General features: G+C 33.2%; 1 long non-coding RNA gene across 1 annotated transcript; it reads right to left on the reverse strand.

The window, feature by feature from the left end:
• Positions 1-141,948: 141,948 nt before the first annotated feature.
• Positions 141,949-143,800, reverse strand: LOC126665298 (uncharacterized). The gene is made up of 2 exons (XR_007637580.2): positions 143,696-143,800; positions 141,949-143,038 (listed from the first exon to the last, which is right to left on the reverse strand). It is a non-coding gene; the product is annotated as an uncharacterized LOC126665298 (long non-coding RNA).
• Positions 143,801-144,179: the final 379 nt, after the last annotated feature.

The following is a 144,179-nucleotide window of genomic DNA, read 5'->3' on the forward strand; positions in this document are numbered from 1 at the left end:
AAATGTTTCACCTTTTTTGTGATTTAAGCCAAACATTTACAAATGATACAAAATAAATCCAAGCGTTTCACCTTTTTAGCGATTTAAGCCAAACATTTACAAACGTTACGAAACAAATCCAAACGTTTCCCCATTTTAGCGATTTCAGCTGAACGTTTACAAACGCTACGAAACAAAGCGAAACGTTTCACCTTTTTAGCAATATAAGCCAAATGTTTACAAACGTTAAGAAATAAAATCCAAACGTTTCACCTTTTTAGCGATTGAAGCCAAATGTTTACAAACGTTACGAAACAAATCAAAATGTTTCAAATTTTTAGCTATTTATGCCAAACGTTTACAAATGTTACGAAATAAATCCAAATATTTCACCTTTTTAGCGATTGAAGCCAAACGTTTACTAACGTAATGAAACAAATGCAAGTGTTTCACCTTTTTAGCAATTTAAGACAAACGTTTACAAAAGTATCGAAACAAATCCAAGCGTTTCACCTTTTTAGCAATTTAAGCTAAACGTTTACAAATGTCACGAAACAAATCCAAGCGTTTCACCTTTTTAGCAATTTAAGCCAAACGTTTACAAACGTTATGGAACAAATCTAAACGTTTCACCTTTTTAGCTATTTAAACCGATCGTTTACAAACACTACGAAAAAAATCCAAACGTTTCACCTTTTTAGCGAATTAAGCCAAATGTTTACAAACGCTACGAAAAAAATCCAAACATTTCACCTTTTTAGCGAATTAAGACAAATGTTTACAAACGGTATGAAACAAGTCCAAGCGTTTCATCTGTTTAGCAATTTAAGCCAAACGTTTACAAACGTTATGAAACAAATCCAAGCATTTTAACTTTTTAGCAATATAAGCCAAACAATTTCAAAATTTACGAAACAAATCAAAACTATTCACCTTTTTAGCAATTTAAGCCAATCGTTTACAAACGTTACGAAACAAATCCAAGCATTTCACATTTTTAGCAATTTAAGCCAAACGTTTACAAACGTTACGAAACAAATGCAAACGTGTCACCTTTTTAGCGATTTAGGCCAAATGTTTATAAACGTTTCGAAACAAATCCAAATGTTTCACCTTTTTAGCGATTTAGGCCAAACGTTTATAAACGTTTCGAAACAAATCCAAATGTTTCACCTTTTTTGCAATTTAAGCCGAACGTTTACAAATGTGACGAAAAAAAACAAAACGTTTCACCTTTTTAGCGGTTTAAGCCAAACGTTTACAAACGTTCCGAAACAAATCCAAACGTTTCAGCATTTTAGCGATTTAAACCAAACGTTTACAAACGGTACGAAACAAATCCAAACGTTTCACCTTTGTAGCGATTTAAGCCAAACGTTTACAAACGTTTCGAAACAAATCCAATTGTTTCACCTTTTTTGCAAATTAAGCCGAACGTTTACAAACATGAAGGAAAAAAACCAAACGTTTCACCTTTTTAGCAGTTTAAACGAAACGTTTACAAACGTTCCGAAACAAATCCAAACGTTTAAGCATTTTAGCGATTTAAGCCAAACGTTTACAAATGGTACGAAACAAATCCAAACGTTTCCTCTTCTTAGCAATTTAAGCCAAATGTTTACAAACGTTACAAAACAAATCCAATCGTTTGTCCTTTTTAGCAATTTAAGCCAAACGTTTACAAATGTTATGAAACAAATCAAAGTTTTTCACCTTTTAGCAATTTAAGCCAAACGTTTACAAAGGTTACGACGCAAATCCAAGTGTTTCACCTTTTTAGCAATTTAAGCCAAACGTTTACAAACGTTACGAAACAAATCCGAGTGATTCACATTTTTAGCAATTTAAGCCAAAGGTTTACAAACGTCAGGAAACCAATCCAAGCATTTCACCTTTTTAGCAATTTAAGTCAAACGTTTACAAACGTTATGAAACAAATTCAAACGTTTCCCTTTTTTAGCGATTTAAGCCGAATGTTTACAGATGTTATGAAACAAAACCAAACGTTCCCCCCTTTTAGCAATTTACGCCAAACGTTTACAAATGTTACGAAACAAATGAAAGTGTTTCACATTTTTAGCAATTTAAGTCAAACGCTTACGAACGTATGGAAACAAATCCAAGCGTTACACCTTTTTAGCTATTTAAGTCAAACGTTTACAAACGTTATGTAACAAATCCAAACGTTTCCCCTTTTTAGCGATTTAAGCCAAACATTTACAAACGATACGAAACAAATCTAAATGTTTCACCTTTTTAGTGATTTAAGCAAAACGTTTACAAATGTTACAAAACAAATTCAAAAGCTTCACCTTTTTAGCGATTTAAGCCAAACAATTAAGATGTTACGAAACCAATCCAAACATTTAAAACGTTACGAAACAAATCCAAACGTATCATCATTTTGGCGATTTTAGCCAAACGTTTAAAACATTACCATGCAAATCCAACCGTTTCAACTTTTTAGAAATTTAAGCCAAATGTTTACAAACGTTACGAAACAAATCCAAGTGTTTCACATTTTTAGCAATTTAAGTCAAACGTTTACAAACGTAAGGAAACAAATCCAAGCGTTACACCTTTTTAGCAATTTAAGTCAAACGTTTACAAACTATATGAAACAAATCCAAACGTTTCCCCTTTTTAGCGATTTAAGCCGAACGTTTACAGATGTTACGAAACAAAACCAAACGTTTCCCCCTTTTAGCGTTTTACGCCAAACGTTTACAAATGTTACGAAACAAATCAAAGTGTTTCACCTTTTTGCAATTTAAGCCAAATGTTTACAAAGGTTACGAAACAAATCCAAACGTTTCCCCTTTTTAGCGATTTAAGCCAAATTTTTACAAACGATACGAAACAAATCTAAACGTTTCACCTTTTTAGTGATTTAAGCAAAACGTTTACAAACGTTACAAAACAAATTCAAAAGTTTCACCTTTTTAGCGATTTAAGCCAAACAATTAAGACGTTACGAAACCAATCCAAACATTTAAAACGTTACGAAACAAATCCAAACGTTTCATCATTTTGGCGATTTTAGCCAAACGTTTAAAACATTACCACGCAAATCCAAGCGTTTCACCTTTTTAGAAATTTAAACCAAACGTTTACAAACGTTACGAAACAAATCCAAGTGTTTCACATTTTTAGCAATTTAAGTCAAACGTTTACGAACGTAAGGAAACAAATCCAAGCGTTACACCTTTTTAGCAATTTAAGTCAAACGTTTACAAACGTAAGGAAACAAATCCAAGCGTTACACCTTTTTAGCAATTTAAGTCAAACGTTTACAAACGTTATGAAACAAATCCAAACGTTTCCCCTTTTTAGCGATTTAAGCCGAAAGTTTACAGATGTTATGAAACAAAACCAAACGTTTCCCCCTTTTAGCGTTTTACGCCAAACGTTTACAAATGTTACGAAACAAATCAAAGTGTTTCACCTTTTTGCAATTTAAGCCAAATGTTTACAAAGGTTACGAAACAAATCCAAACGTTTCCCCTTTTTAGTGATTTAAGCCAAAGATTTACAAACGATACGAAAAAAATCTAAACGTGTCACCTTTTTAGCGATTTAAGGAAAACGTTTACAAACGTTACAAAACAAATTCAAAAGTTTCACCTTTTTAGCGATTTAAGCCAAACAATTAAGACGTTACGAAACCAATCCAAATATTTAAAACGTTACGAAACAAATCCAAACGTTTCATTATTTTGGCGATTTTAGCTAAACGTTTAAAACATTACGACGCAAATCCAAGCGTTTCACCTTTTTAGAATTTTAAGCCAAACGTTATGAAACAAATCCAAGTGTTTCACATTTTTAGCAATTTAAGTCAAACGTTTACGAACGTAAGGAAACAAATCCAAGCGTTACACCTTTTTAGAAATTTAAGCCAAACGTTTACAAACGTTACGAAATAAATCCAAGTGTTTCACATTTTTAGCAATTTAAGTCAAACGTTTACGAACGTAAGGAAACAAATCCAATTAGCAATTTAAGTCAAACCTTTACAAACATTATGTAACAAATCCAAACGTTTCCCCTTTTTAGCGATTTAAGCCAAACGTTTACAAACGATATGAAACAAATCTAAACGTTTCCCCTTTTTAGTGATTTAAGCAAAACATTTACAAACGTTACCAAACAAATTCAAAAGCTTCACCTTTTTAGCGATTTAAGCCAAACAATTAAGACGTTACGAAACCAATCCAAACATTTAAAACGTTACGAAACAAATCCAAACGTTTCATCATTTTGGCGATTTTAGCCAAACGTTTAAAACATTACGACGCAAATCCAAACGTTTCACCTTTTTAGAAATTTAAGCCACACGTTTACAAACGTTACGAAACAAATCCAAGTGTTTCACATTTTTAGCAATTTAAGTCAAACGTTTACGAACGTAAGGAAACAAATCCAAGCGTTACACCTTTTTAGCAATTTAAGTCAAACGTTTACAAACGTTATGAAACAAATCCAAACGTTTCCCCTTTTTAGCGTTTTAAGCCGAACTTTTACAGATGTTATGAAACAAAACCAAACGTTTCCCCCTTTTAGCGTTTTACGCCAAACGTTTACAAATGTTACGAAACAAATCAAAGTGTTTCACCTTTTTTCAATTTAAGCTAAATGTTTACAAAGGTTACGAAACAAATCCAAACGTTTCACCTTTTTAGCGAATTAAGCCAAATGTTTACAAACGCTACGAAAAAAATCCAAACGTTTCACCTTTTTAGCGAATTAAGCCAAATGTTTACAAACGGTATGAAACAAGTCCAAGCGTTTAATCTCTTTAGAAATTTAAGCCAAACGTTTACAAACGTTATGAAACAAATCCAAGCATTTCAACTTTTTAGCAATATAAGCCAAACAATTTCAAAAGTTACGAAACAAATCCAAACTATTCACCTTTTTAGCAATTTAAGCCAAACGTTTACAAACGTTACGAAAAAAATCCAAGCATTTCACATTTTTAGCAATTTAAGCCAAACGTTTACAAACGTTACGAAACAAATGCAAACATTTCACCTTTTTAGCGATTTAAGCAGAACGTTTAAATTGTTACGAAACAAATCCAAACGTTTCACTTTTTAGCGATTTAAGCCTAACGTTTAAAACGTTACGAAATAAATCCAAACGTTTCACCTTTTTAGCGATTTAAGCCAAACGTTTATAAAGGTTTCGAAACAAATCCAAATGTTTCACCTTTTTTACAATTTAAGCCGAACGTTTACAAATGTGACAGAAAAAAAAAACGTTTCACCTTTTTAGCAGTTTTAGCCAAACGTTTACAAACGTTCCGAAACAAATCCAAACGTTTCAGCATTTTAGCGATTTAAACCAAACGTTTTACAAACGGTACGAAACAAATCCAAACGTTTCACCTTTTTAGCGATTTAAGCCAAACGTTTACAAACGTTTCGAAACAAATCCAATTGTTTCACCTTTTTTGCAATTTAAGCCGAATGTTTACAAACATGAAAAAAAACCAAACGTTTCACCTTTTTAGCGGTTTAAACCAAACTTTGACAAACGTTCTGAAACAAATCCAAATGTTTAAGAATTTTAGCGATTTAAGCCAAACGTTTACAAATGGTACGAAACAAATCCAAACGTTTCCTCTTCTTAGCAATTTAAGCCAAATGTTTACAAACGTTACAAAACAAATCCAATCGTTTGTCCTTTTTAGCAATTTAAGCCAAACGTTTACAAATGTTATGAAACAAATCAAAGTTTTTCCCCTTTTAGCAATTTAAGCCAAACGTTTACAAAGGTTACGACGCAAATCCAAGCGTTTCCCCTTTTTAGCAATTTAAGCTAAACGTTTACAAACGTTACGAAACAAATCCAAGTGATTCACATTTTTAGCAATTTAAGCCAAACGTTTACAAATGTCGGGAAACAAATCCAATCATTTCACCTTTTTAGCAATTTAAGTCAAACGTTTACAAACGTTATGAAACAAATTCAAACGTTTCCCGTTTTTAGCGATTTAAGCCGAATGTTTACAGATGTTATGAAACAAAACCAAACGTTTCCCCCTTTTAGCGATTTACGCCAAACGTTTACAAATGTTACGAAACAAATGAAAGTGTTTCACCTTTTTGCAATTTAAGCCAAATGTTTACAAAGGTTACGAAACAAATCCAAATGTTTCATCATTTTGGCGATTTTAGCCAAACGTTTAAAACATTACCACACAAATCCAAGCGTTTCACCTTTTTAGAAATTTAAGCCAAACGTTTACAAACGTTACGAAACAAATCCAAGTGATTCACATTTTTAGCAATTTAAGCCAAACCTTTACAAACGATACGAAACAAATCCAAACGTTTCACCTTTTTAGCGAAATAAGCCAAGAGTTTACAAACGTTACGGAACAAATCCAAACGTTTCACCTTTTTAGCTATTTAAGCCAAACGATTACAAATGTTACGAAACAAATCCAAATGATTAACCTTTTTAGCGATTTAAGCCAAACGTTTACAAACGTTACGAAACAAATCCAAACGTTTCACCTATTTAGAGAATTAAGCCAAACATTTAACAAAACAAAATGTTTAAAACGTTACGAAACAAATCGAAACGTTTCACATTTTTAGCGATTTAAACCAAACGTTTACAAACATTACGAAACAAAACCAAACGTTTCACCTTTTTAGCAATTTAAGCCAAACGTTTACAAACGTTACGAAACAAATCCAAGCGTTTCACCTTTTTAGCAATTTAAGTCAAACGTTTGCAAAAGTTACGAAACAAATCTAAACATTTCACATATTTAGCGATTTATGCCAAACATTTACAAACGTTACGAAACAAATCCAAATGTTTCCCCTTTTTAGCGATTGAAGCCAAACGTTTAGAAACGTTTGGAAACAAATCCAAACGTTTCACCTTTTTAGCGATTGAAGCCAAACGTTTACAAACGTTACATAACAAAACATTTAAAACGTTACGAAAAAATCCAAACGTTTCACAGTTTTAGCGATTTAAGAAAATTCTTTAGAAACGTTACGAAACAAAACCAAGCATTTTACCGTTTTAGTAATTTAAGCCAAACGTTTACAAATGTTACGAAACAAATCCAAATGTTTCTCCTTTTTATCGATTTAAGCCAAACGTTTACAAACGTTACGAAACAAATCCATGCGTTTCATCTTTTTAGCAATTTAAACCAAACTTTCTGAAACAAATCCAAGCGTTACACCTTTTTAGCAATTTAAGCCAAACGTTTACAAATGTTACGAAACAAATCCAAGCGTTTCACCTTTTTAGCAATTTAAGCCAATCGTTTACAAACGTTACGAAACAAATCCAAACGTTTCACCTTTTTAGCGATTTAAGCCAAACGTTTACAAACTTTACAAAACAAAAACCAAGTGTTTCACCTTTTAAGCAATTTAAGCCAAACGTTAAGAAATGCAACGAAACAAAATCGAAGCGTTTCACCTTTTTAGCAAATTTAGCTAAACTTTTACAAATAGTACGAACCAAATCCAAACGTTTCATCTATTTAGCAATTTAAGCCAAATGTTTACGAAACAAATCCAAGCGTTTCACATTTTTAACAATTTAAGCCAAACGATTACAAACGTTACGAAACAAATCCAAACGTTTCACCTTTTTAGCAATTTAAGCCAAACGTTTACAAACGCTACGAAACAAATCCAAGCGTATCACCTTTTTAGCAAATTAAGCAAAACGTTTACAAACGTTACAAAACTAATCCAAATGTTTCCCCTTTTTAGAGATTCAAGCCGAACGTTTACGAACATTACGAAACAAAACCAAATGTTTCAACTTTTTAGCGATTTTAGCCAAACGTTTACAAACGTTACGAAACAAATTCAAACGTTTCCCAATTTTGCGATTTAAGCCAAACGTTTGAAACGTTACGAAACAAATCCATACGTTTCACCTTTTTTGTGATTTAAGCAAAACATTTACATACGTTACGAAATAAATCCAAACGTTTCACGTTTTTAGCAATTTAAGCCAACAGTTTACAAACGTTACGAAACAAATCCAAACGTTTAAGACGTTACGAAACAAATCAAAACGTTTAAAACGTTACGAAACAAATCCAAATGTTTCACATTTTTAGAGATTTAAGCTAAACCCTTACAAACGTTACAAAACAAATCAAAGAGTTTCACCTTTTTATCAATTTAAGCCAAACCTTTACAAAGGTTACGAAACAAATCCAAAAATTTCCCCTTTTTTGCGATTTAAGCCAAACGTTTACAAACGATACGAAACAAATCCAAACGTTTCACCTTTTTAGCGATTTAAGCCAAGCGTTTACAAACGTTATGGAACAAATCCAAATGTTTCCCCTTTTTAGCAATTTAAGCCAAACGTTTACAAACGATACGGAACAAATCCAAACGTTTCACTTTTTTAGCTATTTAAGCCAAGCGTTTACAAACGTTATGGAACAAATCCAAACGTTTCCCCTTTTTAGCCAAACGATTACAAATGTTACGAAACAAATCCAAACGATTAACCTTTTTAGCGATTTAATCCAAAAATTTACAAATGTTACGAAACAAATCCAAACGTTTCACCTATTTAGCGAATTAAGCCAAACATTTAACAAAACAAAATGTTTAAAACGTTACGAAACAAATCAAAACGTTTCACATTTTTAGCGATTTAAACCAAACGTTTACAAACATTACGAAACAAAACCAAACGTTTCACCTTTTTAGCAATTTAAGCCAAACGTTTACAAACATTACGAAACAAATCCAAGCGTTTAACCTTTTTAGCAATTTAAGTCAAACGTTTGCAAAAGTTACGAAACAAATCTAAACATTTCACATTTTTAGCGATTTATGCCAAACATTTACAAACGTTACGAAACAAATCCAAATGTTTCCCTTTTTAGCGATTGAAGCCAAACGTTTAGAAACGTTTGGAAACAAATCCAAACGTTTCCCCTTTTTAGCGATTTAAGCCAAACGTTTACAAACGTTACAAAACAAAACATTTAAAACGTTACGAAAAAATCCAAACGTTTCACAGTTTTAGCGATTTAAGAAAATTCTTTAGAAACGTTACGAAACAAAACCAAGAATTTTACCGTTTTAGTAATTTAAGCCAAACGTTTACAAATGTTACGAAACAAATCCAAACGTTTTTCCTTTTAGCGATTTAAGCCAAACGGTTACAAACGTTACGAAACAAATCCATGCGTTTCATCTTTTTAGCAATTTAAACCAAACTTTCTGAAACAAATCCAAGCGTTACACCTTTTTAGCAATTTAAGCCAAACGTTTACAAACGTTACGGAACAAATCCAAACGTTTCACCTTTTTAGCAATTTAAGCCAAACGTTTACAAACGTTACGAAACAAATCCAAACGTTTCACCTTTTTAGCGATTTAAGCCAAACGTTTACAAACTTTACAAAACAAAAACCAAGTGTTTCACCTTTTTAGCAATTTAAGCCAAACGTTAAGAAATGTAACGAAACAAAATCGAAGCGTTTCTCCTTTTTAGCAAATTTAGCTAAACTTTTACAAATAGTACGAACCAAATCCAAACGTTTCATCTATTTAGCAATTTAAGCCGAATATTTACGAAACAAATCCAAGCGTTTCACATTTTTAACAATTTAAGCCAAACGATTACAAACGCTACGAAACAAATCCAAACGTTTTACCTTTTTAGCAATTTAAGCCAAACGTTTACAAACGCTACGAAACAAATCCAAGCGTATCACCTTTTTAGCAATTTAAGCAAAACGTTTACAAACGTTACAAAACTAATCCAAATGTTTCCCCTTTTTAGAGATTCAAGCCGAACGTTTACGAACATTACGAAACAAAACCAAATGTTTCAACTTTTTAGCGATTTTAGCCAAACGTTTACAAACGTTACGAAACAAATTCAAACGTTTCCCAATTTTGCGATTTAAGCCAAACGTTTGAAACGTTACGAAACAAATCCATACGTTTCACCTTTTTTGTGATTTAAGCAAAACATTTACATACGTTACGAAATAAATCCAAACGTTTCACGTTTTTAGCAATTTAAGCCAACAGTTTACAAACGTTACAAAACAAATCCAAACGTTTAAGACGTTACGAAACAAATCAAAACGTTTAAAACATTACGAAACAAATCCAAATGTTTCACATTTTTAGCGATTTAAGCTAAACCCTTACAAACGTTACAAAACAAATCAAAGAGTTTCACCTTTTTATCAATTTAAGCCAAACCTTTACAAAGGTTACGAAACAAATCCAAAAATTTCCCCTTTTTTGCGATTTAAGCCAAACGTTTACAAACGATACGAAACAAATCCAAACGTTTCACCTTTTTAGCGATTTAAGCCAAGCGTTTACAAACGTTATGGAACAAATCCAAACGTTTCCCCTTTTTAGCAATTTAAGCCAAACGTTTACAAACGATACGAAACAAATCCAAACGTTTCACTTTTTTAGCGATTTAAGCCAAGCGTTTACAAACGTTATGGAACAAATCCAAACGTTTCACCTTTTTAGCCAAACGATTACAAATGTTACGAAACAAATCCAAACGATTAACCTTTTTAGCGATTTAATCCAAAAATTTACAAATGTTACGAAACAAATCCAAACGTTTCACCTATTTAGCGAATTAAGCCAAACATTTAACAAAACAAAATGTTTAAAACGTTACGAAACAAATCGAAACGTTTCACATTTTTAGCGATTTAAACCAAACGTTTACAAACATTACGAAACAAAACCAAACGTTTCACCTTTTTAGCAATTTAAGCCAAACGTTTACAAACGTTACGAAACAAATCCAAGCGTTTCACCTTTTTAGCAATTTAAGTCAAACGTTTGCAAAAGTTACGAAACAAATCTAAACATTTCACATTTTTAGCGATTTATGCCAAACATTTACAAACGTTACGAAACAAATCCAAATGTTTCCCCTTTTTAGCGACTGAAGCCAAACGTTTAGAAACGTTTGGAAACAAATCCAAACGTTTCACCTTTTTAGCGATTTAAGCCAAACGTTTACAAACGTTACAAAACAAAACATTTAAAACGTTACGAAAAAATCCAAACGTTTCACAGTTTTAGCGATTTAAGAAAATTCTTTAGAAACGTTACGAAACAAAATCAAGCATTTTACCGTTTTAGTAATTTAAGCCAAACGTTTACAAATGTTACGAAACAAATCCAAACGTTTCTCCTTTTTAGCGATTTAAGCCAAACGTTTACAAACGTTACGAAACAAATCCATGCGTTTCATCTTTTTAGCAATTTAAACCAAACTTTCTGAAACAAATCCAAGCGTTACACCTTTTTAGTAATTTAAGCCAAACGTTTACAAACGTTACCGAACAAATCCAAGCGTTTCACCTTTTTAGCAATTTAAGCCAAACGTTTACAAACGTACGAAACAAATCCAAACGTTTCACCTTTTTAGCGATTTAAGCCAAACGTTTACAAACTTTACAAAACAAAAACCAAGTGTTTCACCTTTTTAGCAATTTAAGCCAAACGTTAAGAAATGTAACGAAACAAAATCGAAGCGTTTCTCCTTTTTAGCAAATTTAGCTAAACTTTTACAAATAGTACGAACCAAATCCAAACGTTTCATCTATTTAGCAATTTAAGCCAAATGTTTACGAAACAAATCCAAGCGTTTCACATTTTTTAACAATTTAAGCCAAACGATTACAAACGCTACGAAACAAATCCAAACGTTTCACCTTTTTAGCAATTTAAGCCAAACGTTTACAGACGCTACGAAACAAATCCAAGCGTATCACCTTTTTAGCAATTTAAGCAAAACGATTACAAACGTTACAAAACTAATCCAAATGTTTCCCCTTTTTAGAGATTCAAGCCGAACGTTTACGAACATTACAAAACAAAACCAAATGTTTCAACTTTTTAGCGATTTTAGCCAAACGTTTACAAACGTTACGAAACAAATTCAAACGTTTTCCCAATTTTGCGATTTAAGCCAAACGTTTGAAACGTTACGAAACAAATCCATACGTTTCACGTTTTTTGTGATTTAAGCAAAACATTTACATACGTTACGAAATAAATCCAAACGTTTCATGTTTTTAGCAATTTAAGCCAACAGTTTACAAACGTTACAAAACAAATCCAAACGTTTAAGACGTTACGAAACAAATCAAAACGTTTAAAACATTACGAAACAAATCCAAATGTTTCACATTTTTAGCGATTTAAGCTAAACCCTTACAAACGTTACAAAACAAATCAAAGAGTTTCACCTTTTTATCAATTTAAGCCAAACCTTTACAAAGGTTACGAAACAAATCCAAAAATTTCCCCTTTTTTGCGATTTAAGCCAAACGTTTACAAACGATACGAAACAAATCCAAACGTTTCACCTTTTTAGCGATTTAAGCCAAGCGTTTACAAATGTTATGGAACAAATCCAAACGTTTCCCCTTTTTAGCAATTTAAACCAAACGTTTACAAACGATACGAAACAAATCCAAACGTTTCACTTTTTTAGCGATTTAAGCCAAGCGTTTACAAACGTTATGGAACAAATCCAAACGTTTCGCCTTTTTAGCCAAACGATTACAAATGTTACGAAACAAATCCAAACGATTAACCTTTTTAGCGATTTAATCCAAAAATTTACAAATGTTACGAAACAAATCCAAACGTTTCACCTATTTAGCGAATTAAGCCAAACATTTAACAAAATAAAATATTTAAAACGTTACGAAACAAATCCAAACGTTTCACATTTTTAGCGATATAAGCCAAACGTTTACAAACATTACGAAACAAAACCAAACGTTTCACCTTTTTAGCAATTTAAGCCAAACGTTTACAAACGTTACGAAACAAATACAAGCGTTTCACCTTTTTAGCAATTTAAGTCAAACGTTTGCAAAGTTACGAAACAAATCTAAACATTTCACATTTTTAGCGATTTATGCCAAACATTTACAAACGTTACGAAACAAATCCAAACATTTCCCCTTTTTAGCGATTAAAGCCAAATGTTTAGAAATATTTGGAAACAAATCCCAACGTTTCATCTTTTTAGCGATTTAAACCAAACGTTTACAAATGTTACAAAACAAAACAAAACATTTAAAACGTTAAGAAAAAATCCAAACATTTCACAGTTTTAGCGATTTATGCAAATTCTTTACAAACGTTACGAAACAAAACCAAGCATTTTACCGTTTTAGCAATTTAAGCCAAACGTTTACGAATGTTTCGAAACAAATCAAAAAGTTTCTCCTTTTTAGCGATTTAAGCCAAACGTTTACAAACGTTACGAAACAAATCCATGCGTTTCACATTTTTAGCAATTTAAACCAAACGTTCCGAAACAAATCCAAGCGTTACACCTTTTTAGAAATTTAAGCCAAACGTTTACAAACGTTACGGAAAAAATCCAAGCGTTTCACCTTTTTAGCAATTTAAGCCAAATGTTTACAAACATTACGAAACAAATCCAAACGTTTCACCTTTTTAGCAATTTAAGTCAAACGTTAAGAAATGTAACGAAACAAAATCCAAGCGTTTCACCTTTTTAGCAATTTTAGCTAAACTTTTACAAATAGTACGAACCAAATCCAAACGTTTCATCTATTTAGCAATTTAAGCCAAATGTTTACGAAACAAATCCAAGCGTTTCACATTTTTAACAATTTAAGCCAAACGATTACAAACGTTACGAAACAAATCCAAACGGTTCACCTTTTTAGCAATTTAAGCCAAACGTTTACAAACGCTACGAAACAAATCCAAGCGTATCACCTTTTTAGCAATTTAAGCAAAACGTTTACAAACGTTACAAAACTAATCCAAATGTTTCCCCTTTTTAGAGATTCAAGCCGAACGTTTACGAACATTACGAAACAAAACCAAATGTTTCAACTTTTTAGCGATTTTAGCCAAACGTTTACAAACGTTACGAAACAAAGTCAAACGTTTCCCAATTTTGCGATTTAAGCCAAACGTTTGAAACGTTACGAAACAAATCCATACGTTTCACCTTTTTTGTGATTTAAGCAAAACATTTACATACGTTACGAAATAAATCCAAACGTTTCACGTTTTTAGCAATTTAAGCCAACAGTTTACAAACGTTACGAAACAAATCCAAACGTTTAAGACGTTACGAAACAAATCAAAACGTTTAAAACGTTACGAAACAAATCCAAATGTTTCACATTTTTAGCGATTTAAGCTAAACCCTTACAAACGTTACAAAACAAATCAAAGAGTTTCACCTTTTTATCAATTTAAGCCAAACCTTTACAAAGGTTACGAAACAAATCCAAAAATTTCCCCTTTTTTGCGATTTAAGCCAAACGTTTACAAACGATACGAAACAAATCCAAACGTTTCACCTTTTTAGCGATTTAAGCCAAGCGTTTACAAACGTTATGGAACAAATCCAAACGTTTCCCCTTTTTAGCAATTTAAGCCAAACGTTTACAAACGATACGAAACAAATCCAAACGTTTCACTTTTTTAGCGATTTAAGCCAAGCGTTTACAAACGTTATGGAACAAATCTAAACGTTTCACCTTTTTAGCCAAACGATTACAAATGTTACGAAACAAATCCAAACGATTAACCTTTTTAGCGATTTAATCCAAAAATTTACAAATGTTACGAAACAAATCCAAACGTTTCACCTATTTAGCGAATTAAGCCAAACATTTAACAAAACAAAATGTTTAAAACGTTACGAAACAAATCGAAACGTTTCACATTTTTAGCGATTTAAACCAAACGTTTACAAACATTACGAAACAAAACCAAACGTTTCACCTTTTTAGCAATTTAAGCCAAACGTTTACAAACGTTACGAAACAAATCCAAGCGTTTCACCTTTTTAGCAATTTAAGTCAAACGTTTGCAAAAGTTACGAAACAAATCTAAACATTTCACATTTTTAGCGATTTATGCCAAACATTTACAAACGTTACGAAACAAATCCAAATGTTTCCCCTTTTTAGCGATTGAAGCCAAACGTTTAGAAACGTTTGGAAACAAATCCAAACGTTTCACCTTTTTAGCGATTTAAGCCAAACGTTTACAAACGTTACAAAACAAAACATTTAAAACGTTACGAAAAAATCCAAACGTTTCACAACTTTAGCGATTTAAGAAAATTCTTTAGAAACGTTACGAAACAAAACCAAGCATTTTACCGTTTTAGTAATTTAAGCCAAACGTTTACAAATGTTACGAAACAAATCCAAACGTTTCTCCTTTTTAGCGATTTAAGCCAAACGTTTACAAACGTTACGAAACAAATCCATGCGTTTCATCTTTTTAGCAATTTAAACCAAACTTTCTGAAACAAATCCAAGCGTTACACCTTTTTAGCAATTTGAGCCAAACGTTTACAAACGTTACGGAACAAATCCAAGCGTTTCACCTTTTTAGCAATTTAAGCCAAACGTTTACAAATGTTACGAAACAAATCCAAACGTTTCACCTTTTTAGCGATTTAAGCCAAACGTTTACAAACTTTACAAAACAAAAACCAAGTGTTTCACCTTTTTAGCAATTTAAGCCAAACGTTAAGAAATGCAACGAAACAAAATCGAAGCGTTTCTCCTTTTTAGCAAATTTAGCTAAACTTTTACAAATAGTACGAACCAAATCCAAACGTTTCATCTATTTAGCAATTTAAGCCAAATGTTTACGAAACAAATCCAAGCGTTTCACATTTTTAACAATTTAAGCCAAACGATTACAAACGCTACGAAACAAATCCAAACGTTTCACCTTTTTAGCAATTTAAGCCAAACGTTTACAAACGCTACGAAACAAATCCAAGCGTATCACCTTTTTAGCAATTTAAGCAAAACGTTTACAAACGTTACAAAACTAATCCAAATGTTTCCCCTTTTTAGAGATTCAAGCCGAACGTTTACGAACATTACGAAACAAAACCAAATGTTTCAACTTTTTAGCGATTTTAGCCAAACGTTTACAAACGTTACGAAACAAATTCAAACGTTTCCCAATTTTGCGATTTAAGCCAAACGTTTGAAACGTTACGAAACAAATCCATACGTTTCACCTTTTTTGTGATTTAAGCAAAACATTTACATACGTTACGAAATAAATCCAAACGTTTCACGTTTTTAGCAATTTAAGCCAACAGTTTACAAACGTTACAAAACAAATCCAAACGTTTAAGACGTTACGAAACAAATCAAAACGTTTAAAACATTACGAAACAAATCCAAATGTTTCACATTTTTAGCGATTTAAGCTAAACCCTTACAAACGTTACAAAACAAATCAAAGAGTTTCACCTTTTTATCAATTTAAGCCAAACCTTTACAAAGGTTACGAAACAAATCCAAAAATTTCCCCTTTTTTGCGATTTAAGCCAAACGTTTACAAACGATACGAAACAAATCCAAACGTTTCACCTTTTTAGCGATTTAAGCCAAGCGTTTACAAACGTTATGGAACAAATCCAAACGTTTCCCCTTTTTAGCAATTTAAGCTAAACGTTTACAAACGATACGAAACAAATCCAAACGTTTCACTTTTTTAGCGATTTAAGCCAAGCGTTTACAAACGTTATGGAACAAATCCAAACGTTTCGCCTTTTTAGCCAAACGATTACAAATGTTACGAAACAAATCCAAACGATTAACCTTTTTAGCGATTTAATCCAAAAATTTACAAATGTTACGAAACAAATCCAAACGTTTCACCTATTTAGCGAATTAAGCCAAACATTTAACAAAATAAAATATTTAAAACGTTACGAAACAAATCCAAACGTTTCACATTTTTAGCGATTTAAGCCAAACGTTTACAAACATTACGAAACAAAACCAAACGTTTCACCTTTTTAGAAATTTAAGCCAAACGTTTACAAACGTTACGAAACAAATACAAGCGTTTCACCTTTTTAGCAATTTAAGTCAAACGTTTGCAAAGTTACGAAACAAATCTAAACATTTCACATTTTTAGCGATTTATGCCAAACATTTACAAACGTTACGAAACAAATCCAAACATTTCCCCTTTTTAGCGATTAAAGCCAAATGTTTAGAAATGTTTGGAAACAAATCCCAACGTTTCATCTTTTTAGCGATTTAAACCAAACGTTTACAAACGTTACAAAACAAAACAAAACATTTAAAACGTTACGAAAAATCCAAACATTTCACAGTTTTAGCGATTTATGCAAATTCTTTACAAACGTTACGAAACAAAACCAAGCATTTTACCGTTTTAGCAATTTAAGCCAAACGTTTACAAATGTTTCGAAACAAATCAAAAAGTTTCTCCTTTTTAGCGATTTAAGCCAAACGTTTACAAACGTTACGAAACAAATCCATGCGTTTCACATTTTTAGCAATTTAAACCAAACGTTCCGAAACAAATCCAAGCGTTACACCTTTTTAGAAATTTAAGCCAAACGTTTACAAACGTTACGGAAAAAATCCAAGCGTTTCACCTTTTTAGCAATTTAAGCCAAACGTTTACAAACGTTACGAAACAAATCCAAACGTTTCACCTTTTTAGCAATTTAAGCCAAACGTTAAGAAATGTAACGAAACAAAATCCAAGCGTTTCACCTTTTTAGCAATTTTAGCTAAACTTTTACAAATAGTAAGAACCAAATCCAAACGTTTCATCTATTTAGCAATTTAAGCCAAATGTTTACGAAACAAATCCAAGCGTTTCACATTTTTAACAATTTAAGCCAAACGATTACAAACGTTACGAAACAAATCCAAACGGTTCACCTTTTTAGCAATTTAAGCCAAACGTTTACAAATGCTACGAAACAAATCCAAGCGTATCACCTTTTTAGCAATTTAAGCAAAACGTTTACAAACGTTACAAAACTAATCCAAATGTTTCCCCTTTTTAGAGATTCAAGCCGAACGTTTACGAACATTACGAAACAAAACCAAATGTTTCAACTTTTTAGCGATTTTAGCCAAACGTTTACAAACGTTACGAAACAAATTCAAACGTTTCCCAATTTTGCGATTTAAGCCAAACATTTGAAACGTTACGAAACAAATCCATACGTTTCACCTTTTTTGTGATTTAAGCAAAACATTTACATACGTTACGAAATAAATCCAAACGTTTCACGTTTTTAGCAATTTAAGCCAACAGTTTACAAACGTTACGAAACAAATCCAAACGTTTAAGACGTTACGAAACAAATCAAAACGTTTAAAACGTTACGAAACAAATCCAAATGTTTCACATTTTTAGCGATTTAAGCTAAACCCTTACAAACGTTACAAAACAAATCAAAGAGTTTCACCTTTTTATCAATTTAAGCCAAACCTTTACAAAGGTTACGAAACAAATCCAAAAATTTCCCCTTTTTTGCGATTTAAGCCAAACGTTTACAAACGATACGAAACAAATCCAAACGTTTCACCTTTTTAGCGATTTAAGCCAAGCGTTTACAAACGTTATGGAACAAATCCAAACGTTTCCCCTTTTTAGCAATTTAAGCCAAACGTTTACAAACGATACGAAACAAATCCAAACGTTTCACTTTTTTAGCGATTTAAGCCAAGCGTTTACAAACGTTATGGAACAAATCCAAACGTTTCACCTTTTTAGCCAAACGATTACAAATGTTACGAAACAAATCCAAACGATTAACCTTTTTAGCGATTTAATCCAAAAATTTACAAATGTTACGAAACAAATCCAAACGTTTCACCTATTTAGCGAATTAAGCCAAACATTTAACAAAACAAAATGTTTAAAACGTTACGAAACAAATCGAAACGTTTCACATTTTTAGCTATTTAAACCAAACGTTTACAAACATTATGAAACAAAACCAAACGTTTCACCTTTTTAGCAATTTAAGCCAAACGTTTACAAACGTTACGAAACAAATCCAAGCGTTTCACCTTTTTAGCAATTTAAGTCAAACGTTTGCAAAAGTTACGAATCAAATCTAAACATTTCACATTTTTAGCGATTTATGCCAAACATTTACAAACGTTACGAAACAAATCCAAATGTTTCCCCTTTTTAGCGATTGAAGCCAAACGTTTGGAAACGTTTGGAAACAAATCCAAACGTTTCACCTTTTTAGCGATTTAAGCCAAACGTTTACAAACGTTACAAAACAAAACAAACCATTTAAAACGTTACGAAAAAATCCAAACGTTTCACAGTTTTAGCGATTTATGCAAATTCTTTACAAACGTTACGAAACAAAACCAAGCATTTTACCGTTTTAGCAATTTAAGCCAAACGTTTACAAATGTTACGAAACAAATCAAAAAATTTCTCCTTTTTAGCGATTTAAGCCAAACGTTTACAAACGTTACGAAACAAATATATGTGTTTCACCTTTTTAGCAATTTAAACCAAACGTTCCGAAACAAATCCAAGCGTTTCACCTTTTTAGCAATTTAAGCCAAACGTTTACAAACGTTACGAAACAAATCCAAGCGTTTCACCTTTTTAGCAATTTAAGCCAAACGTTTACAAACGTTACGAAACAAATCCAAACGTTTCACCTTTTTAGCGATTTAAGCCGAACGTTTACAAACGTTATGAAACAAAACCAAACATTTCACCTTTTTGCAATTTAAACCAAACGTTTACAAACGCTATGAAACAAATCCAAACATTTCCTCATTTCAGCGATTTAAGCCAAACGATAAAACGTTACTAAACAAATCCAAACATTTAACATTTTTAGCGATTTATGCCAAACGTTTACAAACGTTGCTAAACAAATCCAAATGTTTCCCCTTTTTAGCGATTGAAGCCAAACGTTTAGAAACGTTTGGAAACAAATCCAAACATTTCACCTTTTTAGCGATTTAAGCCAAACTTTTACAAACGTTATGAAATAAAACCAAACATTTAAAACATTACAAAAAAATCCAAACGTTTCACATTTTTAGCGAATGAAGCAAAACCTTTACAAACTTTACGAAACAAAACCAAGCGTTTCACTGTTTTAGCAATTTAAGAGAAACGTTTAGAAAAGTTAAGAAACAAATCCAAACGTTTCACCTTTTTAGCGATTTAAGCCAAATGTTTACAAACGTTACAAAACAAAACCAAACGTTTAAAACGTTAAGAAACAGATTCAAACGTTTCACATTTTTAGCGATCTAAGCCAAACTCTCACAAACGTTACGAAACAAAACAAAGTGTTTAACCTTTTTAGCAATTTAAGCCAAACGTTTACAAATGTTACGCAACAAAACAAACCGTTTCATGTTTTTAGCAATTTAAGCCAAACGTTTACAAACGTTACGGAAAAAATCCATGCGTTTAACCTTTTAAGAAATTTAATCCAAACGTTTACAAATGTTACGAAACAAATCCAACCGTTCCACCTTTTTCGCGATTTAAGACGAACGTTTACAAACATTACGAAACAAAATCAAACATTTTACCTTTTTAGCAATTTAATCGAAACGTTTACAAATGATAGAAAACAAAAACCAAGCGTTTCACCGTTTTAGCTATTTAAGCCAAACGATAACAAACGTAACAAAACAAATCCAAGCGTTTCACCTTTTTAGAAATTTAAGACAAACGTTTACAAATGCTACGAAACAAATCCAAACGTTTCACATTTTTAGCAATTTAAGCCAAACGTTTACAAACGTTATAAAACAAAAACCAAACGTTTCACCTTTTTAGCAATTTAAGCCAAACGTTTACAAACGTTACAAAACAAAAACCAAGCGTTTCACTGTTTTAGCAATTTACGCCAAACGTTAACAAACGTAACGAAACAAATCCAAGCGTTTCACCTTTTTAGCAATTTAAGCCAAATGTTTACAAACGTTACGAAAAAAATCCATGCGTTTAACCTTTTAAGCAGTTTAATCCAAACGTTTACAAATGTTAAGAAACAAAATCCAAACGTTCCACCTTTTTAGCGATTTAAGACGAACGTTTACAAACATTACGAAACAAAACCAAACATTTTACCTTTTTAGCAATTTAACCGAAACGTTTACAAATGTTACGAAAAATACAAACATTTCCCCATTTTAGCGATTTAAGCCAAATGTTTAAAACGTTACTAAACAAATTAAAACATTTCACCTTTTTAGCGATTTACGCAAAACGTTTACAAACGGTACGAAACAAATCCAAACGTTTCCCCTTTTTAGCAATTTAAGCCAAACGTTTATAAACGTTACGAAACAAATAGAAGCGTTTCCCCTTTTTATCGATTGAAGCCAAACGTTCCAAAACAAATCCAAGCATTTCACATTTTTACCAATTTAAGCCAAACGTTTACAAACGTTACGAAACAAAAACCAAACGTTTGACCTTTTTAGCAATAAAAGACAAACGTTTACAAATGTTACAAAACAAAAACCAAGTGTTTCACCGTTTTAGCAATTTAAGCCAAACGTTAACAAATGTAACGAAACAAATCCAAGCGTTTCACCTTTTTTAGCTATTTAAACTAAACACTTACAAATAGTACGAACCAAATTCAAGCGTTTCACCTTTTCACCGATTTAAGCTAAACGCTTACAAACGGTACGAACCAAATCCAAACGTTTTACCTTTTTAGTGAATTAAGCCAATCGTTTACAAACGTTACGAAACAAATCTAAGCGTTTCACCTTTTTAGCCATTTAAGCCAAACGTTTACAAACGTTACGAAACAAATCCAAGCGTTTCACCTTTTTAGCAATTTAAGTCAAACGATTACAAAAATCACGAAACAAATCCAAGCGTTTCACATTTTTAGCAATTTAAGCCAAACGTTTACAAACGCTACGAAACAAATCCAAGCGTTTCTCCTTTTTAGCAATTTAAGCAAAACGTTTACAAATGTTACGAAACTAATCCAAACGTTTCCCCTTTTTAGCAATTGAAGCCAAACGTTTACAAATGCTACGAAATTTCAAAAGTTTAACCTTTTTAGCGATTTAAGTCAAACATTTACAAACATTACGAAGCAAAACCAAACGTTTCACCTTTTTAGCGATTTAAGCCAAACGTTTACAAACATTACGAAACAAATCCAAACGTTTTGCCTTTTTAGCAATTTAAGCCAAACGTTTACAAACGTTACGAAACAAATCGAAACGTTTAACCTTTTTAGCAATTTAAGCCGAATATTTACAAACGTTACGAAATAAAACCAAACATTTCACCTTTTAAGCAATTTAAGCCGAACGTTTACAAACATTACGAAACAAATCCAAACGTTTCGCCTTTTCAGCGATTTAAGCCAAACGTTTACAAACATTCTGAAACAAATCCCAGTGTTTCACCAATTTAGCAATTTCAACCAAACGTTTACAAACGTTACGAAACAAGTCCAAGCGTGTCACCTTTTTAGCGATTTAAGCCGAACTTTTACAAACGTTACGAAACAAATCGAAATGTTTCACCTTTTAAGCAATATAAGCCTAATGTTTATAAACTTTAAGAAACAAAACCAAACGTTTCCCCTTTTAGCAATTTAAGCCAAACGTTTAAAAATGCTAAGAAACAAATCCAAACGTTTCCCCATTTTAGCGATTTAAGCCAAACGTTTACAAACGTTACGAAACAAATCCAAACGTTTCCTCTTTTTATCGATTGAATCCAAACGTTTACAAATTCTATGGAAAAAATCCAAATTTTTCACATTTTTAGCAATTTAAGCCAAACGTTTACAAACGTTACGAAACAAAAACCAAATGTTTCTCCTTTTTACCAATTTAAGCCAAACGCTTACAAAAGTTACAAAACAAAAACCAAGCGTTTCACCTTTTTAGAAATTTAAACTAAACGTTAACAAATGTAACGAAACAAATCCAAGTGTTTCACCATTTTAGAAATTTAGGCTAAACGTTTACAAATAATACGAACCAAATCCAAACGTTTCACCTTTTATGCGATTTAAACCAAACGTTTACAAACGGTACGAAACAAATCCAAGCGTTTCACATCATTAGCAACTTAAGGCAAAAGTTACAAACGTTACGAAACAAATCCAAACGTTTCACCTTTTTAGCGATTTAAACCAAACGTTTACAAACGTTACGAAACAAATCCAAGCGTTTCACATCATTAGCAACTTATGGCAAAAGTTACAAACGTTACGAAACAAATCCAAACGTTTCACCTTTTTAGCAATTTAAGCCAAACGTTTACAAACGCTACGAAACAAATTCAAGCGTTTCACCTTTTTAGCAATTTAACCAAAATGTTTACAAACGTTACGAAACTAATCCAAACGGTTCACCTTTTTAGAGATTTAAGCCGAACGTTTACAAACGTTACGAAACAAAACCAAACGTTTCACCTTTTTAGCGATTTTAGCTAAACGTTTACAAACGTTACGAAACAAATTCAAACGTTTCCCATTTTTAAGATTTAAGCCAAACGTTTGAAACGTTACGAACCTAATCCAAATGTTCAACCTTTTTAGCGATTTAAGAAAAACGTTTACAAACGTTACGAAACAAATCCAAACGTTTCTCGTTTTTAGAAATTTATGCCAACAGTTTACAAACGTTACGAAATAAATCCAAACGTTTAAAACATTACAAAACAAATCCAAACGTTTCACATTTTTAGAGATTTAAGCTAAACCCTTACAAAAGTTACGAAACAAATCAAAGCGTTTCACCTTTTTAGCAATTTAAGCCAAAAATTAACAAAGGTTACGAAACAAATCCAAATGTTTCACCTTTTTAGCGATTTAAGCCAAATGTTTACAAAAAATACAAAACAAATCCAAACGTTTCACCTTTTTAGCGATTTAAGCCAAGCATTTACAAACGTTACGAAACAAATTTTAACGTTTCGCCTTTTTAGTGATTTAAGCCAAACGTTTAGAAACGTTACGAAATAAATCCAAACGTTTAACCTTTTTAGCGATTAAAGCCAAACGTTTACAAACGTTAAGAAACAAATCCAAACTTTTCACCTATTTAGCGAATTAAGCCAAACATTTACAAACATTACGAAACAAAGCAAAATGTTTAAAACGTTACGAAACAAATTCAAACGTTTCACATTTTTAGCGATTTAAGCCAAACGTTTACAAACATTACGAAATAAAACCAAACGTTTCCCCTTTTTAGCAATTTAAGCCAAACGTTTACAAATGTTGCGAAACAAATCTAAGTGTTTCACCTTTTTAGCAATTTAAGCCAAACGTTTATAAAAGTCACGAAACAAATACAAGCGTTTCACCTTATTAGCAATATAAGCCAATCGTTTACAAACGTTACGAAATATATCCAAACGTTTCGCCTTTTTAGCAATGTAAGCAAAACGTTTAAACACGTTAGAAAACAAATCCAAACGTTTCACCTTTTTAGCGATTTAAGCCAAATGTTTACAAACGTTATGAAACAAAACCAAACATTTAAAACGTTACAAAAAATCCAAACGTTTCACATTTTAAGCGATTTAAGCAAAACCTTTGCAAACGTTACGAAACAAAACCAAGCGTTTCACCGTTTTAGCAATTTAAGCCAAACGTTTACAAAAGTTACGAAACAAATCCAAAAGTTTCCTCTTTTTAGCGATTTAAGCCAAACGTCTACAAATGTTACGAAACAAAACCAAACGTTTAAAACATTAGGAAACAAATCCAAACGTTTCACATTTTTAGCGATTTAAGCCAAACTCTCACAAACATTACGAAACAAAACAAAGTGTTTAACCTTTTTAGCAATTGAAGCCAAACATTTACAAATGTTACGAAAAAAATCCAAGCGTTTTACCTTTTTAGCAATTTAGGCCAAACGTTTACAAACGTTCCGAAACAAATCCAATCGTTTCACCTTTTTAGTAATTTACGCAAAACGTTTACAAACGTTCCGAAACAAATCCAAGTGTTTCACCTTTTTAGCAATTTAAGCCAAACGTTTACAAACATTGCGAAACAAATCCAAACGTTTCATCTTTTATCGATTTAAGCCGAACATTTACAAACGTTATGAAACAAAACCAAACATTTCACCTTTTTAGCAATTTAAACCAAACGTTTACAAACGCTATGGAACAAATCAAAAAGTTTCCCCATTTTAGCTATTTAAGCCAAACGATTAAAACGTTACTAAACCAATCCAAACATTTCACATTTTTAGCGATTTATGCCAAACGTTTACAAACGTTACGAAACAAATCCAAACGTTTCCCCTTTTTAGCGATTGAAGCCAAACGTTTAGAAACATTAGGAAAAAAATCCAAACGTTTTACCTTTTTAGTGATTTAAGCCAAACGTTTACAAACGTTACGAAACAAATCCAAACATTTTACCTTTTTGGCAATTAAAGCGAAATGTTTACAAACGTTACGAAACAAATTCATGCGTTTTAACTTCTAAACAATTTAATCCAAGCGTTTACAAACGTTACAAAACAAATCCAAACGTTCCACCTTTTTAGCGATTTAAGACGAACGTTTACAAACATTACGAAACAAACCCAAACGTTTCCCCATTTTAGCGATTTACGTCAAACGTTTAACATGTTACTAAACAAATCCAAACATTTCACCTTTTTAGCGATTTACGCCAAACGTTTACAAATGTTACCAAATAAATCCAAACGTTTCCCCATTTTAGCGATTTAAGCCAAATGTTTAAAACGTTATTAAACAAATCCAAACATTTCACCTTTTTAGCGATTTACGCCAAACGTTTACAAATGGTACGAAACAAATCCAAACGTTTCCCCTTTTTAGCAATTTAAGCCAAACGTTTACAAACGTTACGAAACAAATCGAAGTGTTTCCCCTTTTTATCGATTGAATCCAAACGTTTACAAATGCTACGAAAAAAATCCAAACGTTTCACATTTTTAGCAATTTAAGCCAAACCTTTACATACGTTACGAAACAAAAACCAAACATTTCCCCTTTTTAGAAATTTAAGCCAAATGTTTACAAACGTTACAAAACAAAAACCAAGCGTTTCACCGTTTTAGCAATTTTAGCCAAACGTTAACAAATGTAACGAAACAAATCCAAGCGTTTCACCTTTTTAGCAATTTAAACTAAACATTTACAAATAGTACGAACCAAATTCAAGCGTTTCACCTTTTCACCGATTTAAGCCAAACGTTTACAAACGGTACGAACTAAATCCAAACGTTTTACCTTTTTAGCGAATTAAGCCTATCGTTTACAAACGTTACGAAACAAATCTAAGCGTTTCACCTTTTTAGCCATTTAAGCCAAACGTTTACAAACGTTACGAAACAAATCAAAGCATTTCACATTTTTAGCAATTTAAGGCAAACGATTACAAACATCACGAAACAAATCCAAGCGTTTCACCTTTTTAGCAATTTAAGCCAAACGTTTACAAACGCTACGAAACAAATCCAAGCGTTTCACCTTTTTAGCAATTTAAGAAAAATGTTTACAAACGTTACGAAACTATTCCAAACGTTTCCCTTTTTTAGCAATTGAAGGCAAACGTTTACAAATGTTACAAAATTTCAAACGTTTCACCTTTTTAGAGATTTAAGTCAAACATTTACAAACGTTACGAAACAAAACCAAACGTTTAACCTTTTTAGCGATTTAAGACAAACGTTTACAAACATTACGAAACAAATCACAACGTTTTGCCTTTTTAGCAATTTAAGCCAAACGTTTACAAACGTTACGAAACAAATCGAAACGTTTAACCTTTTTAGCAATTTAAGCCGAATGTTTACAAACGTTACGAAATAAAACCAAACATTTCACCTTTTAAGCAATTTAAGCCGAACGTTTACAAACATTACGAAACAAATTCAAACGTTTCGCCTTTTCAGCGATTTAAGCCAAACGTTTACAAACGTTACGAAACAAATCCAAACGTTTCCTCTTTTTATCGATTGAATCCAAACGTTTACAAATGCTACGAAAAAAATCCAAACGTTTCACATTTTTAGAAATTTAAGCCAAACATTTACAAACGTTACGAAACAAAAACTAAACGTTTCTCCTTTTTAGCAATTTAAGCCAAACATTTACAAACGTTACGAAACAAAAACCAAGCGTTTCACCTTTTTAGAAATTTAAACCAAATGTTAACAAATGTAACGAAACAAATCCAAGCGTTTCACCTTTTTAGCAATTTAAGCTAAACGTTTACAAATAGTACGAACCAAATCCAAACGTTTCACCTTTTAAGCGATTCAAACCAAACGTTTACAAACGGTACGAACCAAATCCAAACGTTTCACCTTTTTAGCGATTTAAGCCAAACGTTTACAAACGGTACGAACCAAATCCAAACGTTTCACCTTTTTAGAGATTTAAGCCAAACGTTTACAAACGTTACGAAACAAATCCAAGCGTTTCCCATCATTAGCAACTTAAGGCAAAAGTTACAAACGTTACGAAACAAATCCAAACGTTTCACCTTTTTAGCAATTTAAGCCAAACGTTTACAAACGCTACGAAACAAATTCAAGGGTTTCACCTTTTTAGCAATTTAACCAAAATGTTTACAAACATTACGAAACTAATCCAAACGGTTCACCTTTTTAGAGATTTAAGCCGAACGTTTACAAACGTTACAAAACAAAACCAAACGTTTCACCTTTTTAGCGATTTTAGCTAAACGTTTACAAATGTTACGAAACAAATTCAAACGTTTCCCCATTTTTGCGATTTAAGCCAAACGTTTTATACGTTATGAACCTAATCCAAACGTTTAACCTTTTTAGCGATTTAAGCAAAACGTTTACAAACGTTACGAAACTAATCCAAACGGTTCACCTTTTTAGAGATTTAAGCCGAACGTTTACAAACGTTACGAAACAAAACCAAACGTTTCACCTTTTTAGCGATTTAAGCAAAACGTTTACAAACGTTACGAAACAAATTCAAACGTTTCCCCATTTTTGCGATTTAAGCCAAACGTTTTAAACGTTACGAACCTAATCCAAACGTTTAACCTTTTTAGCGATTTAAGCAAAACCTTTACAAACGTTACGAAACTAATCCAAACGGTTCACCTTTTTAGCAATTTAAGCCAACAGTTTACAAACGTAACAAATTAAATCCAAACGTTTAAAACGTTACGAAACAAATCCAAACGTCTCACATTTTTAGAAATTTAAGCTAAACCCTTACAAAAGTTACGAAGCAAATCAAATTGTTTCACGTTTTTAGCAATTTAAGCCAAACGTTAACAAAGGTTACGAAACAAATCCAAACATTTCACCTTTTTAGCGATTTCAGCCAAACGTTTACAAACGATACGAAACAAATCCAAACGTTTCACCTTTTTAGCGATTTAAGCCTAGCATTTACAAACGTTACGTAATAAATCCAAACTTTTCACCTTTTTAACGATTTAAGCCAAACGTTTACAAACGTTACGAAACAAAATCCAAACGTTTCCCCATTTTTGCGATTTAAGCCAAACGTTTTAAACGTTACGAACCTAATCCAAACGTTTAACCTTTTTAGCGATTTAAGCAAAACGTTTACAAACGTTACGAAACAAATCCAAACGTTTCTCGTTTTTAGCAATTTAAGCCAACAGTTTACAAACGTAACGAAATAAATCCAAACGTTTAAAACGTTACGAAACAAATCCAAACGTCTCACATTTTTAGAAATTTAAGCTAAACCCTTACAAAATTTACGAAACAGTCAAAGTGTTTCACGTTTTTAGCAATTTAAGCCAAACGTTAACAAAGGTTACGAAACAAATCCAAACATTTCACCTTTTTAGCGATTTAAGCCAAACTTTTACAAACGATACGAAACAAATCCAAACGTTTCACCTTTTTAGCGATTTAAGCCAAGCATTTACAAACGTTACGTAAGAAATCCGAACGTTTCACCTTTTTAGCGATTTAAGCCAAACGTTTACAAACGTTACGAAACAAAATCCAAACGTTTAACCTTTTTAGCGATTAAAGCCAAACATTTACGAACGTTAAGAAACAAATCCAAACGATTCACCTATTTAGCTAATTAAGCCAAACATTTACAAACATTCCGAAAAAGAACAAAATGTTTAAAACGTTACGAAACAAATCCAAACGTTCCACATTTTTAGCGATTTCGGCCAAACGTTTAAAAAACATTACGAGACAAAACCAAATGTTTCCCCTTTTTAGCTATTTAAGCCAAACGTTTACAAACGTTGCGAAACAAATCAAAGCGTTTCACCTTTTTAGCAATTTAAGCCAAACGTTTATAAAAGTTACGAAACAAATCCAAGCGTTTCACCTTTTTAGCAATTTAAGCTAAACGTTTACAAATAGTACGAATCAAATCTAAACGTTTCACCTTTTAAGCGATTTAAACCAAACGTTTACAAACGGTACGAACCAAATCCAAACGTTTCACCTATTTAGCGAATTAAGCCAAACATTTACTAACATTAGGAAACAAATCCAAACGTTTCACCTTTTAAGCGATTTAAGCCCAACGTTTCCAAACGTTATGAAACAAAACCAAACATTTAAAACGTTACGAAAAAATCCAAACGTTTCACATTTTTAGCGATTTAAGCAAAACCTTTGCAAACGTTAAGAAACAAAACCAAGTGTTTCACTGTTTTAGCAATTTAAGCCAAACGTTTACAAAAGTTACGAAACAAATCCAAATGTTTCCCCTTTTTATTGATTTAAGCCAAACGTTTACAAACGTTACGAAACAAACCGAACGTTTAAAACCTTAAGAAACAAATCAAAACTTTTCACATTTTTAGCGATTTAAGCCAAACTCTCACAAATGTTACGAAACAAAACAAAGTGTTTAACCTTGTTATCAATTTAAGCCAAACGTTTACAAATGTTATGAAGCAAATCCAAGCGTTTTACCATTTTAGCAATTTAAGCCAAACGTTAACAAACGTTCTGAAACAAATCCAAGCGTTTCACCTTTTTAGTAATTTAAGCAAAACGTTTACAAAACGTTCCGAAACAAATCCAAGCGTTTCACCTTCTTAGCAATTTAAGCCAAACGTTTACAAACGTTACGAAACAAATCCTAACGTTTCGCCTTTTTAGCGATTTAAGCCAAACGTTTACAAACCTTACGAAACAAAACCAAATATTTCACCTTTTTAGCAATTTAAGCCACACGTTTACAAACGCTATGAATTAAATCCAAACATTTCCCCATTTTAGCGATTTAAGGTAAACGATTAAAACGTTACTAAACCAATCCAAACATTTCACATTTTAAGCAATTTATGACAAACGTTTACAAAAGTTACGAAACAAATCCAAACGTTTCCCCTTTTTAGCGATTGAAGCCAAACGTTTCGAAACGTTAGGAAACAAATCCAAACGTTTCGCCTTTTTAGCGATTTAAGCAAAACGTTTACAAACGTTACGAAACAAATCCAAACATTTTACCTTTTTGGCAATTTAACCGAAATGTTTACAAAAGTTACGAAACAAATCCAAACGTTTCACCTTTTTAGCGATTTAAGCCAAACTTTTATAAACGTTACGAAACAAAATACAAACGTTTAAAACGTTACGGAACAAATCCAAACGTTTCACATTTTTAGCGATCTAAGCCAAACCCTTACAAACGGTACGAAACAAAACCAAGTGCTTCACCTTTTTAGCAATTTAAGCCAAACGTTTACAAACCAGTACGAAACAAATCCAAGTGTTTCACCTTTTAAGCAATTTGAGCCAAACGTTTACAAACATTACAAAACAAATTCATGCGTTTTAAATTTTAAGCAATTTAATCCAAACATTTACAAATGTTACGAAACAAATCCAAACGTTCTACCTTTTTAGCGATTTAAGATGAACGTTTACAAACTTTACGAAGCAAAACAAAACAGTTCACCTTTTTAGCAATTTAATCGAAACGTTTACAAACGTTACGAAACAAATCCAAACGTTTCTCCATTTTAACGATTTAAGGCAAACGCTTAAAATGTGGCTAAACAAATCCAAACATTTCACCTTTTTAGCGATTTACGCCAAACGTTTACAAACGTTGCGAATCAAATCCAAACGTTTCACCTTTTTAGCGATTCAAGCCAAACATTTACAAACATTACGAAACAAATCCAAACGTTTCACCTTTTTTGCGATTTAAACCAAACGTTTACAAACGGTACGAACCAAATCCAAACGTTTCACCTTTTTAGCGATTTAAGCCAAACGTTTACAAACGGTACGAACCAAATCCAAACGTTTCACCTTTTTAGCGATTTAAGCCAAACATTTACAAACGTTAAGAAACAAATCTAAGCGTTTCACATCATTAGCAACTTGAGGCAAAAGTTACAAACGTTACGAAACAAATCCAAACGTTTCACCTTTTTAGCAATTTAAGCCAAACGTTTACAAACGCTACGAAACAAATTCAAGCGTTTCACCATTTTAGCAATTTAACCAAAATGTTTACAAACGTTACGAAACTAATCCAAACGGTTCACCTTTTTAGAGATTTAAGCCGAACGTTTACAAACGTTACGAAACAAAACCAAACGTTTCACCTTTTTAGCGATTTTAGCTAAACGTTTACAAACGTTACGAAACAAATTCAAACGTTTCCCCATTTTTGCGATTTAAGCCAAACGTTTTAATCTTTACGAACCTAATCCAAACGTTTAACCTTTTTAGCGATTTAAGCAAAACGTTTACAAACGTTACGAAACTAATCCAAACGGTTCACCTTTTTAGAGATTTAAGCCGAACGTTTACAAACGTTACGAAACAAAACCAAACGTTTCACCTTTTTAGCGATTTAAGCAAAACGTTTACAAACGTTACGAAACAAATTCAAACGTTTCCCCATTTTTGCGATTTAAGCCAAACGTTTTAAACGTTACGAACCTAATCCAAACGTTTAACCTTTTTAGCGATTTAAGCAAAACGTTTACAAACGTTACGAAACAAATCCAAACGTTTCTCGTTTTTAGCAATTTAAGCCAACAGTTTACAAACGTAACGAAATAAATCCAAACGTTTAAAACGTTACGAAACAAATCCAAACGTCTCACATTTTTAGAAATTTAAGCTAAACCCTTACAAAATTTACGAAACAGTCAAAGTGTTTCACGTTTTTAGCAATTTAAGCCAAACGTTAACAAAGGTTACGAAACAAATCCAAACATTTCACCTTTTTAGCGATTTAAGCCAAACTTTTACAAACGATACGAAACAAATCCAAACGTTTCACCTTTTTAGCGATTTAAGCCAAGCATTTACAAACGTTACGTAAGAAATCCGAACGTTTCACCTTTTTAGCGATTTAAGCCAAACGTTTACAAACGTTACGAAACAAAATCCAAACGTTTAACCTTTTTAGCGATTAAAGCCAAACATTTACGAAAGTTAAGAAACAAATCCAAACGATTCACCTATTTAGCGAATTAAGCCAAACATTTACAAACATTCCGAAAAAAAACAAAATGTTTAAAACGTTACGAAACAAATCCAAACGTTCCACATTTTTAGCGATTTCGGCCAAACGTTTAAAAAACATTACGAGACAAAACCAAACGTTTCCCCTTTTTAGCTATTTAAGCCAAACGTTTACAAACGTTGCGAAACAAATCAAAGCGTTTCACCTTTTTAGCAATTTAAGCCAAACGTTTATAAAAGTTACGAAACAAATCCAAGCGTTTCACCTTTTTAGCAATTTAAGCTAAACGTTTACAAATAGTACGAATCAAATCCAAACGTTTCACCTTTTAAGCGATTTAAACCAAACGTTTACAAACGGTACGAACCAAATCCAAACGTTTCACCTATTTAGCGAATTAAGCCAAACATTTACTAACATTAGGAAACAAATCCAAACGTTTCACCTTTTTAGCGATTTAAGCCCAACGTTTCCAAACGTTATGAAACAAAACCAAACATTTAAAACGTTACGAAAAAATCCAAACGTTTCACATTTTTAGCGATTTAAGCAAAACCTTTGCAAACGTTAAGAAACAAAACCAAGTGTTTCACTGTTTTAGCAATTTAAGCCAAACGTTTACAAAAGTTACGAAACAAATCCAAATGTTTCCCCTTTTTATTAATTTAAGCCAAACGTTTACAAACGTTACGAAACAAACCGAACGTTTAAAACCTTAAGAAACAAATCAAAACTTTTCACATTTTTAGCGATTTAAGCCAAACTCTCACAAATGTTACGAAACAAAACAAAGTGTTTAACCTTGTTATCAATTTAAGCCAAACGTTTACAAATGTTATGAAGCAAATCCAAGCGTTTTACCATTTTAGCAATTTAAGCCAAACGTTAACAAACGTTCTGAAACAAATCCAAGCGTTTCACCTTTTTAGTAATTTAAGCAAAACGTTTACAAAACGTTCCGAAACAAATCCAAGCGTTTCACCTTCTTAGCAATTTAAGCCAAACGTTTACAAACGTTACGAAACAAATCCTAACGTTTCGCCTTTTTAGCGATTTAAGCCAAACGTTTACAAACCTTACGAAACAAAACCAAATATTTCACCTTTTTAGCAATTTAAACCACACGTTTACAAACGCTATGAATTAAATCCAAACATTTCCCCATTTTAGCGATTTAAGGTAAACGATTAAAACGTTACTAAACCAATCCAAACATTTCACATTTTAAGCAATTTATGCCAAACGTTTACAAACGTTACGAAACAAATCCAAACGTTTCCCCTTTTTAGCGATTGAAGCCAAACGTTTCGAAACGTTAGGAAACAAATCCAAACGTTTCGCCTTTTTAGCGATTTAAGCAAAACGTTTACAAACGTTACGAAACAAATCCAAACATTTTACCTTTTTGGCAATTTAACCGAAATGTTTACAAAAGTTACGAAACAAATCCAAACGTTTCACCTTTTTAGCGATTTAAGCCAAACTTTTATAAACGTTACGAAACAAAATACAAACGTTTAAAACGTTACGGAACAAATCCAAACGTTTCACATTTTTAGCGATCTAAGCCAAACCCTTACAAACGGTACGAAACAAAACCAAGTGCTTCACCTTTTTAGCAATTTAAGCCAAACGTTTACAAACCAGTACGAAACAAATCCAAGTGTTTCACCTTTTAAGCAATTTGAGCCAAACGTTTACAAACATTACAAAACAAATTCATGCGTTTTAAATTTTAAGCAATTTAATCCAAACATTTACAAATGTTACGAAACAAATCCAAACGTTCTACCTTTTTAGCGATTTAAGATGAACGTTTACAAACTTTACGAAGCAAAACAAAACAGTTCACCTTTTTAGCAATTTAATCGAAACGTTTACAAACGTTACGAAACAAATCCAAACGTTTCTCCATTTTAACGATTTAAGGCAAACGCTTAAAATGTGGCTAAACAAATCCAAACATTTCACCTTTTTAGCGATTTACGCCAAACGTTTACAAACGTTGCGAATCAAATCCAAACGTTTCACCTTTTTAGCGATTCAAGCCAAACATTTACAAACATTACGAAACAAATCCAAACGTTTCACCTTTTTTGCGATTTAAACCAAACGTTTACAAACGGTACGAACCAAATCCAAACGTTTCACCTTTTTAGCGATTTAAGCCAAACGCTTACAAACGGTACGAACCAAATCCAAACGTTTCACCTTTTTAGCGATTTAAGCCAAACATTTACAAACGTTAAGAAACAAATCTAAGCGTTTCACATCATTAGCAACTTGAGGCAAAAGTTACAAACGTTACGAAACAAATCCAAACGGTTCACCTTTTTAGCAATTTAAGCCAAACGTTTACAAACGCTACGAAACAAATTCAAGCGTTTCACCATTTTAGCAATTTAACCAAAATGTTTACAAACGTTACGAAACTAATCCAAACGGTTCACCTTTTTAGAGATTTAAGCCGAACGTTTACAAACGTTACGAAACAAAACCAAACGTTTCACCTTTTTAGCGATTTTAGCTAAACGTTTACAAACGTTACGAAACAAATTCAAACGTTTCCCCATTTTTGCGATTTAAGCCAAACGTTTTAATCTTTACGAACCTAATCCAAACGTTTAACCTTTTTAGCGATTTAAGCAAAACGTTTACAAACGTTACGAAACTAATCGAAACGGTTCACCTTTTTAGAGATTTAAGCCGAACGTTTACAAACGTTACGAAACAAAACCAAACGTTTCACCTTTTTAGCGATTTAAGCAAAACGTTTACAAACGTTACGAAACAAATTCAAACGTTTCCCCATTTTTGCGATTTAAGCCAAACGTTTTAAACGTTACGAACCTAATCCAAACGTTTAACCTTTTTAGCGATTTAAGCAAAACGTTTACAAACGTTACGAAACAAATCCAAACGTTTCTCGTTTTTAGCAATTTAAGCCAACAGTTTACAAACGTAACGAAATAAATCCAAACGTTTAAAACGTTACGAAACAAATCCAAACGTCTCACATTTTTAGAAATTTAAGCTAAACCCTTACAAAAGTTACGAAACAGATCAAAGTGTTTCACGTTTTTAGCAATTTAAGCCAAACGTTAACAAAGGTTACGAAACAAATCCAAACATTTCACCTTTTTAGCGATTTAAGCCAAACGTTTACAAACGATACGAAACAAATCCAAACGTTTCACCTTTTTAGCGATTTAAGCCAAGCATTTACAAACGCTACGTAATAAATCCGAACGTTTCACCTTTTTAGCGATTTAAGCCAAACGTTTACAAACGTTACGAAACAAAATCCAAACGTTTAACCTTTTTAGCGATTAAAGCCAAACATTTACGAACGTTAAGAAACAAATCCAAACGTTTCACCTATTTAGCGAATTAAGCGAAACATTTACAAACATTCCGAAGAAAAACAAAATGTTTAAAACGTTACGAAACAAATCCAAACGTTCCACATTTTTAGCGATTTCGGCCAAACGTTTAAAAACATTACGAGACAAAACCAAACGTTTCCCCTTTTTAGCTATTTAAGCCAAACGTTTACAAACGTTGCGAAACAAATCAAAGCGTTTCACCTTTTTAGCAATTTAAGCCAAACGTTTATAAAAGTTACGAAACAAATCCAAGCGTTTTACCATTTTAGCAATTTAAGCCAAACGTTAACAAACGTTCTGAAACAAATCCAAGCGTTTCACCTTTTTAGTAATTTAAGCAAAACGTTTACAAAACGTTCCGAAACAAATCCAAGCGTTTCACCTTCTTAGCAATTTAAGCCAAACGTTTACAAACGTTACGAAACAAATCCTAACGTTTCGCCTTTTTAGCGATTTAAGCCAAACGTTTACAAACCTTACGAAACAAAACCAAATATTTCACCTTTTTAGCAATTTAAACCACACGTTTACAAACGCTATGAATTAAATCCAAACATTTCCCCATTTTAGCGATTTAAGGTAAACGATTAAAACGTTACTAAACCAATCCAAACATTTCACATTTTAAGCAATTTATGCCAAACGTTTACAAACGTTACGAAACAAATCCAAACGTTTCCCCTTTTTAGCGATTGAAGCCAAACGTTTCGAAACGTTAGGAAACAAATCCAAACGTTTCGCCTTTTTAGCGATTTAAGCAAAACGTTTACAAACGTTACGAAACAAATCCAAACATTTTACCTTTTTGGCAATTTAACCGAAATGTTTACAAAAGTTACGAAACAAATCCAAACGTTTCACCTTTTTAGCGATTTAAGCCAAACTTTTATAAACGTTACGAAACAAAATACAAACGTTTAAAACGTTACGGAACAAATCCAAACGTTTCACATTTTTAGCGATCTAAGCCAAACCCTTACAAACGGTACGAAACAAAACCAAGTGCTTCACCTTTTTAGCAATTTAAGCCAAACGTTTACAAACCAGTACGAAACAAATCCAAGTGTTTCACCTTTTAAGCAATTTGAGCCAAACGTTTACAAACATTACAAAACAAATTCATGCGTTTTAAATTTTAAGCAATTTAATCCAAACATTTACAAATGTTACGAAACAAATCCAAACGTTCTACCTTTTTAGCGATTTAAGATGAACGTTTACAAACTTTACGAAGCAAAACAAAACAGTTCACCTTTTTAGCAATTTAATCGAAACGTTTACAAACGTTACGAAACAAATCCAAACGTTTCTCCATTTTAACGATTTAAGGCAAACGCTTAAAATGTGGCTAAACAAATCCAAACATTTCACCTTTTTAGCGATTTACGCCAAACGTTTACAAACGTTACGAAACAAATCCAAACGTTTCACCTTTTTAGCGATTCAAGCCAAACATTTACAAACATTACGAAACAAATCCAAACGTTTCACCTTTTTTGCGATTTATGTCAAACATTTACAAACGTTTACAAACGTTACGAAACAAATCCAAACGTTTCACCTTTTTAGCGATTTAAGCCAGACGTTTACAAACGGTACGAACCAAATCCAAACGTTTCACCTTTTTAGCGATTTAAGCCAAACATTTACAAACGTTAAGAAACAAATCTAAGCGTTTCACATCATTAGCAACTTGAGGCAAAAGTTACAAACGTTACGAAACAAATCCAAACGTTTCACCTTTTTAGCAATTTAAGCCAAACGTTTACAAACGCTACGAAACAAATTCAAGCGTTTCACCATTTTAGCAATTTAACCAAAATGTTTACAAACGTTACGAAACTAATCCAAACGGTTCACCTTTTTAGAGATTTAAGCCGAACGTTTACAAACGTTACGAAACAAAACCAAACGTTTCACCTTTTTAGCGATTTTAGCTAAACGTTTACAAACGTTACGAAACAAATTCAAACGTTTCCCCATTTTTGCGATTTAAGCCAAACGTTTTAATCTTTACGAACCTAATCCAAACGTTTAACCTTTTTAGCGATTTAAGCAAAACGTTTACAAACGTTACGAAACTAATCCAAACGGTTCACCTTTTTAGAGATTTAAGCCGAACGTTTACAAACGTTACGAAACAAAACCAAACGTTTCACCTTTTTAGCGATTTAAGCAAAACGTTTACAAACGTTACGAAACAAATTCAAACGTTTCCCCATTTTTGCGATTTAAGCCAAACGTTTTAAACGTTACGAACCTAATCCAAAAGTTTAACCTTTTTAGCGATTTAAGCAAAACGTTTACAAACGTTACGAAACAAATCCAAACGTTTCTCGTTTTTAGCAATTTAAGCCAACAATTTACAAACGTAACGAAATAAATCCAAACGTTTAAAACGTTACGAAACAAATCCAAACGTCTCACATTTTTAGAAATTTAAGCTAAACCCTTACAAAAGTTACGAAACAGATCAAAGTATTTCACGTTTTTAGCAATTTAAGCCAAACGTTAACAAAGGTTACGAAACAAATCCAAACAATTCACCTTTTTAGCGATTTAAGCCAAACGTTTACAAACGATACGAAACAAATCCAAACGTTTCACCTTTTTAGCGATTTAAGCCAAGCATTTACAAACGCTACGTAATAAATCCGAACGTTTCACCTTTTTAGCGATTTAAGCCAAACGTTTACAAACGTTACGAAACAAAATCCAAACGTTTAACCTTTTTAGCGATTAAAGCCAAACATTTACGAACGTTAAGAAACAAATCCAAACGTTTCACCTATTTAGCGAATTAAGCGAAACATTTACAAACATTCCGAAAAAAAACAAAATGTTTAAAACGTTACGAAACAAATCCAAACGTTCCACATTTTTAGCGATTTCGGCCAAACGTTTAAAAACATTACGAGACAAAACCAAACGTTTCCCCTTTTTAGCTATTTAAGCCAAACGTTTACAAACGTTGTGAAACAAATCCAAGCGTTTCACCTTTTTAGCAATTTAAGCCAAACGTTTACAAAAGTTACGAAACAAATCCAAGCGTTTCACCTTTTTAGCAATTTAAGCTAAACGTTTACAAATAGTACGAACCAAATCCAAACGTTTCACCTTTTAAGCGATTTAAACCAAACGTTTACAAACGGTACGAACCAAATCCAAACGTTTCACCTATTTAGCGAATTAAGCCAAACATTTACAAACATTAAGAAACAAATCCAAACGTTTCACCTTTTTAGCGATTTAAGCCCAACGTTTCCAAACGTTATGAAACAAAACCAAACATTTAAAACGTTACGAAAAAATCCAAACGTTTCACATTTTTAGCGATTTAAGCAAAACCTTTGCAAACGTTAAGAAACAAAACCAAGTGTTTCACTGTTTTAGCAATTTAAGCCAAACGTTTACAAAAGTTACGAAACAAATCCAAATGTTTCCCCTTTTTATTGATTTAAGCCAAACGTTTACAAACGTTACGAAACAAACCGAACGTTTAAAACCTTAAGAAACAAATCAAAACTTTTCACATTTTTAGCGATTTAAGCCAAACTCTCACAAATGTTACGAAACAAAACAAAGTGTTTAACCTTGTTATCAATTTAAGCCAAACGTTTACAAATGTTATGAAGCAAATCCAAGCGTTTTACCATTTTAGCAATTTAAGCCAAACGTTAACAAACGTTCTGAAACAAATCCAAGCGTTTCACCTTTTTAGTAATTTAAGCAAAACGTTTACAAAACGTTCCGAAACAAATCCAAGCGTTTCACCTTCTTAGCAATTTAAGCCAAACGTTTACAAACGTTACGAAACAAATCCTAACGTTTCGCCTTTTTAGCGATTTAAGCCAAACGTTTACAAACCTTACGAAACAAAACCAAATATTTCACCTTTTTAGCAATTTAAACCACACGTTTACAAACGCTATGAATTAAATCCAAACGTTTCCCCATTTTAGCGATTTAAGGTAAACGATTAAAACGTTACTAAACCAATCCAAACATTTCACATTTTAAGCAATTTATGCCAAACGTTTACAAACGTTACGAAACAAATCCAAACGTTTCCCCTTTTTAGCGATTGAAGCCAAACGTTTCGAAACGTTAGGAAACAAATCCAAACGTTTCGCCTTTTTAGCGATTTAAGCAAAACGTTTACAAACGTTACGAAACAAATCCAAACATTTTACCTTTTTGGCAATTTAACCGAAATGTTTACAAAAGTTACGAAACAAATCCAAACGTTTCACCTTTTTAGCGATTTAAGCCAAACTTTTATAAACGTTACGAAACAAAATACAAACGTTTAAAACGTTATGGAACAAATCCAAACGTTTCACATTTTTAGCGATCTAAGCCAAACCCTTACAAACGGTACGAAACAAAACCAAGTGCTTCACCTTTTTAGCAATTTAAGCCAAACGTTTACAAACCAGTACGAAACAAATCCAAGTGTTTCACCTTTTAAGCAATTTGAGCCAAACGTTTACAAACATTACAAAACAAATTCATGCGTTTTAAATTTTAAGCAATTTAATCCAAACATTTACAAATGTTACGAAACAAATCCAAACGTTCTACCTTTTTAGCGATTTAAGATGAACGTTTACAAACTTTACGAAGCAAAACAAAACAGTTCACCTTTTTAGCAATTTAATCGAAACGTTTACAAACGTTACGAAACAAATCCAAACGTTTCTCCATTTTAACGATTTAAGGCAAACGCTTAAAATGTGGCTAAACAAATCCAAACATTTCACCTTTTTAGCGATTTACGCCAAACGTTTACAAACGTTGCGAATCAAATCCAAACGTTTCACCTTTTTAGCAATTCAAGCCAAACATTTACAAACATTACGAAACAAATCCAAACGTTTCACCTTTTTTGCGATTTAAACCAAACGTTTACAAACGGTACGAACCAAATCCAAATGTTTCACCTTTTTAGCGATTTAAGCCAAACGTTTACAAACGGTACGAACCAAATCCAAACGTTTCACCTTTTTAGCGATTTAAGCCAAACATTTACAAACGTTAAGAAACAAATCTAAGCGTTTCACATCATTAGCAACTTGAGGCAAAAGTTACAAACGTTACGAAACAAATCCAAACGTTTCACCTTTTTAGCAATTTAAGCCAAACGTTTACAAACGCTACGAAACAAATTCAAGCGTTTCACCATTTTAGCAATTTAACCAAAATGTTTATAAACGTTACGAAACTAATCCAAACGGTTCACCTTTTTAGAGATTTAAGCCGAACGTTTACAAATGTTACGAAACAAAACCAAACGTTTCACCTTTTTAGCGATTTTAGCTAAACGTTTACAAACGTTACGAAACAAATTCAAACGTTTCCCCATTTTTGCAATTTAAGCCAAACGTTTTAATCGTTACGAACCTAATCCAAACGTTTAACCTTTTTAGCGATTTAAGCAAAACGTTTACAAACGTTACGAAACTAATCCAAACGGTTCACCTTTTTAGAGATTTAAGCCGAACGTTTACAAACGTTACGAAACAAAACCAAACGTTTCACCTTTTTAGCGATTTAAGCAAAACGTTTACAAGCGTTACGAAACAAATTCAAACGTTTCCCCATTTTTGCGATTTAAGCCAAACGTTTTAAACGTTACGAACCTAATCCAAACGTTTAACCTTTTTAGCGATTTAAGCAAAACGTTTACAAACGTTACGAAACAAATCCAAACGTTTCTCGTTTTTAGCAATTTAAGCCAACAGTTTACAAACGTAACGAAATAAATCCAAACGTTTAAAACGTTACGAAACAAATCCAAAAGTCTCACATTTTTAGAAATTTAAGCTAAACCCTTACAAAAGTTACGAAACAGATCAAAGTGTTTCACGTTTTTAGCAATTTAAGCCAAACGTTAACAAAGGTTACGAAACAAATCCAAACATTTCACCTTTTTAGCGATTTAAGCCAAACGTTTACAAACGATACGAAACAAATCCAAACGTTTCACCTTTTTAGCGATTTAAGCCAAGCCTTTACAAACGTTACGTAAGAAATCCGAACGTTTCACCTTTTTAGCGATTTAAGCCAAACGTTTACAAACGTTACGAAACAAAATCCAAACGTTTAACCTTTTTAGCGATTAAAGCCAAACATTTACGAAAGTTAAGAAACAAATCCAAACGATTCACCTATTTAGCGAATTAAGCCAAACATTTACAAACATTCCGAAAAAAAACAAAATGTTTAAAACGTTACGAAACAAATCCAAACGTTCCACATTTTTAGCGATTTCGGCCAAACGTTTAAAAAACATTACGAGACAAAACCAAACGTTTCCCCTTTTTAGCTATTTAAGCCAAACGTTTACAAACGTTGCGAAACAAATCAAAGCGTTTCACCTTTTTAGCAATTTAAGCCAAACGTTTATAAAAGTTACGAAACAAATCCAAGCGTTTCACCTTTTTAGCAATTTAAGCTAAACGTTTACAAATAGTACGAATCAAATCTAAACGTTTCACCTTTTAAGCGATTTAAACCAAACGTTTACAAACGGTACGAACCAAATCCAAACGTTTCACCTATTTAGCGAATTAAGCCAAACATTTACTAACATTAGGAAACAAATCCAAACGTTTCACCTTTTAAGCGATTTAAGCCCAACGTTTCCAAACGTTATGAAACAAAACCAAACATTTAAAACGTTACGAAAAAATCCAAACGTTTCACATTTTTAGCGATTTAAGCAAAACCTTTGCAAACGTTAAGAAACAAAACCAAGTGTTTCACTGTTTTAGCAATTTAAGCCAAACGTTTACAAAAGTTACGAAACAAATCCAAATGTTTCCCCTTTTTATTGATTTAAGCCAAACGTTTACAAACGTTACGAAACAAACCGAACGTTTAAAACCTTAAGAAACAAATCAAAACTTTTCACATTTTTAGCGATTTAAGCCAAACTCTCACAAATGTTACGAAACAAAACAAAGTGTTTAACCTTGTTATCAATTTAAGCCAAACGTTTACAAATGTTATGAAGCAAATCCAAGCGTTTTACCATTTTAGCAATTTAAGCCAAACGTTAACAAACGTTCTGAAACAAATCCAAGCGTTTCACCTTTTTAGTAATTTAAGCAAAACGTTTACAAAACGTTCCGAAACAAATCCAAGCGTTTCACCTTCTTAGCAATTTAAGCCAAACGTTTACAAACGTTACGAAACAAATCCTAACGTTTCGCCTTTTTAGCGATTTAAGCCAAACGTTTACAAACCTTACGAAACAAAACCAAATATTTCACCTTTTTAGCAATTTATTTCACAAACGCTATGAATTAAATCCAAACGTTTCCCCATTTTAGCGATTTAAGGTAAACGATTAAAACGTTACTAAACCAATCCAAACATTTCACATTTTAAGCAATTTATGCCAAACGTTTACAAACGTTACGAAACAAATCCAATCGTTTCCCCTTTTTAGCGATTGAAGCCAAACGTTTCGAAACGTTAGGAAACAAATCCAAACGTTTCGCCTTTTTAGCGATTTAAGCAAAACGTTTACAAACGTTACGAAACAAATCCAAACATTTTACCTTTTTGGCAATTTAACCGAAATGTTTACAAAAGTTACGAAACAAATCCAAACGTTTCACCTTTTTAGCGATTTAAGCCAAACTTTTATAAACGTTACGAAACAAAATACAAACGTTTAAAACGTTACGGAACAAATCCAAACGTTTCACATTTTTAGCGATCTAAGCCAAACCCTTACAAACGGTACGAAACAAAACCAAGTGCTTCACCTTTTTAGCAATTTAAGCCAAACGTTTACAAACAGTACGAAACAAATCCAAGTGTTTCACCTTTTAAGCAATTTGAGCCAAACGTTTACAAATATTACAAAACAAATTCATGAGTTTTAAATTTTAAGAAATTTAATCCAAACATTTACAAATGTTACGAAACAAATCCAAACGTTCTACCTTTTTAGCGATTTAAGATGAACGTTTACAAACTTTACGAAGCAAAACAAAACAGTTCACCTTTTTAGCAATTTAATCGAAACGTTTACAAACGTTACGAAACAAATCCAAACGTTTCTCCATTTTAATGATTTAAGGCAAACGCTTAAAATGTGGCTAAACAAATCCAAACATTTCACCTTTTTAGCGATTTACACCAAACGTTTACAAACGTTGCGAATCAAATCCAAACGTTTCACCTTTTTAGCGATTCAAGCCAAACATTTACAAACATTACGAAACAAATCCAAACGTTTCACCTTTTTTGCGATTTAAACCAAACTTTTACAAACGTCGAAACAAAGCAAAACGTGTATAAACGTTACCAAACAAAACCAACCGTTTAAAATGTTTCAATACAAATCCAAATGTTTCACATTTTTAGCGATTTAAGCCAAACCTTTACAAACGTTACGAAACAAAACAAAGTGTTTCCCCTTTTTAACAATTTAAGCCAAACGTTTAAAAACGTTACGAAACAAATCCAAACGTTTCACCTTTTTAGTAATTTAAGCCAAACGTCTACAAATGATACGAAACAAATCCAAGCGTTTCATCTTTTTAGCAATTTAATACTAACGTTTACAAACGTTACAAAACAAATTCAAATGTTTCACCTTTTTAGCGATTTAAGCCAGACGTTGACAAATGTTATAAAACAAATCCAAGCGTTTCACCTTTTTAGTGATTTAAGACAAACGTTTTCAAACGTTACGAAATAAATCCAAATATTTCCCCATTTTAGCGATTTAAGCTGAACGTTTACAAACGCTACGAAATAAAGCCAAACGTTTCACCTTTTTAGCAATTTAAGCCCAACGTTAAGAAAAAAAATCCAAACGTTTCACCCTTTTAGCGATTGAAACCAAACTTTTAAAAACGTTACGAAACAAATCAAAACGTTTCAAGTTTTTAGTTATTTATGCCAAACCATTACAAATGTTACGAAACAAATCCAAACGTTTCACCTTTTTGTGATTGAAGCCAAACGTTTACAAACGTAATGAAACAAATGCAAGCGTTTCACATTTTTAGCAACTTAAGTCAAACATTTACAAATGGTACGAAACAAATCCCAACGTTTCACCTTTTTAGTGATTTAAGCCAAATGTTTATAAAACGCTACGAAACAAATCCAAACGTTTAACCTTTTTAGCGAATTTAAGCCAAACGTTTACAAACGTTAAGAAATAAATCCAAGCGTTTCACCTTTTTAGCAATTTAAGCCAAACGATTTCAAAAGTTATGAAACAAATCCAAATTATTCACCTTTTTAGCAATATAAGCCAAACGTTTACAAACGTTACGAAAACAAACCAAGCGTTTCACCTTTTTAGCAATTTAGACAAACGTTTACAAACATTACGAAACAAATGCAAACGTTTCACCTTTTTAGCGATTTCAGCCAAACGTTTACAAACATTACGAAACAAATACAAACATTTTACCTTTTTGGCAATATAAGCGAAATGTTTACAAAAGTTATGAAACAAATCCAAACGTTTAACCTTTTTAGCGATTTAAACCAAACTTTTATAAACGTTACGAAACAAAATACAAACGTTTAAAGCGTTATGAAACAAATCCAAACGTTTCACATTTTTAGCGATCTAAGCCAAACTTTTAGAAACGTTACGAAACAAATCCAAACGTTTCACCTTTTTAGCGATTTAAGCCAAACATTTACAAACGTTACGAAACAAAACCAAATATTTCACCTTTTTAGCAATTTAAACCAGACGTTTACAAACGCTATGAAACAAATCCAAACGTTTCCCCATTTTAAGGATTTAAGCCAAACGATTAAAACGTTACTAAACAAATCCAAACATTTCACATTTTTAGCAATTTATGCCAAACGTTTTGAAACGTTACGAAACAAATCCAAACGTTTCCCCTTTTTAGCGATTGAAGCCAAACGTTTAGAAACGTTAGGAAACAAATCCAAACGTTTCGCCTTTTTAGTTATTTAAGCCAAACGTTTACAAACGTTATGAAACCAATCCAAACATTTTACCTTTTTGGCAATTTAACCGAAATGTTTACAAAAGTTACGAAACAAATCCAAACGTTTCACCTTATTAGCGATTTAAGCCAAACTTTTGTAAACGTTACGAAACAAAATACAAACGTTTAAAACGTTATGAAACAAATCCAAATGTTTCACATTTTTAGCGATCTAAGCCAAACCCTTACAAACGGTACGAAACAAAACCAAGTGTTTCACCTTTTTAGCAATTTAAGCCAAACGTTTACAAACAGTACGAAACAAATCAAAGCGTTTCACCTTTTTAGCAATTTAAGCCAAACGTTTACAAACGTTACGAAAAAAATTCATGCGTTTTAAATTTTAAGCAATTTAATCAAAACATTTACAAACGTTACAAAACAAATCCAAACGTTCCACCTTTTTAGCGATTTAAGACGAACGTTTACAAACACTACGAAGCAAAATAAAACATTTCACCTTTTTAGCAATTTAATCGAAACGTTTACAAACGTTACGAAACAAATCGAAACGTTTCTCCATTTTAACGGTTTAAGGCAAACGTTTAAAATGTTACTAAACAAATCCAAACATTTCACCTTTTTAGCGATTTACGCCAAACGTTTACAAATGTTACGAATCAAATCCAAACGTTTCACCTTTTTAGCGATTCAAGCCAAACATTTACAAACGTTACGAAACAAATCCAAATGTTAAACCTTTTTTGCGATTTAAACCAAACTTTTACAAACGTTACGAAACAAAGCAAAACGTTTATAAATGTTTTCAAACAAAACCAAACGTTTAAAACGTTTCAATACAAATCCAAATGTTTCACATTTTTAGCGATTTATGCCAAACCTTTGCAAACGTTACGAAACAAAACCAAGCGTTTCCCCTTTTTAGCAATTTAAGCCAAACGTTTTAAAACGTTATGAAACAAATCCAAGCGTTTCACCTTTTTAGTAATTTATGCCAAAGGTCTACAAATGTTACGAAACTAATCCAAGTGTTTCATCTTTTTAGCAATTTAAGACAAACGTTTACAAACGTTACGAAACAATTCCAAATGTTTCACCTTTTTAGCGATTTAAGCCAGACGTTGACAAATGTTACAAAACAAATCCAAGCGTTTCACCTTTTTAGCAATTTAAGCCAAACGTTTACAAACGTTACGAAATTTTAAACGTTTCACCTTTTTAGCGATTTAGACCATACATTTACAAACATTACGAAACAAAACCAAACGTTAAAAATGTTACGTAACAAATCCAAACGTTTCACCTTTTTAGCGATCTAAGCCAAATGTTGACAAACGTTACGAAACAAATCCAAACCTTTTGCCTTTTTAGCAATTTAAGCCAAACGTTTACAAACGTTACGAAACATATCTAAACGTTTCACCTTTTTAGCGATTTAAGGCAAACGTTTACAAACGTTACGAAACAAATCCAAGCGTTTCACCTTTTTAGCAATTTAAGCTAAACATTTACAAACGTTACGAAACAAATCCAAGTGTTTCACCTTTTTAGCAATTTAAGGCAAACGTTTACAAACGTTACGAAAAACTCCAAGCGTTTCACCTTATTAGCAATTTAAGCCAAACGTTCAGAAAAAAATCCAAACATTTCACCCTTTTAGCAATTGAAGCCAAACTTTTAAAAACGGTACGAAAGAAATCAAAACGTTTCAAGTTTTTAGCTATTTATGCCAAACCATTACAAATGTTACGAAACAAATCCAAACGTTTAACCTTTTTAGCGATTGAAACCGAACGTTTACAAACGTAGTGAAACAAATGCAAGCTTTTGACCTTTTTAGCAATTTAAGTCAAACATTTACAAATGGTACGAAACAAATCCCAAAGTTTCACCTTTTTAGTAATTTAAGCCAAATGTTTATAAAACGCTACGAAACAAATCCAAACGTTTAACCTTTTTAGCGAATTTAAGCCAAACGTTTACAAACGTTAAGAAACAAATCCAAGTGTTTCACCTTTTTAGCAATTTAAGCCAAACGATTTCAAAAGTTACGAAACAAATCCAAACTATTCACCTTTTTAGCAATATAAGCCAAACGTTTACAAACGTAACGAAACAAATCCAAGCGTTTCACCTTTTTAGCATTTTAGACAAACGTTTACAAACAATACGAAACATATGCAAACGTTTCACCTTTTTTGCGATTTAAAGCAAACGTTTACAAACGTTACGAAACAAATCCAAACATTTTACCTTTTTGGCAATATAAGCGAAATGTTTACAAAAGATACGAAACAAATCCAAACGTTTCACCTTTTTAGCGATTTAAGCCAAACTTTAATAAACGTTACGAAACAATATACAAACGTTTAAAGCGTTACGAAACAAATTTAAACGTTTCACATTTTTAGCGATCTTAGCCAAACCCTTACAAACGTTACGAAACAAAACCAAGTGTTTCACCTTTTTAGCAATTTTAGCCAAGCGTTTACAAACAGTATAAAACAAATCCAAGCGTTTCACCTTTTTAGCAATATAAGCCAAACATTTACAAGCGTTACGGAACAAATTCATGCGTTTTAACTTTTAAGCAATTTAATCCAAGCGTTTACAAACGTTACGAAACAAATCCAAACGTTCTACCTTTTTAGCGATTTAAGACGAACGTTTACAAACATTACGAAACAAAACCAAACGTTTCACCTTCTTAGCAATTTAATCGAAACATTTACAAACGTTACGAATCAAATCCAAACGTTTCCCCATTTTAGCGATTTAAGGCAAACGTTTAAAATGTTACTAAACAAATCCAAACCTTTCACTTTTTTAGTGATTTACGCCAAACGTTTTCAAACGTTACGAATCAAATCCAAACGTTTCACCTTTTTAGCGATTGAAGCCAAACGTTACGAAACAAATCCAAATATTTCACCTTTTTAGAGATTTAAGCCAAACATTTACAAATGTAACGAAACAAATCCAAACGTTTCCCCTTTTTAACGATTTAAGCCAAACGTTTACAAGGGTTATGAAATAAATCCAAGGGTTTCATGTTTTTAGCGATTTAAACCAAACGTTTACAAACGTTACAAAAAAATCCAAGCGTTTCACCTTTTTAGCGATTTAAGCCAAACGTTTACAAACGTTACGAAACAAATCCAAGCATTTTACCTTTATAGAAATTCAAGCCAAACGTTTACAAACGTTACGAAACAAATCCAACCGTTTCACCTTTTTAGCGATTTAAACCAAACGTTTACAAACGTTACGAAACAAATCCAAACGTTTAACCTTTCTAACGATTTAAGCCAAATGTCTACAAACGTTACAAAACAAATGCAAACGTTTCACTTTTTTAGGGATCTACGCCAAACGTTTACAAACGTCACGATATAAATCCAAAAGTTTTACCTTTTTAGTGATTTAAGCCAAACTTTTACAAACGTTACGAAACAAATCCAAACGTTTCACCTTTTTAGCAATTAAAGCAAAACGTTTATAAACGTTACCAAACAAAACTAAACATTTAAAACGTTTCAAAACAAATCCAAATGTTTCACATTTTTAGCGATTTAAGCCAAACCTTTACAAATGTTACGAAACAAAACCAAGCGTTTCCCCTTTTTAGCAATTTAAGCCAAACATTTAAAAATGTTACGAAACAAATCCAAGCGTTTCACCTTTTTAGTAATTTAAGCCAAACGTTTATAAATGTTACGAAACAAATCCAAGCGTTTCATTTTTTAGCGATTTAAGCCAAACGTTTACAAATGTTACAAAACAAATCCAAGCGTTTCACCTTTTTAGCAATTTAAGACAAACGTTTTCAAACGTTACGAAACAAATCCAAACGTTTCCCCATTTTAGCGATTTAAGCTGAACGTTTACAAACGCTACGAAACAAAGCTAAACGTTTCACCTTCTTAGCAATTTAAGCCAAACGTTTACAAACGTTAAGAAAAAAATCCAAACATTTCACCCATTTAGCGATTGAAGCCAAACTTTTAAAAACGTTACGAAACAAATCAAAACGTTTAACGTTTTTAGCTATTTATGCCAAACCATTACAAATGTTACAAAATAAATCCAAACGTTTCACCTTTTTAGCAATATAAGCCAAACGTTAAGAAAAAAATTCCAAACGTTTCACCCTTTTAGCGATTGAAGCAAAACTTTTAAAAACGTTACGAAACAAATCAAAACATTTCAAGTTTTTAGCTATTTATGCCAAACCATTACAAATGTTACGAAACAAATCCAAACGTTTCACCTTTTTAGCGATTGAAGCCAAACGTTTACAAACGTAATGAAACAAATGCAAGCGTTTAATCTTTTTAGCAATTTAAGTCAAACATTTACAAATGGTATGAAACAAATCCCAACGTTTCACCTTTTTAGTGATTTAAGCCAAATGTTTATAAAACGCTACGAAACAAATCCAAATGTTTAACCTTTTTAGCGAATTTAAGCCAAACGTTTACAAATGTTAAGAAATAAATCCAAGCGTTTCACCTTTTTAGCAATTTAAGCCAAACGATTTCAAAAGTTACGAAACAAATCCAAATTATTCACCTTTTTAGCAATATAACCCAAACGTTTACAAACGTTACGAAACAAATCCAAGCGTTTCACCTTTTTAGCAATTTAGACAAACGTTTACAAACGTTACGAAACAAATGCAAACGTTTCACCTTTTTAGCGATTTAAGCCAAACGTTTACAAACGTTACGAAACAAATCCAAACATTTTACCTTTTTGGCAATATAAGCGAAATATTTACAAAAGTTACGAAACAAATCCAAACGTTTCACCTTTTTATCGATTTAAGCCAAACTTTTATAAACGTTATGAAACAAAATACAAACGTTTAAAGCGTTACGAAACAAATCCAAACGTTTTACATTTTTAGTGATCTAAGCCAAACCCTTAGAAACGTTACGAAACAAATCCAAACGTTTCATCTTTTTACCGATTTAAGCCAAACGTTTACAAACGTTACGAAACAAAACCAAATATTTCACCTTTTTAGCAATTTAAACCATACGTTTACAAACGCTATGAAACAAATCCAAACGTTTCCACATTTTAAGGATTTAAGCCAAACGATTAAAACGTTACTAAACCAATCCAAACATTTCAGATTTTTAGCAATTTTTGCCAAACGTTTAGAAACGTTACGAAACAAATCCAAACGTTTCCCCTTTTTAGCGATTGAAGCCAAACGTTTAGAAACGTTAGGAAACAAATCCAAACGTTTTGCCTTTTTAGCGATTTAAGCCAAACGTTTACAAACATTATGAAACAAATCCAAACATTTTAGCTTTTTGGCAAATTAACCGAAATGTTTACAAAAGTTACGAAACAAATCCAAACGTTTCACCTTTTTAGCGATTTAAGCCAAACTTTTATAAACGTTACGAAACAAAATACAAACGTTTAAAACGTTATGAAACAAATCCAAACATTTCACATTTTTAGCGATCTAAGCCAAACCCTTACAAACGGTACGAAACAAAACCAAGTGTTTCACCTTTTTAGCAATTTAAGCCAAACGTTTACAAACAATACGAAACAAATCCAAGCGTTTCACCTTTTTAGCAATTTAAGCCAAAGGTTTACAAACGTTACGAAACGAATTCATGCGTTTTAACTTTTAAGCAATTTAATCCAAACATTTACAAACGTTACGAAACAAATCCAAACGTTCCACTTTTTTAGCGATTTAAGACGAACGTTTACAAACATTACGAAGCAAAACAAAAAATTTCACCTTTTTAGCAATTTAATCGAAATGTTTACAAAAGTTACGAAACAAATCCAAACGTTTCACCTTTTTAGCGATTAAAGCCAAACTTTTATAAACGTTACGAAACAAAATACAAACGTTTAAAGCGTTATGAATCAAATCCAAACGTTTCACATTTTTAGCGATTTTAGCCAAACCCTTACAAACGTTACGAAACAAAACCAAGTGTTTCACCTTTTTAGCAATTTAAGCCAAGCGTTTACAAAAAGTACAAAATAAATCCAAGCGTTTCACCTTTTTAGCAATTTAAGCCAAACATTTACAAACGTTGCGAAACAAATTCATGCGTTTTAACTTTTAAGCAATTTAATCCAAGCGTTTACAAACGTTACGAAACAAATCCAAACGTTCTACCTTTTTAGCGATTTAAGACGAACGTTTATAAACATTACGAAACAAAACCAAACATTTCACCTTTTTAGCAATTTAATCGAAATATTTACAAACGTTACGAATAATATCCAAACGTTTCCCCATTTTAGCGATTTAAGGCAAACGTTCAAAATGTTACTAAACAAATCCAAACCTTCCAATTTTTTAGCAATTTACGCCAAATGTTTTCAAACGTTACGAATCAAATCCAAACGTTTCACCTTTTTAGCGATTGAAGCCAAACGTTTACAAACGTTACGAAACAAATCCAAATATTTCACCTTTTTAGCGATTTAAGCCAAACATTTACAAATGTTATGAAACAAATCCAAACGTTTCACCTTTTTAGCAATTAAAGCAAAACGTTTATAAACGTTACCAAACAAAACCAAACATTTAAAACGTTTCAAAACAAATCCAAATGTTTCACATTTTTAGCAATTTAAGCCAAACCTTTACAAACGTTACGAAACAAAACCAAGCGTTTTCCCTTTTTAGCAATTTAAGCCAAACGTTTAAAAATGTTACGAAACAAATCCAAGCATTTTACCTTTTTAGTAATTTAAGCCAAACGTTTACAAATGTTACGAAACAAATCAAAGCATTTCATCTTTTTAGCGATTTAAGCCAAACGTTTACAAATGTTACAAAACAAATCCAAGCATTTCACCTTTTTAGCGATTTAAGACAAACGTTACGAAGCAAATCCAAACGTTTCCCCATTTTAGCGATTTAAGTTGAACGTTTACAAACGCTACGAAACAAAGCTAAACGTTTCACCTTCTTAGCAATTTAAGCCAAACGTTTACAAACGTTAAGAAAAAAATCCAAACGTTTCACCCATTTAGCGATTGAAGCCAAACTTTTAAAAATGTTACGAAACAAATCAAAATGTTTCAAGTTTTTAGCTATTTATGCCAAACCATTACAAATGTTACGAAATAAATCCAAACGTTTCCCCTTTTTAGCGATCGAAGCCAAGCGTTTACAAACGTAATGAAACAAATCCAAGCGTTTCACCTTTTTAGCAATTTAAGCAAAACATTTAAAAATGGTACGAAATAAATCCCAACGTTTCACCTTTTTAGCGATTTTAGCCAAATGTTTACAAAACGCTACGAAACAAATCCAAGCGTTTCCCCTTTTTAGCGAATTTAAGCTTAACGTTTACAAACGTTAAGAAACAAATCCAGGCGTTTCACCTTTTTAGCAATTTAAGCCAAACGATTTCAAAAGTTACGAAACAAATCCAAACTATTCACCTTTTTAGCAATTTAAGCCAAACGTTTACAAATGTTACGAAACGAATCCAAGCGTTTCACCTTTTTAGCAATTTAAGACAAACGTTTACAAACGTTACGAAACAAATGCAAACGTTTCACCTTTTTAGCGATTTAAGCCGAACGTTTAAAATGTTACGAAACAAATCCCAACGTTTCACCTTTTTAGCAATTTAAGCCTAACATTTAAAACGTTACGAAACAAATCTAATGGTTTCCCCTTCTTAACGATTTAAGCCAAACGTTAACAAACGTTACAAAACAAATCCAAACGTTTTATATTTTTTGCAATTTAAGCCAAACGTTCACAAACTTTACGAAAAAAACCAAGCGTTTCTCTCGTTTAGAAATTTAAGCCAAACGTTTACAAACGTAACGAAACAAACCAAGCGTTTCACCTTTTTAGCAATTTAAGCCAAACGTTTACAAACGTTACGAAACAAATCCAAGCGTTTCACCTTTTCAGCAATATAAGCCAAACAATTACAAAATTTACGAACAAATCCAAACTATTCACCTTTTCATCAATTTAAGCCAAACGTTTACAAACATTACGAAAGAAATCCAAGTGTTTCACCTTTTTAGCAATTTAAGACAAACTTTTACAAACGTTAAGAAACAAATCCAAATGTTTCACCTTTTTAGCGATTTAATCCGAACGTTTAAAGCGTTACGAAACAAATCCCAACTTTCACCTTTTTAGCGATTTAGGCCTAACGTTTACAAACTTTACGAAGCAAATCCAAACGTTTCACCTTTTTAGGGATTTAAGCCAAACATTTAAAATGTTACGAAAAAAAACCAAACGTGTCACCTTTTTAGAGATTTAAGCCAAACGTTTACGAACGTTTCGAAACAAATCCAAATGTTTCACCTTTTTAGCAATTTAAGCCGAATGTTTACAAACATTCCGAAACAAATTCAAACATTTCTCCATTTTAGCGATTAAAGCCAAACGTTTAAAACTTACGAAACAAATCCAAACGTTTCACCTTTTTAGCGATATAAGCCAAACGTTTACAAACGTTACGAAACAAATCCAACCGTTTCACATTTTTTGCAATTTAAGACAAACGTTAAGAAAAAAAACTAAGCGTTTCACCTCTTTAGCAATTTAAGCCAAACGTTTAAAAACGTAACGAAAAAATCCAAGCGTTTCACCTTTCTAACAATTTAAGCCAAACGTTTACAAACATTCCAAAAACAAATCCCAACGTTTCATCTTTTTAGCAATTTAAGCCAAACTTTTAAAAATGTTATGAAACAAATCCAAGCGTTTCACCTTTTTAGTGATTTAAGCTGAAAGTTTACAAATGTTACGAAACAAATCCAAAAGTTTCACCTTTTTAGTAATTTAAGCCAAATGTTTACAAACGTTAAGAAACATAACCAAACGTTTCACTTTTTTAGTAATTTAAGCAAAATGTTTAAAAACGCTAAGAAACAAATCCAAACGTTTCCCTTTTTATCGATTGAAGCCAAACGTTTACAAATGCTACGAAACAAATCCAAACGTTTAACCTTTTTAGCAATTTAAGCCAAACGTTTACAAACAGTACAAAATAAATCCAAGCGTTTCACCTTTTTAGCAATTTAAGCCAAACATTTACAAACGTTACGAAACAAATTCGTGCGTTTTAACTTTTAAGCAATTTAATCCAAGCGTTTACAAACGTTACGAAACAAATCCAAACGTTCTACCTTTTTAGCGATTTAAGACGAACGTTTATAAACATTAGGAAACAAAACCAAAAATTTCACCTTTTTAGCAATTTAATCGAAACATTTACAAACGTTATGAATCAAATCCAAACGTTTCCCCATTTTAGCGATTTAAGGCAAACGTTTAAAATGTTACTAAACAAATCCAAACCTTTCAATTTTTTAGCAATTTACGCCAAATGTTTTCAAACGTTACGAATCAAATCCAAACGTTCCACCTTTTTAGCGATTGAAGCCAAACGTTTACAAACGTTACGAAACAAATCCAAATATTTCACCTTTTTAGCGATTTAAGCCAAACATTTACAAATGTTACGAAACAAATCCAAATGTTTCCCCTTTTTAACGATTTAAGCCAAACGGTTACAAGGGTTATGAAATAAATCCAAGGGTTTCATGTTTTTAGCGATTTAAACCAAACGTCTACAAACGTTACAAAAAAAAAATCCAAGCGTTTCACCTTTTTAGCAATTTAAGGCAAACGTTTACAAACGTTACGAAACAAATCCAAGCGTTTTACCTTTTTAGCAATTCAAGCCAAACGTTTACAAACGTTACGAAACAAATCCAACCGTTTCACCTTTTTAGCGATTTAAACCAAACGTTTACAAACGTTACGAAACAAATCCAAACGTTTAACCTTTCTAACGATTTAAGCCAAATGTTTACAAACATGAAAAAACAAATGCAAACGTTTCACCTTTATAGCGATCTACGCCAAACGTTTACAAACGTCACGAAATAAATCCAAAAGTTTCACCTTTTTAGCGATTTAAGCCAAACTTTTACAAACGTTACGAAACAAATCCAAACGTTTCACCTTTTTAGCAATTAAAGCCAAACGTTTATAAACGTTACCAAACAAAACCAAACGTTTCAAAACAAATCCAAGTGTTTCACATTTTTAGCAATTTAAGCCAAACCTTTACAAACGTTACGAAACAAAACCAAGCGTTTTCCCTTTTTAGCAATTTAAGCCAAACGTTTAAAAATGTTACGAAACAAATCCAAGCATTTCACCTTTTTAGTAATTTAAGCCAAACGTTTACAAATGTTACGAAACAAATCCAAGCATTTCATCTTTTTAGCGATTTAAGCCAAACGTTTACAAATGTTACAAAACAAATCCAAGCGTTTCACCTTTTTAGCGATTTAAGACAAACGTTTTCAAACGTTACGAAACAAATCCAAACGTTTCCCCATTTTAGCGATTTAAGTTGAACGTTTACAAACGCTACGAAACAGAGCTAAACGTTTCACCTTCTTAGCAATTTAAGCCAAACGTTTACAAACGTTAAGAAAAAAATCCAAACGTTTCACCCATTTAGCGATTGAAGCCAAACTTTTAAAAACGTTACGAAACAAATCAAAATGTTTCAAGTTTTTAGCTATTTATGCCAAACAATTACAAATGTTACGAAATAAATCCAAACGTTTCCCCTTTTTAGCGATCGAAACCAAACGTTTACAAACGTAATGAAACAAATCCAAGCGTTTCACGTTTTTAGCAATTTAAGCAAAACATTTAAAAATGGTACGAAATAAATCCCAACGTTTCACCTTTTTAGCGATTTTGGCCAAATGTTTACAAAACGCTACGAAACAAATCCAAACGTTTCCCCTTTTTAGCGAATTTAAGCTTAACGTTTACAAACGTTAAGAAACAAATCCAGGCGTTTCACGTTTTTAGCAATTTAAGCCAAACGATTTCAAAAGTTACGAAACAAATCCAAACTATTCACCTTTTTAGCAATTTAAGCCAAACGTTTACAAACGTTACGAAACGAATCCAAGCGTTTCACCTTTTTAGCAATTTAAGACAAACGTTTACAAACGTTACGAAACAAATGCAAACGTTTCACCTTTTTAGCGATTTAAGCCGAACGTTTAAAATGTTACGAAACAAATCCCAACGTTTCACCTTTTTAGCAATTTAAGCCTAACGTTTAAAACGTTACGAAACAAATCCAATGGTTTCCCCTTCTTAACGATTTAAGCCAAACGTTAACAAACGTTACGAAACAAATCCAAACGTTTTATATTTTTTGCAATTTAAGCCAAACGTTCACAAACTTTACGAAAACAACCAAGCGTTTCTCTCGTTTAGAAATTTAAGCCAAACGTTTACAAACGTTACGAAACAAATCTAAGCGTTTCACCTTTTCAGCAATATAAGCCAAACAATTACAAAATTTACGAACAAATCCAAACTATTCACCTTTTCATCAATTTAAGCCAAACGTTTACAAACATTACGAAAGAAATCCAAGTGTTTCACCTTTTTAGCAATTTAAGACAAACTTTTACAAACGTTAAGAAACAAATCCAAATGTTTCACCTTTTTAGCGATTTAATCCGAACGTTTAAAGCGTTACGAAACAAATCCCAACTTTCACCTTTTTAGCGATTTAGGCCTAACGTTTACAAACTTTACGAAGGAAATCCAAACGTTTCACCTTTTTAGGGATTTAAGCCAAACATTTAAAATGTTACGAAAAAGATCCAAACGTTTCACCTTTTTAGAGATTTAAGCCAAACGTTTACGAACGTTTCGAAACAAATCCAAATGTTTCACCTTTTTAGCAATTTAAGCCGAATGTTTACAAACGTTCCGAAACAAATTCAAACATTTATCCATTTTAGCGATTAAAGCCAAACGTTTAAAACTTACGAAACAAATCCAAACATTTCCCCTTTTTAGCGATATAAGCCAAACGTTTACAAGCGTTACGAAACAAATCCAACCGTTTCACATTTTTTGCAATTTAAGACAAACGTTAAGAAAAAAAACTAAGCGTTTCACCTTTTTAGCAATTTAAGCCAAACTTTTAAAAATGTTATGAAACAAATCCAAGCATTTCACCTTTTTAGTGATTTAAGCCGAAAATTTACAAACGTTACGAAACAAATCCAAAAGTTTCACCTTTTTAGTAATTTAAGCCAAATGTTTACAAACGTTAAGAAACAAAACCAAACGTTTCACTTTTTTAGTAATTTAAGCAAAATGTTTAAAAACACTAAGAAACAAATCCAAACGTTTCCCTTTTTATCGATTGAAGCCAAACGTTTACAAATGCTACGAAACAAATCCAAACGTTTAAGACGTTACGAAACAAATCCAAACATTTACAAACGTTACGAAACAAATCCAAACGTTTCACATTTTTAGAAATTTAAGATAAACCATTACAAATGTTACGAAACAAATCAAAGCGTTTCACCTTTTTAGGGATTTAAGTCAATCGTTTACAAACGATACGAAATAAATCCAAACGTCTCACCTTTTTAGCGATTTAAGCCAAGCGTTTACAAACGTTATGAAACAAATCCAAACGTTTCCCCTTTTTAGCAATTTAAGCCAAACGTTTACAAACGTTACGAAACAAATCCAAATGTTTAACCTTTTTAGCAATTTAAGCCAAACGTTTACAAACGTTACGAAACAAATCCAAACGTTTCACCTATTTAGCAAATTAAGCCAAACATTTACAAACATTACGAAACAAAACAAAATTTTTAAAACGTTACGAAACAAATCCAAACGTTTCACATTTTTAGCGATTTAAGCCAAACTTTACAAACATTACGAAACAAAACCAAATGTTTCACCTTTTTAGCAATTTAAGCCAAACGTTTACAAACGTTATGAAACAAATCCAAGCGTTTCACCTTTTCAGCGATTTAAGCCAAACGTTTGCAAAAGTTAAGAAACAAATCCAAGCGTTTCACCTTTTTATCAATATAAGCCAAACGTTTACAAACGTTACGAAATATATCCAAACGTTTCGCCTTTTTAGAAATGTAAGCAAAACGTTTAAAAATGTTAGGAAACAAATCCAAACGTTTCACCTTTTTAACGATTTAAGCCAAACGTTTACAAACGTTATGAAACAAAACCAAACGTTTATAAAGTTACGAAAAAATCCAAACGTTTCACATTTTTAGCGATTTAAGCAAAACCTTTACAAACCTTACGAAACAAAACCAAGCGTTTAAAACGTTAAGAAACAAATCCAGACGTTTCATATTTTTAGCGATTTAAGCCAAACTCTCACAAACGTTACGAAACAAGACAAACTGTTTAACCTTTTTAGCAATTTAAGCCAAACATTTACAAATGTTACGAAACAAATCCAAGCGTTTCACCTTTTTAGCAATTTAAGCTAAACGTTTACAAACGTTCTGAAACAAATCCAAGCGTTTCAACTTTTTAGAAATTTAAGCAAAACGTTTACAAGCGTTACGAGAGAAATCCATGCAGTTCACCTTTTTAGCAATTTAAGCCTAACGTTACGAAAAAAATCCAAACGTTTCACCTTTTTAGCGATTTAAGCCGAACGTTTACAAACGTTGCGAAATAAAACTAAACGTTTCACCTTTTTAGAAATTTAAGCCAAACGTTTAGAAACGCTGTGAAACAAATCCAAACGTTTCTCCATTTTATTACTCAACAAATCCAAACATTTCACATTTTTAGCGATTTATGCCAAACGTTTACAAACGTTATGAAACAAATCCAAACATGTCCCCTTTTTAGCGATTGAAGCCAAACGTTTAGAAACGTTACGAAGCAAATCCAAACGTTTCACCGTTTTAGCGATTTAAGCCAAACATTTAAAACGTTACGAAACCAATCCAAATTTGTCACATTTTTAGCGATTTAAGCCAAACGTTTAGAAACGTTACGAAACAAATCCAAACATTTTGCCTTTTTGGCAATTTAAGCGAAACGTTTACAAAAGTTACGAAACAAATCCAAACGTTTCACCTTTTTAGCGATTTAAGTCAAACTTTTACAAACGTTACGAAACAAAATACAAACGTTTAAAACGTTACGAAACAAATCCAAATGTTTCACATTTTTAGCGATCTAAGCCAAATCCTTACAAACGTTACGAAACAAAAGCAAGTGTTGCACCTTTTTAGCAAGTTAAGCCAAACGTTTACAAAAGTTATGAACCAAATTCATGCGTTTAATCTTTTAAGCAATTTAATCCAAATATTACGAAACAAATCCAAACGTTCCACCTTCTTAGCGATTTAAGACGAACATTTACAAACATTACGAAAAAAAAACCAAACATTTCACCTTTTTAGCAATTTAATCGAAACGTCTACAAACATTACGAAACAAATCCAAACGTTTCCCCATTTTAGCGATTTAAGCCAAATGTTTAAACTGTTTCTAAACAAATCCAAACATTTCACCTTTTTAGCAATTTACGCCAAACGTTTACAAACATTACGAAACAAATTCAAACGTTTCACCTTTTTAGCGATTTAAGCCAAACGTTTACAAACGTTACGAAACAAATCCAAATGTTTCACCTTTCTAGCGATTTAAGCCAAATGTTTACAAGGGTAATGAAATATATCCAAGCGTTTTGCCTTTTTAGCGATTTAAGACGAACATTTACAAACATTACGAAAAAAAACAAAACATTTCACCTTTTTAGCAATTTAATCGAAACGTCTACAAACATTACGAAACAAATCCAAACGTTTCTCTATTTTAGCGATTTAAGCCAAATGTTTAAAATGTTTCTAAACAAATCCAAACATTTCACCTTTTTAGCAATTTACGCCAAACGTTTACAAATGTTACGAAACAAATCCAAACGTTTCACCTTTTTAGTGATTGAAGCCAAACATTTACAAACGTTACGAAACAAATTCAAACGTTTCTCCTTTTTAGCGATTTAAGCCAAACGTTTACAAACGTTACGAAACAAATCCAAACGTTTCACCTTTCTAGCGATTTAAGCCAAATGTTTACAAGGGTAATGAAATAAATCCAAGCGTTTTGCCTTTTTAGCGATTTAAACCAAACGTTTACAAAAGTTAAAAACAAATCCAAGCGTTTCAACTTCTTAGCGATTTAAGCCAAACGTTTACAAACGTTACGAAACAAATCCAAGCGTTTCACCTTTTTAGCGATTTAAGGCAAACGTTTACAAACGTTACGAAACAAATCCAAAAGTTTCACCTTTATAGCGATTTAAACCAAACGTTTACAAACGTTACGAAACAAATCCAAACGTTTAACTTCTTTAACGATATAAGCCAAACGTTTACAAACATTACAAAACAAATGCAAACGTTTTACCTTTTTAGCTATCTACGCCAAAGGTTTACAAACATTACGAAACAAATCCAAACGTTTCACCTTTTCAGAAATTTAACCCAAACGTTTACAAACGTAACGAAACAAACCAAGCGTTTCACCTTTTTAGCAATTTAAGCCAAACATTTATAACGTTACGAAAAAATCCAAACGTTTCACATTTTTAGCGATTTAAGAAAAACCTTTACAAACCATACGAAACAAAACCAAGCGTTTAAAACGTTAAGAAACAAATCCAGACGTTTCATATTTTTAGCGATTTAAGCCAAACTCTCACAAACGTTACGAAACAAGACAAACTGTTTAACCTTTTTAGCAATTTAAGCCAAACATTTACAAATGTTACGAAACAAATCCAAGCGTTTCACCTTTTTAGCAATTTAAGCCAAACGTTTACAAACGTTCCGAAACAAATCCAAGCGTTTCAACTTTTTAGCAATTTAAGCAAAACGTTTACAAACGTTACGAGAGAAATCCAAGCATTTCACCTTTTTAGCAATTTAAGCCTAACGTTTTCTAACGTTACGAAAAAAATCCAAACGTTTCACCTTTTTAGCGATTTAAGCCGAACGTTTACAAACGTTACGAAATAAAACCGAACGTTTCACCTTTTTAGCAATATAAGCCAAACGTTTACAAACGCTGTGAAACAAATCCAAACGTTTCTCCATTTTATTACTAAATAAATTCAAACATTTCACATTTTTAGCGATTCATGCCAAACGTTTACAAACGTTATGAAACAAATCTAAATGTGTCCCCTTTTTAGCGATTGAAGCCAAACGTTTAGAAATGTTACGAAGCAAATCCAAACGTTTCACCGTTTTAGCGATTTAAGCCAAACAATTAAAACGTTACGAAACCACTCCAAATTTGTCACCTTTTTAGCGATTTAAGCCAAACATTTACAAACGTTACGAAAAAAATCCAAACATTTTGCCTTTTTAGCAATTTAAGCGGAACGTTTACAAAAGTTACGAAACAAATCCAAACGTTTCACCTTTTTAGCGATTTAAGTCAAACTTTTACAAACGTTACGAACCAAAATACAAACGTTTAAAACGCTACGAAACAAATCCAAACGTTTCACATTTTTAGCGATCTAAGCCAAATCCTTACAAACGTTACGAAACAAAAGCAAGTGTTTCACCTTTTTAGCAATTTAAGCCAAACGTTTACAAACGTTACGAAACAAATTCATGCGTTTAATCTTTTAAGCAATTTAATCCAAACGTTACGAAACAAATCCAAATGTTCCACCTTTTTAGCGATTTAAGACGAACATTTACAAACATTATGAAACAAAACAAAATATTTCACCTATTTAGCAATTTAATAGAAACGTTTACAAACATTACGAAACAAATCCAAACGTTTCCCCATTTTAGCGATTTAAGACAAACGTTTAAAATGTTTCTAAACAAATCCAAACATTTAACCTTTTTAGCAATTTACGCCAAACATTTACAAACGTTACGAAACAAATCCAAACGTTACACCTTTTAGTGATTGAAGCCAAACATTTACAAACGTTACGAAACAAATCCAAACGTTTCACCTTTTTAGCGATTTAAGCCAAACGTTTACAAACGTTACGAAACAAATTCAAATGTTTCACCTTTCTAGCGATTTAAGCCAAACAATTACAAGGGTAATGAAATAAATCCAAGCGTTTTGCCTTTTTAGCGATTTAAACCAAACGTTTACAAAAGTTATAAAACAAATCCAAGCGTTTCACCTTTTTAGCGATTTAAGCCAAACGTTTACAAACGTTACGAAACAAATCCAAGCGTGTCACCTTTTTAGCGTTTTAAGCCAAACGTTTACAAACGTTACGAAACAAATCCAAATGTTTCACCTTTCTAGCGATTTAAGCCAAACAATTACAAGGGTAATGAAATAAATCCAAGCGTTTCACCTTTTTAGCGATTTAAACCAAACGTTTACAAAAGTTATAAAACAAATCCAAGCGTTTCACCTTTTTAGTGATTTAAGCCAAACGTTTACAAACGTTACGAAACAAATCCAAGCGTGTCACCTTTTTAGCGATTTAAGCCAAACGTTTACAAACGTTACGAAAGAAATCTAAAAGCTTCACCTTTATAGCGATTTAAACCAAACGTTTACAAACGTTACGAAACAAATCCAAACGTTTAACCTTTTTAACGATTTAAGCCAAACCTTTACAAACATTACAAAACAAATGCAAACGTTTTACCTTTTTAGCTATCTACGCCAAAGGTTTACAAACGTTACGAAACAAATCCAAACGTTTCACCTTTTTGAGCGATTTAAGCAAAACATTTACAAACGTTACGAAACAAATCCAAACGTTTCGCCTTTTCAGCAATTTAAGCAAAACTTTTACAAACGTTACGAAACAAATCCAAACGTTTCCCCATTTTAGCGATTTAAGACAAACGTTTAAAATGTTTCTAAACAAATCCAAACATTTAACCTTTTTAGCAATTTACGCCAAACGTTTACAAACGTTGCGAAACAAATCCAAACGTTACACCTTTTTAGTGATTGAAGCCAAACATTTACAAACGTTACGAAACAAATCCAAACGTTTCACCTTTTTAGCGATTTAAGCCAAACGTTTACAAACGTTACGAAACAAATTCAAATGTTTCACCTTTCTAGCGATTTAAGCCAAACAATTACAAGGGTAATGAAATAAATCCAAGCGTTTTGCCTTTTTAGCGATTTAAACAAAACGTTTACAAAAGTTATAAAACAAATCCAAGCGTTTCACCTTTTTAGCGAATTAAGCCAAACGTTTACAAACGTTACGAAACAAATCCAAGCGTGTCACCTTTTTAGCGTTTTAAGCCAAACGTTTACAAACGTTACGAAACAAATCCAAATGTTTCACCTTTCTAGCGATTTAAGACAAACATTTACAAGGGTAATGAAATAAATCCAAGCGTTTCACCTTTTTAGCGATTTAAACCAAACGTTTACAAAAGTTATAAAACAAATCCAAGCGTTTCACCTTTTTAGTGATTTAAGCCAAACGTTTACAAACGTTACGAAACAAATCCAAGCGTGTCACCTTTTTTGCGATTTAAGCCAAACGTTTACAAACGTTACGAAAGAAATCTAAAAGCTTCACCTTTATAGCGATTTAAACCAAACGTTTACAAACGTTACGAAACAAATCCAAACGTTTAACCTTTTTAACGATTTAAGCCAAACCTTTACAAACATTACAAAACAAATGCAAACGTTTTACCTTTTTAGCTATTTACGCCAAAGGTTTACAAATGTTACGAAACAAATCCAAACGTTTCACCTTTTTGAGCGATTTAAGCAAAACATTTACAAACGTTACGAAACAAATCCAAACGTTTCGCCTTTTCAGCAATTTAAGCAAAACTTTTACAAACGTTACGAAACAAATCCAAACGTTTCCCCATTTTAGCGATTTAAGACAAACGTTTAAAATGTTTCTAAACAAATCCAAACATTTCACCTTTTTGAGCGATTTAAGCAAAACATTTACAAACGTTACCAAACAAATCCAAACGTTTCGCCTTTTCAGCAATTTAAGCAAAACTTTTACAAACGTTACGAAACAAATCCAAACGTTTCCCCATTTTAGCGATTTAAGACAAACGTTTAAAATGTTTCTAAACAAATCCAAACATTTAACCTTTTTAGCAATTTACGCCAAACGTTTACAAACGTTACGAAACAAATCCAAACGTTACACCTTTTTAGTGATTGAAGCCAAACATTTACAAACGTTACGAAACAAATCCAAACGTTTCACCTTTTTAGCGATTTAAGCCAAACGTTTACAAACGTTACGAAACAAATTCAAATGTTTCACCTTTCTAGCGATTTAAGCCAAACAATTACAAGGGTAATGAAATAAATCCAAGCGTTTTGCCTTTTTAGCGATTTAAACCAAACGTTTACAAAAGTTATAAAACAAATCCAAGCGTTTCACCTTTTTAGCGATTTAAGCCAAACGTTTACAAACGTTACGAAACAAATCCAAGCGTGTCACCTTTTTAGCGTTTTAAGCCAAACGTTTACAAACGTTACGAAACAAATCCAAATGTTTCACCTTTCTAGCGATTTAAGACAAACATTTACAAGGGTAATGAAATAAATCCAAGCGTTTCACCTTTTTAGCGATTTAAACCAAACGTTTACAAAAGTTATAAAACAAATCCAAGCGTTTCACCTTTTTAGTGATTTAAGCCAAACGTTTACAAACGTTACGAAACAAATCCAAGCGTGTCACCTTTTTTGCGATTTAAGCCAAACGTTTACAAACGTTACGAAAGAAATCTAAAAGCTTCACCTTTATAGCGATTTAAACCAAACGTTTACAAACGTTACGAAACAAATCCAAACGTTTAACCTTTTTAACGATTTAAGCCAAACCTTTACAAACATTACAAAACAAATGCAAACGTTTTACCTTTTTAGCTATCTACGCCAAAGGTTTACAAACGTTACGAAACAAATCCAAACGTTTCACCTTTTTGAGCGATTTAAGCAAAACATTTACAAACGTTACGAAACAAATCCAAACGTTTCGCCTTTTCAGCAATTTAAGCAAAACTTTTACAAACGTTACGAAACAAATCCAAACGTTTCCCCATTTTAGCGATTTAAGACAAACGTTTAAAATGTTTCTAAACAAATCCAAACATTTAACCTTTTTAGCAATTTACGCCAAACGTTTACAAACGTTGCGAAACAAATCCAAACGTTACACCTTTTTAGTGATTGAAGCCAAACATTTACAAACGTTACGAAACAAATCCAAACGTTTCACCTTTTTAGCGATTTAAGCCAAACGTTTACAAACGTTACGAAACAAATTCAAATGTTTCACCTTTCTAGCGATTTAAGCCAAACAATTACAAGGGTAATGAAATAAATCCAAGAGTTTTGCCTTTTTAGCGATTTAAACAAAACGTTTACAAAAGTTATAAAACAAATCCAAGCGTTTCACCTTTTTAGCGATTTAAGCCAAACGTTTACAAACGTTACGAAACAAATCCAAGCGTGTCACCTTTTTAGCGTTTTAAGCCAAACGTTTACAAACGTTACGAAACAAATCCAAATGTTTCACCTTTCTAGCGATTTAAGACAAACATTTACAAGGGTAATGAAATAAATCCAAGCGTTTCACCTTTTTAGCGATTTAAACCAAACGTTTACAAAAGTTATAAAACAAATCCAAGCGTTTCACCTTTTTAGTGATTTAAGCCAAACGTTTACAAACGTTACGAAACAAATCCAAGCGTGTCACCTTTTTTGCGATTTAAGCCAAACGTTTACAAACGTTACGAAAGAAATCTAAAAGCTTCACCTTTATAGCGATTTAAACCAAACGTTTACAAACGTTACGAAACAAATCCAAACGTTTAACCTTTTTAACGATTTAAGCCAAACCTTTACAAACATTACAAAACAAATGCAAACGTTTTACCTTTTTAGCTATTTACGCCAAAGGTTTACAAATGTTACGAAACAAATCCAAACGTTTCACCTTTTTGAGCGATTTAAGCAAAACATTTACAAACGTTACGAAACAAATCCAAACGTTTCGCCTTTTCAGCAATTTAAGCAAAACTTTTACAAACGTTACGAAACAAATCCAAACGTTTCCCCATTTTAGCGATTTAAGACAAACGTTTAAAATGTTTCTAAACAAATCCAAACATTTCACCTTTTTGAGCGATTTAAGCAAAACATTTACAAACGTTACGAAACAAATCCAAACGTTTCGCCTTTTCAGCAATTTAAGCAAAACTTTTACAAACGTTACGAAACAAATCCAAACGTTTCCCCATTTTAGCGATTTAAGACAAACGTTTAAAATGTTTCTAAACAAATCCAAACATTTAACCTTTTTAGCAATTTACGCCAAACGTTTACAAACGTTACGAAACAAATCCAAACGTTACACCTTTTTAGTGATTGAAGCCAAACATTTACAAACGTTACGAAACAAATCCAAACGTTTCACCTTTTTAGCGATTTAAGCCAAACGTTTACAAACGTTACGAAACAAATTCAAATGTTTCACCTTTCTAGCGATTTAAGCCAAACAATTACAAGGGTAATGAAATAAATCCAAGCGTTTTGCCTTTTTAGCGATTTAAACCAAACGTTTACAAAAGTTATAAAACAAATCCAAGCGTTTCACCTTTTTAGCGATTTAAGCCAAACGTTTACAAACGTTACGAAACAAATCCAAGCGTGTCACCTTTTTAGCGTTTTAAGCCAAACGTTTACAAACGTTACGAAATAAATCCAAATGTTTCACCTTTCTAGCAATTTAAGCCAAACAATTACAAGGGTAATGAAATAAATCCAAGCGTTTCACCTTTTTAGCGATTTAAACCAAACGTTTACAAAAGTTATAAAACAAATCCAAGCGTTTCACCTTTTTAGTGATTTAAGCCAAAGGTTTACAAACGTTACGAAACAAATCCAAACGTTTCACCTTTTTGAGCGATTTAAGCAAAACATTTACAAACGTTACGAAACAAATCCAAACGTTTCGCCTTTTCATCAATTTAAGCAAAACTTTTACAAACGTTACGAAACAAATCCAAACGTTTCCCCATTTTAGCGATTTAAGACAAACGTTTAAAATGTTTCTAAACAAATCCAAACATTTAACCTTTTTAGCAATTTACGCCAAACGTTTACAAACGTTACGAAACAAATCCAAACGTTACACCTTTTTAGTGATTGAAGCCAAACATTTACAAACGTTACGAAACAAATCCAAACGTTTCACCTTTTTAGCGATTTAAGCCAAACGTTTACAAACGTTACGAAACAAATTCAAATGTTTTTCCTTTCTAGCGATTTAAGCCAAACAATTACAAGGGTAATGAAATAAATCCAAGCGTTTTGCCTTTTTAGCGATTTAAACCAAACGTTTACAAAAGTTATAAAACAAATCCAAGCGTTTCACCTATTTAGCGATTTAAGCCAAACGTTTACAAACGTTACGAAACAAATCCAAGCGTGTCACCTTTTTAGCGTTTTAAGCCAAACGTTTACAAACGTTACGAAACAAATCCAAATGTTTCACCTTTCTAGCGATTTAAGCCAAACAATTACAAGGGTAATGAAATAAATCCAAGCGTTTCACCTTTTTAGCGATTTAAACCAAACGTTTACAAAAGTTATAAAACAAATCCAAGCGTTTCACCTTTTTAGTGATTTAAGCCAAACGTTTACAAACGTTACGAAACAAATCCAAGCGTGTCACCTTTTTAGCGATTTAAGCCAAACGTTTACAAACGTTACGAAAGAAATCTAAAAGCTTCACCTTTATAGCGATTTAAACCAAACGTTTACAAACGTTACGAAACAAATCCAAACGTTTAACCTTTTTAACGATTTAAGCCAAACCTTTACAAACATTACAAAACAAATGCAAACGTTTTACCTTTTTAGCTATCTACGCCAAAGGTTTACAAACGTTACGAAACAAATCCAAACGTTTCACCTTTTTGAGCGATTTAAGCCAAACATTTACAAACGTTACGAAACAAATCCAAACGTTTCGCCTTTTCAGCAATTTAAGCAAAACTTTTACAAACGTTACGAAACAAATCCAAACGTTTCACCTTTTTAGCGATTTAAGCCAAACGTTTACAAACGTTGCCAAACAAAAACAAACGTTTAAAACGTTTCGAAACAAATCCAAATGTTTCACATTTGTAGCGATTTAAGCCAAATCTTTACAAACGTTTCGAAACAAAACCAAGCGTTTCACCTTTTTAGCAATTTAAGCCAAACATTTAAAAACGTTACGAAACAAATCCAAGCGTTTCACCTTTTTAGTAATTTAAGCCAAATGTTTACAAATGTTACAAAACAAATCCAAGTGTTTCATCTTTTTAGCAATTTAAGACAAACGTTTACAAAACGATATGAAACAAATCCAAATGTTTCACCTTTTTAGCGATTTAAGCCAAACGTTTACACATGTTACAAAACAAATCCAAGCGTAAAGCAACTAGATTTTTATCCGATGGCTCTCAACCCTCTCAACCCTAAACCCACCCAAAACCCAAACCCTAGCTTTTTTCAGCCAATCTTCACGGTTATCAGGCTTCCTCCACACATAATCTTGACGTTGGAAAGGTCATCTCTACCAGCAACTATCGTTTGGAAGGTAAACCTTTCATCTATTTTGAGAATTTCCCTAGAGCATGGAGATATCATGACTTGGAGAAGGTTTTTGCACGTTATGGCGTTGTGGGGAACGTTTCGTTAGCTTCGAAACTTACCAAAAGGAACTGTTGTTTCGGTTTCCTTAGACCTAGTATTGACAAGGAGATTTCATGGATGCTAGCTCAATTGAATTTAATCTCCATTGGACGATTCAAACTTCGTGCGTTTATCTCTAGGTTTCCGAATAAAACAAGGGTGTTGCAGCAAGGAGTTTCTGCATCGGATAAGATTAAGGAACCTTTGAAGAAGATGATCACCAAGCCATCTATTAGGGACCATCGATCCTACATACATGTTGTTGAGGATGGCCCTATTACTGAATCTGTTAGGGCAAAAGTTTCTTTGTGTGATGATGTTGCTGCTGATTTAACTCCTATTGCTGCGCAGAAGGATTGTTCGCAGGTTACTGATTCATTGAAGTTAACAGTTTGGAAGGAAACTGTGGCGTCGACTAATGATGAGTAGATAGACAGATCTATTGTGGTTAGGGTGAATGATATTCAATCAGTTCTACATGCTAAAATATTTTTGCAGGAGAAGAAAATTGATTATTCAAAGATTTCCTTAATGGGAGCTAATCTGATTTTGCTCACTTTTGTTACAAGAGATGATGCTGAGTATTTCTCGTTGGAATCTTCAATTCATCTCGGGGATTTTTTTCAAACGTTCTCTTGGGGAAAAGATTTTCAGAAGCCTTTCTATAGATTTGTATGGGTATCAATATCATCTCTGCCTCTTTCTCTTTGGGCACCTGAAATCTTCATGGATGTTGGTAATTTACTAGGTGAATCTATCAAGGTTCATCCTTTGGTGCACTTGAAGGATCATTTTGATTTGGGTTTGGTTTTAATCTCTATTACTTCTAGATTTATTAATCAAGAGATTGAAGTCATGTTTAGAGGAGAGAAACATTTTGTATCAGTTTTGGAGTCAGACAGGCCGGTGGTTTTTGATGGAACTGGGGATGATTCTCAGCAGGTTCTAGAGTTAGAAGTTGAGGATGATTCTGAACAGTCAAATTCTGAAGATTTATCCAGCAATGTGAAAGGTGTTGATGCGAGAGTTACCTCAGCTCCTTCTCTGAGCTCAGTTCAGAAATCTGCAACAGGTAAATCTGCAAATGTTTCAGCAGTGATGAAGGTTACAGTCGTCTCTTTATCAACTCATTCATCGTCAAAGGTGCAAGAAACAGCTAGGGAACATGTGCACAATTCAGGGCAGATGGAAGCGGGTTCTCTGTCAGTTCTAGATTATGACAGGATCAGAATTTTGGGAGAGGAATTTATTTCAGGAACTCGTGGTTCATACTCTGCTTCTGATTCAAAGATTAACACAACAATTCGTAGCAATCAGCCACAAAAGATGTTAGACAACCTGGGGTAGATTCATTCTTGCTCACACAGTGCTTACGAAGAAGAGAAGGAATTATCTGACTGCGACATTATAAATATGAACAGAGTAGCAGAATTAAACTCAAGGAACAATATTGTTGCGGAACTGAGTAATGAGGCTTTAGAATCTTGAAAGCTCGGACCGGAGCACGATATTTTTGATAAAGAATGCGAAGCAGAAATGGTCAAGGAACTTTCTCTTAATTTGGCTGCAGAGAGAGACGTTCAATAGAGATAAGTCTTTTTTTCCTTTCGAGGTTTTTTTTATGGTTTATGTCTGAGCCAATTATTTTTGTGGCATGGAATTGCAGAGGGGATCTTTTGAATTTCAGGAAACAGAAATTTATCAAATCTATAGTTTCTACAAATAAGTTGCTTTTTCTTAGTTTGGTCAAGTCTAAAAAAGAAGTCGTTGATGAATTTTTGATTCGTAATTTATGGCCAAATCTTGATTTTGGTTATGATTGGGTTCCATCAATTGGTGCATCTGGGGGTTTGATTTTAATTTGGAATGCGATTTTATTAAATTTTGTGTCTATTTCCAAGGGTTCTAGATGGATAGCTATGGACTTGGTTTTCAGAATTCCTCTTATCGTCATATTCTTATCTATGTTAGCAATGTGGCTTCAGAGAGATCGTTTTTTTGGCAGGAACTTCAGGTTCTGTTGACATTCCCAGGGATTACTATGATTAGTGGAGATTTTAATGAAATCATCCGCCTAGAGGAGAGGTTGAATTGTGTTAATTACTCTCCCTCAATGGAAGCTCTTAATGATTTCATTAATTTTGCAGAGATGCGGGACATACCTCTTTCAGGGAGACAGTTTACTTGGCACAATTCGCAGTCGAGATCTAGAATTGATAGGTGTTTGGTTTCTGCTTCTGCTAGTTTATGTTGGCCGAACCTTTCTCTCACTGCTCTGTCTGAGGGACAATCTGATCAGGTTCCTATTTGTTTTTAGTTAGCTAACAATTTTGATTGGGGTCCTCGTCCGTTTCGATCTGTAGATGCTTGGTGGGAGCACGTGAATTTTTATGATTTTGTTTTGAATTCTTGGAATTCAATATGTTCTTCTCCTGGAAATCTTACCCAGAGACTTAGGGAGTTGCACGGTTAAAGTTTGAATTGCCGACGTGTTTGGGGATCAGAATAAAATTGTCAGAGAGCTTACCAGTATCATTCTTGCTAAAGATCTAGAGGCTGAATCAAGAACACTATCAGAGGAGGAGCTTTTTGGATTGAATCTCTTTGGATCTAGAGGCTGAATCTCTTTGAATCTCTTTGGGTGGCGGAAAATCGAATTGAATCTCTTTAGATTTAAAAATGTCGGGTAAAGTGGATTTTTTCGGGTGATAGGAACTCGAAGTTCTTTCACAATATCGCTTCCAACCATCACATGAACAACCTTATTACTTCTATTCAAGTAGGAGAGGAAATTTATGTTGAGCCGGCTGATTTGAGGTTCCAGAGTAGAGCCTACTTTTGTTCTCTTTATAAAAGGAGAGCGAGAGTGCGTTATGATCTGTCAGTGCTAGAATTCAAACGTATTTCATCAGAGCATGCTGTTTTTCTGATTCGGCACTTTGATGAGGAAGAGATTTATGCGGCGATTTTCTCCTGTATGGGAAGAAAAGCACCAGGGCCGGATGGTTTTAACTTTTACTTCTACCATAAAGCTTGGCCTATTATGAAAAGAGAGATTGTCGAAATGTTTTTGACACCATCTCTTGGAACTCTTCCTCAGGAACCTTCACTGCAGCTTCCTTCTGTAAACTTTTGGCTGCGGCTAATGTTTTTTCTCAGGTAAATGTTTCTGCAGTTGCCGTGATTCCACGAGCAGACCTAATGCACGTTAATGTCACTGCTACTGTCCATTCAGTCAATGTAAGTCACCTTCTCCAACGTCAAAGGCATGTTGTTTCTGCTCCCTGGGATGATCATTATGTTGGTGGAATAAATAACGGTTTGGCAGCTACTATTGATACTCCCAATTTTGGTATGACACGTGTAATGGCTACTGTGGATATAGTAAATAATATGCAACATGAAGACCAATCATCACCTCATGGCAATTTTTGTTAGTAGTATGTGCCCTAGGGCCATTTGATCGTGTATATTTGTAGAATTAATCCCAATGGCAAAGATATATATGTTCTATTTGAACTAAGTGTCTCATCAACTAAGTGTTCATTTATTACGTATTGTCCTTATCACATTGTGATAGAATCTATTCTTAAGGTGTTAAGAATATGAGTGACAGATTCTATTGAACAAGTGATCTAAATAACCGTTCGCGATCGATGGGGTCCTACGAATAAGGGCATCGCATTATCCCGAAAAGATCGTCACCTCTGTTTATTCTCCTGATTAGTAAAGAGTTACTAATTATAGGAAGTAGTGAGTCTCATACTACTTGATGGGGATCAGAATAAACATGTGGATACTCAAGGTGTTGAGTGAGTCGAACAAGTGACGCTAGATGACTTATACATGGTAATTCATTAAAGTCAATTTAAAGTCATCTAGTTCATAATTGTACATATGTCCTTTGACTTGCGGTGACACTATCTTGTATATAGGTGATTAGAGTTTGATACTCCTTAACTCTAGATCTTTCATGAGCTAGAGCCGCGGGATGTGTTGGCTCTAGTTAGTTGTATATGGAGATAGGGGTTTAACCTAGAAAGGATTCATCACTCTGGATGAACGGAGACAAGATTCTATGCTATCTAAAATTGTTCTTGATGGATGATAAAACCTGCGCAGGTGTATATGACTTACATAGAAAGTTGTTTCTAGTGGAAGTCATATTTATCAAGAATTAGAACTGAGAGATGAGGTCATATGATCAAGACAAACAGTGTTTGACTTAACCGTGACACTAGTCGAGATTGGAATCTTAGATGAAGGGAATTTTGAGTGTACGGTATTATGAACAATGGTTCATAAAGAATGCATCGAAACATTCATCTCTATTTGGGGGTCGTGATATGTTGCTAGACGTCACTCTCGATCTACGAGAATTAATAATTAAATGGGATTTAATTATTTAATATAAGAAAGGCGTTTCTTATGACTCTCGTTGCCATATAGATCTGAACCTAGTTAGTCACACACAATAGAGTGTGCAACCGATTGAGTTTACAAAAGATCGATTTCATATAGATACTAGCATATCTCGGAAATTAATCTAAGATGAAAAACAAGTACAAATTAGGGACTAATTTGTAAGAGTTATAAATTAGTAGGAACCTAATTGTACTATGTCCATATTAATTAGGGACTAATTTATAAGAGTTATAAATTAGTAGGAACCTAATTATATTTTAACCAAGTTTTATGATTAAATGGCTTAAGTAATTAATTAGTGTAATTAATGATACTTAAATCATTAATCATAAGCTAATGGAATGATGATGTCATGGTGAAGTAATGAGATAAGGAAATAAGCTTATATGTGATGTCATATGATGACATCACCTATATGATGTCACCTATGTGATGTCACCACATGAAAGGTGTCATGTGGTGGCAACACCTTTGCTTGGTGTGTGACACCTAGCATGCAAGGTGTTGCATTCTTAAGGCATGCTCTAGCCTATAAATAGAGCATGTCCTTGCTCATTTCTAAACAACACACAACACAAATCTCACTACAAAGTTGTAGAGAGAGAAAGCACTTGAAGGAGTTCAAGTAGTCATCAATCACGGGAAAAACTTGGCGACGTTTTTCATACATCCGAGCAAGGTAGTGATCGCGGCGAGAGTTTGAGCTTAGGGCTGCTTGGCAAGAGGAACTCTTGCAGGATTACTTCAAGGCGAGGATTCAATCGGACGCATACTCGTGTGGACGAGCTTGAGGTCGCCGTACTTTCGGGACTACAAGAATCGTTGGAGAATCGACATAGGTATTCTTCTTATGATTCCTAGATGCGTGCTTTAATTACTAAATGATACGACGATCCATTTGTTGTTGATATGATCAACTTTAGGATCCGAATTGTTGGAATTTCGATTTTGAATTGAAATATATGATCCGGACCCGCGCCTCCCGCTGCGCCAACAGTGGTATCAGAGCAAAGGATAATGTGCATGGAGATGCAACACATGGAGATGTGTCGATTATCCGATTCTAGGGAACTCTCACTCATGATCGTGTGACGAAGTGAGGCTCTCCACCCTAGAGCGTATGAGATGCGTGCTTTGATAGGTACATATGGATGTCACCCTATGAGATAGGATCGAGTCCATATTGGTCCACAACCTCACTATTGGCTGGGAGCCAACAGTGGTATCGGAGCCACCGTATCATCGAGTATTAACGCTTTACGATTGAATACATGTATAAATAATCATGGACTTAGGAATTATTATTGGGCATATAATTTATAATTCCGAGGGCTTAATTTTTCAAAATGAACAAACGCTATTGTGATATTAATTACATTTGATTAAATTCTGTCTAGGAGATTGGTATTTAAGTGGTCCGCTTGTGACCCTCCAATCTATCCTGGGAATTTTTCTAATGTGATCATTTAACACAATACGTGATTCGCTTGTGCATTATGTTGTCATCAACGGGATGTGCGAAAAAAGGCGAAACCCGAAAGAAAAAAAAACCCGAAAAAAAAAATAATATTTTTTTTCATAAAAACCAAAAATGCTGAAAAACGGGTTTTACACCCGGGAAAAAGTTTTCGGCCCGAAAAAAAAAAAAAAAATTTCTGTAAAAACCGAAATGCTGAAAAAGGGGTTTTACACCCGGGAAAAAGTTTCCGACTCGAAAAAAAAAAAAAAAAAAAAAAGAAAAGAACGTAAAATAAAAATAATTTTTTTTTATTTCGAGGATCAGCGATCGGTTGAGACTTTCGGAGGTTCTAGGACGATTCCTCGATACCTAAAGAAAGCAGATATTACATAGTGAATGATTAGAGAATCATTTCCGAGATATGTAATAGGAAGTCCATGATCATACATGTGTGATTGCATGATTAATTTTAGCTTTAATATGTATGAGATGCATGCTAAAATGTATTGTGTGTTTAGTGAGACCGGAATAACTTAAAAACCCTAAGAAATCTTCCTAAAAGTTAAAAGATTAAGTTTATATTGATTAATCATTAAATTGTTTATCAATGGCTCTCCATTGGAGCAATAAACTAACACGCTTTGAGTTATCATCTTGTCGGCTATGGATACATAGGGATGAGATGATATCGTCAAGAGATGTTGTTGAGTTTATTGTTAAGCATGAGATGTTACGGGTGTAGTCGATATAATATACGGCGAGAAAGGCAATTAGACGTACCTGAGTCGTATATTATTCAAATCGATACATCTTAGTTGATTCAATGGGTTAAACTTAACTAATGTGGAAACCTAAGAATAGCATTAAGTACTTGAGGGTGAAAGCATTAGGAGCCGGAAATGATTGAACCTCATATGAGATATGATGAACAAGTAATTGTTCACTTATATATCATTTTGATCCCAAGAATAGCATTAAGTACTTGAGGGAAAGATAAATGAATATAAGAATTCAATCACCCACTTGAAATCTTTTCCAACAAAGATTCACGTTTCCTATTTTGGAAGTGTAGGATTCGAAAAAGATAGTGGGAGGCCATTTTGATAAAGACCAAATCATTATGGTTAAATATACAAAATAACACGAATACTAATTAGAGATCTTTGCTATCTAAGGGATAATAAGATTAAATAGAATCCTTTTAAGTGACATTCACGATAGTAATCGGCTAGTGGTTTAAAATCATTTTTTTGATTGATTAAGATATTTAGATGCCTCCAAGGCTATTGCGAAAAAGAAATGCACATTGGTTAACAAAGAAAAGTGTTTTCGTTTGTTAAGATGTAGGACAATATAAGTCATAGCCAGAAATATTTGGAATATTTAAAAGGCGGTTTGGTCAATAAAAGAAATTGTTTCTTTTGTCAAAACAAAAGACATTGAAATGGAAATTGTATTAAGTATTGTGAATACTTAAAGGGCAATGACGAGAGGAACGACAATTCCATCAAGAATGTGTCTATCTCATGGTCCAATGTCAATTGCTCATTTAAAAGCTTAGGTATAGGATACCGATGCTAATTCTCACATTTGTTTATCTTTTACGGATTTAGTAAAAGTGAGAAAGAAAGGAAAAACATGAAGTAATCTTAAATCTCGGGAATGACGCAAGTGTTGCGACAAGAGCTATAGGATCAACTTCAATTTTCTTAAATAAACATAAGTTGTACTTAAACAAGTTTTTTGTACTTACCCAATATATATAGAAATATCATATCCGAATTTATATGACAAATTTGGTAGTTGATTTTCTATTTACAAAGGATGTTTGTAGTATTATGTTTGATAATACGGAGTTGGGTATGGATATGTACAAAATGTTCTTTATGACTTGAATAAAGATGTTTAATGCAAAAGATGTTTTGGAAATTAATACCATAAGTAATCAAACTTCTAAACAACTTTGGCATTTATAATTAGGACATATTGCAAAAGATAGACATAACAAGTTAGATAGGATGGGAATCTTGAGCAATCAAGATTTTGCATCTCTTCCGATTTGTGAGTCGTATCTTAAAAGCAACATGGCCTGATTATTCTTTGTGGGACAAAGAGGTAGAGCTAAAGCCGTTCAAGAGATCATACATAGTGATGTATATGGTACGTTTAAAGAAACGGACCAAGGTAGATACTTATACTTCATTTTCTACATCGATGATTTATCACGATATAGTTAAGTTTGTCTTATGAAGAACAAACATGAAGATTTTGAAATGTTCAAATGACTTCAAGAATGAAGTAGAAAACCAAATTGGAAAAGGTATTAATACTTTACGATGTGATCGAAAAGGGAAGAATACTTGAGTACAGAATTTGGTATGTTCCTAAAAGGAATGTGGTATTATTTTTCAACTTACTCCTTGAGAACACCATGGTTGAATGGTGCGTCTGTCAAGAAGGACGTATCGTACATTGTGGGAAATGATACGATCAAGAATGAGCTATATACTGACTTATCCATCTCGTTATAGGGTCAAGCACTTCTTACCGCAAATAAAATTCTAAATTAAATTCCAACTAAATCCGCTCCCTACATACCTTATGAGATATGGTATGGAATAAAGTCTTAAGGATGTTATGATTTGAGGGTGTTCGGAACATATCATGTAACTGATATCCGATAAATTTGGAATCAAAATCAATCATGGAAAGATTATGTTGGATATCCTAAAGACAGTTTAGGATATTGTTTCTATATTCGAACCGAACAAACAATCGTTGTTTATCGGTGGTAGTCTTTCTTAATAAAGCGTTTATTCAAGAGGGACACTAAGAAAGGAATATAGAATTAGATGAGGAGTCATCTAGTTACCAACAAAATAATGAATCAATGAAGATTGATCAAACCCACTAAAATCCGGACTTAGTAAAAGATGTATCTACATTAACAACTCGAAGATTAAGTAGAGTATCTCGTCCACTGGAGAGAGATGGTTTTCCCACATGATAAACAAGAGTTGTTTAGTCATGGAGTAAAAGATCAAATGTTGATCCCTCTACTTATGAGGAAACTATATGTGATATAGATTCTTCAAAATTGGTTTGAAGGAGTAAACTCTGAAATGGATTCCATATAAAGAAACCAAATTTTAGGAGCTAGTCGATCCATCCAAAGGTATTATACCAATAAGGTTTAAATGGATCTTCAAGTGTAAAATTGGTACTAATGGAAAGGTGGAGACCTTTAAAGCTAAGCTTTTTGCAAAAGAGTTTTGCTAGAGGCAAGAAGTTGTATTGTGAATACACTTTATTGCGGGTAGCCATGCTTAAGTTCATCAAGATTTTTCTTACCAAGACTACACATTTAGATTTTGTGGTTAGACATATGAATGTAAGAACCACATTCCTTAATGGTTAAATTAAGGAGTATATCTATATGGAACAAGTCGAGAATTTTGAATCCGAAGAAGGTTCCAAGACGTGTAAGCTAAAATGATCCCTAGTGGATGAAAAGAAAGCTTCGAGTTTCATCGTCTTGATAAATCCGTAAGAAGTTACGAATTTATTAAAAACGATGATAAACCCAATGGTTACAAGAAGGTTAGTGGGAGAAGACTCACTTTCATGATCTTTCATGTAGATAATTTATTACTACTAAATAATAATATCGGAATGATTACTTTTGTAAAACTTTGGTTTATCTAATACGTACTCCATCAAAGACCTCGGAGAAGTAGCCTAAATTCTCAGTATTAGACTCTATAGAGATAGATCTAAGAGAATAAATGGTTTCTCCAAAAAGCTCTTCTTAGAAAAGATATTGAAGTAGTTCAATATGGAAGTTCTAAGAGAGGATTGATACTAGTTAGGCATAAAATTCTTCTTTCAAAGGGAGTGTCTTCCGAAACTTCTGAAGAAAGAACGAATCTAGCAAAGATGCCATAAGCTTCGGCAAATGGTAGTTTGAGGTATGTGTTGCCACATACAAAGCTAGAAATTGTCTATGCGGTTAGTGGGACTAATCGGTTTTAATCCAATCTATGTTGAGAACATTGGATGGTTGTTAAAAGGTATCTTTAAGTACTTTTATAGAACTAAAGATATGGTATTAACAAATGGAGAACGAGATTTTTAAGTAGACCGTTTTACAGATTCTGATTAATAATCAGATATGGATAATAGAGAGTCTATCTCCAGATTCATATTTATCTATAATGAAGGAGTAGTGAGCTAGCAGTGTTCTAAGCAAGAATGAACTCCATACTCCATTATAGAAGCCGAGTATATTATGACATGAGATGTCGTAATAGAAGGTGTTTAGATAAATTAGTTTATAACTGAACTAAGTACGGTTTTCTTCCATTAAGTCGAAAGTTCCTCTTTTCTGCGACCACAATGGTGCTACTGCCCTAGCAAAAGAAACCGGGTCTCACAATTTATCCGAACATAAGGAAAGGTATTATCATATTATCTAAAGAAATTGTTGGAAAGAGAAAATTGTTTCTCTAAAAGATAGCATTAGCCAATAACACGGCTAACCCACTAACAAAGCCCATGACTTGGAGTCAGTAAGGTTTACATGACTTAGAGTCATTAAGGTTTACATGACTTAGAGTCATTAATATTTACATCTTGTGAAGATGGGGCTTAGATATAGTTGTCAATGGCACTAGTGCAAGTGGGAGATTGTTAGTAGTATGTGCCCTAGGGCCATTTGATCGTGTATATTTGTAGAATTAATCCCAATGGCAAAGATATATATGTTCTATTTGAACTAAGTGTCTCATCAACTAAGTGTTCATTTATTACGTATTGTCCTTATCACATTGTGATAGAATCTATTCTTAAGGTGTTAAGAATATGAGTGACAGATTCTATTGAACAAGTGATCTAAATAACCGTTCGCGATCGATGGGGTCCTACGAATAAGGGCATCGCATTATCCCGAAAAGATCGTCACCTCTGTTTATTCTCCTGATTAGTAAAGAGTTACTAATTATAGGAAGTAGTGAGTCTCATACTACTTGATGGGGATCAGAATAAACATGTGGACACTCAAGGTGTTGAGTGAGTCGAACAAGTGACGCTAGATGACTTATACATGGTAATTCATTAAAGTCAATTTAAAGTCATCTAGTTCATAATTGTACATATGTCCTTTGACTTGCGGTGACACTATCTTGTATATAGGTGATTAGAGTTTGATACTCCTTAACTCTAGATCTTTCATGAGCTAGAGCCGCGGGATGTGTTGGCTCTAGTTAGTTGTATATGGAGATAGGGGTTTAACCTAGAAAGGATTCATCACTCTAGATGAACGGAGACAAGATTCTATGCTATCTAAAATTGTTCTTGATGGATGATAAAACCTGCGCAGGTGTATATGACTTACATAGAAAGTTGTTTCTAGTGGAAGTCATATTTATCAAGAATTAGAACTGAGAGATGAGGTCATATGATCAAGACAAACAGTGTTTGACTTAACCGTGACACTAGTCGAGATTGGAATCTTAGATGAAGGGAATTTTGAGTGTACGGTATTATGAACAATGGTTCATAAAGAATGCATCGAAACATTCATCTCTATTTGGGGGTCGTGATATGTTGCTAGACGTCACTCTCGATCTACGAGAATTAATAATTAAATGGGATTTAATTATTTAATATAAGAAAGGCGTTTCTTATGACTCTCGTTGCCATATAGATCTGAACCTAGTTAGTCACACACAATAGAGTGTGCAACCGATTGAGTTTACAAAAGATCGATTTCATATAGATACTAGCATATCTCGGAAATTAATCTAAGATGAAAAACAAGTACAAATTAGGGACTAATTTGTAAGAGTTATAAATTAGTAGGAACCTAATTGTACTATGTCCATATTAATTAGGGACTAATTTATAAGAGTTATAAATTAGTAGGAACCTAATTATATTTTAACCAAGTTTTATGATTAAATGGCTTAAGTAATTAATTAGTGTAATTAATGATACTTAAATCATTAATCATAAGCTAATGGAATGATGATGTCATGGTGAAGTAATGAGATAAGGAAATAAGCTTATATGTGATGTCATATGATGACATCACCTATATGATGTCACCTATGTGATGTCACCACATGAAAGGTGTCATGTAGTGGAAACACCTTTGCTTGGTGTGTGACACCTAGCATGCAAGGTGTTGCATTCTTAAGGCATGCTCTAGCCTATAAATAGAGCATGTCCTTGCTCATTTCTAAACAACACACAACACACATCTCACTACAAAGTTGTAGAGAGAGAAAGCACTTGAAGGAGTTCAAGTAGTCATCAATCACGGGAAAAACTTGGCGACGTTTTTCATACATCCGAGCAAGGTAGTGATCGCGGCGAGAGTTTGAGCTTAGGGCTGCTCGGCAAGAGGAACTCTTGCAGGATTACTTCAAGGCGAGGATTCAATCGGACGCATACTCGTGTGGACGAGCTTGAGGTCGCCGTACTTTCGGGACTACAAGAATCGTTGGAGAATCGACATAGGTATTCTTCTTATGATTCCTAGATGCGTGCTTTAATTACTAAATGATACGACGATCCATTTGTTGTTGATATGATCAACTTTAGGATCCGAATTGTTGGAATTTCGATTTTGAATTGAAATATACGATCCGGACCCGCGCCTCCCGCTGCGCCAACAATTTTAATAATGCAACATGTCCACTTTCTCTAAATGATGAAGTAGGTAACAAATTTCTTCATGGAGCTGCTGCCAATGGTCATGATTTTGGAGCCGTTCATTCTCGTTCTGAATTTGTTAATCATGTGATGCAAAGATCTTTAACTCCGTTCAAGTGTATTTGGACTTCTTTTGCGCCCCCTAGACTTAAGTTCTATATTTGGCTTGCACTTCATGGTAGAATTCCTTCTCTTCAGTTTTTGACTATTCGCTCTATTATCTCGACGGATAACTCCATGTGCTCTCTTTGTGGCGTGGTAGAAAGTCAAGATCACATTTTTAATCATTGTAGTTTCGCTAGAGGTATTTGGTGTGATATCCTTCAGAAACTTGATGTGGCTTGGGTTTTTCCATTGTCGTTCTTTGATTTTATGACTCAGTGACAGGACAATATTCTGAGAGGTCGTTATTGGAAATTATGGCAAGTTTTATGGATGATTGTTACTTGGGAAATTTGGAAGTGCAGGAACGGAAGAATTTTTAATAATAAGGTGTCAGACAAAAAAGCGGTGATCTTCTGTTGTTTTACTAAGGCAGCTTGGTTGTTTAAAATTTGTGATAGGAATTTTTCTTATTCTGGATTACATTTCTTTAGAATCCCAATTGTATTCTTTTTTCGGATTCTTGATGTAGTCCCTTTCTTAAGTTGTAGCCTAGAGTGTGCCACCTTGAGCGTGCCTATCTTTTGTGCGAAAACTTAAGTTTGGGTCTTTGCCACGTCTCGTGGCTTTAAATATATTTTGATTCATAAAAAAAAAATTCCAAGCGTTTCACCTTTTTAGCGATTTAAGCCAAACGTTTTTAAACGTTACGAAACAAATCCAAACGTTTCACCATTTTAGCGATTTAAGCTGAATGTTTACAAACACTACGAAACAAAGCCAAACATTTCACCTTTTTAGCAATTTAAGCCAAACATTTATAAACGTTAAGAAAAAAAAATCCAAACGTTTCACCTTTTTAGCGATTGAAGCCAAACTTATAAAAACGTTACGAAACAAATCAAAACGTTTCAAATTTTTAGCTATTTATGCCAAACGTTTACAAATGTTACGAAACAAATCCAAACGTTTCCCCTTTTTAGCGATTGAAGCCAAACGTTTACAAACGTAATTAACAAATCCAAGTGTTTCACCTTTTTAGCAATTTAAGACAAACGTTTACAAATGTTGCGAAACAAATCCAAGAGTTTCACCTTTTTAACAATTTAAGCCAAATGTTTACAAACGCTACGAAACAAATCCAAAAGTTTCACCTATTTAGCGAATTAAGCCAAATGTTTAAAAACGCTACGAAACAAGTCTAAGCGTTTCATCTTTTTAGCAATTTAAGAAAACGTCTACAAACGTTAAAAAACAAATCCAAGTGTTTCACCTTTTTAGCAATTTAAGCCAAACGATTACAAAAGTTACGAAACAAATCCTAACTATTCGCCTTTTTAGCAATTTAAGCCAAACGTTTACAAACGTCACGAAACAACTCCAAGCGTTTCACCTTTTTACCAATTTAAGCCAAACGTTTACAAAAGTTACGAAACAAATGCAAACGTTTCATCTTTTTAGCGATTTAAGCCGAACGTTTAAAACGTTACGAAACAAATCCAAACGTTTCACCTTTTTAGCAATTTAAGCCTAACGTTTAAAACGTTACGAAACAAATCCAATGGCTTCACCTTTTTAGCGATTTAAGCCAACCGTTAACAAACGTTACAAAACAAATCCAAACGTTTTATAATTTTTGCAATTTAAGCCAAACGTTTACAAACGTTACGGAAAAAACCAAGCGTTTCACTTGTTTAGCAATTTAAGCCAAATGTTTACAAACGTATCGAAACAAATCCAAGCATTCCACCTTTTAGCAATTTAAGCCAAACGTTTACAAACGTTACGAAACAAATCCAAGTGTTTCACCTTTTTAGCAATTTAAACCAAACTTTTACAAAAGTTAAGAAACAAATCCAAATGTTTTACCTTTTAAGCAATTTAAGCCTAACGTTTAAAACGTTACGAAACAAATCCAAATGTTTCACCTTTTAGCGATTTAAGCCAAACGTTTACAAACGTTACGAAACAAATCCAAACGTTTTACATTTTTTGCAATTTAAGCCAAACGTTTACAAACGTTACGAAAAAAACCAAGCGTTTCACTTGTTTAGCAATTTAAGCCAAACGTTTACAAACGTAACGAAACAAATCCATGCGTTTCACCTTTTTAGCAATTTAAGCCAAACGTTTACAAACGTTACGAAACAAATCCAAGCGTTTCACCTTTTTAGCAATTTAAGCCAAACGATTACAAAATTTACGAAACAAATCCAAACTATTCACCTTTTTATCAATTTAAGCCACACGTTTACAAACGTTATGAAACAAATCCAAGCGTTTCACATTTTTAGCAATTTAAGCTAAACTTTTACAAACGTTAAGAAACAAATCCAAACATTTCACCTTTTTTGCGACTTTAATCCGAACGTTTAAAATGTTACGAAAAAAATCCAAACGTTTCACCTGTTTAGCGATTTAGGCCTAACGTTTACAAACGTTACGAAACAAATCCAAACGTTTCACCTTTTTAGCGATTTAGGCCTAACGTTTACAAACGTTACGAAACAAATCCAAACATTTCACCTTTTTAGCAATTTAGGCCAAACATTTAAAACGTTACGAGAAAAAAATCTAATCGTTTCACCGTTTTAGCAATTTAAGCCAAACATTTACAAACGTTTTGAAACAAATCCAAACGTTTCACCTTTTTAGCGATTTTAGCCAAACGTTTACAAACGTTACGAAACAAATTCAAACGTTTCCCAATTTTAGCGATTAAAGCCAAACGTTTAAAACTTACGAAACAAATCCAAATGTTTCACCTTTTTAACGATATAAGCCAACGTTTACAAACGTTCCGAAACAAATCCCAGTGTTTCGCCTTTTTAGCAATTTATGCCAAACGTTTACAAACGTAACAAAACAAATCCAAGTGTTTCACCTTTTTAGCAATTTAAGCGAAAGATTTACAAATGTACGAACCAAATCCAAGCGTTTCACCTTTTTAGCGATTTAAGCCGAATGTTTACAAACGTTAAGAAACAAAACCAAACGTTTCACCTTTTTAGCAATATAAGCCAAAATGTTTGAAAACGCTAAGAAACAAATCCAAACGTTTTCCCATTTTAGCGATTTAAGCCAAACGTTTACAAACGTTACGAAACAAATCCAAACGTTTCCCCTTTTTATCGATTGAAGCCAAACGTTTACAAATGCTACGAAACAAATCCAAACGTTTCACATTTTTAGCAATTTAAGCCAAACGATTGCAAACGTTACGAAACAAAAACGAAACGTTTCACCTTTTTAGCAATTTAAGCCAAAAGTTTACAAACGTTACGAAACAAAAACCAAGCGTTTCACATTTTTAGCAATTTAACCCAAACGTTAACAAACGTAACGAAACAAATCCAGGCGTTTCACCTTTTTAGCAATTTAAGCTAAACGTTTACAAATAGTACGAACCAAATCCAAACGTTTCACCTTTTTAGCGATTTAAGCCAAACATTTACAAACGGTATGAACAAAATCCAAACATTTCCCCTTTTTAGCGATTAAAGCCAAACCTTTACAAACGTTACAAAACAAATCTAAGCGTTACACCTTTTTAGCAATTTAAGCCAAAAGTTTACAAACGTTATGAAACAAATCCAAGCGATTCACATTTTTAGCAATTTAAGCCAAATGATTACAAACGATACGAAAAAAAGCTAAACGTTTCCCCTTTTTAGCAATTTAAGCCTAACGTTTACAAACGCTACGAAACAAATCCAAGCGTTTCACCTTTTTAGCAATTTAAGCAAAACGTTTACAAACGTTACGAAACTAATCCAAACGTTTCCCTTTTTATCGATAGAAGCCAAACGTTTACAAATGCTACGAAACAAATCCAAACGTTTTACATTTTTAGCAAAGTAAGCGAAACGATTGCAAACGTTACGAAACAAAAACCAAACGTTTCACCTTTTTAGCAATTTAAACCAAACGTTTACAAACGTTACGAAACAAAAACCAAGCGTTTCACCTTTTTAGCAATTTAAGCCAAACGTTAACAAACGTAACGAAACAAATCCAAGCGTTTCATCTTATTAGCAATTTAAGCTAAACGTTGACAAATAGTACGAACGAAATCCAAACGTTTCTCCTTTTTACCGATTTAAGCCAAACGTTTACAAACTGTACGAACAAAATCCAAACGTTTCCCCTTTTTAGAGATTTAAACCAAGCGTTTACAAACGTTACAAAACAAATCTAATTGTTACGCCTTTTTAGCAATTTAAGGCAAAAGTTTACAAACGTTACGAAACAAATCCAAGCGTTTCACATTTTTAGCAATTTAAGCCAAACGATTACAAACGTTGCGAAAAAAATCAAAACGTTTCACGTTTTTAGTAATTTAAGCCAAACGTTTACAAACGCTACGAAACAAATCCAAGCGTTTTGCCTTTATAGCAATTTAAGCAAAACGTTTACAAACGTTACGAAATTAATCCAAATGTTTCCCCTTTTTAGAGATTTAAGTCGAACGTTTACAAACGTTACGGAACAAAACCATATGTTTCACCTTTTTAGCGATTTTAGCCAAACGTTTACAAACATTACGAAACAAATTCAAACGTTTCCCCATATTTGCGATTTAAGCCAAACGTTTGAAACGTTACGAAAAAAATCCAAACATTTCACCTTTTTTGCGATTTAAGTCAAACGTTCACAAACGTTACAAAACAAATCCAAACGTTTCACCTTTTTAGCGATTGAATCCAAACGTTTACAAAAGTAATGAAACAAATCCAAGCGTTTCACCGTTTTAGCAATTTAAGATAAACGTTTACAAACGTTGCCAAACAAATCCAAGAGTTTCACCTTTTCAGCAATTTGAGCCAAAGGTTTACAAATGGTACGAAACAAATTCAAACGTTTCCCCTTTTTAGCAATTTAAGCCAAACGATTACAAAAGTTACGAAACAAATCCAAGCGTTTTACCTTTTTAGCAATTTAAGCCAAACGATTACAAAAGTTACGAAACAAATCCAAACTATTCACCTTTTAGCAATTTAAGCCAAACTTTTACAAACGTTACGAAACAAATCCAAGCGTTTCACCTTTTTAGCAATTTAAGCCAAACTTTTACAAACATTAAGAAATAAATCCAAACGTTTTACCTTTTTAGCAATTTAAGCCGAACGTTTAAAACGCTACGAAACAAATGCAAACGTTTCACCTTTTTAGCGATTTAGGCCTAACGTTTACAAACGTTACGAAACAAATCCAAACGTTTCCCCGTTTTAGCGATTTAAGCCAAACATTTAAAACGTTACGAAACAAATCCAAACATTTCACCTATTTAGAGATTTAAGCCAAACGTTTACAAACGTTTCGAAAGAAATCCAAATGTTTCACCTTTTTTCAGAATTAAGCCAAACATTTACAAACGTTTCGAAACAAATCAAAATGTTTCTCCCTTTTAGCAATTTAAGCCGAACGTTTACAAACGTTACGAAAAAAACCAAATGTTTCACCTTTTTAGCGATTTTAGCCAAACGTTTACAAACGTTACGAAATAAATTCAAATGTTTCCCCATTTTAGCGATTAAAGCCAAACGTTTTAAACATACGAAACAAATCCAAAAATTTCACCTTTATAGCCATATAAGCCAAACGTTTACAAACGTTACAAAACAAATCCAAACGTTTCATATTTTTGCAATTTAAGCCAAACGTTTACAAATGTTACGAAAAAAAACCAAGTGTTTCACCTTTTTAGCAATTTAAGCCAAACGTTTAAAAACGTAACGAAAAAATCAAAGCGTTTCACCTTTTTAGCAATTTAAGCCAAACATTTATAAAAGTTACGAAACAAATATAAGCGTTTCACCTTTTAGCAATCTGAACCAAATGTTTAGAAACGTTGCAAAACTAATCCAAACGTTTCAGCATTTTAGCGATTTAAGCCAAACGTTTACAAACTGTACGAAACAAAACCAAATGTTTCCCCTTTTTAGCAATTTAACCCAAATGTTTATAAACGTTACGAAAACACATCCAAACATTTCACCTTTTTAGCAAGTTAAGCCAAACGTTTACAAAGCTTACGAAACAAATCCAAACGTTTCTCCTTTTTAGCGATTTAAGCCAAACGTTTACTAACGATACGAAACAAATCAAAATGTTTCACCTTTTTAGCGATTTGAGCAAAACGTTTACAAACGTTACGAAACAAATCCAAACGTTTCACCTTTTTAGCGATTTAAGCCAAACGTTTGGAAATGTTACGAAACAAATCCAAATGTTTCACCTTTTTAGCGATTTAAGCCAAACGTTAACAAACGTTACGAAACAAATCCAAACGTTTGACCTTTTTAGCGATTTAAGCCAAACAATTATGACGTTACGAATCCAATCTAAACGTTTAAAACTTTACGAAACAAATCCAAACGTTTCACCATTTTGGCGATTTAAGCCAAACGTTTAAAACGTTACGAATCAAATCCAAGCGTTTCACCTTTTTTGCAATTTAAGCCAAACGTTTACAAACGTTACGAAACAAATCCAAGTGTTTCACATTTTTAGCAATTTAAGCCAAACGTTTACAAACGTCACGAAACAAATCCAAGTGTTTCACCTTTTTAGCAATTTAAGCCAAACGTTTACAAACGCTATGAAACAAATCCAAACGTTTCACCTTTTTAGCGATTTAAGCCGAACGTTTACAGATGTTACGAAACAAAACCAAACGTTTCCCCATTTTAGTGATTTAAGCCAAACTTTTACGAAATATACGAAACAAATCCAAAGCGTTTCTTCTTTTTAGCAATTTAAGTCTAACGTTTACAAACGTAATGAAACAAAACCAAGCGTTTCTTCTTTTTAGAAATTTAAGCCTAACGTTTACAAACGTTGCGAAACAAAACCAAGCGTTTCTTGTTTTTAGCAATTTAAGCCTAACGTTTACAAATCTAATGAAATAAATCCAAGCGCTTCACCTTTTTTGTAATTTAAGCCAAACGTTTACATACGTTACGAAACAAATCCAAGTGTTTCACCTTTTTAGCAATTTAAGCCAAACGTTTACAAACGTTACGAAACAAATCCAAGCGATTCACCTTTTTAGCGATATAAGCCAAACGTTTACAAACGGTACGAAACAAATCCAAGCGTTTCACCTTTTTAGCGATTTATGCCAAATGATTATAAATGCCACTAAATAAATCCAAACGTTTCCCCTTTTTAGCAGTTTAAGCCAAACTTTAATAAACGTTACGAAACAAATCCAAGCGTTTCTCTTTTATAGCAATTTAAGCCAAACGTTTACTAACGTTACGAAGTACATCAAAGCGTTTCACCTTTTTAGCAACTAAGCCAAACATTTACAAAGGTTACGAAACAAAACCAAACGTTTCACCTTTATAGCGAGTTAAGCCAAACGTTTAAAAAAGTTACGAAACAAATCGAAACGTTTCACCTTTTTAGCAATTGAAGCCAAACGTTTACAAACGTTATGAAATTTCAAACGTTTCACCTTTTTAGTAATTTAACCCAAACGTTTACAAACGTTATGAAACAAAACCAAACGCATCGCCTTTTAAGTGATTTAAGCCAAACGTTTAAAACGTTATGAAACAAATCCAAACATTTCACCTTTTTTGCAATTTAAGCCAAACGTTTAGAAACGTTACGAAACAAATCCAAATGTTTAAGACGTTACGAAACAAATCCAAACGTATAAAACGTTACGAAACAAATCCAAACATTTCACATTTTTAGAGATTTAAGCTAAGCCCTTAAAAACTTTACGAAACAAAACCAAGTGTTTCACCTTTTCCACAATATAAGCCAAAGGTTTACAAACGTTACGAATAAATTAAAGCGTTTCACCTTTTCAGCAATTTAAGCCAAACGTTTACAAACGTTACGAAACTAATCCAAACGTTTCCCCTTTTTAGTGATCTACGCCAAACGTTTACAAACGTAACAAAACAAATCCAAACGTTTCCCCTTTTTAACGATATAAGCCGAACATTTACAAACGTTACAAAACAAATCCAAACGTCTCCCCTTTTTAGTGATCTACGCCAAACGTTTACAAACGTTACGAAACAAATCCAAACGTTTCACCTTTTTAGCGATTTAAGACAAACTTTTACAAACATTACGAAATGAATCCAAACATTTCACCTTTTCACCAATTTAAGCCGAACGTTTAAAACGTTATGAAACAAATCCAAACGTTTCACCTTTTTAACGATTCAAGCCAAATGTTTACAAACGTTACGAAACAAATCCAAATGTTTTACATTTTTTGAAATTTAAGCCAAACGTTTACAAACGTTATAAAAAAACAAGTGTTTCACTTTTTTAGTAATTTAAGCCAGACGTTTACAAACGTAACGAAAAAAATCCAAGCATTTCACCTTTTTAGCAATTTAAGCGAAACTTTACGAAACAAATCCAAGCGTTTCATCTTTTTAGCAATATAAGACAAATGTTTACAGTCGTTACGAAACAAATCCAAACATTTAACCTTTTTAGCAATTTAAGTCAAACATTTACAAACATTACGAAACAAATCCAAACGTTTCACCTTTTTTGCGATTTAAGTTAAACGTTTAAAACGTTACGAAACAAATCCAAATGTTTCACATATATAGCGATTTAAGCCAAATGTTTACAAACATTATGAAACAAAACCAAGAGTTTCACCTTTTTAGTAATTTAAGCCAAACATTTACAAACGTTACGAAACAAATCCAAGCGTTTCCCCTTTTTAGCCATTTAAACCAAACGTTTACAAAAGTTACGAACAAATTCAAGCGTTTCACCTTTTTAGCAATTTAAAAACGTTTTGCCTTTTTAGCAATGTAAGAAAAACGTTTACAAACGTTACGAAACAAATCCAAATGTTACCCATTTTTAACGACTTAAGCCAAACGTTTACAAACGCTACGAAACAAAACCAAACGTTTAAAACGTTACGAAACAAATCTTAACGTTTCACATTTTTATCGATTTAAGCCAAAGCTTTACAAACGTTACGAAATAAAACCAAGCATTTCACCTTTTTAGCAATTTAAACTAAACGTTTACAAACATTACGAAACAAATCCAAGTGTTTTACCTTTTTAGTAATTTAAGCCAAACGTTTACAAACGTTCCGAAACATATCCCAGCGTTTCACTTTTTTAGTAATATATGCCAAATATTTTTAAATGTTACGAAACAAATCCAAACGTTTCACCTTTTTAGCAATTTAAGATAAACGTATACAAACGTTAACGAACGTTTAGAAACAAATCCAAGCGTTTCACCTTTTTGGCGATTTAAGCCAAACATTAACAAACGTTGCGAAACAAATCTATACGTTTCACCTTTATAGAAATTTAAGCCAAACGTTTACAAACCTTATGCAACAAATCCAAACATTTCATCTTTTTAGTGATTTAAGCCAAACGTTTACAAACGTTACAAAACAAATCAAAACTTTTCATATTTTTAGCGTTTTACGCCAAACGTTTACAAACATTACTGTACAAATCCAAACGTTTCCCCTTTTTAGCGATTTAAGCCAAACGTTTACAAACGTACGAACCAAATCCAAGCGTTAAACCTTTTTGCAATTTAAGCCAAACGTTTACAAACGTTATGAAACAAATCCAAACGTTTCCACTTTTTAGCGATTTAAGCCAATCGTTTATAAACGTTACGAAACAAATCCAAACGTTTAAGACATTACGAAACAAATCCAAACGTTTACAAATTACGAAACAAATTCCAAGCGTTTTACCTTTTTAGCAATTTAAGTCAAACGTTTACAAACGTTCCGAAGGAAATCCAAGCGTTTTACCTTTTTTGTAATTTAAGCCAAACGTTTACAAACTTTACAAAACAAATCCAAGTGTTTCACCTTTTTAGCAATTTAAGCCAAATGTTTACAAAAGTTACGAAACAAATCCAAACGTTTCACCTTTTTAGCGATTTAAGCCGAACATTTACAAACGTTACGAAACAAAACATTTCACCTTTTCAGCAATTTAGGCTAAACATTTACAAACGTTTCCCCATTCTAGCAAGTTAAGCCAAACATTTAAAAACATTTCTAAACAAATCCAAACCTTTCACCTTTTTAGCGAATTATGCACGTTACGAAACAAATCCAAACGTTTAACCTTTTTAGCGACCGAAGCCAAACGTTTACAAACGTTACGAAACAAATTCAAACGTTTAACCTTTTTAGTGATTTAAGCCTAACGTTTACAAAGGTTATGAAATAAATCCAAGTGTTTCACCTTTTTAGCAATTTAAGCCAAACGTTTACAAACGTTATGAAACATATTCAAGAGTTTCACCTTTTTAGCAATTTAAGTCAAACGTTTAAGAACGTTACAAAACAAATCCAAGTGTTTCATCTTTTTAGCGATTTAAGCCAAACGTTTACAAAGGGAACGAAATAAATCCAACCGTTTCACCTTTTTAGCGATTTAAGTCAAACGTTTACAAACGCTACAAAAAAATCCAAACGCTTCACCTTTTTAGCGGTTTACGCCAAACGTTTACAAACTTTACGAAACAAATCGAACGCTTCACCATTTTAGCGATTTAAGCCAAACATTTACGAAAGTTACAAAAAAATCCAAACATTTTGCCTTTTTAGCAATTTAAGCAATACTTTTACAAACGTTACGAAACAAATCCAAACGTTTCACCTTTTTAGCGATATAAGCCAAATGTTTACAAAAGTTACGAAACAAAACCAAGCGTTTTACCTTTTTATCAAATAAAGCCAAACGTTTACTAACGTTCCGAAAAAATCCCAGCGTTTCACCTTTTTAGCAATTCAACCCAAACGTTTACAAACGTTCTGAAACAAATCCCAGCGTTTAACCTTTTTAGTAATTTAAGCCAAACGTTTACAAACGTTACGAAACAAATCCCAGCGTTTCACCTTTTTATCAATTTAAGGCAAACGTTTACAAACGTTACGAAACAAATCCAAGCGTTTCACCTTTTTAGCAATTTAAGTCAAACGTTAAGAAACGTTTCGAAACAAATCCAAGCGTTTTACCTTTTTAGCAATTTAAGTCAAACATTTACAAGAGTTAAGAAACCAATCCAAACGTTTCACCTTTTTAGCGATTTAAGCCAAACGTTTACAAACTTTACAAAACAAATCCAAGGGTTTCACCTTTTTAGCAATATAAGCCAAACGTTACAAAACAAATCCAATCGTTTGACCTTTTTAGCGATTTTAGCCAAACGTTTACAAAGGTTACGAAACAAATCCAAACGTTTCACCTTTTTAGCGATTTAAGTCAAACGTTTACAAACGTTATAAAACATATCAAAATGTTTCACCTTTTTAGCGATTTGCACCAAAAGTTTACAAATGTTACAAAACAAATCCAAACGTTTCACTTTTTTGGCGATTTAAGCCAAACGTTTAGAAATGTTACGAAAAAATCCAAACATTTCACCTTTTTAGCAATTTATGTAAAACTTTTACAAACATTACGAAATAAATCCAAACGTTTCACCTTTTTAACGATATAAGCAAAACGTTTACAAAAGTTATGAAACAAAACGAAGCGTTTCACCTTTTTAGTAATTTAAGCCAAACGTTTACAAACATTCCGAAAAAAATCCCAACTTTTCACCTTTTCAGCAATTTAAGCCAAACGTTTACAAACGTTCCGAAACAAATCCCAGCGTTTCAACTTTTTAGCAATTTAAGCCAAATGTTTACAAACGTTACGAAACAAATCCAAGCGCTTCACCTTTTTAGCGATTTAAGCCGAACGTTTACAAACGTTAAGAAACAAATCCAAACGTTTCACCTTGTTAGCGATTTAAGCCGAATGTTTACAAACGTCAAGAAAAAAAACCAAACGTTTCACCTTTTTAGCAATTTAGGCCAAATGTTTACAAACGTTAAGAAACAAATCCAAACGTTTCCCCATTTTAGCGATTTAAGCCAAACGTTTACAAACGTTACGAAACAAATGCAGACATTTACCCTTTTTATCGATTGAAGCCAAACGTTTAAAAACGCTACGAAACAAATCCAAATGTTTCACATTTTTAGCAATTTAAGCCAAACGTTTAAAACGTTACGAAACACAAACCAAACGTTTCCCCTTTTTTTCAATTTAAGCCAAACGTTTACAAACGTTACGAAACAAAAACCAAGTGTTTCACCTTTATAGCAATTTAAGCCAAACGTTTACAAACGTAACGAAACAAATCCAAGTGGTTTACCTTTTTAGCAATTTAAGCGAAAGATTTACAAATGGTACGAACCAAATCCAAGCGTTTCACATTTTTAACGATTTAAGCCAAACATTTACAAACGATACGAACCAAATCCAAACGTTTCACCTTTTTAGCGATTTAAGCCAAACATATACAAATGTTACGAAACAAATCTAAACGTTTCACCTTTTTAGCAATTTAAGCCTAACGTTTACAAACGTTACGAAACAAATCCAAGCGTTTCACCTTTTTAGCAATTAAAGCTAAACGATTATAAATGTTATGAAACAAATCCAAACGTTTCACCTTTTTAGCAGTTTAAGCCAAATGTTTACAAACCCTACGAAACAAATCCAAGCATTTCACCTTTTTAGCAATTTAAGTCAAACGTTTACAAACGTTGCGAAACTAATCCAAAAGTTTCCCCTTTTTAGTGATTTAAGCTGAATGTTACAAACGTTGCGAAACAAAACCAAACGTTTCACCTTTTTAGCGATTTTAGCAAAACGTTTACAAACGTTATGAAACAAATTCAAACGTTACCCCATTTTACCGATTTAAGCCAAACGTTTGAAACGTTACGAAACTAATCCAAACGTTTCACCTTTTTAACGATTTAAGCCAAACGTTTAAAAACGTTACGAAACAAATCCAAACGTTTCAAATTTTTAGCAATTTAAGCCAACAGTTTACAAACGTTACGAAACAAATCGGAGCGTTTCTCCTTTTTAGCAATTTAAGCCAAATGTTTACAAACATTACGAAACAAATCAAAGCGTTTCACCTTTTTAGCAATTTAAGCAAAACATTTTCAAAGGTTAAAAAACAAATCCAAACGTTTCACCTTTTCAGCGATTTAAGCCGAACGTCTACAAAGAATAAGAAACAAATCCAAACGTTTCACCTTTTTAGCGATTTAAGCCAAGCGTTTACAAACGTTAAGAAACAAATCAAATGTTACACCTTTTTAGCAATTTAAGCCAAACGTTTACAAACGCTACGAAACAAATTTAAACGTTTCACCTTTTTAGCGAATTAAGCCTAATGTATACAAACTCTTTGAAACAAATCCAAACGTTTTCCCTTTTTATAAATGTAACCAAAACGTTTACGAACTTTACGAAACAAAACCAAAAGTTTCGCATTTTTAGCGATTTTAGCCAAACGTTTGCAAATGTTAGGAAACAAATTCAAACGTTTCCCCATTTTAGCGATTTAAGCCAAACGTTTGAAACGTTACGAAAGAAATCCAAACGTTTAACCTTTTTAGCGATTTACGCCAAACGTTTACAAACGTTACGAAACAGATCCAAACGTTTTTAATTTTTAGCAATTTAAGCCAACAGTTTACAAACGTTATGAAACAATCCAAGCGTTTCTCCTTTTTAGCAATTTAGGCAAACGTTTACAAACGTTACGAAACAAATTAAAGCGTACCTTTTTAGCAATTTAAGCAAAACGCTTACAAAGGTTACAAAACAAATCGAAACGTTTCCCCTTTTCAGCAATTTAGGCCAAACGTTTACAAAGGATACGAAACAAATCCAAACGTTACACCATTTTAGCGATATAAGCCAAGCGTTTACAAACGTTACGAAATAAATCCAAACGTTTCACCTTTTTAGCAATTTAAACCAAACGTTTACAAACGTTACGAAACAAATCCAAACGTTTCACCTTTTTAGCGTTTCAAGCCAAACGTTTCACCTTTCTAGCGAATTAAGCCAAACGTTTACAAACGTTAGGAAACAAAACCAAACGCTTAAAACGTTACGAAACAAATCCAAACGTTTCACATTTTATCGATTTACGCCAAAAGTTTACAAACATTACGAAACAAAACCAAGCGTTTCACCTTTTTAGCAATTTAAGCCAAACGTTCACAAACGTTACAAAACAAATCCAAGAGTTTCACCTTTTTCGCAATTTAAGCCAAACGTTTACCAAAGTTACAAAACAAAAGCAAGAGTTTCACCTTTTTAGAAATTTAAGCCAAATGTTTACAAACGTTAAGAAAAATATCCAAACGTTTCGCCATTTTAGCAATGTAAGCAAAACTTTTACAAACGTTACGAAACAAATCCAAACGTTTCACCTTTTTAGCGATTTAAGCAAATGTTTACAAACGTTTCATAACAAAACCAAACAGTTAAAACATTACGAAACAAATCCAAACATTTCACATTTTTAACGATTTAGGCCAAACCTTTACAAACGTTACGAAAGCAAAACCAAGTGTTTCACCTTTTTAGCAATTTAAGCCAAACGTTTACAAATGTTACAAAACAAATCCAAACGTTTCACCTTTTTTAGCGATTTAAACCAAACGTTTACAAACGTTACGAAAGAAAACTAAACCTTAAAAACGTTACGAAACAAATCCAAATGTTTCACATTTTTAGCGATTTAAGCCAAACCCTCACAAACGTTTCGAAACAAAACCAAGTGTTTAACCTTTTTAGATATTAAAGCCAAACGAGCGTTACGAAACCAATCCAAGCGTGTCACCTTTTTAGCAATTTTTTCCAAGCGTTTACAAACGTTCCGAAACAAATCCAAGCGTTTGACCTCTTTAGTAATTAAAGCCAAACATTTAAAAACGTTACGAAACAAATCCAAACGTTTCAAATTTTTAGCAATTTAAGCCAACAGTTTTCAAACGTTACGAATCAAATCCGAGCGTTTCTCCTTTTGAGCAATTTAAGCCAAATGTTTACAAACATTACGAAACAAATCAAAGCGTTTCACCTTTTTAGCAATTTAAGCAAAACGTTTACAAGTGTTAAAAAACAAATCCAAACGTTTCACCTTTTCAGCGATTTAAGCCAAACGTCTACAAATGATACGAAACAAATCCAAACGTTTCACCTTTTTAGCGAATTAAGCCAAGCGTTTACAAACGTTACGAAACAAATCCAAACGTTTCACCTTTTAAGCAATTTTAGCCAAACGTTTACAAACGTTACGAAAACGTTTCACCTTTTTAGCGATTTAAGTCAAACGTTACGAAACAAATCCAAACGTTTCCCTTTTCTAGCGAATTAAGCCAAACGTTTACAAACGTTACGAAAGAAAACCAATCGTTTAAAACGTTTCGAAACAAATCCAAACGTTTCGCATTTTTAGCGATTTAAGCCAAACGTTTACAAACATTACGAAACAAAACCAAGAGTTTCACCTTTTTACCAATTTAAGCCAAACGTTTACAAATGTTACGAAACAAATCCAAGCGTTTCACCTTTTTAGCAATTTAAGCCATACGTTTACCAATTTTACGAAACAAATCCAAGAGTTTCACCTTTTTAGCAATTTAAGCCAAACGTTTACAAACGTTACGAAATATATCCAAACATTTCGCCTTTTTAGCAATGTAAGCAAAACGTTTACAAACGTTACGAAACAAATCCAAACGTTTCACCTTTTTAGCTATTTAAGTCAAACGTTTACAAACGTTATGAAACAAAACAAAACGTTTAAAACATTACGAAACAAATCCAAACGTTTCATATTTTTAGCGATTTAAGCCAAACCTTTACAAACATTACGAAACAAAACCAAGCGTTTCACCTTTTTAGCAATTTAAGCCAAACGTTTACAGAAGTTACAAAACAAATACAAACGTTTCACCTTTTTAGCGATTTAAGCCAAACGTTTACAAACGTTACGAAACAAATCCAAACATTTTACATTTTTATCGATTTAAGCCAAACCCTCACAAACATTACGAAACAAAACCAAGTGTTTAACCTTTTAAGCAATTTAAGCTAAACGTTTACAAACGTTTCGAAACAAATCCAAGCGTTTCACCTTTTTAGCAATTTTTGCTAAACGTTTACAAACGTTCCGAAACAAATCCAAGCGTTTCACCTTTTTAGCAATGAAACCTAACGTTTAAAAACGATACGAAAAAAATTCAAGCGTTTAGCCTTTTTAGCATTTTAAGCCAAATGTTTACAAAAGTTACGAAACAAATACAAATGTTTCGCCTTTTTAGCGATTTAAGCCGAACATTTACAAACGTTACGAAACAAAACAAAACATTTCAACTTTTAAGCAATTTCAGCCAAACGTTTGGAAACCTTATGAAACAAATCCAAATGTTTCACCTTTTTAGCGATTTAAGCCAAATGTTAAAAACGTTACAAAACAAATCCAAACATTCCACCTTTTTAGCGATTTATGCCAAACGTTTACAAACGTTACGAAACAAATCAAAACGTTTCACCTTTTTAGCGATTGAAACCAAACATTTACAAACGTTAGGAAACAAATCCAAATGTTTAACCTATTTAACGATTTAATCAAAACGTTTACAAAGGTTACGAAACAAATCTAAACATTTTTCCTTTTTGGCAATTTAAGCCAAACGTTTACTAAAGTTACGAAACAAATCCAAACGTTACCCCTTTTTAGCAATTTAAGCCAAACTTTTACAAACGTTACGAAACAAAACTAAACGTTTAAAATGTTACGAAACAAATCCAAACATTTCACATTATTAGCGATTTAAGCCAAACCCTTACAAACATTACGAAACAAAACCAAGTGTTTCACCATTTTAGCAATTTAAGCCAAACGATTACAAACGTTATGAAACAAATCAAAATGTTTCACCTTTTTAGCAATTTAAGCCAAACATTTACAAACGCTACGAAACAAATCCAAACGTTTCACCTTTTAGCGAATTAAGCCAAATGTATACAAACTCTATGAAACAAATCTAAATGTTTTCCCTTTTTAGAAATGTAAGCCAAACGTTTACGAACGTTACGAAACAAAACCAAAAGTTTCGCATTTTTAGCGATTTTAGCCAAACGTTTACAAACGTTAGGAAACAAATTCAAATGTGTCACCATTTTAGCGATTTAAGCCAAACTTTTGAAACGTTACGAAAGAAATCCAAACGTTTAACCTTTTTAGCAATTTACGGCAAACGTTTACAAACGTTACGAAACAAATCCAAACGTTTCAAATTTTTAGCAATTTAAGCCAACAGTTTACAAACGTCATAAAACAAATCCAAGCTTTTCTCCTTTTTAGCAATTTAAGCAAATGTTTACAAACGTTACGAAACAAATCAAAGCGTACCTTTTTAGCAATTTAAGCAAAACGTTTACAAAGGTTACAAAACAAATCCAAACGTTTCACCTTTTCAGCGATTTAAACCAAACGTTTACAAAGGATACGAAACAAATCCAAACGTTTCACCTTTTTAGCAATTTAAGCCAAACATTTACAAACGTTACGAAACAAATCCAAACGTTTCACCTTTTTAGCGATTTAAGCCAAACGTTACGAAACAAATCCAAACGTTTCCCCTTTCTAGCGAATTAAGCCAAACGTTTACAAACGTTACGAAACAAAACCAAACGCGTAAAACGTTACGAAACAAATCCAAACGTTTCACATTTTTAGCGATTTACGCCAAACGTTTACAAACATTACGAAACAAAACCAAGCGTTTCACCTTTTTAGCAATTTAAGTCAAACGTTCACAAACGTTACGAAACAAATCCAAGAGTTTCACCTTTTTAGCAATTTAAGCCAAACGTTTACTAAAGTTACAAAACAAAAGCAAGAGTTTCACCTTTTTAGCAATTTAAGCCAAATGTTTACAAACGTTACGAAAAATATCCATAAGTTTCGCCTTTTTAGCAATGTAACGTTTAAAAGGTTACGAAACAAAACCAAACGTTTAAAACAAATTCAAACATTTCACCTTTTTAGCGATTTAAGCCAAATGTTTACAAACGTTACATAACAAAACAAAACAGTTAAAACATTACGAAAAAAATCCAAACATTTCACATTTTTAACGATTTAAGCCAAACCTTTACAAACGTTACGAAAGCAAAACCAAGCGTTTCACCTTTTTAGCAATTTAAGCCAAACTTTTACCAACGTTACAAAACAAATCCAAACGTTTCACCTTTTTTAGCGATTTAAGCCAAACGTTTACAAACGTTACAAAAGAAAACCAAAAGTTTAAACGTTACGAAACAAATCCAAACGTTTCACATTTTTAGCGATTTAAGCCAAACCCTCACAAACGTTTCGAAACAAAACCAAGTGTTTAACCTTTTTAGCAATTTAAGCCAAACGAATGTTACGAAACAAATCCAAGCGTTACACCTTTTTAGTAATATTTGCCAAACGTTTACAAACGTTGCGAAACAAATCCAAGCGTTTGACCTCTTTAGTAATTAAAGCCAAACGTTTAAAAACGTTACGAAACAAATCCAAGTGTTTCACTTTTTTTAGCAATTTAAGCCAAACATTTACAAACGTTCAAAAACAAATCCAAATGTTACACCTTTTTAGCGGTTTAAGCGAACGTTTACAAACGTTACGAAACAAAACCAAACATTTCAACTTTGAAGCAATTTAAGCCAAACGTTTACAAACGTTACGAAACAAATCCAAAAGTTTCCCCATTTTAGCGATTTAAGCCAAACGTTTAAAACGTTACTAAACAAATCCAAACATTTCACCTTTTTAGCGATTTATGCCAAACGTTTACAAATGTTACGAAACAAATCCAAACGTTTCACCTTTTTAGAGATTGAAGCCAAACGTTTACAAACGTTGGGAAACAAATCCAAACGTTTAATCTTTTAACGATTTAATCCAAACGTTTACAAACGTTACGAAACAAATCTAAGCATTTTGCCTTTTTGGCAATTTAAGCCAGACATTTACAAAAGTTAAGAAACAAATCTAAACGTTTCAACTTTTTAGCGATTTAAGACAAATTTTACAAACGTTACGAAACAAAACCAAACGTTTAAAACGTTAAGAAACAAATCCAAACATATCACCTTTTTAGCGATTTAATCCAAACCCTTACAAACATTACGAAACAAAACCAAATGTTTCACCTTTTTAGCAATTTAAGCCAAACGTTTACAAACATTAGAAATAAAACCAAGCGTTTCACCTTTTTAGAAATTTAAGCCAAACATTTACAAACGTTCCGAAAAAAATCCAAGCGTTTCACCTTTTTAGTTATTTAAGCCAAACGTTTACAAACGTTATAAAACAAATCAAAGCGTTTCACCTTTTTAGCAATTTAAGCAAAACATTTACAAACGTCACGAAACAAATCCAAGCGTTTCAACTTTTAACGATTTATGAAGAACGTTTACAAACGTTAAGAAACAAAACCAAATATTTCACCTTTTTAGTAATTTAAGCAAACATTTACAAACGTTACGAAACAAATCCAAACGTTTCCCCATTTTAGCGATTTAAGCCAAACGTTTGAAACGTTACTAAACAAATCCAAACGTTTCACCTTTTGAGTGATTGAAGCCAAGCGTTTACAAACATTACGAAATCAATCAAAACGTTTCACCTTTTTAACGATATAAGCCAAACGTTGACAAAGGTTATGAAACAAATCCAAACGTTTCACCTTTTTAGCAATTTAAGCCAACCGTTTACAAACGTTATGAAAATAATCCAAGCGTTTCACCTTTTTAGCAATTTATGCCAAATGTTTACAAAGGTTAGGAAATAAATCCAAGCGTTTCACCTTTTTAGCAATTTAAGCCAAACGTTTACAAACGTTACGAAACAAATCCAAGCGTTTCACCTTTTTAGGGATTTAAGCCAAACGTTTACAAACGTTACGAAACAAATCCAAACGTTTCCACTTTTTAAGGATATAAGCCAAACGTTTACACATGTTACAAAACAAATAAAAACGTCTCACCTTTTTAGTGATCTACGCCAAACGTTTACAAACGATACGAAACAAATCAAAACATTTCCCCTTTTTAGTGATTTAAGCCAAACTTTTACAAACGTTACGAAACAAATCCAAACGTTTCGCCTTTTCAACAATTTAAGCAAAACTTTTAAAAATGTTACGAAACAAATCCAAATGTTTCTACTTTTTAGCGATTTAGGCCAAACGTTTACACAAGTTACGAAACAAACCAAACGTTTAAAATGTTACGAAACAAATCCAAACGTTTCACATTTTTAGTGATTTAAGCCAAACCTTTACAAACGTTACGAAACAAAACCAAGCGTTTCACCTTTTTAACAATTTAAGCCAAACGTTTACAAACGTTACGAAACAAATCCAAGCGTTTCACCTTTTTAGTAAATTAAGCCAAAAATTTACAAACGTTACGAAACAAATCCAAGTGTTTCACCTTTTTAGCAATTTAAGCCAAACGTTTACAAACGTTACGAAACAAATCCAAATTTTACACCTTTTTAGCGGTTTAAGCGAACGTTTACAAACGTTACGAAACAAATCCGAAAGTTTCCCCATTTTAGCGATTTAAGCCAAATGTTTAAAATGTTACTAAACAAATCCAAACATTTCACCTTTTTAGCGATTTATGCCAAACGTTTACTAATGTTATGAAACAAATCCAAACGTTTCACCTTTTTAGCGATTGAAGCCAAACGTTTGCAAACGTTGGGAAACAAATCCAAACGTTTAACCTTTTAACGATTTAATCCAAACGTTTACAAACGTTATGAAACAAATCTAAACATTTTGCCTTTTTGGCAATTTAAGCCAGACGTTTACAAAAGTTACGAAACAAATCTAAACGTTTCAACTTTTTAGCGATTTAAGCCAAACGAAACAAAACCAAATGTTTAAAAAGTTAAGAAACAAATCCAAACATATCACATTTTTAGCAATTTAAGCCATACCCTTACAAACGTTACGAAACAAAACCAAATGTTTCACCTTTTTAGCAATTTAAGCCAAACGTTAACAAACGTTACGAAATAAAACCAAGCGTTTCACCTTTTTAGATATTTAAGCCAAACATTTACAAACGTTCCGAAAAAAATCCAAGCGTTTCACCCTTTTAGTAATTTAAGCCAAACGTTTACAAACTTTACAAAACAAATCAAAGCGTTTCACCTTTTTAGCAATTTAAGCAAAAAGTTTACAAACGTTACGAAACAAAACCAAGCCTTTCATCTTGTTAACAATTTAAGCAAACCTTTACAAACGTTACGAAACAAATCCAAACGTTTCACATTTTTAGTGATTTAAGCCAAACCTTTACAAACGTTACGAAACAAAACCAAGCCTTTCATCTTTTTAGCAATTTAAGCAAACCTTTACAAACGTTACGAAACAAATCCAAGCGTTTCACCTTTTTAGCAATTTAAGCCAAACGTTTACAAACGTTACAAAACAAATCCAAACGTTTCACCTTTTTAGCGATTTCAGCCAAACGTTTATAAATGTTACAAAACATATCCAAGCGTTTAACCTTTTTAGCGATTTATGCAAAACATTTACAAACGTTACGAAACAAGTCCAAATGTTTCACCATTTTAGCGATTTAAGCTGAACGTTTACAAACGTTACAAAACAAAGCCAAACGTATCACCTTTTTAGCAATTTAAGCCAAACATTTACAAACTTTAAGAAAAAAATCCAAACGCTTCACCGTTTTAGCAATTGAAGCCAAACATTTACAAACGTTACGAAACAAATCCCAACGTTTCACATTTTTAGCTATTTATGCCAAACCTTTACAAACGCTACGAAACAAATCCAAGCGTTTCGCCTTTTTAGCGATTGAAGCCAAACTTTTACAAACGTAATGAAACAAATCCAAGTGTTTCACCTTATTAGCAATTTAAGGCAAACGTTTACAAGTGTTGCGTAACAAATCCAAGCGTTTCATCTTTTTAGCAATTTAAGCCAAACGTTTACAAATGGTACGAAACAAATGTAAACGTTTCACCTTTTTAGCGATTTAAGTCAAATGTTTACAAACGCTACGAAACAAATCCAAACGTTTCACCTTTTTAGCGAATTAAGCCAAATGTATACAAACTCTACGAAACAAATCCAAATGTTTCCCCTTTTTAGCAATGTAAGCCAAACGTTTACAAACGTTACGAAATAAATCTAAGTGTTTCACCTTTTTACCAATTTAAGCCAAACGTTACGATACAAATCCAAGCGTTTCACCTTTTTAGCAATTTTAGCTAAACGTTTACAAACGTTACGAAACAAATCCAAGGGTTTCACCTTTTTAGCAATTTAAGCCAAACGATTACAAAAATTACGGAACAAATCCAAATGATTCAGCTTGTTACCAATTTAAGCCAAACGTTTACAAACGTTACAAAACAAATCCAAGCGATTCACCTTGTTACCAATTTAAGCCAAACGTTTACAAACGTTACGAAACAAATCCAAACGTTTCATCTTTTTAGTGATTTAAGCTGAACGTTTAAAACGTTACGAAATAAATCCAAACGTTTCACCTTTTTAGCGTGTAATACCCCGTGTTTTTCGTTTCTGTTTCCGAAAGTTGTTCGTTTATTTCATCGTCCGTATCTCACGAGTTTGGGCTCGAATAGTCTATTTTTGAAGTTCGGAATCAGTTTCGTTTCATCGTCGGGTTGGGGCCCAATTTTGGGTACGTTTGTAAATTCTGCCTGCAGGGCACGACGGAAGGCGCGGCAGGTCCGTCGCGCCTCGCATCGTGCCTTGTCTTGAGATTTTATCGTATGAGGAACAACCAGTTGAGGTTGTTGATACGCAAGTGCGTAAGTTGCGGAACAAGGAGATTCTGATGGTCAAAGTTCTCTGGCGCAAACATTCTTTTGAGGAGTGCACTTGGGAGACCGAGTCGGATATGCAGAATCGCTATCCTTTTCTCTTTCCTTAAGGTATGTGGATTGTTACTTGTTTATTTGTACTGATTATTATGTGATTTTTATGATTATTATTTTTGTTAAGTATTATACTAGTGTTATTTGTTTATCGTGTTAAATTCGAGGACAAATTTTTAATAAGCTGGGGAGAATGTAATACCCCGTGTTTTCCGTTTATGTTTCTGATAGTTGTTTGTTCATTTCATCGTCTGTATCTCGCGTGTTTGGGCTCGAATAGTCCATTTTTGAAGTTCGGAATTGGTTTCGTTTCGTCGTCGGGTTCGTTGGGCCCGTTTGTAAATTCTGCCTGCAGGGCGCGACAGAAGGCGCGGCAGGTAAGGCGTGCCTCGCATCGCGCCCTGTCTTAAAATTTTGTTAGAGGGCGCGATTGCCCGTCGCGCCTTGCGACGCGCCCGCCATCGCGTCCTGCGAGTAAAAATCGACGTGGGGTCTATAAATAGACCCCTTTACCTAACCTGATCATTTTTTCACTTCTACTAAAACCCTAGCCGATTATTTCAATCAAAAGAACTCAAAAATATTACAACATACATCCATTTTACTTGATCTCGAATCCGGTAAGTTTTGTTATTCTTTTGAATTCAGTTTTATCTATAAACGAAATCTCCGTAATTTGATTCGTTCTTGTTCGTTGTTAGATCGAAATTGTTTCTGTTTGATCTCAAAGACTCTAGACTCACGTCTCTACGATTCCCCACTTTGATTTCGCAAAACGGTACGTGATCGACCTCGTTTCAATCGCCGTACGATTCATCGATTTTTGTGTTGTTGTCTGCCGTGAGTTTTGATTGTAGTGTTCTTAATATTTTGTTTGATTGTTAGGTCTCTGGTTCATTGTTATTAGTTATGGTTAGCTAAGATTAAGGATTGGAAGTTTGATGTCTTTGGTTTTGGATTAATTTCGTTAGGAAATCATCTAACGTTCTTGAAGCATCTTGACTATATGATTGATTAGTTGATCACTGTTTACCTTGTTTTGATGAATTGTTGTTGTCTTAGGATTATTATTAAAGGCTTACCTTAAAATCTAAGTTGAATCCATGTTTAGTGTTATGATCCAGTAACTACGAATTGTGATTTAATGAAATTGTTCAATTTTGTTAATGGCGGGGTGAGTTGGTTTTGAAAAGAAGGAGATGGCCAATTTGCCATTTTAATCACCAAAAATGTGTCACTTAAACAACTTAATGCGTAAGGTTAATTATAATTGGAGTTTGTTTTAGTAATAACTTTCGAATCTCAATTGATTTATATATTGGTGATTTGTAAACGATAAGCGTTTTACAATTTAAGTTAATATAATTACTCGGGTAATTATATTTGTTTTCGAATATCGAAGTGGCTAAAATACAATTTAACCCCTAAACGTTTTAAAACTTACATAATTAAGTGGTTGGTTATAACTTTATATTTCAATTTGAATTATAATAATTATAGTTTATTTAGAATATCAATTTGGCATGAAATTAGCTAAATTACAATTTAGCCCTTGAACGTTTTATAACTTATTTAAGTAAGTTTTTGGTTGGTAACTTTATATTTTGTTTTAATTATAAACAAAAGTAATTAATTTGTTTTGGAATATAAAATTGGCTAAAGTACAGTTTAGTCCCTAAACTTTTATAAACTTAAAATGATTAAGTTCTGGTTGTAACTCGGGTTACTTGAAATTGAAGTTATTGAGTTCTGCTTTTAAAATGATTAATTATTTTATAAATATAAACTCGGGTTTATATTTGATAAACGTGTTGAGTCGGGTTAGACTTGGGTTACCCGACAAGTGAGGTTAGCTTGGTAGTTATTGATAACTCGGCTAACCCACTATTTGGAAATTAATTATTATTTAAAGATTTTTAAATAATATTTGTAAATTGAATTTTAAAGCGAGAACTCAATAGACTTGTAATAATTGGGCGTTTCTACCTATTGGGTATTTTTGTGTTGTTCTGGATTGTTTTATTTCGACGTGTTATTTGTGCTAGTCCTATGTGGTGTCTAGTACTCTCTAGAGTTAGGGTCTGTTTTTAATAATTATTTTATATTGTCTAGACCCGACTACTGTTCGTGCTTCAGAGGCGAACCGGGATTAGTTGCTTGCCGTTTATCACGTGGATTAGCAAGCAGTGAGTTTGTACTTACTATTTACCGCTTTATTAAGTAAATTGTTATTTTAATATTAAATATATATATTGTACATATATTTCGAACTGTTTTTATATTATGGCTCTTAGTTGGAACATGCTACCTAATGAGCATCATTAGGACTGCGTGCGCACCGGTAATGATCTGGGTAAGGTTTTTATGGAAATGTGGTAACTCGGTGTGAGCATAGCTCTCGGGACCAAATAGAGTAACTCGGTGTAGCACAACTCTCGGGACTCTGGATATAGTAAAAGTGTGGCCAGTGGTAACTCGGTGTAGCTCAGTTCTCGGGACCAGGCCTATTGGATTATGTTTATTATTTAGAATTGTGGATTAGGGTTCCAACTATTAATCGTAATATCGTTATTAAATGTTTTAAACAGTTTTAAAGGTTGATAAATGTAAATAGTGGTATAAACTCATCGCAGTATATCTGACCCCGTTGTTTTCCCAATTTTTCCCAGGGTTATGATCAGAGAGTGTTTGGTGATCTCCGTTCTTTACTTTTCTCAGAGGTTTTATTATTTTGTTAGACTGTCAAACTATTTTATTCTTAGACCCTAGTAGCAACTAGACGTCTTTATTATTATTACAGTTGTTGTCGGATTGGTCCGACTAGTTATATTGCTTTGGCATGTTACATTATTTATACTGGTTTATGGTATTGCCTATTTTAGACTCAGAATTGGATAAACATGTTATATTAATTGTTGAATATTATAACTGCAAGAATTAGGCTGAAGTCTCGGTTGCCCCCGAGCATTTGTTTTCTGCATGTTTAATTCAATTGTATGATATAAGAAAAGCTAACTACATGTGTTGGTACTACATTACCCATGCCCTAGCGCCGGTCACGATTCATGAAAATGGGTCGTGACATAGCGATTTAAGCCAAACGTTTAAAACGTAACGAAACAAATCCAAACGTTTCACCTTTTTAGCGAATTAAGCCAAACGTTTACAAACGTTACGAAAGAAATCCAAACGTTTTACATTGTTTACAATTTAAGCCAAACGTTTACAAACGTTACGAAAAAACCAAGCGTTTCACGTTTTTAGCAATTTATGCCAGACGTTTACAAACGTAACGAAACAAATCCAAGGGTTTCACCTTTTTGGCAATTTAAGCCAAACGTTTACAAACGTTACGAAACAAATCCAAGCGTTTCACCTTTTTAGCGATTTAAGCCGAATATTTAAAACAATACGAAACAAATCCAAACGTTTCACCTTTTTAGTGATTTAAGTCAAACGTTTACAAACGTTACAAAACAAATCCAAATGTTTTAATTTTTTTGCAATTTCAACCAAACGTTTACAAACGTTACGAAAAAACCAAGCGTTTCACGTTTTTAGCAATTTAAGCCAAACATTTACAAACGTAACGAAACAAATCCAAGGGTTTCACCTATTTCGCAATTTAAGCCAAACGTTTACAAACGTTACGAAACAAATCCAAATGTTTCACCTTTTTAGCGATAGCCGAATGTTTAAAATGATACGAAACAAATCCAAACGTTTCGCCTTTTCAACAATTTAAGCAAAACTTTTAAAAACGTTATGAAACAAATCCAAATGTTTCCCCTTTTTAGTGATTTAGGCCAAACATTTAAACGTTACGAAACAAAACCAAACGTTTAAAACGTTACGAAACAAATCCAAACGTTCCACATTTTTAGCGATTTAAGCCAAACCTTTACACACGTTACGAAACAAAACCAAGTGTTTCACCTTTTTAGCAATTTAAGCCAAACGTTTATAAATGTTACGAAACAAATCCAAGCGTTTCACCTACTTAGCAATTTAAGCAAAAAATTTAAAAACGTTACGAAACAAATCCAAATGTTTCCCCTTTTTAGCGATTTAGGCCAAACATTTAAACGTTACGAAACAAAACCAAACGTTTAAAACGTTACAAAACAAATCCAAACGTTCCACATTTTTAGCGATTTAAGCCAAACCTTTACACACGTTACGAAACAAAACCAAGTGTTTCACCTTTTTAACAATTTAAACCAAACGTTTATAAACGTTACGAAACAAATCCAAGCGTTTCACCTATTTAGCAATTTAAGGCAAAGGTTTACAAACGTTACGAAACAAATTCAAACGTTTCCCCTTGTTAGCGATTTCAACCAAACGTTTACAAACGTTACAAAACAAATCCAAGTGTTTCACCTTTTTAGCGATTTAAGCAAAACATTTACAAACGTTACGAAACAAGTCCTAATGTTTCCCCATTTTAGCGATTTAAGTTGAACGTTTACAAACGTTACAAAACAAAGCCAAACGTTTCCCATTTTTAGCAATTTAAGCCAAACGTTTACAAACTTTAAGAAAAAAATTCAAACGCTTCACCGTTTTAGTGATTGAAGCCAAACGTTTACAAACGTTACGAAACAAATCCAAACGTTTCACAGTTTTAGCTATTTATGCCAAACGTTTACAAACGCTACGAAACAAATCCAAACGTTTCTCCTTTTTAGCGATTGAAGCCAAACGTTTACAAACTGATAACTTGTGGAACGGCAGCGACACTCTGATCCCGGCGGAAGCTTCAAGACCGTATCTGAAAGGCACAGAACAACCGTAAGAAGGATGTCGGAAGGGGATTCCGGCAAACCACTCCAACGGTCTAGTCAATAGATGTTTAATGAGAGAAAGAATAAGAAGTGAAAGTGAGTTAAGAGTTGAGAGAAAAAGAGAATTAACCTTTTTACCTACCTTTTCTTAGTCTTTTTATGCTATCTATTTTGTTCCTCTTTGTCTGGGCCGACAGACCTGATTTCATTCTCTTTGTCTGTGCAGATATTATCTGGAATGTCAGGGTACGTTCTGATAAGTTTGTCGTTGTACTCAGTGGAAGGTGAGCTCGGGTGAAACCGAGATAGTATGTTCATGTATGCTGCTCGGTGTGACCGAGATGGTATTTCCATGTATGGTGCTCGGTGTGAGCGAGATGGACCTGGGATGATGTTATTTCTATGTATGCTGTTCATTGTGTGTTCTGTTCGGCTTTTCCGAGATGATGATGTGATATGTCTTACTAGTTTGGTATGAGATGGTGTTGTTTATGTGTTTTGATCGGTTTAGTTGGGGTGGTTTTGTGGTGTGCTTTACCCGATTTATGTTCTATTCAGATTTTGTTCATTTGTGTTGTTATCACAAACGTAATGAAACAAATCCAAGCGTTTCACCTTTTTAGCAATTTAAGACAAATGGTTACAAATGTTGCGAAACAAATCCAAGCGTTTCACATTTTTAGCAATTTCAGCCAAACATTTACAAATGGTACGAAACAAATCCAAACGTTTCACCTTATTAGCGATTTAAGCCAAATGTTTACAAATGCTACAAAACAAATCCAAACGTTTCACCTTTTTAGCGAAATAAGCCAAATGCATACAAACTCTACGAAACAAATCCAAACGTTTCCCCTTTTTAGCAATGTAATCCAAACGTTTACGAACGTTACGAAACAAATCGAAGTGTTTCACCTTTTTAGCAATTTAAGCCAAACGTTTACGAACGTTACTAAGCAAATCCAAGTGTTTCACCTTTTTAGCAATTTTAGCCAAACGTTTACTAACGTTACGAAACAAATCCAAGGGTTTCACCTTTTTAGCAATTTAAGTCAAACGATTACAAAAGTTACGAAACAAATCCAAACTATTCACCTTTTTAGTAATTTAAGCCAAACGTTTACAAACGTTACGAAACAAATCCAAGCGATTTACCTTTTTACCAATTTAAGTCAAACGTTTACAAACGCTACGAAACAAATCCAAACGTTTCACCTTTTTATCGATTTAAGCCGAACATTTAAAACGTTACGAAACAAATCCAAACGTTTCCCCTTTATAGCGATTGAAGCCAAACGCTTAAAACGTAACGAAACACATCCAAACGTTTCACCTTTTTAGCGATTTAAGCCAAACGTTTACAAACGTTACGAAAAAAACCAAGCGTTTCACATTTTTAGCAATTTAAGCCAAACGTTTACAAACGTAACGAAACAAATCCAAGGGTTTCACCTTTTTAGCAATTTAAGCCAAACATTTACAAACGTTATGAAACAAATTCAAACGTTTCACCTTTTTAGCGATTAAAGCCGTATGTTTAAAACGATACGAAACAAACCCAAACGTTTCCCCTTTTTAATGATTTAAGCCAAACGTTTACAAACGTTACAAAACAAATCCAAATGTTTTACATTTTTTGCAATTTCAACCAAACGTTTACAAACGTTACGAAAAAACCAAGCGTTTCACTTTTTTAGCAATTTAAGCCAAACGTTTACAAACGTAACGAAACAATTCCAATCGTTTCACCTTTTTAGCAATATAAGCAAAACGTTTACAAACGTTACGAAACTAATCCAAGCGTTTCACCTTTTTAGCAATTTAAGCCAAATGTTTACAAACGTTGCGAAACAAATCCAAACGTTTAACCTTTTAAGCAATTTTAGCTAAACGTTTACAAACTTTACGAAAAAAATCCAAATGTTTCACCTTTATAGCGATTTAAGCCAAACGTTTAAAACGTTACAAAAGATATCCATACGTTTCACATATTTAGCGATTTAAGCCAAACGTTTACAAACATACGAAACAAAACCAAGCATTTCACCTTTTTAGCAATTTAAGCCAAACATTTGCAAACATTACGAAACAAATCCAAGCGTTTCACCCTTATAGCAATTTCAGCCAAACGTTTACAAACGTTACGAAAGAAATCCAAACGTTTCGCCTTTTTAGCAATGTAAGCAAAACGTTTACAAACGTTACGAAAGAAATCCAAATGTTTCACCTTTTTAACGATTTAAGCTAATCATTTACAAACGTTACGAAACAAAAACAAATGTTTAAAACATTACGAAATAAATCCAAACGTTTCACATTTTTAGCGATTTAAGCCAAACCTTTACAAACGCCATGAAACAAAACCAAGTGTTTCACCTTTTTAGCAATTTAAACCAAACGTTTACAAACATTACGAAACAAATCCAAGTGTTTTACCTTTTTAGCTATTTAAACCAAACGTTTACAAATATTCCGAAACAAATCCCAGCGTTTCACCTTTTTAGTAATTTAAGCCAAACGTTTACAAACGTTAGAGACAAATCCAAATGTTTCACCTTTTTAGCAATTTAAACCAAACATTTACAAACGTTTACAAACGTTACGAAACAAATCCAAGCGTTTCACCTTTTTAGCAATTTAAGCCAAACTATTACAAACGTTACAAAACAAATCAACACGTTTCACCTTTTTAGCAATTTAAGCGAAACGTTTAGAAATGTTACGAAACAAATCCAAGCATTTCAACTTTTTAGCAATTAAAGAAAAACGTTTACAAACTTTACGAAACAAATACAAACGTTTCACCTTTTTAGCATTTTAAGCCGAACATTTACAAACGTTACGAAACAAAACCAAATGTTTTACCTTTTTAGCGATTTTAGCCAAACGTTTACAAACGTTACGAAACAAATTCAAACGTTTCCCCATTTTAATGATTTAAGCCTAACGTTTAAAACTTAAGAAACAAATCCAAACGTTTCCCCTTTTTTGCGATTTAAGTCAAACGTTTACAAACGTTACGAAACAAATCCAAACGTTTCAAATTTTTTGCAATTAAAGCCAAATGTTTACAAACGTTACGAAAAAAACCAATCGTTTCACCTTTTTAGCAATTTAAGCCAAAAGTTTACAAACGTAACGAAACAAATCTAAGCGTTTCATCTTTTTAGCAATTTAAGCTAAACGTTTACAAACGTTAGAAAACAAATCCAAATTTTTCCCATTTTTTGCGATTTAAGCCAAACATTTACAAAAGTTACGAAAAAAACCAAGCGTTTCAACTTTTTAGCAATTTCAGCCAAACATTTACAAACTTAATGAAACAAATTCAAGTGTTTCACCTTTTTAGTTAATCTAAACGCTTACAAACAATATGAAAAAATCCAAACGTTCCATCTTTTTAGCGATTTAAGCCGAACGTTTACAAACGTTACGAAACAAATCCAAACGTTTCACCTTTTTAGCAATTTCAGCCAAACGTTTACAAACATTAGAAAAAAAATCCAAGCGTTTCACCTTTTTAGCAATTTAAGCAAAACGTTTACAAACGTTACGAAACAAGTCCTAATGTTTCCCCATTTTAGCGATTTAAGCTGAACATTTACAAACGTTACAAAACAAAGCCAAACATTTCCCCTTTTTAGCAATTTAAGCCAAACGTTTACAAACTTTAAGAAAAAAATTCAAACGCTTCTCCGTTTTAGCGATTGAAGCCAAACGTTTACAAACGTTATGAAACAAATCCAAACGTTTCATATTTTTAGCTATTTATGCCAAACGTTTACAAACGCTGCGAAACAAATCCAAATGTTTCACCTTTTTAGCGATTGAAGCTAAACGTTTACAAAAGTAATGAAACAAATCCAAGTGTTTCACCTTTTTAGCAATTTAAGACAAACGTTAACAAACGTTGCCAAACAAATCCAAGCGTTTCACCTTTTTAGCAATTTAAGCCAAACATTTACAAATGGTACGAAACAAATCCAAACGTTTCACCTTTTTAGCGATTTAAGTCAAATGTTTACAAACGCTACGAAACAAATCCAAACGTTTCACCTTTTTAGCAAAATAAGCCAAATGTATACACACTCTACGAAACAAATCCAAACGTTTCCCCTTTTTAGCAATGTAATCCAAATGTTTACGAACGTTACGAAACAAATCTAAGTGTTTCACCATTTTAGCAATTTAAGTCAAACGTTTACAAACGTTTCTAAACAAATCCAAGTGTTTCACCTTTTTAGCAATTGTAGCCAAACGTTTACAAACGTTATGAAACAAATCCAAGGGTTTCACCTTTTGAGCAATTTAAGTCAAACGATTACAAAAGTTACGAAACAAATCCAAACTATTCACCTTTTTAGCAATTTAAGTCAAACGTTTACAAACGTTACGAAACAAATCCAAACGATTTACCTTTTTACCAATTTAAGCCAAACGTTTACAAACGCTACGAAACAAATCCAAACGTTTCACCTTTTTATCGATTTAAGCCGAACGTTTAAAACGTTACGAAACAAATCCAAATGTTTCACCTTTTTAGCGATTGAAGCCAAACGTTTAAAACGTAACAAGACATCCAAACGTTTCACCTTTTTAGCGGTTTAAGACAAACATTTACAAACGTTACGAAATAAATCCTAAAGTTTTATATTTTTTGCAATTTAAGAAAACGTTTTCAAACGCTACGATAAAAACCAAGCGTTTCACGTTTTTAGAAATTTAAGCCAAACGTTTACAAACGTAATGAAACAATTCCAAGGGTTTCACCTTTTTAGCAATTTAAGCCAAACATTTAAAAACGTTACGAAACAAATCCAAACGTTTCACCTTTTTAGCGATTTAAGCCGAATGTTTAAAACGATAAGAAACAAATCCAAAAGTTTCCCCTTTTTAACGATTTAAGCCAAACGTTTACAAACGTTACAAAACAAATCCAAATGTTTTACATTTTTTGCAATTTCAACCAAACGTTTACAAACGTTACGAAAAAACCAAGCGTTTCACTTTTTTAGCAATTTAAGCCAAACGTTTACAAACGTAATGAAACAAATGCAATCGTTTCACCTTTTTAGCAAAATAAGCAAAACGTTTACAAACGTTACGAAACAAATCCAAGTGTTTCACCTTTTTAGCAATTTAAGCCACATGTTTACAAACATTGCGAAACAAATCCCAACGTTTAACCTTTTAGCAATTTTAGCTAAACGTTTACAAACTTTACGAAACAAATCCAAATGTTTCACCTTTATAGCGATTTAAGCCAAACGTTTAAAACGTTACAAAACAAATCCAAACGTATCCCATATTTAGCGATTTAAGCCAAACGTTTACAAACATTACGAAACAAAACCAAGTGTTTCACCTTTTTAGAAATTTAAACCAAACATTTACAAACGTTACGAAACAAATCCAAGTGTTTCACCCTTCTAGCAATTTAAGCAAACGTTTACAAACGTTACGAAAGAAATCCAAACATTTCGCCTTTTTAGCAATGTAAGCAAATCGTTTACAAACGTTATGAAAAAAATCCTAACGTTTCACCTTTTTAACGATTTAAGCTAATCGTTTACAAACGTTACGAAACAAAACCAAATGTTTAAAACGTTACGAAATAAATCCAAACGTTTCACATTTTTAGCGATTTAAGCCAAACCTTTACAAACGTCATGAAACAAAACCAAGCGTTTCACCTTTTTAGCAATTTAAACCAAACGTTTACAAACATTACGAAACAAATCCAAGTGTTTTACCTTTTTAGCAATTTAAGCCAAACGTTTACAAACGTTCCGAAACAAATCCCAGCGTTTCACCTTTTTAGTAATTTAAGCAAAACGTTTACAAACGTTAGGAGACAAATCCAAACGTTTCACCTTTTTAGCAATTTAAGCCAAACATTTACAAACGTTTACAAACGTTATGAAACAAAGCCAAGCGTTTCACCTTTTTAGCAATTTAAGCCAAACTATTACAAACGTTACAAAATAAATCAAAACGTTTCACCTTTTTAGCAATTTAAGCCAAACGTTTAGAAATGTGACGAAACAAATCCGAGTGTTTCAACTTTTTAGCAATTAAAGTGAAACGTTTATAAACTTTACAAAACAAATCCAAACGTTTCACCTTTTTAGCGATTTAAGCCAAACATTTACAAACGTCACGAAACAAAACCAACTGTTTCACCTTTTTAGCGATTTTAGCCAAACGTTTACAAGCGTTACAAAACAAATTCAAACGTTTCCCCATTTTAGCGATTTAAGCCTAACGTTTAAAACTTACGAAACAAATACAAACGTTTCCTCTTTTTAACGATTTAAGCCAAACGTTTACAAACTTTACGAAACAAATCCAAACGTTCACATTTTTTGCGATTTAAGCCAAATGTTTACAAACGTTACGAAAAAAACCAAGTGTTTCCCCTTTTTAGCAATTTAAGCCAAACGTTTACAAACGTAACGAAACAAATCCAAGCGTTTCACCTTTTTAGCAATTTAAGCCAAACGTTTACAAACGTTAGAAAACAAATCCAAATGTTTCAAATTTTTTGCGATTTAAGACAAACGTTTACAAAAGTTACGAAAAAAACCAAGTGTTTCAACTTTTTAGCAATTTAAGCCAAACATTTACAAATGTAATGAAACAAATGCAAGTGTTTCACCTTTTTAGCAATTTAAGCTAAACGTTTACAAACCTTACAGAAAAAAATCCAAACGTTTCATCTTTTTAGAGATTTAAGCCGAACGTTTACAAACGTTACGAAACAAAACCAAACGTTTCACCTTTTTAGCAATTTAAGCCAAACGTTTACAAACATTAAGAAACAAATCCGAACGTTTCACCATTTTAGCGATTTAAGCTTAAAACATTACGAAACAAATCCAAACTTTTCACCTTTTTAGTGATTTATGGAAAACGTTTACAAACGTTACGAAACAAATCCAAACGTTTCACCTTTTTAGCGATTGAAGCAAAAGTTTACAAACGTTACGATACAAATCCCAATGTTTCCAATTTTTAGAAATTTAAGCCAAATGTTTACAAACGTTACGAAATAAAAACATAGTGTTTCACCTCTTTAGCAATTTAAGCCAAACGTTTATAAATGTAATGAAAAAAATCCAAGCGTTTCACCTTTTTAGCAATTTAAGCCTAACATTTACAAACGTTGCGAGACAAATCCAAGCGTTTCACCTTTTTAGCAATTTAAGCCAAACGGTTACAAATGGTGTGAAACAAATCCAAACGTTTAACCTTTTTAGCCATTTAAGCCAAACGTTTCGCATTTTTAGCAATGTAAGCAAAACGTTTACAAACGTTACGAAACAAATCCAAATATTTCACCTTTTTAACGATTTAAGTGTCACGACCCATTTTCATGAATCGCGACCGGCGCTAGGGTATGGGTATGGTTGTACCGAAACTCGTAGCTAGCCTTGCGGATAACAAACATTTATCATTAACAACATTGTACCTGCATAAAACCACATGCTCGGGGGCAACCGAGACTCCAACCTAGTCTAGCAGTTTATATGTACAACATATAAATAATAAATGCTCGGTCAACTCCGACTCTCTAACAAGGCATAAATATTAAAATAACATAAGTTAATATAATAATGCCAATCAAAAAAATAATCCAATTGAATTAATCTGACAACAAGTACTATAACAAGTAAGACTTCTAATTGCTACTGCGGTCTAAGAGTAAAATCAGTTCAATAACTTTAATAAAATAAAGTAAGACCTCCGAGGAAATAAAGAATCGGAGACCAGCTGACTCGCTCAAATCATAACCCTAGAAAAATTGGGAAAGCAACGGGGTCAGATATACTGGGGTGAGTTCATACAACTATTTACATTTATTAAGTGAAAACCTTTAAAACAGTTTTAAAACATTTAAAGCATTTTATCATAATGGATAAGCATTGGAACCCTAAACCACAAATATCTAAATCCAGTTGTCGAGTCGGTGAGAAGTATCTCCATAACAACCGATCCCCGACTATCACTCAAATAAAATATGTGAGTCCCAGAGGACGTATCTTCCACCGGCGCCCTCACTAAGGCGAGACGTATCTCAAACCTACCTCAATACCATATGATCATATACCGGTGCGCACACAGTCTCGATGATGCCCATCGAGTAGCCTGTTCCAATTCAGATCCATAATGTCGAAAACAGTTCGAAATCTGTATATACAATATATCTAAATATGCAAAAATACAATTTACTTAATAAAGCGGTAAATAGCGATATAAACTCACTGCTTGCTAATCCACGTGATAACTCCTGACAAGCAGCCTAAACTCGGTTCGCCTTAAAAGCACGAACGGTCGACGGGCCTAGACAAGGTATAAATAATAATTAAAAACAGATTAATTACACATGCACCAACCATAAGCCAAAACCATAAAATAAGTTAAGTCCTATTGAGTTCCATTTGAAATAAAAATCCGGAAACTTTTCCAAACCATTTGGTAAAACATTTCAAGCCACAATGGTACTTAGCCGAGTCAAACAAGACTTTCAAGCTTAACTCACATGTCGAGCGACCCAAGTCTAACCCGACCCATCATAACCAAGTTGTAAATAGATGTTCAAAATCCGGAATCAAATAATAATTCAAAACCCAAGTTCGAAAAACAAGGAACTCAATATCGCTTAATCAACAATTAACCAACACATAGCAAGTGTTTAAATAAAATCCACAACAAATTAACTTGCTTGAAATAGACAACACAAACCATAGCTTTTATCTAACAATTTAACAAGTCGAGTTATTGATACTAGAACAACACTTAGCCAAAGTAGTATTCCAAGTAATCTTGTAATCAACATACCAAGACACTACAATAATTTAACAAATGGCATTTGACATAAACAATTTATATTTTCAGCTTCAATTCCTTTTGTCAAAACATGCGAATTAATCACAATAAATTCCGTTAAAAAAAAAAATTAATCACAATAATCAAACCAATTAACCAACAATTTGATATACACAAACCCCACTAATCCAACTCTATTACTTTGATTTTAAATAATCAATCACATGCTAAATCCCTTATTTACAGCCCTATAATCAAGAACAATAAAACAGTTTATAGTATTTCAATTCCCTACAACATTGTAACCATTCAACCTATGAATTTACAACAACCAAGCATGATTTTATTAACTCTAACAACATAGATCTACTTTAAAACATTATGGCGGCCAATGATTCAACTAAAACAGTTTATACAATCCACACAACCTATAATTGGAATCTATGTCACAATAAACAAAATTTAATCTATAACAATGCCAAATACAATGATGCTAGCCAAAACATTATAATTCAACCTAAATCATAAAGAATCAGCCACAACATAAACAAAACTCAAGCCACAACAATCAACAATACCAAGGTATTCTACAACCTAACAATCGCAGCGATATAAAATGATTAAAAGCAAAGGAAAAGGGATTAAATACTTTGATAGATCAAAGAGTATAAGAATCTGAAAGATGGGTTGGATTCGAAGCTAAAAAATTGATTTCAATAAAAAACCATAAGCCTCAATCTATTAAACTAAGAATTAAGATTGAAAAACAAGATTTAAACCACTTACCAAGAATTTTGGACACCACAAATCGAAGGAAAAATGCCAAGAAAGTGATTAGAATGTATTTAGGGTTTTAGAAATTGAATAGGGGCTGTTTAGGTCGAGTAAAAGTCTATTTAAAGCCTCCAAACGAACCCAACCGGTTCTATGGCCGGTTCTGACCAGTAGAACCGGTTATAGAACCGGTTTGCTCACTGAAACCAAAAAAATCGAAGTGGACCGGACCTACGGCTTGATCTACCCAGCAGGTCCGGTTCACAGGTCCGGTTGACCTAAAAAATTTCAAAACTACGATCCGAACGGTCAAATGAAAGATAATCCTCTTAGGTACAACATATCCAAAATGCAGCCCGATCCGACGGTTAAATTGGGAGATATGAACGTTTTACTACAACATGGCAGATTTGGAAAACATGCAAACATTGTTTCGATAACAATCCGGAAATAAATCAATTCAACATCAAATACTTAAAGGTTCAAGGGGCACACGTAAGTCATTCAACATGACACAACCAAGGTACCACATACGCTAATTCGCCCATAAATCAATTTGAAAACAAGTCAGAAGCACAACGAGAATATGTCGAAGTGAAAACACAACCAAAGTCCATAACAACCCAAACTTTAATCGGACAACCAACCACCAAAACAAGTTATAAAAATACGGGTTATTACATTCTCCCCAACTTAAAAACAAAATCGTCCTCGATTTAAACACAAAAATAACCGACGTAAAACATAACATAAAACTACATAGCAAACCATACAAAACGTACATGATCAACCTAAGAACACATAATCATGATACCCAAAAAAAATTAAAGAAAGCAAAATAATAAATTTGCATAACCAACTCTATCTCTCAAGAACATTCCTCAACCAAGTAACCACTGAAACTGTAATCATAGGAATTTCATTATTCATCAACCTACGCACTTGCGTAACCACAAACTTAACAAGTTGCTCCTCGAATGATAACTCAAAACCACCACTCTTATAAATCAACAAACTCAAATGGTCACAACACGCATATGTACGAAATTCTGATTCTAACAATTTGGTGCCCCAACTATTACTCGATCAACGCAATGTGAATAACGATAAATTTCCAACTGAGAGTTACAATTACTCTGTACCGGAGTGGCTTCCAAAACAGTTCGAATCTTATCTATTATAAAATCCTAAATATCAAAGTGCAATATTAATCCCAAAATGCAAATCTAGGTTTACAATTCCAAACTCTATCATCTCAACAGGAAAATCAAAAACACAACCTGAAAAAAAATCTTGCGTTCTACAGCACCTACTATCTTCCACTTATAACAAGTTCGACATCAAAATAATCGATAATAATACCCAAGACTTCAGATAAAATTTCCGCCAAAACAAACACTCCTAGAATCATCTAGTTCAAACGACTAATACCAAACTCAATAATACCATCAACTATGCGAATCATAAAACACAAACTCATACCATTATTTAAAGGAAAACGTGCATGCACTTATTTCATGATAACATAATCTCCAAATTATTAATAAACAATCTCTATCATAATGATTCCTCCAATCATTCAAAAATAAACAGCCTGATATAAACTGAGGTAACTAACCATCAACTTACCTTTAAACTATATTTCACAGATCTAACTTAATTCTACACACCAAAAAAAGTTCAGTATTCAAATCAACTGTATCCAGATTTTCAAAAATTTAAACTCTCAATCAACAATATCAATCAACCATCTTGGTTACTGAAACCTATTAATCGCGATCCTCGATTCTCGAATTGGCTAACTCATATAGTCAAATCGAACTCAAATTCGCAAAATTATGCCATCCATTAATTATTGCCTCGTATATAAAGAGAGATCACTACAACCAATTCATCACGACCAGATTGTTAGTTATGCTAAAAAAAACCCACTAGGGTATTAAAATCTTTCAATACCCAAAACATTTTATTCTCAAAATTTTCCGCTCCTCTTTAAAAGACTCTACGTCTTAAACTTCCTTTTGTATTCAAAATTCAAATACCTTTACCGTTGAAAAACCATAAGCTTTGTGAACCTTTGAAAATTTTCAAAATATTCACGTTTTAAATCCGAACTTTACCCTTACTTTTAAATACGTTTGCAAATTTATGAAATAGTTCAACTGGCAAAATGTATGCTCTCTTTAAACCAAACTTGCTAAAATCAATTTATCCTTCTTTTTGTAAAATTAAAACTGTGGAAAAATTCTCCGAATTTAAAATAAACATTGATGTTTCAAACATCCAAAATTTAATTTGCTTCTAAATTTTCTCAACAAAAACACAATTTGAAGAATCGTTCAACCGAAAAATTTATTATTCCTTTTGAATCAAATTTGACAAAATTTATTCCTTTCCTATGAAGGGTAAAATTTTAACAAGGCAAATTTCTTTATTTATGAAAATATTTTTACATCCATTTACCCAAAGTAATTGGATAAAATCCAATCTGAAAGATAAAGTCTCGTTAAAACAAAAATATAATGTATACACACACACATGGAGCATAACCAACATCCTTAATCCACAAATCCTTAAATCACAAATCGAAAATTATCACGAACACTTCCTAATTTGAATCTAACCATACACCGCACTTGGCACAACTATATCTCGAGCGCAACCTCAAATTCATTTTCACTTCCTATGATACACATGATTCTGATAATACAGACTGATCTCTAACAACGTAATCATCCAAAAATCCACCACCATCATCACAGAGTATTTGTCTAGCTACCTTTCGGTAACTGTTTCAAAATCATTTGAAATTCGACAACTTATAAATAAGTTTATCACACAGTGACTCGCGAGCTCGTTTTAAAACACTTTTCTCAAAACACTTTATCGATAAAAATTCATTTTACATAATTGTGCGCCAGGGTGATGACATCTCTCATCCCCAAATAGTTGCATCCAACCCTAATCATTACAATGCACGTGATGCATGTACTATTATGCAAGTATTAATTATTAATTTATCTTTTATTTAGTGAACATACTTAGTGCTCAATGCAATTCTATTCGTGAAATTCAAAATGCATGTTCATGATATATCTGGGCACAATTACGTGTTGAAAATATTTTAAATATTTTAACAAATTAACCTTTGAAATCCATTTCTCGATAAAACATTCGCTAGACTTTACCCTCTGTGAGATGTGCACTCAGTAACCTTGAAATACAAATTCAAATTCCATACTTGCAATCTACCAACATTCGATGCTATATAACTGTAATACCCCGTAAGTTCAGGTGCCGTTTAGTACAACGTGTCCGGTAGAGAAGGACCGGAGTTACAGAACTAAGTATATTGGATATTAAAGAAAAGGATAATATGGAGTAGGACGTAATTGTTTATGGATTGGAATAAGAAAATAAGGAAAAATATCAAGAAAAGTCACAAACTAGAGTTCAGGGACTGAAGTGGTAATTTAACCAGTTAAGTCCGAAAATAGAATTATTTCGCCAAGGTCCGCGAAATGTTTTATAGTATTGGTGGTAAAAGTTTCAGGTCAATCGGAGACCTTTTAAAATTTGGACGCGGATTCATTTTGGGCTAAATTGTCAATTTTGAAGAATTCAAGGATCAAAGTACAAATTAGCCAATTTAGCCTCGAGAATAGTAATTGGAAGATTATCGACGAGAATAATTATATTTGGAGTAGTATTGTTTATTTGGATATAAATAATACGTAGATAATCGAGTTAAAAGGATAATTTAACCGTTTGGTTAAATTAGAAAGTTTAAAAGAGAAATGGTTTAAGTTAAAGAAATGAGGGACTAAAACGGCTAATTAACCAAACAATATAAGATAACATTAAAGGAATCAGATGATTCCAGAAAAGGGAAAGGAGCAGAAGGAGATAGCATCAGTGAAGGAAAAATCGACGATCAACTTCGGTTCGATGTCGTTTCTTCGTTCCTCGACGGAATTGCACGTTCTTTATATCGATTTGTTCGGAATTCAATCCTCTATCATACTCAAGCTTCAAATCAAGGTAATTTTGTTGTTTTGGTTACTGAAATCGGAGGTTACGGGCTGTTTCGACGAAAAATGCTATGTTTGAATCGAAACGCTAAAAACACGTCGTTTTCCACCATTTTCGTATAGATTCTTGATAAGTTTTGAGCCTAGATGATTTAGGTATGCATTGGTATGAATTTTGGGGTATTTGGAGCTTCGGAAATGGTCCAGAAGCATCAAAAAACGCTGCCCCCAAAGTGCGCACGACGTGCTGCACTTCAGCACGTCGTGCTGGTGCGCGACGTGCACCAGAAGGGTGCACGACGTGCACCACAAGGGTGCACGACGTGCACCAGTGAAGGGCACGTCGTGCCCTTCATGAAAAATGAAGGGCACGAGGTGCCAAGCTAGCACGACGTGCCCTACTTCGATCGTGACCTCCGGGGGACTTCCGGGAGCGAAAATTGGCCTCTGATGGCATGATATGGGCGTAGAACTCTGACAAATGTCTTAAAATGAATATTAATAAGACATTATAGCAATGAACATTAACATGATGAGTAATAGAGATATGAATAGAGATCTATAGAGAAAGATACGTTTAGAACACGACGATTATATTTCGTGCTTTTGTCGTGTTAGGTACCTAGTGCAGTTTTTAAGAACAAGATTCTCTAAGTATATATTTTAACGATAGAATCCTGTGATAGATGTGACGGACTATCGATCTACGAGTATGACGAACCAAGAAGCTCGACGAGGATTGAAGGACCAGTCTCCTGGAGCTTACGTTTGGATATAAGGAATAGCGATCGTTGTGAGTTAAACTTTACTTTGAGTATTATTACGCAATAGATAGTTTTTATATTATAAATATAATATTAAACTACATCGCATGCTATAGTATTTTATCGATAGAAATGAATTTGTGCATCGTATTATCGAATATATATAGATTGTGAAAACTAGTATATGATCCGGGGGAAACAAGCTACCTATTGGGTGTCAATAGGCTGTGTGATCACCAGCGTCCGGGTAAGTCATAGATAGAGATTTCATGGGTCGTCTATCATACTTGTTTGTGCATGCGATACAGAGCCTATCTGGTTGAACTATCCCGGGGCCTGTATCTGCGAGTCGGCTGGTTGAACTATCCCGGACTCATATCGATCGATCGTTAGATGTTGTGATAATGTTCATTATGCATACTAAGGTATTAGGGTTTCGATCGGATCAAATGCTTGAAGTATAATATGTTTGTATATATGTGTTTGTTTTAAATGCGATGTTATTTTCTATAATACCCTAGTAATGTGTTTTCTCACTCAGTATTTCCCCAAATACTGACCCCTCACATTGATGTTTTCAGGTGTTTAGAGTCGGATCAGACAGACCGTCTTTGGTGTGCTGAGTACGAGTCCCCTTGGTGCTGCAGTAGTATACGTATGACGAGTCTTAGCATAGAATAGTCAGGTCTTATAGGTTGTGTACATATTTAATGTTTGTTTGATGTGACGTCTTTTGGTTGTCAGTTTTGTATTGATCGATAGACGGGCTAGTACGTACAAGTTACGGAAGTGAGATGCCCACTATGGTTGTATCGATGATGTGATATATATGATGTACGTTATGATTGTAAACGTGTCTTCTTATTACATGTTTATAGGATAGTTGTGTTTGCGTTTCCGCGAAAAAGTTAGAGTGGTTTTAGGCTTGCTACGGGTTTCGGAGCTACCACTCCCATTCCCTAGCGCCGGTCTCGGCTCAATAATTTGGGTCGTGACAAAGTTGGTATCAGAGCAGTTGGTCCAGTTACCTCTGCTAATATATGATTTGAGTGCAGTTAGTCCATGATACCACTGCGAGTCTGTGATTGATGTTTGTTTGTTCCTAGGTATTAGGTCATTAGACTAAGCTAGGAACTACTGCAGCTATAGAATTGAGCCATGTCTGATCCAAGTCGTTTGTATTATTTGTTTTAAGATCGAGCTGATTGATTGTGAATTTTTGATTGATTGAGAATTCTTGTTTGTTTCATTATGATAAGTATGATCGATGGATTGTGAAACCTTTGTTTGTTTCTTTGCGAAATACGTATACGATGTATAGATGGTATCGAAATCGAATTATCGAAATGTCGAGATGTGCAAGAGGAAGGAGTATGAAGTTACAGAAGTGGAAGAACCTACCGTGTACAGAGTTTAAATGTCTAGAGAACTTACAAAACTCGAAGTTTAAAACTTTTTGAAAGTTGTTTGTTTAAACAATTTGGAAAACATAATTGTGCCTAGACCCGCGACAGTCATCGATAAGTGCCACGACATTGATAGAAGTGCATCACTACATATATCTGTACATACATCGATAGGACATGCATCATATGCATTATGTTCGGACGAAAAGGTGAGATGTGGCAACTCTTTGGGGATGAGAGACGTCATCACCCTAGTGCACAATTTTGTTAAAATGAAAATGAAATTTGATTTAAAGTTCAAGATGAATCGTTTTATCGAAAGAGTTTTGAAAGAGTTTTGTTTTCATGTAAGTATACCTAGACCAGAACTCTGTAACGGAAGTGAAGTGCTCGCGAGCAAGCTGCGATCAAGACCAAGAGGCGAATGAATACGTATAGTTGCGAAAACATAGACGTTATGCTTCTAGGATATGAACTTAGTTTCAAGTTAACGAGCTAGTATATAGTTAAGATCGTGAATACGTTGGACAGTGATATGTACCCGATTAGTGATGTGTTAGAAAGTAAGTATCTCTTTGACGGGATGTCAAAGATCTTAAACAAGGATATAAGAGAAGAAGTGGATATGAAGGATGAAGTTTGTATAAGAGAAGTGAATGATAGATGTACGTGAATAGCGGAATGAAAATGATTGGACGGTGAACTAGGACGTTCATATTGTATGATAGGAGTATGAAAAGAGGATAGTTGAGTATAGGAATCGATTTATAGTTTATGCTTTGAAGATAGAAGATTGCCCTTATGATAAGATGATGTGAATATTGCGTGATATTAGAAAATCGTCAATGATGGAATGACGATATGATTATACATTTTGGAGCTAAAGATGTTAACGATTTAAGATAAATTAAAAGGTAATATGAAAATTCGAGGACGAATTTTTATAAGGAGGGAAGAATGTAATACCCCGTAAGTTCAGGTGCCGTTTAGTACAACGTGTCCGGTAGAGAAGGACCGGAGTTACAGAACTAAGTATATTGGATATTAAAGAAAAGGATAATATGGAGTAGGACGTAATTGTTTATGGATTGGAATAAGAAAATAAGGAAAAATATCAAGAAAAGTCACAAACTAGAGTTCAGGGACTGAAGTGGTAATTTAACCAGTTAAGTCCGAAAATAGAATTATTTCGCCAAGGTCCGCGAAATGTTTTATAGTATTGGTGGTAAAAGTTTCAGGTCAATCGGAGACCTTTTAAAATTTGGACGCGGATTCATTTTGGGCTAAATTGTCAATTTTGAAGAATTCAAGGATCAAAGTACAAATTAGCCAATTTAGCCTCGAGAATAGTAATTGGAAGATTATCGACGAGAATAATTATATTTGGAGTAGTATTGTTTATTTGGATATAAATAATACGTAGATAATCGAGTTAAAAGGATAATTTAACCGTTTGGTTAAATTAGAAAGTTTAAAAGAGAAATGGTTTAAGTTAAAGAAATGAGGGACTAAAACGGCTAATTAACCAAACAATATAAGATAACATTAAAGGAATCAGATGATTCCAGAAAAGGGAAAGGAGCAGAAGGAGATAGCATCAGTGAAGGAAAAATCGACGATCAACTTCGGTTCGATGTCGTTTCTTCGTTCCTCGACGGAATTGCACGTTCTTTATATCGATTTGTTCGGAATTCAATCCTCTATCATACTCAAGCTTCAAATCAAGGTAATTTTGTTGTTTTGGTTACTGAAATCGGAGGTTACGGGCTGTTTCGACGAAAAATGCTATGTTTGAATCGAAACGCTAAAAACACGTCGTTTTCCACCATTTTCGTATAGATTCTTGATAAGTTTTGAGCCTAGATGATTTAGGTATGCATTGGTATGAATTTTGGGGTATTTGGAGCTTCGGAAATGGTCCAGAAGCATCAAAAAACGCTGCCCCCAAAGTGCGCACGACGTGCTGCACTTCAGCACGTCGTGCTGGTGCGCGACGTGCACCAGAAGGGTGCACGACGTGCACCACAAGGGTGCACGACGTGCACCAGTGAAGGGCACGTCGTGCCCTTCATGAAAAATGAAGGGCACGAGGTGCCAAGCTAGCACGACGTGCCCTACTTCGATCGTGACCTCCGGGGGACTTCCGGGAGCGAAAATTGGCCTCTGATGGCATGATATGGGCGTAGAACTCTGACAAATGTCTTAAAATGAATATTAATAAGACATTATAGCAATGAACATTAACATGATGAGTAATAGAGATATGAATAGAGATCTATAGAGAAAGATACGTTTAGAACACGACGATTATATTTCGTGCTTTTGTCGTGTTAGGTACCTAGTGCAGTTTTTAAGAACAAGATTCTCTAAGTATATATTTTAACGATAGAATCCTGTGATAGATGTGACGGACTATCGATCTACGAGTATGACGAACCAAGAAGCTCGACGAGGATTGACGGACCAGTCTCCTGGAGCTTACGTTTGGATATAAGGAATAGCGATCGTTGTGAGTTAAACTTTACTTTGAGTATTATTACGCAATAGATAGTTTTTATATTATAAATATAATATTAAACTACATCGCATGCTATAGTATTTTATCGATAGAAATGAATTTGTGCATCGTATTATCGAATATATATAGATTGTGAAAACTAGTATATGATCCGGGGGAAACAAGCTACCTATTGGGTGTCAATAGGCTGTGTGATCACCAGCGTCCGGGTAAGTCATAGATAGAGATTTCATGGGTCGTCTATCATACTTGTTTGTGCATGCGATACAGAGCCTATCTGGTTGAACTATCCCGGGGCCTGTATCTGCGAGTCGGCTGGTTGAACTATCCCGGACTCATATCGATCGATCGTTAGATGTTGTGATAATGTTCATTATGCATACTAAGGTATTAGGGTTTCGATCGGATCAAATGCTTGAAGTATAATATGTTTGTATATATGTGTTTGTTTTAAATGCGATGTTATTTTCTATAATACCCTAGTAATGTGTTTTCTCACTCAGTATTTCCCCAAATACTGACCCCTCACATTGATGTTTTCAGGTGTTTAGAGTCGGATCAGACAGACCGTCTTTGGTGTGCTGAGTACGAGTCCCCTTGGTGCTGCAGTAGTATACGTATGACGAGTCTTAGCATAGAATAGTCAGGTCTTATAGGTTGTGTACATATTTAATGTTTGTTTGATGTGACGTCTTTTGGTTGTCAGTTTTGTATTGATCGATAGACGGGCTAGTACGTACAAGTTACGGAAGTGAGATGCCCACTATGGTTGTATCGATGATGTGATATATATGATGTACGTTATGATTGTAAACGTGTCTTCTTATTACATGTTTATAGGATAGTTGTGTTTGCGTTTCCGCGAAAAAGTTAGAGTGGTTTTAGGCTTGCTACGGGTTTCGGAGCTACCACTCCCATTCCCTAGCGCCGGTCTCGGCTCAATAATTTGGGTCGTGACAATAACAACTCAACCTAATAATTTCGTTACAACTCTTACGTATAAAATACCAACTAACCTCAACCCAAACTGAAACTTATACCCAACAAAATAACATATCACATACGTTCCTACAAACTTACCGCCAGCTCCCGCATCGCATCATCAGACTTGAGTGAACAACATCAGTGTATTAATACACCGCTCAATCTTCTCGGATCAAAATTTCCAATATCCTTTCCAGAATAATCAGAAACCGTCACAACAATAATATGGCAAACCTCAAAGATTTCGGTTCACAACAATAATATGGCAAACCCAGCTTAATTCAAAGTCGATACTAGATCAAAACAGGGCCTGAACAAAGGTTCAACTCACAATCAAACCAAACATCAGGTATCAACCATAACCGCGTGAAATAAATCATCTCACGTGCTTCTCCGCACGAAGAGACAAAATATAAGCAATCAGCGTATTCCAACAAAACTTGCGAGATACACAACGCAAATTAAAACCAAAAATATTGTGATTCCTACAAACCATAAACCACGTAAGCATTGCCATTAAGCACAATTAACCCAAACATACTTAAAAGACAAAAATCAAAATATGCCACACAAGCTTTAAATTCTTATAACAAAATCAACCTGTAATAAATTATCCTTTAAAAGTACGCTTCAAAATTCATTTTTGAAATTTAAAGTCAACCATAAAACTTTCAAATTTTGTTGAGCCCCACGGTTAAAACAAATTAGTATCCGGAAAATATCTTCTTATAATTTCATTGCTTAAAATAATTCCCAAAATATCTCAATCCATATAACTATCGAGTTAGCCGAGTCATTACAACTTCCAAGCCCAACTTCCGGTTTGGGTGACCCAAGTCAAAACCCAAAACAATTGTTTATGAAACATATTCAAAACATCTGTAAATCCAGAAAAATATTTAAATAAAATTTTCCATCCTTTTAAAATTGAGAGCTCAAAGCAACCCAACCGCTAAAATAGCAACATAAAAACTCAAATGAGAAATATTTAATCTCAAACAGTCATTTCGTAAATTCAAAAACTTCAAAATGTTGACATGCCACCACATGGTAAAATAACTTCAACGATATTACATTCTCAAAACAGCGACCTACCTTATAATAATATCGTTCGAAAAATAATCGTTTGTCAACACCAAACCAAACATAAGATTTCAAAATACAAGAAATTCCCTTTTTACTGACAACTTAACCAAAATCAAAATTTTAAAGAATTAAAATATAAACTTCTCTTCTGATTTTGTGTCAAAACATAAATCGAATAAAAACAATTTCTCAATGAAAACCCTTAAAACAACATGTGGCCAAACCATGTATGACCACAAAACACGTTTTAAAGTTTAAACCCAAAAACTCTTTACTTAGAAAAACAAGGCTAGCGCCCAACATACGATCAAATTTAAAATCAACAATCGAGGCAAAATCCAAGAATGTACTCACCATATAATCCATCGTTATTAAATCAATAACGGCATAAAAGCCAAAGTTTATCAAACAACATCATACCAATATGAATTTAGAAAAATTACCAACATAAGATTTTCCGAGAAATCAGAAGCAATTAAAATCACCCAAGTGAAATAACCTCAACATGATAAAACACAGCAAGTAACATCCAAGAGAAATTAATTGTTAATCATAAAATCAACACCAAATAAAGACAGACAGACATCACCTATAAGATGTAGGCTGAAAGTTTGGAAATAAAAGATGACGTTTAAAAGACAAGACACGAATCCTAATTCCGTAGTAGTTCCTATGACACGACATCACTTATCATGCCAAAACACATAACACATAACATACATAAGGCCTTGGTTTGAAACCAAAGCTCTGATACCAACTTTGTCACGACCCATTTTCATGAATCGCGACCGGCGCTAGGGTATGGGTAGGGTTGTACCGAAACCCGTAGCTAGCCTTGCGGATAACAAACATTTATCATTAACAACATTGTACCTGCATAAAACCACATGCTCGGAGCAACCGAGACTCCAACCTAGTCTAGCAGTTTATATGTACAACATATAAATAATAAATGCTCGGTCAACTCTGAGTCTCTAACATGGCATAAATATTAAAATAACATAAGTTAATATAATAATGCCAATCAACAAATAATCCAATTGAATTAATCTGACAACAAGTACTATAACAAATAAGACTTCTAATTACTACTGCGGTCTAGGAGTAAAATCAGTTCAATAACTTTAATAAAATAAAGTAAGACCTCCGAGGAAATAAAGAATCGGAGACCAGCTGACTCGCTCAAATCATAACCCTGAAAAAATTGGGAAAGCAACGGGGTCAGATATACTGAGATGAGTTCATACAACTATTTACATTTATTAAGTAAAAACCTTTAAAACACTTTTAAAACATTTAAAGCATTTTATCATTATGGATAAGCATTGAAACCCTAAACCACAAATATCTAAATCCAGTTGTCGTGTCGGTGAGACGTATCTCCATAACAACCGATCCCCGACTATCACTCAAATAAAATATGTGAGTCCCAGAGGACGTATCTTCCACCGGCGCCCTCACTAAGGCGAGACGTATCTCAAACCTACCTCAATACCATATGATCATATACCGGTGTGCACACAGTCTCGATGATGCCCATCGAGTAGTCCGTTCCAATTCAGATCCATAATGTCGAAAACAGTTCGAAATCTGTATATACAATATATCTAAATATGCAAAAATACAATTTACTTAATAAAGCGGTAAATAGCGATATAAACTCACTGCTTGCTAATCCACGTGATAACTCCTGACAAGCAGCCTAAACTCGGTTCGCCTTAAAAGCACGAACGGTCGACATGCCTAGACAAGGTATAAATAATAATTAAAAACAGATTAATTACACATACACCAACCATAAGCCAAAACCATAAAATAAGTTAAGTCCTATTGAGTTTCATTTAAAATAAAAATCCGGAAACTTTTCCAAACCATTTGGTAAAACATTTCAAGCCACAATGGTACTTAGCCGAGTCAAACAAGACTTCCAAGCTTAACTCACATGTCGAGCGACCCAAGTCTAACCCGACCCAGCATAACCAAGTTGTAAATAAATGTGAAAAATTCGGAATCAAATAATAATTCAAAACCCAAGTTCGCAAAACAAGGAACTCAATATCGCTTAATCAACAATTAACCAACACATAGCAAGTGTTTAAATAAAATCCACAACAAATTAACTTGCTTGAAATAGACAACACAAACCATAGCTTTTATCTAATAATTTAACAAGTCGAGTTATTGATACTAGAACAACACTTAGCCAAAGTAGTATTCCAAGTAATCTTGTAATCAACATACCAAGACACTACAAGAATTTAACAAATGGCAATTGACATAAACAATTTCTATTTTCAGCTTCAATTCCTTTTGTCAAAACATGCCAATTAATCACAATAATTAAACCAATTAACCAACAATTTGATATACACAAACCCCACTAATCCAACTCTATTACTTTGATTTTAAATAATCAATCACATGCTAAATCCATTATTTAAAGCCCTATAATCAAGAACAATAAAACAGTTTATAGTAACCATTACAACAACCAAGCATGATTTTATTAACTCTAACAACATAGATCCACTTTAAAACATTATGGCAGCCAATGATTCAACTAAAACAGTTTATACAATCCACACAACCTATAATTTCAATATATGTCACAATAAACAAGATTTAATCCATAACAATGCCAAATACAATGATGCTAGCCAAAACATTATAATACAACCTAAGTCATAAAGAATCAGCCACAACATAAACAAAACTCAAGCCACAACAATCAACAATACCAAGGTAATCTACAACCTAACAATCGCAGCGATATAAAATGATTAAAAGCAAAGGAAAAGGGATTAAATACCTTGATAGATCAAAGAGTATAAGAATCTGAAAGATGGGTTAGATTCGAAGCTACAAAATTGATTTGAATGGAAAACCATAAGCCTCAATCTATTAAACTAAGAATTGAGATTGAAAAACAAGATTTAAACCACTTACCAAGAGTTTTGGACACCACAAATCGAAGGAAAAATGCCAAGAAAGTGATTAGAATGTGTTTAGGGTCTTAGAAACTGAATAGGGGCTGTTTAGGTCGAGTAAAAGTCTATTTAAAGCCTCCAAACGAACCCAACCGGTTCTATGGACGGTTCTGCCCAGTAGAACCGGTAATAGAACCGGTTTGCTCACTGAAACCAAAAAAATCGAAGTGGACCGTACCTACGGCTTGATCTACCCAGCAGGTCCGGTTCACAGGTCCGGTTGACCCAAAAAGGTCAAAACGACGATCTGAACGGTCGAATGAAAGATAATCCTCTTAGGTACAACATATCCAAAATGCAGCCCGATCCGACGGTTCAATTGGGAGATATGAACGTTTTACTACAACATGGCAGATTTGAAAAACATGCAAACATTGTTTCGATAACAACCCGGAAATAAATCAATTCAACATCAAATACTTAAAGGTTCAAGGGGCACACGTAAGTCATTCAACATGACACAACCAAGGTACCACATACGCTAATTCGCACATAAATTAATTTGAAAACAAGTCGGAAGCACAACGAGAACATGTCGAAGTGAAAATACAACCAAAGTCCATTCACAACCCAAACTTTAATCGGACAACCAACCACCAAAACAAGTTATAAAAATACGGGTTATTACATTAAGCCAAACGTTTACAAACGCTACGAAACAAATCCAAACGTTTACAAACGTTACGAAACAAATCGAAGCGTTTCACCTTTTTAGCAATTTAAGCCAAACGTTTACAAACGTTACGAAACAAATCCAAGCGTTTCACCTTTTTAGCAATTTAAGCCAAACGATTACAAACGTTACGAAACAAATCCAAACGTTTCACCTTTTTAGCAATTTAAGCCAAACGTTTACAAACTTTACGAAACAAATCCAAGCGTTTCACCTTTTTAGCAATTTAAGCCAAACGTTTACAAACATTACGAAACAAATCTAAACGTTTCACCTTTTTAGCGATTTAAGCAGTACGTTTACAAACGTTACGAAAAAAACCAAACGTTTCACCTTTTTAGGGATTTTAGCGAAACGTTTACAAACGTTACGAAACAAATTTAAACGTTTCCTCATTATAGCGATTAAAGCCAAACATTTAAAACTTACAAAACAAATCCAAACGTTTCCCCATTTTAGCGATTTAAGCCAAATGTTTACAAACGTTACGAAACAAATCCAAACGTTTAACAGTTTTTCCAATTTAAGCCAAATATTTACAAACGTTACGAAAAAAACCATATGTTTCACCTTTTTAGCAATTTAAGCCAAACGTTTACAAACGTAACGAAAAAATCCAAACATTTCACCTTTTCAGCAATTTAAGCCAAACGTTTACAAACATTAGAAAACAAATCCAAACATTTCACATTTTTTGCGATTTAAGCCAAACATTTACAAAAGTTACGAAAAAAAACCAAGCGTTTCAGCTTTTTAGCAATTTAAGCCAAACGATTACAAACGTAAAGAAACAAAGATTATGAAAAAAAACCAAGCGCTTCAGATTTTTAGCAATTTAAGGCAAACGCTTACAAACGGTACAAAACAAATCCAAACGTTTCCCCTTTTTAGCGATTTAAGCCAAACGTTTACAAACGTCACAAAACAAATCCAAATGTTTTACATTTTTTGCAATTTCAACAAAACGTTACGAAAATACCAAGCGTTTCACTTTTTTGAATTTAAGCCAAACGTTTACAAACATAACGAAACAAATCCAATCGTTTCACCTTTTTAGCAATATAAGCAAAACATTTACAAACGTTACGAAACAAATCCAAGCGTTTCACCTTTTTAGCAATTTAAACCAAATGTTTACAAACATTGTGAAACAAATCCAAACGATTAACCTTTTTAGCAATTTTAGCTAAACGTTTACAAACTTTACGAAACAAATCCAAATGTTTCATAGCGATTTAAGCCAAACGTTTAAGACGTTACAAAACAAATCCAAACGTTTCACATATTTAGCAATTTAAGCCAAACGTTTACAAACATTACGAAACAAAACGAAGCGTTTCACCTTTTTAGCAATTTAAGCCAAACGTTTACAAACGTTACGAAACAAATCCAAGCGTTTCACCCTTTTAGCAATTTAAGCCAAACGTTTACAAACGTTACGAAAGAAATCCAAACGTTTCGCCTTTTTAGAAATGTAAGCAAAACGTTTACAAATGTTACGAAACAAATCCAAACATTTCACCTTTTTAACGATTTAAGCTAAACGTTTACAAACGTTACGAAACAAAACCAAACGTTTAAAACGTTACGAAATGAATCCAAACGTTTCATATTTTTAGCGATTTAAGCCAAACCTTTACAAACGTCATGAAACAAAACCAAGCGTTTCACCTTTTTAGCAATTTAAACCAAACGTTTACAAACATTACGAAACAAATCCAAGTAATTTACCTTTTTATCTATTTAAGCCAAATGTTTACAAACGTTCCGAAACAAATCACAGCGTTTCACATTTTTAGTAATTTAAGTCAAACATTTACAAACGTTTACAAAAGTTACGAAACAAATCCAAGCGTTTCACCTTTTTAGCAATTTAAGCCAAACTATTACAAACGTTACAAAACAAATCAAAACGTTTCACCTTTTTAGCAATTTAAGCCAAACGTTTAGAAATGTTACGAAACAAATCCAAGCATTTCAACTTTTAGCAATTAAAGAAAAACGTTTACAAACTTTACGAAACAAATCCAAACGTTTCACCTTTTTAGCGATTTAAGCCGAACATTTACAACGTTACGAAACAAAATCAAATGTTTCACCTTTTTAGCGATTTTAGCCAAACGTTTACGAACGTTACGAAATAAATTCAAACGTTTCCCCATTTTAGCGATTTAAGCCTAACGTTTAAAACTTACGAAACAAATCCAAACGTTTCCCCTTTTTATCGATTTAAGCCAAATGTTTACAAACGTTACGAAACAAATCCAAACGTTTCACATTTTTTGCAATTAAAGCCAAATGTTTACAAACGTTACGAAAAAAACCAAGCGTTTCACCTTTTTAGCAATTTAAGCCAAACGTTTACAAACGTAACGAAACAAATCCAAGCCTTTCATCTTTTTAGCAATTTAAGCTAAACGTTTACAAACGTTAGAAAACAAATCCAAATGTTTCACATTTTTTGCAATTTAAGCCAAACGTTTACAAAAGTTACGAAAAAACCAAGCGTTTCAACTTTTTAGCAATTTATGCCAAACATATACAAACGCAATGAAACAAATTCAAGTGTTTCACCTTTTTAGTTAAGCTAAACGTTTACAAACCATACGAAAAAATCCAAACGTTTCATCTTTTTAGCGATTTAAGCCGAACGTTTACAAACATTACGAAACAAATCCAAACGTTTCACCTTTTTAGCGATTTAAGCCAAACGTTTACAAACATTTGAAAACAAATCCAAGCGTTTCACCTTTTTAGCGATTTAAGCAAAACGTTTACAAACGTTACGAAACAAGTGGATATTAAACTCCCTAGGTCACTCAAGTCTCAGGAAATCTTAAAAAGGTCACTAAAGTCAATTTTCTTACAAAATGGTCACTGGACTGTACCTTTTATTACAAAAGGGTTCACCCATATAAAACGACTTAAAAACGTAACGTTTTTTCTTACGTGGCAAGCTAAAATTACAAAAAGGAACATAGTTCAGTGACCTTTTTGTAATAAAAGGAATAACCCAATGATTTTTTTTGTAGTTAACAAAACGTTTAGTGTTCTTTTCGTAACAATAGAAATATTTTTGTAATAAAAGGTATAGTTCAGTGACCACTTTGTAAGAAAATTAATTTTAGTGACCTTTTTGAAATTTCTTGAGAGTCGAGTGACCCAGGGAGTTTAATATCCCGAAACAAGTCCTAATGTTTCCCCATTTTAGCGATTTAAGCTGAACATTTATAAACGTTACAAAACAAAGCCAAACGTTTCCCCTTTTTAGCAATTTAAGCCAAACGTTTACAAACTTTAAGAAAAAAATTCAAACGCTTCACCGTTTTAGCGATTGAAGCCAAACGTTTACAAACGTTACGAAACGAATCCAAACGTTTCATATTTTTAGCTATTTATGCCAAACGTTTACAAACGCTGCGAAACAAATCCAAATGTTTCACCTTTTTAGCGATTGAACCCAAACGTTTACAAACGTAATGAAACAAATCCAAGCGTTTCACCTTTTTAGCAATTTAAGACAAACGTTAACAAACGTTGCGAAACAAATCCAAGCGTTTCACCTTTTTAGCAATTTAAGCCAAACATTTACAAATGGTATGAAACAAATCCAAACGTTTCACCTTTTTAGCGATTTAAGTCAAATGTTTACAAACGCTACGAAACAAATCCAAACGTTTCACCTTTTTAGCAAAATAAGCCAAATGTATACAAACTCTACGAAATAAATCCAAATGTTTCCCCTTTTTAGCAATGTAATCGAAACGTTTACGAACTTTACGAAACAAATCTCAGTGTTTCACCTTTTAGCAATTTAAGCCAAACGTTTACAAACGTTACTAAACAAATCCAAGTGTTTCACCTTTTTAGCAATTGTAACCAAACGTTTACAAACGTTACGAAACAAATCCAAGGGTTTCACCTTTTTAGCAATTTAAGTCAAACGTTTACAAAAGTTACGAAACAAATCCAAACTATTCACCTTTTTAGCAATTTAAGCCAAACGTTTACAAACGTTACGAAACAAATCCAAACGATTTACATTTTTACCAATTTAATCCAAACGTTTACAAACGCTACGAAACAAATCCAAACGTTTCACCTTTTTATCGATTTAAACCGAACGTTTAAAACGATACGAAACAAATCCAAACGTTTCACCTTTTTAGCAATTGAAGCCAAACTTTTAAAACGTAACGAAACATCCAAACGTTTAACCTTTTTAGCGATTTAAGCCAAACATTTACAAACGTTACGAAACAAATGCAAAAGTTTTATATTTTTTGCAATTTAAGCCAAACGTTTACAAACGTAGCGAAACAATTCCAAGGGTTTCACCTTTTTAGCAATTTAAGCCAAACATTTACAAACGTTACGAAACAAATCCAAACGTTTCACCTTTTTAGCGATTTAAGCAGAATGTTTAAAACGATACGAAACAAATCCAAACGTTTCCCCTTTTTAACGATTTAAGCCATACGTTTACAAATGTTACAAAACAAATCCAAATGTTTTACATTTTTTGCAATTTCAACCAAACATTTACAAACGTTACGAAAAAACCAAGCGTTTCACTTTTTTTAGCAATTTAAGCCAAACGTTTACAAACGTTATGAAATAAATCCAATCGTTTTACATTTTTAGCAATATAAGCAAAACATTTACAAACATTATGAAACAAATCCAAGCGTTTCACCTTTTTAGCAATTTCAGCCAAATGTATACAAAAGTTGCGAAACAAATCCAAACGTTTAACCTTTTTAGCAATTTTTGCTAAACGTTTACAAACTTTACGAAATAAATCCAAATGTTTCAGCTTTATAGCGATTTAAGCCAAACGTTTAAAACGTTACAAAACAAATCCAAACGTTTCACATATTTAGCGATTTAAGCCAAACGTTTACAAACATTAAGAAACAAAGCCGTGCATTTCACCTTTTTAGAAATTTAAACCAAACATTTACAAACGTTACGAAACAAATCCAAGCGTTTCACCCTTTTAGCAATATAAGTCATACGTTTACAAAAGTTACGAAACAAATCCAAACGTTTCGCCTTTTTAGCAATGTAAGCAAAACGTTTACAAACGTTACAAAAAAAACCAAACGTTTAAAACGTTACGAAATAAATGCAAAAGTTTCACATTATTAGCGATCTAAGCCAAACCTTTACAAACGTCATGAAACAAAATAAGGCGTTTCACCTTTTTAGCAATTTAAACCAAACGTTTACAAACATTACGAAACAAATACAAGTGTTTTACCTTTTTAGCAATTTAAGCCAAACGTTTACAAACTTTCCGAAACAAATCCCAGCGTTTCACCTTTTTAGTAATTTAAGCAAAACGTTTACAAACGTTAAGAGACAAATCCAAGCGTTTCACCTTTTTAGCAATTTAAGCCAAACATTTAAAAACGTTTACAAACGTTACGAAACAAATCCAAGTGTTTCACCTTTTTAGCAATTTAAGCCAAACTATTACAAACGTTACAAAACAAATAAAAACATTTCACCTTTTTAGCAATTTAAGCCAAACGTATAGAAATGTTACGAAACAAATCCAAGCGTTTCAACTTTTTAGCAATTAAAGCCAAACGTTTATAAACTTTACAAAACAAATCCAAACGTTTTCCTTTTTAGCGATTTAAGCCAAACATTTACAAACGTCACGAAAGAAAACCAAATGTTTCACCTTTTTAGCGATTTTAGCCAAACGTTTTCAAACGTTACGAAACAAATTCAAATGTTTCCCCATTTTAGCGATTTAAGCCTAACGTTTAAAATTTACGAAACAAATACAAACGTTTCCCCTTTTTATCGATTTAAGCCAAACGTTTACAAACGTTACGAAACAAATCCAAACGTTTCACATTTTTTGCAATTTAAGCCAAATGTTTACAAATGTTACGAAAAAAACCAAGCGTTTCACCTTTTTAGCAATTTAAGCCAAACGTTTACAAACATAATGAAACAAATCCAAGCGTTTCACCTTTTTAGCAATTTAAGGTAAACGTTTACAAACATTAGAAAACAAATCCAAATGTTTCAAATTTTTTGCGATTTAAGACAAACGTTTACAAAAGTTACGAAAAAAACCAAGCGTTTCAACTTTTTAGCAATTTAAGCAAAACATTTACAAACGTAATGAAACAAATCCAAGTGTTTCACCTTTTTAGCAATTTAAGCTAAACGTTTACAAACCTTACGAAAAAAATCCAAACGTTTCATCTTTTTGGCGATAATCTTTTTAGTGATTTAAGCCGAACGTTTACAAACGTTACGAAACAAAACCAAACGTTTCACCTTTTTAGCAATTTAAGCCAAACGTTTACAAACATTAAGAAACAAATCCAAACGTTTCACCATTTTAGCGATTTAAGCTTAAAACATTACGAAACAAATCCAAACTTTTCACCTTTTTAGTGATTTATGGAAAACGTTTACAAACGTTACGAAACAAATCCAAACGTTTCACCTTTTTAGCGATTGAAGCCAAGAGTTTACAAACGTTACGATACAAATCCCAACGTTTCCAATTCTTAGAAATTTAAGCCAAACGTTTACAAACGTTACGAAACAAAAACATAGTGTTTCACCTTATTAGCAATTTAAGCCAAACGTTTATAAATGTAATGAAAAAAATCCAAGCGTTTCACCTTTTTAGCAATTCAAGCCTAACATTTACAAACGCTGCGAGACAAATCCAAGGGTTTCACCTTTTTAGAAAATTAAGCCAAACAGTTGCAAATGGTGCGAAACAAATCCAAACGTTTAACCTTATTAGCGATTTAAGCCAAACGTTTCGCATTTTTAGCAATGTAAGCAAAACGTTTACAAACGTTACGAAACAAATCCAAACGTTTCACCTTTTTAACGATTTAAGCCAAACATTTACAAACGCTACGAAACAAATCCAAACGTTTACAAACGTTACGAAACAAATCAAAGCGTTTCACCCTTTTAGCATTTAAGCCAAACGTTTAAATCCAAGTGTTTCATCTTTTTAGCAATTTAAGCCAAACGATTACAAACGTTACGAAACAAATCCAAACGTTTCACCTTTTTAGCAATTTAAGCCAAACATTTACAAACTTTACGAAACAAATCCAAGCCTTTAACCTTTTTAGAAATTTAAGCCAAACGTTTACAAACGATACGAAACAAATCTAAACGTTTCACCTTTTTACCAATTTAAGCAGTACGTTTACAAACGTTGCGAAAAAAACTAAACGTTTCACCTTTTTAGGGATTTTAGAAAAACGTTTACAAACGATACGAAACAAATTCAAATGTTTCCCCATTATAGCGATTAAAACAAATCCAAACGTTTCCCCTTTTTAGCGATTTAAGCCAAATGTTTACAAACATTACGAAATAAATCCAAACGTTTCACATTTTTTGCAATTTAAGCCAAATATTTACAAACGTTACGAAAAAAACCATATGTTTCACCTTTTTAGAAATTTAAGCCAAACGTTGACAAACGTAACGAAACAAATCCAAACGTTTCACCTTTTCAGCAATTTAAGCCAAACGTTTACAAACGTTAGAAAACAAATCCAAACATTTCACATTTTTTGCGATTTGAGCCAAACATTTACAAAAGTTACGAAAAAAACCAAGCGTTTCAGCTTTTTAGCAATTTAAGCCAAACGTTCACAAATGTAACGAAACAAAGGTTATGAAAACAAAACCAAGCGCTTCAGATTTTTAGCAATATAAGGCAAACGCTTACAAACGGTACGAAACAAATCCAAACGTTTCCCCTTTTTCGTGATTTAAGCCAACGTTTATAAACACTACGAAACAAATCAGAATGTTTCCCCTTTTAGCAATTTAAGCCAAACGCTTACAAACGTTACGAAACAAATCCAAGCGTTTCTCCTTTTTAGCAATTTATGCCAAACGTTTACAAATGTTACGAAAGAAATCAAAGTGTTTCACCTTTTTTGTAATTTAAACAAAACATTTACAAAGGTTATAAAACAAATCAAAGCGTTTCACCTTTTTAGCGATTTAAGCCAAACGTTTACAAACGATACGAAAAAAATCCAAGCGTCTCACCTTTTTGGCAATTTAAACCAAACGATTACAAACGTTACGAAAAAAATCCAAGCGTTTCACCTTTTTAGCAATTAAAGCCAAACGTTTAAAAACGTTACAAAACAAATCCAAACATTTCACTTTTTTAGCGATTTAAGTCAAACGTTTACAAACGCTACGAAACAAATCCAAACGATTCACTTATTTAGCAATGTAAGCCAATTGTTTACAAACGTTACGAAACAAATCTGTCACGACCCAAATTCATGGATCGCGACCGGCGCTAGTGAATGGGAGTGGTTGCTCCGAAACCCGTAGCAAGCCTAAAAACCTTTATAAATTTTTCGCGTTTTAAAACATAAAAAGGTTTGCAACCTCGTTGCGGAAACACTTTAACACCTTTATTAAAAACGCGATCGCAATTCAAGATCATATATCACATATGATCTGTTTTCAGAAAATATCGTTAAAACCTTTCTCTCGTTTAACGTAACACATTTCTGAAAACCGGGTCTTAAGACCCTGATTGTATTTAAAGAAACTAGAGCGCAAACATCAATCTCAGTTGACACACCTGCTCTGTTTCCAATACAATACTAAAATGCTAAATACATAAAACCAGTGTATCTCTCAAACAACTGGTCATAGCATTTTAGAAAACACGCAGCTTTTCAAACATATATTATATACAGTAGTTCAATCAGAGTTTATCAAAATAGTTTGAACTACTGTAAACAGAAAGACAGACTTCCCGTACCCAACTACTTGCAGCTCTAGAGGTATGGCTGACATTGACTTCCGGAATTATTGTGGAAGTCAGACCTCGTACTTGATTACCTGAAAGGTAAACATTGGGGAGGGTCAGAAATATAAATATTTCTGAGTGAGTTCACATATTTACAATTGAATATTTAAATCGCATATATGTAAAACATTTGTACATATCAAAAATATTACCAATTAGTCGATCCAGATGAAACCCTACAAGACAGACTATTGTATGGGTCTCAACCTACACAATATAGGCCTTAGACCGTGAACTGAATCACTGCCGTCTAAGCCGGGTGTCTGGACCGTAACCGTGAAACTGCCATCACAGTACTGCCTGTGACCGTAACCGTTACTGCCGTCTCAGACTGTTAAGTCAGGGTCGCTAGCACTTCCAACGCCCAATGACATTAACTGACCTCTATGTCAGACACAGGCTCGTATCGAAAAACACTACTGGTGATCACACAGTCCTATTGACAACCAATAGGAAGCTTGTTCCAATGGATCTTTCATGGTTAAGTTATACTACTGCGATTTGTTATTTAAAAACAGTTTAAATATAAATATTCAAAAGTAAAAACCACAAAGTAAAACTCACAGTACTGTCGTCCCCATTTTTTTTTAAAACGTAAGCTCCAAGCAAGCTTGTCAGTCAAACACGTTGGTGTTTGGCTCACTAGATCGACCACTCGTCGGATCTAATTAAAATTCAATTGTCAAAACACATTAGACATTGAATTTTAACTCTAGTCCTATCTTATAAACGATAGACTCAATAAACAAACTCTGACACTATAAATATCGCATATAAACTAATCTCAATATTGAACTTCTCGTTCAATATATAATACCACTCTTGGTATGGACTTATAGTCCTTTTAACATTAATCACTTTGATTAACGTAGGACTTTATTAAAACATCACATTGTTTTAATAAACCAACTATCCTCAAACGTCTAGGTTTTTTTAACCTTTTAAACGTATCAGCTAACGTTTCAGAAGTCCCTTGAATCAACAATCGAGTATACAACTCGAACTAGGACGAAAACGTCCAAATACCGGACCTCTGACTCGTTGTGCGTCCGCACAGAGGGGACTGTGCGTCCGCACAGCCTTTGCCAAGGCTGTGCGCCCGCACAGCTTGGCTGTGCGTGTGCACAGCCACGGGGACACACCCCGGGCTGAATCCGACCTGCTTACACGCGTAAAAAATACTCCAAACAACACAACAATATTCAACTCAGCAATCGAAACGTTAAACCAATTCGAATTCGATCGATTCGATACGGTCGACGTTATAATATTAATTATAATCCAATTTATAAATAACCGAATTTAAATTAGCGGTTATTACCTCAAATACATGCAGATCCTCGAAGAAATCGGAGTCGGAATTGAGAAATCGAACGCGAAATCGCGAAACTTAATTCGCGCGACCGTCCCGCGCGCCCTCTGCTTGCTAAGCAAGCACGTCAAATGAATTTGACGTATGGAATGAGGCTGCCCCTCACTTGTATATATAGAGAATTGATTTGGCTAAAGTACCATTTGATACTAGCTCAATCATGCACTTTAACTCTGATTTTAATTAGTCGTCCGTAGCCCAAACGGAGACTAATTCCAAATTCCGTCAAACTTTACCTAAAAATCCAATAAAATATAAAACGAATAAAAATATAATTTTTATTCGCATCAGACTTATATTTTATTTTTAATAAATCTCCAAAGATTTATTAGGTACAAATCGGTCCCACTTAATTAAAATTACTATGTCCAAATTCCATAAAAATTTGACGGTAGCTTCGTCAAATTATTTCGCGAATATTGACACCAAAATT

Source organism: Mercurialis annua, linkage group LG1-X, assembly GCF_937616625.2.
Source record: "Mercurialis annua linkage group LG1-X, ddMerAnnu1.2, whole genome shotgun sequence".
NCBI classification, from domain to species: Eukaryota; Viridiplantae; Streptophyta; class Magnoliopsida; order Malpighiales; family Euphorbiaceae; genus Mercurialis; species Mercurialis annua.